Source organism: Quercus suber, unplaced genomic scaffold (genome assembly GCF_002906115.3).
Source record: "Quercus suber isolate HL8 unplaced genomic scaffold, Cork oak 2.0 scaffold_127, whole genome shotgun sequence".
Taxonomy (NCBI): domain Eukaryota; kingdom Viridiplantae; phylum Streptophyta; class Magnoliopsida; order Fagales; family Fagaceae; genus Quercus; species Quercus suber.
Window position 1 is genome coordinate 875,784 of NW_027069590.1, and position 142,274 is coordinate 1,018,057.

Genomic DNA, 142,274 nt, shown 5'->3' on the forward strand with positions numbered 1-142,274 from the left:
AGAAGATGGGATCAAGAGCAAGAAGCTGGAGGATATCAATGCTTTCATGGCCCAAATGAAGTAATCCAAGAAGATAGCCCCTAAGAAGAAAGAAGGGGAAGCCCAGATGATATCTCAGGCTCCACAAAGGCAAAATGACCCCCATCTTTACCTTTAGAGTTCAAGCCATTCGAACTCAGCTACCTAATTCCAATCCCCCAAGGAGTTAGTTGCTCAACAACAGATTTGGGAGAAAGTACACTCCCTTGCCAATGCGATTGGCAGAACTATTTCCCATCCTGGTGAAAGCTCACAAGTTAGCACCTATGGTCCCAAAGCCCGTCAATGGCCCCCCATCGAAGAACTATCACCCATCCAAAAAGTGTGCATTCCACTATTATGGCCCCAGGCATGATATAGAGAATTGTTGGACCCTGAAGAACAAGATACAAGACCTTATTGATGCTAAGGTCATACAATTTCCCAAAGAGGCAGGCCTGAACATCACAACTCACCTCTTATCTCCCCATGGCGACAAAGTGGTGAATGCCATAATTGGGGTCAAAGAAGAAGAGATAAATTAGACATCTAGGTGACCAATTACACCTAATACAAAACCAATGGTTGGTGGCGATTTCTAAAATAAAAATAAGAAAAAAGGAACTCAAACACACACACACACACCCCCAACTCTAGATACGCAATCATACAAGAGTCACGTTGCTAAGGACCCAATGTGCAACAACCCTCAACCAAGGCCGGGGAAAAACCAAGCGTCCACATATAGTAAGTAATATTTTAGTGATATAGAACATGTTATCTAATGCTGAGATTAATGACATATATATTTAATATAAGGAATTGTATGTGTAACTTTAATTCAATTTTTCTATATTTTACCATGATTTTTTAGTGGAGTTTATGGTGTACCTTTGTGTTAGAACCACTATCCATCTCCCATATGTATGTTTGCTTCTAAAAAAAAAAAAAAACTCTCTTTTTTACTTCGATGATTTAATCTATATCTATATATGTAAATTGGAATAGAAATCTCTGGTCTCTTTTTACTTCAATGTGCGACAACCTCCAAATAGGGTCGGGGAAAAACCGAGTGTCCACATATAGTAAGTAATATTTTAGTCATATAGAACATGTTGTCTAATGCTGAGATTAATGACATATATATTTAATATAAGGAATTGTGTGTGTAACTTTAATTCAATTTTTCTATATCTTACCATGATTTTTTAGTGGAGTATATGGTGTGTTTTGTGTTAGAACCACTATCCTTCTCCCTTATGTATGTTTGCTTCTAAAAAAAAAAAAATCTCTCTTTTTACTTCGATGATTTAATCTATATCTATATATGTAAATTGGAATAGAATTCTCTGGTTTCTTTTTTGTTTTATTAATACTATAAAAAAATAACCTTTTGTGTAAGGATGTAACCTTTTATTAATGAACATTAACAATAATAAGGATGTAAAAATAAATTGTATAATTTAATATCACCTAAAAATAGGACTCTTTTGTGTCTAATTTTTTATACTTTAAAAAATAACCATGTTATGTAATTGAAAGTGATTTAACAAAAATCTAAACAATGAAGAAAAGAAATTTGAATAGTTTCAAATCACCCTATGAAACCATGACATCATCTACTACACTTTCTCTAGTTTTACTTTCCCATAATTTTAACCTTGAACTAGCTTATAACCCTTTAAACCTTTCTAAAATGGATTATTGATAAATGCCCTAAGGGCATTCATTATGACTATCCACAGCTTGGGTCGGGTCAAGTTTGTGCCCAACCTGGACTCAACTCAAAAAATCTGGGTGGATAAAAATATAACTTGAAACTGACCTAGATGATCTGGTTGAATTTGTTGGTTCAAGTTTTGTCAGTTTTGGGTTGTATTGGGTCAGTCTCGGGTTTTATCACCGAGGCGATATTTTGCCGGATCTGGGTCGAAATCTAGCCAGATCCGTCGAGATCTAACCTAGATTTCATTGGATAACGGCGAGATCTTGCTGGATCTCGAAGGATCCAAACTAGATCTCGCCAAATTTGGTCTAAAATTCTTACTAAATCACCAAAAACATTGAAGCTTACGAGCAGGTCGAGTTTCATGGGTTTTGAAAGAGGAAACCTGCAACTGACCTATCGGGGTCGAGACCCACATCTGATCACCGGAGTTGTCAGACTGGGTAGGTTGGCCAGGTGGGCAGGCTGCTTGGACATCCCTAACATCCATTAACCTGATTATTATTATTATTATTATTATTATTATTATTAAGAGAATTCAGAATATTAGTTATGACTTTACAAAATGTCAAAAATACTCATAATCTAATTAGATAATCCTTATTCTTAAAAAATAAAAAATGGGGTTAAAATTGTAATTCAACAAAATTTAAAAAAAAAAAAAAAAAAAAAAAAAAAAAACTACCATAATTTTTTTTTCCTAAAAATTAGAACACTCTCTATTTAAATATGTCTCACATATGTTTGATATTTTTTTTTCCCTAAAAACTAGCACACACTAAACTTAGCAGTTTACTCCATTTCAAATCCTAAATTTTAATTTCTTAAAAAATCCTTCTGGTGTAACCTCACTAATAATAGATAAATTCAAATTGAAAAATTACATTAAACTCAAATAAAAAGAGAGCTTCATTATAGGTGTGGAGCGCGTGTGACGAAGCTAGTTGTTATTATTATTATTACAAACAATTAAGTGTCATGCTCATGCAACTTTTTTAAAAAAAAAACTATATATATATATATATATATAGGAAATTGTCAAACAATTCATATATAAAACAATGTTACAATACTTAAGGTCAAACTTAAAACTTAAAACTTCGTGAAGTTATATATATATAAACCATCTTTATTTAAATAAAGAACTATATAGATTGAAACTATCTAAATATATATATATATATATACATATACATATATAGTATAAAAATAGGTAAAATTTTTATATTTGAATAAGGTAATTTTATGGTATACTACTCAGTTTATGATGGATCTTCTATAGCCACAAAAAAAAAAAAAAAAAAAAAAAAAAAAAAAAAAAGGCAGAATAGTTAAAGCCGGGCAGGGCATATGATTCATGAACATGAACTCATCATAATCATAGTTGTCAATATCGTACAATACGCGATACATATCGTATCATGTACAAAAAGTTTTGTATAGTAAGGGCGTATCGTAAATGCTCATAAATCATCTGATACATAGGTTCGTATCGTATAAATCATATCGTATCGATGAATCATATCGTACGATACATAGACATGTGGGTTTAAAATTGGTTTTTTTGTTAAAATTTGTGATTTTATTTGATTTAAACAAGTTGTTAGACTTTGTTAACACAAAACTATTGGGAAACTTAATTTAGTCTAATGAAATAGCAAGTCCATGAGATTTTTTCCTTCCTTTTCTTTCTCCTACAAAATTTAGACTATACTCATAACACTCACTTTCATATGTGCAAATTTATTTTCTATGCTATTAATAATGTAGTAAAGGAAAATATAATTATTTTTATTTTGTTATTATTATTTTGAGTCTAAAAAGCTAGAATGCCAAGAAAAAATTATTAGAATAAAAAAACCAAAAAAAGAAGTTAATGTTGATAATAATAAAGAAAATGTCGATGAAAAAATAATTTTGCAAGATGCTGAGCATGATGAAAACATTGACTTAGATGGAGTTTATTAGCCAAGATGATGAAAAAATATCATTATTTTGGTTCATATATCATGTATTACTTCTGAGTTTAATCAATTTGAATGTGCATGTTATAAACATAAGTTAATTTGATTTATTTAGTTAGCTTTGTTAAATTTTATTACATAAGTAATGATTAAATTGGTCATTATTTTAATATATTTTGAATTTATAATGAATATACCTTTTATATATGTATATCTATAATTGTTTTATAATTTTATTAGATGTTTGTGTATCTTACAATACACGATTCGATACGATACACGATACAAAAAAATCAAAAATCGTTTCACGATACGATTCATGATTTGACAACTATGATCATGATATTCAGATATCTTTGTCATTTTCTTTGGTCGGTAAAGCATTTTGTAATTAGATTTTCTTTTTTTATTTGAATTCAGATATTTCTTTCTTTCTTTCATTCTTAAGTCTTAACCCACTTCGACGCGTGCTTTTGCAAATTGCAATCAGGCCTTGTTGCTAGACTATTTAAAACAACATATTTTTAATTTTTAAACAATATTACGTACTTTTTTTTAATTTATACGCATTTTAAAAACCTACAAACAACGTCATTCAAACTATTCTACCAACCAAACCCTCAATCTTCCAAACACGTGACACACCCTCCGATATTTGTACAAACCCCTAAGAAAAATCACAGCCATAGAGATCTGTTAACCCTGAATCTGACGGCGGATATTGAGCGAAATCAGAATCAGTTAAAACTTAAGAGCAGCCGAAGGCGACGCGTTAAAAAAAATTTGGTCAAGAAGACAACCAATCAAACCCATTTACTGCTTGCCACGTAAGCAGAATATGCTTAGAAATCGAAAAGAAACAAAACACCTGAGTGAGGAGGGAGGGGCTTTCCCAACTTTTTTACATGTTGAACTTTTGTGGACCCAGTTTCTCCACAAAAAAAAAACTTTGGTGGACCCCACTGGCAGAGAGAAGAGAGAGAGGGAAAGGAAGCTTAAATATCAGACTTGGGAAAGGAAAAGGGTGAGGCTACCTCTATTGTTTCCAATTTCTAGCCTCCATTTTAGAGAGAGAGAGAGAGAGAGAAAGAGCTGAGTTAGAGAGATTTATAGAGAAGAGCATCTCTCTATTCTCTCAGGTAATCATTCCTTTCTGCTTTTCTTTTCTTTTTTTTCTTTTTTTTTTCTTTTTTTAATACTATAATCAATTTCTCAGCTTTGGTTTTGGTTTTGGTTTGTGAAAGATCGATTTTTGTATTCACATTTTTCGTCTTGCTATTAAATGGATTTGTGTAGATCTAGGAATACATGTTTTATTTTTGTTCCTAAAATCGGTTGAGATCTTTGCCTTCAGTCAGAGAAATGAATGCATGCATGAACAAAACTTAAAAGATTTTGAATTTTTAAATATATTTTTCGATGCTGTGAAGTTTTATAGATTGGATCTAAGTATCTTGTCGTATCTTCTGTACTTTGTATGACCATACATGTTCTGTTCACGTGATCTCCAGCCAACAGCCAACGCTACACACTTTCATGTCTGTCTGTTATAGTATTTATTTTACTTTTACTTTTACTTTTAATGTTTATTTTGTTTCGTTTTGTCTTTTTTTTTTTTTTTAAGCTTTGGATCCTCTGGCAACTTCAAAATCTCACTGTTTTTAATCTATCTATGATTAATTATCATTAAGTAATGGGAATTTATGGTGTTTAATTATTTAAAAATGAATAATAACTTTCATTCGCTTTTTGAATTATTTTCCAATTACTCCATGTTTGGACCTTTCGCACGATGGTACAATTTTTTGTGAAGGAGCACGAAGCTTTTGTTGGATTTAAATCTCCAGAAGAAAATTTCACGCACCTATATATTTAGTTTAGGATCTCAATTTTTTTTTAAAAAAAACGTATTAGATAATTTGGAGAAAATCCGTCTATTATAAAGTTGGGAGCTGTGAGAAAGTTAGGAGAAATTTTATTAAAATATTGTAAAGGTTGGCCGATTACCACTTTATAAATTGGGATTTAACTTTTATGAGGAATATGAATCAAAAAAAAAAACTTTTATGAGGAATATTCCGAACTAGGATTCTTTGTGTGCAGGCCCTGAGTTATTCTACACTAGTGTAATTGACTGTTTCTGGTAATTTCAAATCTAGTAGAGTGAAATATGTAAAAAAATAAAACGTGTTTAAAGATACAAACAAGATAGAACTGTGTTGGTCAGAAACTCAGAATTGTTGGTTGGTTCAGTTTCAGGCTCATTTAAGAGCTCTGTTCGTTTATGTACCGTGGTGTTTGGAAGATTATAGAAAGCTAGCTGTAACCCAAGAAAAAGTAGACAAAAGAAGTAAATGTGGAGAATTAGGTGTTGCAGCCATGGCTGGTCCCTATCTTTTTTTAATTTAAGTGAGACCCGTGTTTGAGGGAAATTTTAACCAGCGACATTTTCCCTTATTAATTTTTCAAAAAGAGTGAGGGCTACCCTATTCTCTATAATTAAATATAATTTTCTTGATCTTTCCAATTAACCGGCGCTCTTGAATTTCAATATTTCAGGGCTTGCCTTTGGTGTTTGGTATGTGTATGTGACTGTGATTCCATTGCTGGTAGGCCCAGCATGGTCAAGTTTGACGCCTCTAAATTCTAAACTTTGTTTTTTCCAAATCTTATTGTTGAATACTGTAGTTCTGTTATCTTGGTCAATTTGAACTTTGTCACACCAACTTAGAATTAATACTCGTTAGAATAATTATCAAACGAGGACTTGTTCTATACCCAAATCCAGAAGTCCAAATAGTTTGCTAGGCTTTGCCTTAATTTTTTAACACAATTAACCGGCGCTCTTGAATTTCAATATTTCAGGGCTTGCCTTTGGTGTTTGGTATGTGTATGTGACTGTGATTCCATTGCTGGTAGGCCCAGCATGGTCAAGTTTGACGCCTCTAAATTCTAAACTTTGTTTTTTCCAAATCTTATTGTTGAATACTGTAGTTCTGTTATCTTGGTCAATTTGAACTTTGTCACACCAACTTAGAATTAATACTCGTTAGAATAATTATCAAACGAGGACTTGTTCTATACCCAAATCCAGAAGTCCAAATAGTTTGCTAGGCTTTGCCTTAATTTTTTAACCTAAGAGATTCCTGAGCGAGTCTATTATTTGCTCATGCATGTTGTACTAATCAAAATTGAAGGTGTCACTCTACGAGGGTCTTGATGTTTTGGTGTATGTTTTAATTGAGTAAGAGGCTACCTAATTAGAGGTAGGACATGGGTTTTTTCTTATTTTTCGGTTCTCTTTCAAAACTTCTTAAATTCTATTGGTTCACTAGAAATTTTTGTCAACCGATCAAAAAGCTGGTTTTTTTTTTTTTTTTTTAAAGTTAAATTATCTGTAACTTACGGTTCTCATACTATTTTTTTGTCCTATGAAGAATAAACAATTTGCAAATGGACATCTTGGTAAACTTTGTAGTTGTTGCTTTAAGTTTAAGATGACATGCACAAAAATATCGTGTACCTTTTCCGCGTTGTACCGGCATGGGCTAATGATAGAGACAACTTCTTTATATTCCTTGACTGGTGTGGATCACTTGTTTTAGTGGCAAAGTGATACCTATGGAAATTTCAGTGCCCCATATTTTGGTTTTGGAGTATGGACCCCATAAATAATTTTACCTTACTTTTTGTGGTAGTGGCATCAACTCTCCAGTATTATTGTTTCTACTTTTCATTGTGCCTTTCTTTTCCATTTAATAAGTCCATAAAGTACTTCATTACTTTTTCGTACTGTTACCATCTTTTACTGTAGGTGAAGGAGGCCTTCTATTTGTTTTTCCTTTCCCTTTTTCTTTACAGGAGGAGGAAAAAAAATGATATTATTAGTTCTATATTTTTGGCCATGCCAACCACGATAAGCACCCCAAAAAAAAAAAAAAAAAAAAAACTGAGACTCTGTAGTCTGAACTCAATCATTTTAAAACAAAAAAAAAAAAAAAAAAAAAAAAAAAAAAAAAAAAACTGAGACTCTGTAGTCTGAACTCAATCATTTTAAAACTTCAGTTTCAACTTTCTAACGTGTCTGGCCAGACCTTGCTGCTAGAATTTTGTAATAGTTTTGGCTGCGGAGTGCTTGTAAGTTGTATGAATATATGAATGTCAATGCACTTGTATCATTTATCCATTTTGAAATTTAATACATTACACGCATAATATGAAAGGAACTGGAACATATCAATGAGAAGATCAGTTATAGAAACTCAAATTTCGCACTCTGGAATTGCACTTGAAAATGTTGGCCTGTCTCCCTTGTTCAATCATTTTAACTTTTTTCTTCTTATTCACTTAGAAGCTTCCATTATGCTATTGCATCCTAGCTTCTTGGAACCCAATGTATTCTGAACTCAGTTGGGTACTTATCTTTTTCCACTGCCGACGCCCTGGAACCCATTGATCCATTAGTCATTTGTATTAATGGCCCTATTGTTGGTGAACTGAATCACCTTGCTAGTTTGCTTCCATGTAACCATCATCAAAACTGTGCCAATATATTGATAGCTAAATTCTCTCTTAATAAAATTGTCTTCTAATTATTATTAGAGTGTCATAATATTAATCTATTCAAAGGGGGCGTTAGTTCAACTGTATTATTACCATTGGAGCACTTGATTACTAGGGATATTGAGGTGCTACGTCTTGCTATAATATGAATCCAACTGCTTGTGGAAGTTGAGTAGGTTTTAGACGGGATATGGACATGTATTTGATTCAATAGGTACTTTAGGAAGCAAGTTGCCTTGATGTTATCTTTTCTCTGAGTTGAGCTGAGCTGGTTTTTTTTACCATAAAAGCATTGTGGAAGCTATTTTAAATAACTAAATTTTGCATTGAGATCACTGTGCTATAGAATCTGTCATTGAACTTGGATATAGCTTATTGGAAGCTGGTTTACTTTCTTGATTTGTCTTAGAAATAGTCTAAAATAATCATAAGATACTCACTTTTTCTCTCCTTTTCACAGGTTGAAGAACAATGGGTGCAGGTGGCCGAATGGCAGTGCCCCCCACTCACAAGAAATCCGAAGCTGAAAGTCTGAAGCGAGTTCCACACTCAAAACCCCCATTTACCCTTGGCCAGATCAAGAAAGCCATCCCTCCTCATTGTTTCCAGCGTTCTGTACTCCGCTCTTTCTCCTATGTTGTTTATGACCTCGCTATAGCCTTTGTCTTCTATTACATTGCTACCAATTACTTCCATCACCTTCCTAAACCTCTCTCTTCCCTGGCTTGGCTAATTTATGGGTTTGTCCAAGGTTGTGTCCTAACTGGTGTTTGGGTCATAGCCCATGAGTGTGGCCACCATGCGTTTAGTGACTACCAGTGGCTTGATGACACCGTGGGTCTAATCCTCCACTCCTGTCTTCTTGTCCCTTACTTCTCATGGAAGTATAGCCATGGCCGCCACCATTCTAATACAGGTTCCATTGAGAAGGATGAAGTCTTTGTCCCCAAGCAAAAATCCAGTATCCAATGGTACTCCAAATACCTTAACAATCCACCAGGCCGACTCATCACACTTTTCATCACGCTCACTCTAGGCTGGCCTCTTTACCTTGCATTCAACGTTTCAGGCAGGCCCTATGATCGGTTTGCAAGCCACTATGACCCTTATGGTCCCATCTACTCAGATCGTCAACGGCTCCAAATATTCATTTCTGATGCTGGTATTATTGCTGTCTTTTATGGGCTTTACCGGCTTGCTATGGCAAAAGGACTTGCTTGGGTCTTATGTACCTATGGAGGACCGCTGTTGGTTGTAAATGGATTTTTGGTGTTGATCACATTTTTGCAGCACACTCACCCTTCATTACCTCATTATGATTCTTCCGAGTGGGACTGGTTGAGAGGAGCTTTGGCCACTGTTGATCGAGATTATGGAATTTTGAACAAGATTTTCCATAACATCACAGATACTCATGTGGCACACCATTTGTTCTCAACAATGCCACATTATCATGCAATGGAAGCTACAAAGGCAATTAAGCCAATTTTGGGAGAGTATTATCAATTCGACGGGACACCAGTTTACAAGGCAACATGGAGGGAGGCAAAGGAGTGTGTTTATGTTGAACCTGATGAAGCTGGCCAGAGCAAAGGTGTCTTCTGGTACAACAATAAGCTGTGATGATCTCAACTAGCAAAATGTTGGTTGGGAAGGTCTCAGATTCTGGTTAATTTAGGTTGTTCGCTTGCCTTGAATTGGACCTCTAGTATTAGTTGTGCTTTTCAATAATTATGTAGAACCCCTATCATGGCAGAATCGAACACAATCTTATTTAATGACTGAATGTTTGTTTTGTCTGAATGGTTTGCTAGTTTATTGAATAATGGGCAGAGAGGCAGTACATTTACACTAATTTGGAACATCTTGAAACCTGGTTTGAGTTATGAATTATGTTTTTTGGGCAGCTAATGTAACGTTAACAGTTATTTGTAGATTGAATTCTCACTCCACTCTTGAACAGACCCTGTTAAGATATATTAAAATGCGAAAGATTTTGCTGCAATAGTAGGTTATGTGGCAGCAAATAAAAACGCAACATGTGTTGAAGGGTCATGTGCAATGCACTCTAGTAATAATAATGTCTTAAACAATCTCATCAAGCAAAATTACCCTTAACTTACATTTCACTCTAATAATAATGTCTTAAACAATCTCATCAAGTGTGTTTGTGATTTACTTTGTGAATGTCAAATGATGCCCTTTGCTGCATAAACCTACTGAGATTGATCGTTTCACGAGAATCCTCAAATGTCATAATCAGATTTAAAAACATGTAAAGCACGCTCTCAATTTCTGCAATTTAAATAGTACAAACGTAAACTTTCAATTATTCAAGTATTGCCTATGATAGATGTAGTGCTTTCACCTTGTATCACGAGAGTTGAATAAAGATTTAAGACATTCAATTTAACCAATAAAAGAAATGATAAAATAGCTAATTAAGTAGTCAAACAACATTTTAACTACTATCATTTACTATATTTTTAGTCTCATAAATGTTGCTTCCTTCTGAATAAGGATTTCTTTAGAACAATTATAGAGGGAACCTAATCATATATATTTTTTAAGTTTTCATTGAGCAATATACTAATATATAGTAGGTACTGGTAATGTAATAATAGGTTCATACATCACATTATTATTGCTATAAACCTGAAAGTTATTGCTATACAAAATATTTAATAAGCCTTGACTTCTATTGTCAAGGTTTCCTACGCCTTTTTTAAACCATACCATAAAATTTCATCTGATCTCATGTGAAGCATGCTCGTAATGACTTTTTAAATGGTAAATCCAAAAATTGATCTATTAAGAGTTGGTTGAAAAACGTATGTACTTCGTTCATCAAAATGTTAACATATTATAAATGTATTCTTTATAAGCATTGACTTATATTGTCAAGGTTTCACTCACCTTTTCAAACCATACTAAATTACTAAACCAATTTCATCTGATCCCTTGTAAAGCATGCTCATCTTTTAATTGTTTATGGTAGAGACTAGAGAGTAATGACTTATTAAATGGTAAATCCAAAAATTGATCCATTAAGAGCTGGTTGAAAGACCTAGTGAACTTTCGTTCATTAAAATGTTAACATATTATAGGTTGAAGTAAAAATGGACCATCAAATCTAATACTCCCTGTATATGAATTTGTAATTCTGAACATTTAGCAAACAACAAAACCTGTTAAATCTGGACTTTCTGCAAAAAGCCTAAAAAATAGAATTGATTATGGAACAAAATCACTTTGGTGAACCCTGTTTCCCTATCATACTCAAAAAGTAATGGTACATCAACACAGGCCTTCTAAAATAACGTGACAAGAACTGGGATATGGCCATTCTACACCTAACCATCAAAGAATGATGGTAACAAGACATTAACATGCCTACTGGTCCTACACCAAGACTTTCAGCAGAGAACTGAAGCAAAACTGCCTACCAATCCTATGCTAAGACCTTCAGCAAGATGTCAAAAGCAAAAAAGTAGAGAAGATATGAGGATATATGTACTAAATCTACTTGAGGAGTCCTAATATCATCAGATGATGATTCGAGTAGTCCTATTATCATCAGATGATGATCAGTCTCACAGCACAGGTTTCTTGTCCCTTCTGTCTTTCAAATACAGGTGCTCCTGTTCTCTCTGTTTTGGCTGCTCCAAGGTGGGAGGAAAAAAAGAATTCATACTTTAATTGCTGGGAAGTTGAAATGAATCAACGCATAGACATCAAAGTACGAATTTTCTTTTCTCTCTCTGCCTTCTTAGCACTTGGGGTTCTCTTTAGCTTCTGCAGTTCCTCCATCACCACTTTCTCAACAGTGTCAATCGAGTTCAAGAGTTTCTTCTGAGGTGTGAGAAACTCTGATTCTCCAGCATTCTGATTAGTGATTCCGAGCAGAATCTTTGGCACTTTACCAACAGCAGGTGTACGAGGCTTGACACCAACAGCTAGATTTGGAGAGATCATAGAGATATCGTGCTTGAGTTGAGCACCAGACTGTGTCACAGAAGGGTCAAGAACCCTTTGGCCCTCAGGTATAGGACTCTCAATTTGTAGGCCTTCGGCATCTCCCAGTAGAGCTCTTCTCCTTTCAATTGCCTAACACAAGCAAAATGCAACCCACTTACAATCAGCATAAATACAAACCATTTTGAACCTCAAGAATCATCATAACATAACAATCTAGATTACGTAAAATAAAATTTTGAACATCCCAACAAAATAAAGGCACAGACAGCCTTTCAATGTATTTCAAATCTATAACAATCATAAAGCATTACAGATATTAAATCTCACCCTCTCCAGTGCAACTATGTCAACAAGTTGGTTTGGCCTTGTGGACAAACAGAAGAATTCCTAGTCTTTACTACACGCAACAATCAACAATACACATACAGCTAGGACAGCATTCAATTTTATCTTGGTCACTCCGTCAGAAGCTTAAGATACCCTACAAATGTTGTCTTCGTTTGAAGAATGCCCTCCCAGTTAAGCGCATACAAATTGAACAGCCTTTGTGTTTCTGTGCAAAAGAAACAGCAACCATGGACCATCTATTATTACAACATGACTGTAGAACAGTTTGGCTTGTATCCTCACTTACAATAAGAGTAGACCACATACCTTATCCATCTTTGAAGGACTGGATTTGGCATTGGATTGCAAAGACACAATCCATGCCTAAGGAATATAAAATCCCGTTAGCACATTTGATCAGCACCCTATGATCAATTTGGAAAAAAAAAAAAAACATGTTTGACCACATACAACCCAATCCCATTTCAGTTCTGCACAATGCATCCTACCAGATTAGTTCCATTTTGATAGCATGGAAGTATTTGCAACAAGATATCATAACAAACACTGCATCTAAGTTAACCAAGGAATACGGAGAGGAAGTGGTTTAGAAGAGGTATCCCATTTCTAAATGGTTGTTTCAGTTGGCTTGTTGGCAACATAACTATAGCTGTTATTCTAATCATCAAGATGGCTCTTCAACAAATTTAATTGATGCAACTTCCAGGTGTTCTCATAATGGTGAAGAGCAAAGAAGTATGCTTATTGGGAAAGACTCCTCAACCACTTCACTTTTTATCTTGTTGTTCCCCCAATTATCACTAGGATGCAAATGGCAGTGACTTTAGAATTAGAAGTCTAAAAGCTTGAATTTTCATTATCGCTTGAATTAGGCTTCCAGGTAAAAATTAGAAAAAAAATAGCGAGACCAATGTCAATTAAACTTCAAAAAACCAAATGTTTGTTTATGAGAAACATCTACACAGTCAAAAGAACACTACCAATCAAGATTAAAAGCATTAAACAGGATACCTAACAAACATTTGAATGTCAAATACGGAAACATCGCATTTTAAAGATTTGTGAATACATATAAAGAAAGGGTATTGTGTTATTAAAGTACTAAATTCAATTGAACTTAAACTCCTATTCCTCAAATTCCTGGCACCAAAACAAGAAATCAAAATTAAAGAAAAGCACGGCACAGAAAATAAGAAAATTCCCCTTTTAGTGCAACAAATCAAGATATATCAATAAAAGCATTCATCCATGAAAATTGAAGAGCAGAGAATCAGAAATTACCCTCACAACCGCAGTGATATCCTGAAGAGGGGTTCGTGGGTACCAAGAAGGTAACACACTGCCCGTGGTTCTGCCCCGGCCCGAACTCCGTTGCGCAGTTCTCGGATTATTCTCCTGACCCGTAGCCGGAGTTCCGTACAGATTCCGGCCACGCACATTTCCTGGAGTTCCAAAGCCTCCCCTTCCCCTTCCTCCAATGAATCGTCCACGTGTTGCCGGTGTCGCCACTTGCCTGACCGGGGCCGGGGATCCGAACAAGTTACGACCCACTTCTGGATCGTCAATAAGAATTCCGGTACTGGGAGCTCTGCGGCGAGCGAAAATGGCAGCGTAGTCGACAGGCCTCACCAATCTATCTCTCGATTCAGGCATCGTTGATATAATAATGCTTTGAACTGAAAGAAAGAAAGAAACACAGAAAAAAGAAGTTAGAATCGTCAGATCAAAAAGAGTCTGAGTTTCAAGGAAATGAGAGGCTCTTCAAGTTATTGGGTCATTTTCTTACCTGGGGTTGGGTTGGGTTTTTAGGTTTGTTCTTGAATTGTTAGGCAAATGAAAAAGAGCAAGAAGCTCTACAACTTCAAAAAGAGAGAGTCGAAATTGGCAATTTTTTTCAAATGAAATAATAGGCGGTATTATAGGGGGAAAAAAAACCAAACACGAAACTTTCTTTTATTTTTTAATTATTTTAATTAATTTCGTAATTTGGGAGCGTCCAATTTTCAAATTTGTGGAATTAGCGGGATGATTAAAGTAGCAGCTAACTGGGCTAAGAATAGAAGAAGGCAAGCGTGTCTCTGGAGTCTGGCCTGAGAGTTTGGGCCAATTTGGGTCCATTTTCTTTTGGGCTCGACCTCATTTTCCCATTTTGTCTTGAACCCAAGGGAATGGGGATACATATTCTATAGAAATATAGTCCATTTAACATAACAATTTCTCTTAAAAAGGAAAACAAAAACGCTTAGAGGCTGTTTGGATGACCCATTTTCATGACTCAATTCTCAGTTTTCATAACTCAATTCTCAAAAATGGTGGGACCCATAGCAAAATACTCGTTTGCCTACACCAATACTCTATTTCCATAACTCTGTTTTCAATACTCAATTCTCTACTTTTTGAGTTATGAGTTATGGAAACTGAAAACAACTTTTAGCTGTTTTTAGTTTTCAATTCTCAATTTTCAATGGCAAAATTGTAAATACCATTACAAACCGGTCCCACAGTCAGAATTTGCTCCCTCTTTTTCTTCTTTTCTCTTTTTTTTTTTAATCTTTTCTTTTTGTCTTTCACGGACAGACCTGCTTTCTTCTTCTTTTTCTTCTTTTTCTCACTTTCTGGGTTTCTTTTCCATTCTCCTTTCTTTTATTTTTTAATTATTTTAATTAATTTCGTAATTTGGGAGCGTCCAATTTTCAAATTTGTGGAATTAGCGGGATGATTAAAGTAGCAGCTAACTGGGCTAAGAATAAGAGAAGGCAAGCGTGTCTCTAGAGTCTGGCCTGAGAGTTTGGGCCAATTTGGTCCATTTTCTTTTGGGCTCGACCTCATTTTCCCATTTTGTCTTGAACCCAAGGGAATGGGGATTCATATTCTATAGAAATATAGTCCATTTAACATAACAATTTCTCTTAAAAAGGAAAACAAAAACGCTTAGAGCTTTCACTTGTTTCGAAAGTCACTTTTAAAAAAATAATAATAGCAAGGCGAAACTATATTATTAGTTCATGAAATTTATCTTGTGAGTGCAATTGCTAATAGTAAAAACCTCATGACCTATAAGAAAATTACTCAACTATTTTGTAACCTGTTAACAAACGAGTATTCACAAATCAAACTTAAGAATGTTACCCTAAATTTGGAGAGAGAGAGAGAGAGAGAGAATCCCTTTATAAAACCCAGTATTTGATGGGTCCAAGTCCATCCATATCGGAATCAAGCATAAAAATACTCTTCAATTCTTTGTTGTCTTTTAGAGTTCAAATCGTGGTCAACTACTACAATTACTGATAGTACAATTTTGCTCAATTTGGTGCAAGTTTTGAAAAAAATTTATTATAGTTGGGGGTTAACGGAAAAATGGACATAATATCACAATTGCAAGTGAGTACAATTGAAGCAATTAACTTCAATACCTTTTGTACTTTATAAGCCTTCAACTTTGAACAATTCCACCTTTGAATAACATTGAGGTCTGGCATTCCAAAGGAGTAATGGGCTACGTATTGAGGGGAAGAACCTGTGGAACCTTTTATGAATTCATGAGGACCCAAAAACTCCTGGAGATAGCACTAATTGGGGACTTTGTGTGTCTCTCTCACTCTCTCTTGTTTCTCATATTAAGGGTAGCATTCTTTTGTTTGATTTGGAAATTCCCGTTTGTTAACTGGTTGCAAGATGGTTGAGTCATTTTTTGACGAGTCATGGGATTTTTAATGAGAGAAATTGATGACATGTCACCTAAAATTTGTCACGCCATTTTTCCGTTAGCCACGTAGGCACTAAGACTGACACTGTTAACAAAAAGACCAATTGTGTTCACTTTTTAAACTTGAGAGACTAATAACATTCACTTAAAAATTGAGAGACCAATAGTATAGTTTCAACTAATAATAATAATCATCCACTTATGCAAGATAGATTGCATATCATTCTATATTTTATAATGCATCCAATAAAAATTGTCTAAAATCATTTTTTGTATAACAAGGCAAATTATCGACTTGACAACACTAGTTAACCCACATTAGTGACCCAATGAGGCAACAACTCCCCAAGCTAGTGATCCACGACCACTTATATCTAATAACGAGAGAGAGAGAGAGAGAGAGAGCAATGATGTAATTTATCAAAGAGAAACTAACATGTTGAACGCTTAGGTTGTGTTTGGTTTAGCCCATCACTCAAACTTAATTCTTATACTGAAAAGTCTAAACCCATATCTCATATCTCATATCACTCCTCTATTTCTACCTTAACTCACTCTACAATTCATTTGGGTAAAAATTCCATTCAGATTTCATCACAAAAACTCACTCTACAATTCATGTGGAGCCCACAAGTTAAATTGGGTCAAACTTCTAATAAAGTTTCTAATATCTTCTTTTCTTTACGAACAAAATTTTGTTATAAAATTAGTTAACCTTAGGTTACAACCCTATTAAATATCTTTTTATTGGAGATGAATTTTGACAATTCCACTATTGGATTATATCTTCTTCTTATATCCTCCATACTTGCAAAATTTTTAGAAAATTAAAAATCAATAGCTATGTCATCAATAAATTGTTTAAATTGTAAGTTTTTATAATTTAAAATTATATATAAAATATAAGCTTATAGATCATATAATAAACAAGATCGGATTGATACAAAATTTGACACATGTATTAAGAGTATAAAGAATATGCAATTTAATAGTTAGATTTTCAAAATATATAATAATGTTTATTTTATTGAGTAAGGTTGTAACTAGATTACAACCAATTTTGTAGCTAAACTTTGACCTTTCCTTACCCGCCCCCGAACACTCATTTGCTCCTCCTTGATTTCTCTTAAAACTCAATGGAGAGAGGATAGAAGAACTTGTTGGAAGGAAGCTTAGGTCCGCAATCGGTTTCTCTCTCACTCTCTCCCCTTCCCCTGTGACAGATTAGTACTCTCTCTCTCTCTCTCTCTCTCTCTCTCTAGAGACCGTGAGATGCCTTTTTATCTTCCGATTTCAGTTTTGCTTCATATTTTTAGGTTAGTTCTATTCATGTGGTAGAAATTAATCAATATTAAATTGTGGATTTTGTGTTACAATGGTAGATCAGTTTGCTTTGGTGGGTAATAATTTCACAATCATCATGATCTGAGTATTGTCTAAAACTAGGCGCCAAAAATAAGATTGTTGATTTATCTTCCAAAATATGTGCTGGTTTTGTTTTATTTTAGTGGTATTTCTCTAATTCATAAACTTCTAGAGTTGGTTCTAGATTAGATTTATGGGGTTATAATATTGATTTATTATGTTTAGGTGCTATTGAATGTGATTTTGCAATTCTAATTTGTTCTGTACTTTGTAAAAGTCCATATTGTTAGGATACTTTTTCTTTACATCTAATTTTATTTGAGTACCACCTATTTATTTTCAAATACCACTAATAAGTTATTGGATTTTCTCAAATATTTTCTACTCTATTATCATGTTAATAACAAATATTTTATATCTCATTGCTTAAATTTGGTTATGATAAAAATTATCACAAAAAAACTCAAAAACTCATATTTTATCAAATTTTATTATCATCATCTAGCTAAGCCCAAAACCGGCCCCATGGATCCAATAATCCTATTCTATTTAAAGCCTAAGAATACTTATGCTTGACAATATTTGAAAAGCCCATGATTCAAATCCATGGCAAAACAATTTTATCGATGGAATTCAAATCCATAATCAAAGCCCATGATTTAAACCCATGACAATTTATTTATCCAAAGCCCAATTCACATTAGCAACATTAAAGCCTAATTCCCATTAGCAACATCAAAATCTAATTTTCATTGGCAATATCAAAAGCCCAACTTACATTGGCACTATTAAAAGCTCAAATTAACTACTTGGCACTATTTATTGAAAGCTCAAGGTTATCAATACTTGGCAAAATATTATATTATAATTATTTTACTTAGAAGTCCAATAATGAACAATACTTTAGACCCTTAAACATATTACTATAATATTACAAAACTTATGGAAGTTATGAATTATCTACTCTCAAAACCCATGACGATCATCATTCATCTTATAAAAGCCCATGAAAAAACATGATTATTAGACCCATGACATTTGTTTATTTCATATTATAAACTCATGCTCACTATCTATCTTACATCACAACATTCATAATATTTATTATCAAAACTCATGATAATTATTCATCCCACATGTCCATTATGATTATCTATAGAAAAACTCATGAGAACATCACATTATTCCATTAAAGTAATTGTTACCATATTTAAAACCCATGGTAAATATTATTCTCAAGAAAAATATTGGAGGTCATTATTTAAAAAGTATCAAAAAAAATATCATTTACAAAGAAATTCATAGCAAAAATTAAGAGAAATTATACAAATTATTATTTAAAGCCCATGGAAATTAATACCCAAAATCTATCATAAATATTTATTAAAGCTCATGAATTCATTTTATTTATACTAACAATTAAAGCCATTAGGAGTAAAAAACTCATGGCAAAACATGTCTTTAATACCCATTTTGTAGGCCCAAAAATCTCATAGAGTAGGGAACAGGCCCAAGCAAAGAAAGGGCCATGTGACCCAACTAAAGGTGCTGAAATGGTACAGGAAGTGTGACATGGCCATTATATACATCAGCTCAAAACAATAGCTAGTTCTACATATAACCATCAAAGAATGATGGAAACAAGAAACAAACATGCCTGCTAGAGTACTGGTCCTACACCAAGACTTTCAGCAGAGAACTGAAGCAAAACTGCCTACCAATCCTATGCTAAGACCTTCAGCAACATATCAAATGCAAAAAAGTAGAGAAGATGTGAGGATATATGTACTAAATCTACTTGAGGAGTCCTAATATCATCAGATGATGATTCGAGTAGTCCTATTATCATCAGATGATGATCAGTCTCACAGCACAGGTTTCTTGTCCCTTCTGTCTTTCAAATACAGGTGCTCCTGTTCTCTCTGTTTTGGCTGCTCCAAGGTGGGAGGAAAAAAAGAATTCATACTTTAACTGCTGGGAAGTTGAAATGAATCAACGCATAGACATCAAAGTACGAATTCTCTTTTCTCTCTCTGCCTTCTTAGCACTTGGGGATCTCTTTAGCTTCTGTAGTTCCTCCATCACCACTTTCTCAACAGTGTCAATCGAGTTCAAAAGTTTCTTCTGAGGTGTGAGAGACTCTGATTCTCCAGCATTCTGATTAGTGATTCCGAGCAGAATCTTTGGCACTTTACCAACAGCAGGTGTACGAGGCTTGACACCAACAGCTAGACTTGGAGAGACCATAGATATATTGTGCTTGAGTTGAGCACTAGACTGTGTTACAGAAGGGTCAAGAACCCTTTGGCCCTCAGGTACAGGAGTCTCAATTTGTTGGCCTTCGACATCTCGCAATCGAGCTCTTGTCCTTTCAATTGCCTAACACGAGAAATGCAACCCACTTACAATCAGCATAAATACAAACCATTTATTTGAAACTCAAGAATCATGATAACATAACAATCTAGATTATGAAAAATAAAATTTTGAACATCTCAACAAAATAAAGGGGCAAACAGCCCTTCAAGATATTTCATGTATATGACAATCATAGAGCATTACAGATATTAAATCTCACCCTCTCCGGTACAACTAAGTCAACAAGTTGGTTTGGCCTCACAGAAAAACAGGAGAATTCTTAGTAGGGAAAGCTTAGGTGCTGTTTGGTTTTTTTTTTTTTTTTAATCACTTATCACTTATCACTCAATTTTCGTCACTCATTACTCATCATTTAAAATTCCCCAATTTTCCAAGCCTCACTCGTTTGACATCTAAACTCAGTTCTGACCGTGGCTTTGTTTCAAAAAAAAAAAAAAAGTCAAAAGTTATGACTAGAATTTCAAAAATTGTATGTGTACTTACAAAAATGCCATCATAACTCTATTTTCATAACTTGAAAACACTTAAAATGTGTATTTAATATTCATAACTCATCACTCAAAAATCAGAAAATTGAGTGATGGAAACAAAACTTGAAAACAAATCCAAACAAGCTTTCTCTTTGTGGGTCCCACCATTTTTGAGTTATGAATAATGAAAACAATGTTATGGATGATAAAAACACAAAAACCAAACAGCCCCTTACTATTTACTAAACTCGACAACACACATACAGCAAGGACAGCATTCAATTTTACCTTGGTCACTCCTTTAGAAGCTTAAGATACCCTACAAATGTATTATCTTCATTTGGAAGCTCTGAACAATGCCCTCCCAGTTAAGCAACAACTCAGAGGCATACAAATTGAGCACCTTTCTGTTTCTGTGCAAAAGAAACAGCACTGCACTGTAGAACAGTTTGGCTTGGATCCTCACTTACAATAAGAAAATACCACATACTTTATCCGTCTCTAAAGGACTGGATAATAAAGACAATCTGTGCCTAATATATAAAATCCCTCTAGCACATTTGATCAGCACATACAATTCAACCCCTCTTCAATTCTGCACAATGCATCCTACCTGCTTAGTTCCATTTAGATAGCATGGCAGAATGTGCAAAAAGAAATCATAACGAAGACTGCAGCTAAGTTAATCAAAACTTTTTTTGCTCCTATAATGCTGGCATACTCTAACAATGGTTAAAGAAAAGCACAGAAAATGCCCTTTATATAATAACAAACTCATATATAAAAACAAGCATTCAGCCATGAAAGTTGAAGAAATGAGAATCAAAAATTACCCTCACGACCGCAGTGATATCACGAAGAGGAGTTCGCGGGTACCAAGAAGGTAGCACACTGCTCCTGGGTCTGCCCCGGCCCGAACTCCGTTGCGCAGTTCTTGGATTATTCTCTTGACCCGAAGCCGGAGTTCTGTACAGATTCCGGCCACGCACGTGTCTTGGAGTTCCAAAGCCTCCCCTTCCCCTAATGAACAGTCCACGTGTTGCCGGTGTCGCCACTTGCCTGACCGGGGCCGGGGATCCGAACAAATTCGGACCCACTTCTGGGTCGTCAATAAGAATTCCAGTACCGGGCGTTCTGCGGCGAGCGAAAATGGCAGCATGGTCCACAGGCCTCACCAATCTATCCCTTGATTCAGGCATTGTAAATATAAGAATAGAGAAAAAATAAATATTTTTTTTCAAGGAAATGTTTTTAATAATTTAACTGAAACAAAAACCGAAAAATAAGTTAAAATTAGATCAAAAAGAGAGGTACAGAGTCTGAGTTTCAAGGAAAGGCAATGAAAAAGAGCAAGAAGCTCTCAATGAAGGAGACTCAAAATTGGCAATTTTTTCGAATGAAATAATGGGCGGAATTAATATTTTCGAATGAAAACCAAACCCTTTTTTTAAAAATTATTTTTCTGAAAATTCAATTTTCAAATTTGTGCAAATGGCGGGATGTGTAAACTGGACTTTTGGGGTTTGGACCAATTTCGATCGAGGTCCATCTACTTTTGGGCTTACCATATTTTCCCCTGCATATGGCGGGATGAGTTAGTAAATTGCGCTGAAGTTGTTTTCGTAATTGGTCCACGTAATAAGCATTAATGTTGAGCAACAATTGCTTATATAAATATGTCTTATGTTTGTGAAGTATTTATATTTTAATTTTTAATTTTGATTTCGTAGATGTCTACTAATTATCGAGACATTGGTTTTTATTTATTATTTATAGCTATGGATTTGTCTAAATAAGGATTCATATTTCAGAAGGCCCAATATTAATGTTGTTAGTAATAAAACAAAGAGAAACTAACTATTTACACCTGGTATCACAAGAATTACATCCTTTTTAAACTATAGTTTTTTATGAGATTTAACGGTTATAAAATGTCAACTATTTATGTCATTATTAAACATTTATTGCCCCACAAAATAAATGTGCAAGTTTATGGATTCCAGATCCCATTAAGATCTCCAAGATGAATGTGTAATAAGTTATTACACATTCATATACAGAGTCAAACTACAGTAAAATTAATCATTTTAGAAATTTCCTTTTCTTCTTCTCTTTGCTGAATGTATTAATGTTGGACTTACGACATGGCCATTTATGTTTCAATGAAGTAAACTTAAGGTTAGTTCATGAGCTTGAGCAGTTGGGCTCAACTAAGCCCACATAAATATTTCTAATTAAGGTCGTTTGCGTTATATCAACCGAGTCTCAATTTGTAATCCTAGTTCAATTGCGTACGCTAACTATTATCACCAGCTTACGCATCCCCAACGCTAGGTTCAAGCTGTTCAACGGACATCTGCACCATCTTTTTCTTGCTTTGACCTTAATTTTATCTGCAATCTGATGCTTACATAGCATTAGCAAGAACTTCAATATAATATTTGTTGGTGTTTGACACATGAATATCACTCATGGATTACTTCTCAGTTAAAATGTCAAAATTAAAGTTAACGTAGATTGTAGAGAAAAAACACTAAAAAAAGAGAAGAACAAAGAATTTGTGTTATTTGGCCTGCCAGCTTACATCCACAACCAAAAAAAAAAAAAAATTTGTCCATATCTTACTAGTAAACTTAAGGTTAGTTCATGAGCTTGAGCAGTTGGGCTCAACTAAGCCCACATAAATATTTCTAATTAAGGTCGTTTGCGTTATATTAACCGAGTCTCAATTTGTAATCCTAGTTCAATTGCGTACGCTAACTATTATCACCAGCTTACGCATCCCCAACGCTAGGTTCAAGCTGTTCAACGGACATCTGCACCATCTTTTTCTTGCTTTGACCTTAATTTTATCTGCAATCTGATGCTTACATAGCATTAGCAAGAACTTCAATATAAATTAGTAGCAGCAAAATCAACCCAAACCCATCCCATTATTAGTTTGGTTAAATGGGTATTAACCCAATTAAACCCAATTAACACTAATGTTTATTGAGTTTTAATTAGGTACCCAATTACGCAACTTCAAAACTACTAAAATTACCAAAATACCCCTCAACCTAAAAAATGACCAAAATACCCCCGAAACCTAAAAAAAGACCAAAATACTCCCGAAACCTAAAAATGACCAAAATATCCCTGAAACACAAAAAATGACCAAAATACCCCCGAAACCCAAAAATGACCAAAATACCTCCGAAACCTAAAAATGACCAAAATACCCTCGAAACCTAAAAAATGACCAAAATACCCTTGAAACCTTAAAAATGAATAAAATACCCTTGAAACCTAAAAAATGGCCAAAATAAGCCTAAAAATTGATCAAAATAACTTAGAAACCTAAAAATGACCAAAATAACCCTGGAACCTAAAAATGACCAAGATAACCCCGAAGTCTAAAAATTGACAAAAATAACCCTGAAACCTAAAAATGACCAAAATACCCCCTAAACCTAAAAAGTGACCAAAATACCCCTTAAACTTAAAAAATGACCAAAATACCCTCAAACCTCTAAAGTGACGAAAATACCCCTAAACCTTTGAAATGACCCAAATAAACCCAAAACCGCTAAAATGGCCACAAACAACGTGAAACCTCTAAAATTTCCAAAAATACCCTGAAACGTCTAAAACGACCAAAATTCCTCTAAACCTATAAAATGACCAAAATACCCCTAAAAATAACTAAAATGACCAACATACAACTAATCCTATAAGATGAACAAAATACAGTCGAAGCCTCTAAAATTACCAAAATAGGGGTTTGGGGTATCTTAGTCATTTTTTAGGTTTATGGGTATTTTGGTCATTTTTTATGTTTAGGGAGTATTTTGGTCATTTTTTTAGTTTTATGGGGGATTTTGGTAATTTTTTAGGTTTAGGGTTTATTTTTATCGACTTACAGGTTTAAGGGCTTTTTTTGTCATTTTATAGGTTTCGGGGAATTTTGGTCATTTTTTAGGTTTCGAGGATATTTTGGTCATTTTAAGGTTTAGGGGTTATTTTGGTCATATTTAGGTTTCAGGGGTATTTTGGTCATTTTTTAGGTTTTAGGGGGTATTTCAGTTAATTTTTAGGTTTCGAAGGTATATCGATTATTTTTTAGGTTTAGGGGATATTTTGGTCATTTTTAGGTTTAGTCTTTTAGTCATTTTTAGGTTTCTAGGTTATTTTAGTCAATTTTTAGACCTCGTGGTTATTTTGGCCATTTTTGAGGTTTCAAGAGTATTTTGGTCATTTTTAGTTTTCAGAGTTAATTTGGTCAATTTTTAGGCTTCGAGGTTATTTTGGCCATTTTTTTAGGTTTCAGAGGTATTTTAGTAATTTTTTAGGTTTTGGAGGTATTTTGGACATTTTTTGGGTTTAGGGGGTATTTTGGTCATTTTTAGGTTTCAGGGGTATTTTGGTTATTTTTAGGTTTCGGGGGTATTTTGGTCATTTTTTTGGGTTCCAAGGGTATTTTGGTCATTTTAAGGTTTTGGGGGGTATTTTGATCTTTTTTGGGTTTCAGTGGTATTTTGGTCATTTTTTTATGTTTCGGGTGTATTTTGGTAATTTTTTGGGTTTTCGGAGTATTTTGGTAATTTTTAGGTTTCAAAGGTATTTTGGTCATTTTTTGGGTTCTAGGGGTATTTTGGGCATTTTGTAGGTTTCGAGATTATTTTGGTAATTTTTAGGTTTCGGGGGGTTTTTGGTCATTTTTTATGTTTCGGGAGTATTTTAGTCATTTTTTGGGTTTCGGGGGTATTTTGGTCATTTTTGGGTTTTAGAGGTATTTTGGTCATTTTTTGGGTTTTGGAGGGTATTTTGGTAATTTTATGGTTTAGGGGTATTTTGATCATTTTTTGGGTTTTAGGGGTATTTTGGTAATTTTTAGGTTTTGGGGTATTTTGGTCATTTTGTAGGTTTCATGGTTATTTTGGTAATTTTGAGGTTTTGAAGTATTTTGGTCATTTTTGAAGATTTTAGAGTACTTTGATTATTTACACTTTAGGGGCATTTTGGTAATTTTGATAATTGGGTAATTGGGTAGGTTGGGGTTTACCCATAATAATTGGATTGGGTTGGGTTTGGGTTAGAAGCAAGTTAGTTAAATGGGTTTTAATGGGTAAATGAGTTTTATATACCCAACCCAATTATGCCCACTCCAAACCTACCCATTTGACATCCCTAAATGTAATATTTGTTGGTGTTTGACACATGAATATCACTCATGGATTACTTCTCAGTTAATTTTAACATAGATTGTAGAGAAAAAACACTAAAAAAAGAGAAGAACAAAGAATTTGTGTTATTTGGCCTGCCAGCTTACATCCACAACCAAAAAAAAAAAAATATTTGTCCATATCTTACTATGCTACACTTTGTATTAATTATGATACTAAGCAGGGTATGTATATATGGGAACTAACTCTATGCTAACCAGTAAGTTAATTTGTCTGTTGTACGAGTACACGCTCCTATAAAAGACTTGACTCTCTTGAACCACAACATTTGTAACACATACATACACACACTACAATATTTCTAACGTAAAACACCTGGTTAAATACATTTTGATCAGAGTTCAAGTGATAAAATAGAGGTAATTATATTATTTGTGGTGCCCATGTTTGCAGTTCAAACCCACTTCCTCATCTCCCATTATCTACCTATCTAAAAAGATAAAAGTTTGATTATGGCATGCCTTGACAAATGTTGCCCTAAGAGCATTCACATTTGGACTACCAAATGGGATATGTAGGACAGATTTAGCATTAAAGCCCAAAAACCACTCAACACAAGGACCGCCAAATGGTTAGAATTGCAAAAAAAATTCCAATATTGCCACAGCACCGTCTTGCTTATATGACGGTACTGTAGCAACTGAGATAAATTTTTATTCTTTTTTTTTTCTCTCCCTCTGTCAATCACCGCGTCCTTTTCTTCCTTTCCTTTATTTTTTTCCCTGATTCTCTCTAATACTTTACTTCTTACTCCCTTGCTCACATGAGCTTGCAAATGTTTTGGTTGAACAATCAACAAGGTGGTGGTGGATTGACAGGTCCAATTGATGTGGTGACTATAATGAGCTTGCTCAATAGTCTTTGGTTTCATGGGAACCAGTTCAAAGGAACAATTCCAGAGAGCATTGGGAATTTGACACATCTCTCTCCCATTCAAGCTTGCCACCGGAGCTGGGTTGGATTCAAAGTGGTCATGGCATGGTCCTGGCGTAGCGAGATCAGTGTGGGCATGGCAGATTTCGATGGGTTTATTTGATTTTTTACTATTAATTTTTGTCTTTTGGGTTCGGTTGGGTTGGATTTTGGATTCCTATAGGTTGGTATTTTGGATTTTGATGGGGTTTGGGTTGGATTTGGATTGGTTGGTTCACTTGGTTGGGTTGGCATGGTGGGCAGTGGTGGTGGCGTGGTGGGTAATGGATTGTTTGGTTGTTTTTGCTATGGGTTTGCTGGGGTTTTGGTGGGTTTTGTTTTTTTTTTTTTTAATTTATTTTGGGTTTTTAGTTCCGGTGAGATTTTGGTGGGCAGAGGGCAGTGGTGGTGTGGTGGGTATGGTGGTGATTATTTGTTTGTTGTTGAGAAAGTGAGGGAGAGGCAGGGACAAATGTGTGTGTGTGTGTGTGTGTGTGTGTGTGTGTGTGAGAGAGAGAGAGAGAGAGAGAAATTGTTTATTATTTTTGTATAATTTATATAATTTTAATTTGTTGTATTGTAAATAAAAGTTGAGATGTTAGATGTATTGTAAAATGATATGGTATAATATATAAAATAGCTTTTGAAATGATAAAATAGAACAGTCTGAAAATACTGGATGTCAGTGGCGACGCCACGTACAGGTCAGGGTGTTCCCAAGAACACCGTGATCTGAAAAAAATTATATTTAAGCTGTATTAAGAACACCCTCAATCACAAAATTAGAAACAACCTCAAATTTTTTTTAAAAAAAAATTATTTGTTCAACTTTCAAGCCCCCCCCCAAAAAAAAGTCCAAAAAAAATTTGAACTAAAATAAAAAAAAAAAAAAAAAAATGAAGAAGAAGAAGCCCAAAAAAAATTGAACTAAAATATGAAAAAAAAAAAAAAAAAAACACAGAGAATCAGAAATCAAACCCACCGTACCCACGGTCACGTCGTTAGCAGAGAAAGCAGAGAAAACCAAACCCCATTATACTGATACAGTCTATACAGAGCAAAACAAACTCTAATACTGTGTTTATAAAAACCAAACCAAAAAAACCTCAATACTCACTTGTCGTCGTCGTAGCTCACTCCTCGTCATCGTCATCGCTCACTCGCTCGCCCCTCATCGCAGATCGTAAATGGTAGATCGCAGATCGTAGACGGTAGATCGCAGATCGCTCTACTCAGCTCCGGTGCTCTGTGCTCGCAGATCGCAGATCCTTCCTTAAACTCCCTCAAGGTATTTCTAATTTCTCTCTTTCTTTCTCTCTGACTCTCTCTCAGTCATTCTCTCTCTTTATCTTATTGAAGGCTGAAATGAAAACTAAAATAATGAATGTCTCTCTCTCTTTTGTCTTTATTCTTTAAGACTAAATTAACTCAATAACTCTCTCTCTCTCTCTCTCTCTCTCTCTCTCTCTCTCTCTCTTTGATTGGCTGGCCGAATGAAAGGGTTTTATTTATATTTTGCTTTTTCCTGTTTTTTGTCTTTATGAATTTGGCTTTGGTGTTTATCTTATCTGTTGGTGTTGGTCAGTGTGTGTTCACTGTGTTGGTGAGAATCGTTTTTTAGTGTGTATTGTGATTTGTGAATTTGTGATTGTGAAATTTTTTGATTGCCCGGCTATTGTGATTGGGGCATCAGACATGAGGCTTGTGCTTGTGAAATTACACTGCTTTAATTATTGTGCTGCATATGAAATGTGTAATGTCAGGCTCTTTTATTGTAATGTACACAAGGGGCTAAACAATATAACAAATTAAAACAATATAATTAATGATAAACAAATTAAAACAATATAGTTTATTGTTACGCTAAACAACAATAATTAAAGTTGTATAATTAACCAATATATTATAAAAGATAAATAAATTAAATTATGTTAGGTTAAATAACAATTAATAATTTTATAATTAATGATACAATAATATAACAAATTATAGTTTATAAAATACAAACAAATTAATGAAACAACTAAACAACAATAATTAATAATTTTATTAATATTTTAAATGAACTTATAGTTTATTGTTTATTCTTTTGCTAGAATTATGGACAAACATTTAATAAGAAAACCACATATCCAAGATTTATCTCTTGTGCAAGATTCATCTTCATCTCCTTGATGATGGCTTTGGATCTTTCAGTTAAAAAAAAAAAATAGGAACATTCTAAAAAAAATTCCTAAAGTCACCACTGCTAGATGTGAATGTTCTAAGTGATTAGGAGTATTATTCTTCAAAATGCCATAAATTCGTCCTAGAATGAGTTATTCCCAATGCCATGTTGCAATCAATGCGACAATTATGAGATTGAAGCAACATGAAATTACCATAATACCTATGGCACTTAACAATTTGAAGCCCATACAAGTTTGATGGATGAATGGCTTTGAGATGGTGGGAAACTAATGGATTTGGTTTGTCAGTCATCACTCATTCACAACGACCTCTTTTAAAACTATAGAATATATATCTAAGGACCATACTTTTGAAACTCCCATTCGCTGTTATCTAATGGGCACACTTGACGAGTCAAAACTATAGGATATCTATGGACATGGATACGAAGGACGAATCTCCTTAAGATAGAAAGGCACAATCCTTAGGGCATGAGTGTGACATCTATGGCGTATTCATCCCACATACCTTGAATGCACACTAAGGACGGATTGTTGGCAGCGGGACTCGAACCTAGACGGGTTAGAGGAAATGTCCAAGCCTTACCAATTGAACAATCTTGGTTCAAATTTGAACATACTACTGAAATTACTTTTTTACCCTAATAAAAACAACTAATAACAACTTGACACTTTTAATTTGTTATGAAAATATTATGGACATAAAATTTCTCTTTAAGTTATCAATAAAAAGAAATAAAAGTTTTAATTTGATGACTTTATTTAATTAAAACCGATACGATTTACACATATCCAAATGGTTGTGTTTGCAACATGTTTCATCTAGTGCGCTAAAGCACTGAATAGAAAGTTGTCTTGCCCTAATTTGATGCACCGAATCAAGTTGTTAAGTGACTTTATACAAGATTGAATCATTTGCATCTGCAATCGGGTCTTGTTGAGAATCATCTGGTGAAGTTCACTTATTATCTTCTTGTTCAAAATGGGATTCAACTTTTGGTGTCATATGCAGAGTCCGTATAATATGGATTCATCTACAGTATGGCAAAAGTATGAAAAGAAATACTAGTAAATAAAAAAATAAACTTTATTATTAGTACCAAGAGAAGAGGAGTCAACGTGGGTCACCACAGAGATTTGTCCTAACTATAAAGAGATTGGCAAAGAGAGAAAATCAACAAGTGGGAGAGATTTTTTATTTTATTGGTTTGGTTGGGTTGTTTACATTTTAGAAGAAGTGATAGGCAATTAGCAAAACCCAGCAGGATACAGCTAATGAAATGGTGCGTGAAGGCAAAGGAGAGAGGCCCCACTCTGGGGCGGGGAAGTTGGAACCACGTCAACGAGTTGGTTCAGGTTGGCTGGCTCGTTCGCTTCTTCGTTTAGGTCGCGGCTGTGCCTGAGTGAGCATTATGTATCATAGGTGACAGATTGTGTGTGTTGTGTACGCACGAACGCACGTCGCCACGTGGCCGTTAGGATTCTCGTACGTACAAATATCTACCTTTTTTTATTCTTTTGATGTGGACCGTCCTGGCCTCGCCTGGGCCCAGCCCAGCCAGCACCACCCTCGTGTGCCCTCTTTTCTTTCAGTTTGATGACGCTTTTACATCTCAATAATTTTCTCTGTGCGTCAGATTTCATTTCATGCGGTCTCTCACTTCACGTGCGGATCTCTCACGGTTAAAATACGTTTCACTCACGGATGATATATGATTTCTACGTATCTACCTAGTCAAGTATAGTTAGTACTCATGTGACATTGTTGTAACTTGTAACTTAGTAGCAAGAAGTAAAGTGACAAAAAAAAATGTGGTCGGTGGAACTACTTTATAATTGAATATTTAAGTTGTTCCTTTTATGATTGGTGACAAATCAATTTATAAACTCTAGTAAAACTGTGTAACATTGGAAATGTAGAGTTGTTTGATTGTTTTTATTTTTAAGAAAACCATAGAGTAGTAATGAATAAAGTTTTTGCCATTTAGAGTTTTAATTGGTATTAATATATATATATATATATGTTATATGTAATATAACTTGTTATATTTTCCTTCAAAGATTACCATAACTTTTGAGTGAAATTTGTGATATACTTTTGTGTTAAAACCTTATTCATTCTCTCTTGTGTGTGCAAATGTTTGTTTTTCAAAAAATTGAAAAATCCTTTGAGGTTCAGAGTACTTGACAAATTATAGTAAATATCTTAAAATCATGAATTTATCAAATATTAATTGTGAATTGTAGAGTTTTATTTGTTTTTTTTAAGCTACGAATTTCAACTTTAATTACCTTTATATATATATATATATAACTTTAAGGACCCATAAAGTTCTTCAAAAAAATTCAAAATAGTTGGCAATTTATGCTAATAGAGCTTCAAGGCTCTTAAAGAACTAAACACCCTCAATATTCCTTTGGAGCAATGCTAGGACCTAAAAATTTTACATTTCTCTAGAGTGACAAGTTATGATTGATATAACATCATTTTCATATGAGTACACCATTGACATTATTTTTACTATACATCAATCATAGCATGCCTACTTAATAGTTATGATGCATCACTAATTTTGCATTAACCATGCTTTACACTCCACCTGTTTTAGTTACACTTTTTTCCCCTTCTATGTGTGTTGGTTTTTTATATTGTTCATTTATTATGTTTATCTTATTTGTTGTGTAAAAGTATAACTGTACCTTAAAAATGTGAACTTTAAAAAGCTATACATTCTATTTTAAGATGAAAACAAAAATGTGGACTTTAAAAAACCATATCATTCCATTAAAAAACCATACATTTCATTTTAAGATGAAAACAAGTTGAACCAAACAAGAAGTTATCACAATTAGAATTTCACATCATATGGACTTTTTATTATTATTATTATATATAATTCTCTATTTCAGATATGATAAGATTTGAATCTATGGTGCTCATTTCATTATAATTGTTCCTTATCATATGGATTTTATAGAAGAAATTTTTTTTATTTAACTTGTGTTACTAACTTATTATCTAAAGGAAATTAAAGAAAGCATAAAAGAATCCGTGTTGGCACCTAACCGACAATAAGAACTGGAAAAAACAATTATGGTGTGGCATCAAAGTTCAAAGAATTAATTCTACTTTGCAGACACAACTTTTTCTACAAATTATGCTGTGATTAATATGCAACAAAAGTGGTAATAGTAGTGACCCATAGAAATATGATGTTAAACTGATTATTCACCAATCATGCATGCACAACTTGCTACCTAATTAAACAAGTTGTGCAAAAAATGGTCCCTCAGCGAAAGAGTTTTTGAGTACATAACCTCAATTCCTCTCAAATAATCCTCCTTTAATTACTTATTCCAGCTTACAATTATATATATATATATATATTTCAAATCATTGAGATAATAAGAAGATTTTTCTTGGAAAATCTACCTAAATGGTTTCGATTAAATATATATATACCTAGCAAGTGGCTATGCAGTTGTAGGTCTATTTACATAGATAAATATAATATAGAAAAACACAATTGCATCTGCTCATTATTTATTAGCAATATAAGTTAAAATTTATTGTGAAAGCAATGGAATGGAATGCTTTGGGGTTTGTTACCTTCAAACTGGACCAACTTCTCTATATTCTTACTTGTTCTGGGGAAAAAAAAATAAAGGAAAGAGAAGAGAAAATCAACTAAACCATTTTTAGGTGGCCAGCTAGTTAGGGTTCTCTCACTGATGTGAAGCCCATGCTATATATGATGAGTGAAAACGTAAAAGTCAAAAAGTATAACTGAAATTCATGGAAATTGATTGTGCCATGTGAACTACTGAGTACACTCACTCGATCTGCTTCATTGAATAGGTAAATTCTCTCACTCTCACCTAAACAATTCCTTCTTTATTATAGTTATAATTATAATAATCTTTTTTTTTTTTTATATATATATAATAAATGAATCAATATTAAAGGGTTAAGTAATACCCTTTTTGTGTCTAAAATCTAAATTGAACCAAGCGAGCCACACCAATTGCTAAAAGCCGGTGAAAGGATATAATATTAAGTATCTTATCATTATGAATTAATTAATTATAAAATGCAACACACAAAAATTAATCCATTGAGAAATTAACATAACCGGCAATGGCTCACTATTGGGGTGAGTGTTTGACAGCGCATATAACCGGTTAGCTAACTAGCTAGGGTACTATCATATCTGGTCATAATTAAGATGAAATTAAACATGGAGAGACAAATGAAAGTATTCAAGTGAATTTTGCTGTAAGGAAGTGAGATACTTTTGAACCCATTCTAATATTTTCTTCAACTTTTAGAGACAGAGAGAGAAAGAGAGTTTTTTTTTTTTTTAATACAAAAAGTGAGGAATGGGAACTGGGCAGCATCAATTAATCAATCACAAGAATGGGTTTTGATTTTTTCTTTGTTCAGTTAAAAATAGGGAGGAGGATGTGAGGTTCAAACTACAAATATAGAACATCACAAAAAAAAAAAAAAATACCATTGTTATTAGATAATTTAGATTATCCCTTAAACCCTTAGTCACAAGGTTGTTGACAATAGAATTTGTTAAGTTGTTTTTATTAGTGTGAATTGAAAAGATAAACAAGACCGATAATTTAACAAATTAATTAAGTTGATATTGAGATGTTAAGTTGTCTATTTATAGTTGCGTAGGCAGTTGATATTTTCTTTTTCTTTTTGGAGAATAGGTAGTTGATATTTAGAGATGTGTGTGACTTCATAATTTTGGTGTCATCATTCATGAACTTATGTATTTGTTTAACTTTGGTTACTCACATACTTTATAGTTCTAGCAAGATTGTTTGTAATATTAGAAGTATTGTTGATTAAAAGTTTCGTAGTTTCTTGATATTTTTCAATTCTTCCATTAAAAAGAATTTGAATTTAAATTCTCACCTTTCTTTTTCACTTGTTGTAAATCTTTCCAAAATAAAAAATAAAAAAATTGGATTAGTCGTTGCAATTGCAGCTTCTTCTTAACCTAAACATATTAAATTAAAATAGCCTATGTATTAATCTAATGCTAGCTAATTATAATGCCAATGAACATCTAAACTTTTTATTTTTTTATTTTATTTTATTTAGAAACAAACACACACATACACACAAGAAAGAATGAATGAAGTTCCAACACAAAATACACCAAAAACTCCATTCAAATGATAAATCTAAGTGTCAAAAACAAAACAAAACAAAAAAAAAAAAAAAAAAACTTACTATGGTCATTCTCAAATAAGGTTGTCCAAATAGTTTCTTAAAAAAAAAAAATCTAAATAAATCCCTGTGTAGGGTAACCCATAGTAAGTTAAAGAAAAAAGAATAATAATAAATAAAAAGCCTAAATAGACTCATATGTATAATAGGAGATTTATAGGATTTCCAACATAGTCAAATCCCAAACCCTCTCCCAACAACCAAACTATAAGAAAATAAATAGATCGCCATTTTATTCAGAAAAAATAAAAAAATTAGTCGCCTGTTAATATCCCATCACTTCACATCAGCCTTAACCAAATCACATAATAATAATCTGAAAAGAAATTTTGCAATAAGATTGAGATTGATTGATGTCCCTCTTGATATTTTATGATCCATAGCCATAGCCCAACAATGATTTTCCATTTGTCCTCACCTATTTGACCTTATTCCCAAAAGTCCTTGTCTTGTACATGTATTCACCATTCAAGCCATAATAACCCATGATCTCTTCAACTAAAATAAGAATATTTTATCCTACAACAACACGTACTAACACAGATCTTCCTCCAACTCTCTACAAAGGGAGGGAATCCACGGTGACCCAACAGATCCACCATTGCAATCTCGGGATATTTGGTACATGTGTTTTGTTCTCTAAAAATATGTATGAAAATACGTGTAAATAAAAAAGTGTACAGAAACACATGTAATATTATTTAAAAATTGAAAATATGTGTTCGAGTGGGTGTACCAAACACCATCTCTCTTTCTTTTCTTTTTCTTTGATCGAATATTGCAATCTGATCTATTTTAGTGGTTCATATATACTTCATATGGCACATCTTTTCCATCCCCTTTTTTTTCCCTTTTTATCTTACTTATTGGAGCCACCATCAAGAATGTGTTTGGATTAAAGATTTTAAATAAATTAATGATTCATTAAATTGATAAGAATTTTAAACCATCAATCTTATATCCATTATTTGGATTTGTGTGTGGACCAATTTGAAAAATTAAAATCTATTCATTTGATTTAATTTTAATATGTAAGAAAACTCATAAATAGATAGCGTATTAATTATATGGTATTTATCTATTATATTTTAATCACATGAATAATTAATTTTTCTATTTTTTTTTTTAAAGTTGAGATTCAAGATATGAATAGAATGGTTTTATTAAGTGCAATTCATGTAAATTTATAATATTTTAGTTAATATAGACTCATAAAATACTAAACTATACTATGACCACTTATTATATAATTATCTCCATACATTACTATTTATATACAAATTTTGTTGAATGAGAATAAATTTATTACAAAAAAAAGTTGAGATCCTGTTATTATTTTTTTTTAATACTTTTATAAGGTAACAGTATTTTTGTTCTCTTGGATTAAAACTCTCTTGCTTTTTTTTTTCCATCTAAAAATAGTTTTTTTTTTTTCAAAGGTTTTGGGTGTGATATTATGAACCATAATAGGTGTTTGTGGTAATTTATCATGCTTCAGTCAACTAGCAATTCAAGAGCTTGCGGATGTGGTGCAGGCGAAAGCTCCCGCTGTCGTGTTCTTAGCCGAAACACTGGCAGACGAAGCAAGGCTAGATTACGTGAAGGATCGGATTCGTTTTGACAAGAAATTTTTCGTTCAGAGAATAAATAAAGGTGGAGGCTTAGTGGTTTAATGGAAGAATGATATTATAGTGGATGTAGTCTCCTCTTCTTTGAACCATATTGATATGGTCATCAATAAACACTCAGACGCTGCATGGCGGTTTACCGGCTTCTACGGTGAGCCAGAGACACACAAACGGCATGAGTCTTAGGACCTTCTTCGCCATTTACACCAACAAAACTCGTTACCTTGGCTGTGTGCCGAGGACTTCAACGAGATTGTTAAGAATTCAGAGAAGCTTGGAGGAAGGGTAAGACCGAATGGACAGATGCAATTGTTCCGTGATGTGCTAGACGAATGCGGTTTTATGGACATTGGTTTCAAGGGCTCTCCCTTTACCTGGAGTAAACATTATAGTAGTGGGGTTTCAATATGGGAAAGGCTTGACAGAGTGGTCGTCTCCTATAAATGGTTTGTAAAATATCCTGGTACTCGAGTTCATCATTTGGACAGCACAATCTCCAATCACAAGTTTCTGTGGATTGAACAGTCGATTTTGGATTGTCTACCGAAGAAAAGAGTGTTCAGATTTGAAGAAATGTGGTTAGGCGATAAGGGTTGTGGAGAAACAGTGGAGGGTGTTTGGCTGGCCAGTTTTGAAGAGGAAGGGAACATGAGGGTAATTCGGAAAGTTGAAAATTGTGGAAAAGCTCTAACAAGTTGGAGTCGAAACTGTTTTGGCAACGTACGGAGAGAGTTGGAGAAAAAAAGAAAGGAGCTTCTACAGGTGGAGAACTTGGCACGTCAAGGAGGAAGTTCAATCAGACTTGTTGAACTAAAAAAGGAGATAAATTCCCTCATGGACAAAGAAGAAAGAATGTGGCACCAGAGGTCTTGTACTATGTATCTAAAAGACGGAGACCGCAACACCCGCTTTTTTCATTGCCGAGCAACACAGAGGAGGCGTAGAAATCTCATTACTGGGATTAAAGATCAAGAAAATGTTTGGTGTACCAAGCCAGATCAAATTTCGGCCATTTTCCTTGATTATTACCAACAATTATTTTCATCCTCCAACACGATAGCTTCAGAGTCAAATTTGGATTCCATTCCACGGATTGTCACAGAGGATATGAATGAATGTTTGATCGGTGAATTTCATGCTTGGGAAGTTGAATTGGCCTTGAAACAGATGGCGCCAATTAAAGCACCGAGACCGGATGAGATGCCTCCACTGTTTTATCAGAATTTTTGGGAGTTGGTAAGAGGTGATGTAATTCATGATACTTTGTGTTTTTTAAATTCGGGTTCCATGCCAAAGTCTCTAAACCATACATTCATTACTTTGATTCCTAAGACAAAAAAATCCAGAAAGTGTTTCTGAGTTCAGGCCCATTAGTCTCTGTAATGTATTGTATAAAATATTTTCAAATGTTCTGGAAAATAGGTTGAAGAGAGTTCTTCCCAAAATTATCTCTGAACATCAAAGTGCCTTCTTGAAAGGGCGTCTTATTACAGATAATATCTTAGTTGCTTTTGAAACTTTACACTATATGAAGAACCACAATTCAGGTAATTGGGGGTCATGGCTCTCAAACTCGATATGAGTAAGGCATATGATCTAGTAGAGTGGTCTTTCTTGAAAGCAGTGATGATTCAGATGGGCTTTAATGACCGGTGGGTGGCTTTAATCATGGAGTGTATGACCTCAGTTACTTATTCCCTATTGATCAATGGGGAACCGTTTGGTGAAATAAAACCGAGTCGTGGTATACATCAGGGTGATCCTTTGTCACCTTACCTATTCCTACTATGCTCGGAGGGCCTACATTGGATGATTCAAAAAGCAGCTGAGAGAGGTGACATTCAGGGAGTTTCTATTTGTTGCAATGGTCCTAAACTAACCCATCTATTTTTTGCAGATGATAGCCTCTTGTTCTGCAGGGCTACCATTCATGATTGTCAAAAGGTGATGGATATCCTATCTTCTCACAAGAAGGTGTCAGGGCAGAAGTTGAATAGAGATAAAACATCTCTCTTTTTTAGTAAATCTACCTCGGGTGACATGCAAAGACAGATTATGGATGCCCTTGGAGTAACTGAGCTGAAGCAATACAAAGAATATTTGGGTTTGCTGGCCATGGTGGGTAGAAATAAAAGAGCAAGCTTTGAAAAACTAAAGCAAAAGGTTTGGAAAAGGCTACAGGGTTGGGAAGGAAAGCTCTTGTCTCAAGCTGGAAGGGAAGTCTTAATCAAATCAGTTATACAGGCAATACCCACTTACACAATGAGTTGTTTCAAACTTCCCATCACTCTATGTCATGAAATTGAAACCCTCATAAGGAAATTCTGGTGGGGACAAAGAGGAGATAGGAGGAAAGTACACTGGATGAAGTGGGAGGACATGTGTCAACACAAAGAAAGGGAGGAATGGGCTTTAAAGATCTAACTATGTTTAACGAGGCGATGCTTGCTAAGTTAGCATGGAGAGGAGGAATGGGCTTTAAAGATCTAACTATGTTTAACGAGGCGATGCTTTCTAAGTTAGCATGGAGACTACTCCACGATGACAACTCTTTGTTTTACAGAGTGTTTAAGGCCAGATTCTTTCCTAGGTGTACCATTCTTGATGCTAAGGACTCATCCTCGACTTCTTACGCATGGAAGAGCATTCTAAAAGGCTGGGAAGTCATTTTAAGGGGGGCACTTTGGAGGGTGGGAGATGGAAAGCAGATAAAAATATGGGGTGATAGATGGTTGCCAACCAAATCATTAGGAAAAATTTCAACTCCAGTTTTGTTTGTCAGGAAAATTCTTGTGTGGAAGTCCTAATAAATTCAGCGACAAGAAGTTGGAGGTTTGAAGTCATTGATCATGTGTTCACTGTACAGGAAGCAGAGTTTATCAAGAACATTCCTCTTAGTTCTACAAATCAATCGGACAAGTTGATTTGGCCTTTCACTCCCTCAGGCAACTACTCCGTAAAATCGGGCTATCAATTTTTACACAAGAGTGCAGATCAATCTCAGAGTTCAGATCAAGATTCAGCCTTCTGGAGGAAAGTGTGGGGCATGGAGGTCCCTAGCAAGATCAAAAATTTTGTATGGAGAGCTAGCAGAGAAGCACTACCGGTCAAGAAGAATCTGTGTCGCAGGAAGATAGCACAAGATGGGCTATGTGAAACCTGCAAAGCGGACGAAGAAGATTGCTCACATGCTCTTTTCTTTTGTTCTGATGTGCAGGTTATGTGGAATATGGAGCCCCAATGGCGATGGCTCACGGAGATGAAAGGATGCGGAATCAAGGAGATTTGCAATCGAGCGTTTACAGAGAAATTCGATGCAGCTCTTTTGGCTTTTACGAGCTGGACTGTGTGGAATCGTCGAAATAAGATTCGCTTCAAGGAACCAGCTTGCACTTTGGATCAATTACATACTCTATCCAAAGACCGAAAAACAGAGTTCCAGCTCATTCATCCCGCCTTAGAAAAGCCGCAGCACAGGAATCACACCAGATGGAAGCCACCAGACCATGGGACCTACAAAGTAAATTATGATGGTGCTATCTTCACGCAGCTAGAGAAGGCCGGAGTTGGCGTCATTATTAGAAACAATGAAGGAGTAGTAATGGCGTCACTGTCGCAGCAACTGCCACTCCCAACAACGGTGGCTCAGGTCGAGGCGCTAGCAGCTAGGAGGGCTGTGGAATTTGCATTAGAAGTTGGACTCACCAATGTCGTCGTTGAGGGTGATTCAAAAACCATCTGCAATGAGCTCCGAGACCCAAGTCCTTCCTTGGCCTTACATGGTCACTTGCTATAGGACGTTAAGTTTTTAACTAATTCTTTTCAACAGGTCAGCTTTTCTCATGTACGCCGTGAAGGGAATACAGTGGCTCATGCACTGGCCAGACGGGCTATTAATACGCCTAGTTTAAATGTCTGGATGGAAGATGTACCACCAGACGTATGCCATCTTGTTCAGGCTGATTCAGCTTTTTGTGATGAATAAAATAAGCATGCTTCATTCTCCAAAAAAAAAAAAAAAAAGTCAAAATAATAATAATAATAATTAATGGTGCCTTTCTTTTGTTTTGTAGAAACTACATTTTGAATGGGTGGAATTAATACTTTGTCAGTTGTTGTGGTAATAAATTATCATAGTTACTTCAAATCCAAGGATGTCTAAATTTCTCCTCCTTAGCCATCAGGATTTAATAGCTCAAAAATATGTCATGGTTTGAGATAATGGTAAGAGTCGTAAGACAGGTGTTATTGAATGACTTTCAAAAAATAAAAATAAAAATAAAAGTGTTATTGAATGAAATTTCTGATCAAATTAATCTTCCATATTTTCTTCATATTAGGTATGAATGAAATGAATCCTTGGACCACATAGCAGCTCGTGGTCTCGCACAATGGAATCTTCCATCTTCGATTCATATCACTTTTAGAAAATATGTGCTTGGTATGGCCAGCGTCTCAAGGAATTATTATTATTATTTTTTTCCACAATAGTAATACTTTGTCAACACTAATTTCACAATAAATCCTAGACAGAGACTTAATTATTCATGGACTTGAGTGGCAGTGGCCTACTAAAAAAAAATTCATACTAATATATTTAGGTACTAATTTTACAATTTAGTTCAATAAAAATTAAATTTGGTCTTCTCTTAACAATATATTGATCTAATTCTCAAATATATATATATATATATATATTATTGATTCTTTCAAATGCCATAAAAAAATTAAAATTAAACACAATTTTTATCATAAAAATATAAATAATTAGTCAATTTTTTTTTTTTTTTATAAAAAGTAAACGTAATTAGTCACATATTAAAATTCTTACCTAAATTTAATACTATATATGATCATTTTTTTTCTAATTTTTAATAAGATAAAATGTGTGGTGATTTTTGTTGTGAGGAGATTTTTATTGAGTATACGTGATTGGTTTTTTTTTCCCCCTAATTTTATAGTTCATTAAATTATATCCTTAGTATTTGGTGCTCATTAACTCACTTGGCACAAAGATTAAAAAACTTAAGTTGATAATTATGGTGTGATCCCCATATAAATTTAGACACATGGTGCAAAATTGGATTCTAATTTTAAATTTTAATTCAATTTTCTATAAACTTTACCTATATATATATATATATATATACTGAGTGATGTAATTGTGCAACATTATTTAGAGTTACACCAGGTATAACTTAAACCTATATATATATATATATTAGTTTGATCGAAAGCAATTCAATACTTGTATATACACATGTTCATAAAAAGACAAACTATGTCGTTTTTGTTTTTTCTTTTGGGCAAGATACTGAGTAACAATGTATCCAGGTAATGTAAGTCAAAGTTATTGCATTATTTCTTGCTTCCATGTGAAACCAAAGTAATGTGCTTTGATAAATGAACACATTCTATCGCTTTTCAGCCATTAAAAAAGAAAAAGAAAAAAGAAATGAACACAATACGCCATCGTAGTTACAAAATAGTATATAGTATTAGTATCTGTACGTCATCCTTATCTTTTTTTTTTTTCCTTCAATTTTCTAATCGCCAACTAAATCCAATTTAACGCCGCCCAAGAGGAATCAAATTGCAATTTGCGAATAAAGTTTACCAAAAATGTTGAATTCATGCCGCTGTTCCAAGTCAAGTGTTAAACGTTAAAACTTGGCTGAAAACTTTGCTTTTGGGGAAAAAAATGAAGAAGAAAAGTTCAAGACATTTTTTTTTTTACCTAAATAAGTTTATAAGCTCAGAAAAACATCATCGATAGCACTATAGTTTTCAGCTTGAAACACACATTTCACTTTTAAAAGTAGATAAATTATAATTTGCTCATTATATATATATATATAGTGTATGAATGTGTCGGTCATGGTTGATTGTTTAAGTTATCTGTCACTATCAAACATGTCGTTCAAACAAATCTAATGCGTGAGCACATGATTTTATCTCACCCCAAAATGAAACGGAAAGAGCAGAGAAGATTGTATAATCAAATTCATCCTCTAGTTGTTTCTCAAAAAATAATTAAAATATAAAATATTCTCTAGTTAATTCTCAACCAAAAAAAAGTTTTAATTCATAAAGTGTCATGTTAATTGATGCTCTTTGAGCATTTGTTAATGAATAATATTAAAAAACTTTTAATATATCACTTTTATAGAAAATATAAAAAATTGTAACAAAAAATTAATTACTTTTTCATTTTTTCATAAAAATTAAGGTCCTATTTGGTACAACCATTCAAACACATATTTTTTATTTTTAAACAATATTAGACGTACTTTCATACATTTTTTCACCTACACGTATTTTCACACATATTTTCAAACAACAATTTTCAATTTTTAAGTGCATGTATCAAACACCTTCTAAGTTTTTAAAAACATTTCCTAAACCATCTTTTAGGTATCTGTTAACTTTTCTCATCTATAAATAAATCAGTTTTACAAGTAATAAAATGCAACAAAATGGCTACTGTTACCGGCTAATTAAGAGGTGCAAGCTTTACTTTAAATATATATTATAATGAAAACCCTCCATAAATATATAGTTGATATGTCAAGACTTACTAACAAGGTTTCGGTAGTGCAGTTTTCATAATTTCATTACAAAAAGTGTTTATGTTTTCCAACATTCTTTGATACTGCCATCCCTTTAAATTTACAGAACATATTGAAAAAGATTAATTAAAAAAAAAAAATCACATGCATAGAAATCATGTAATTTAGCACAATTCATTTCTAGGCCTATTATTTTCCTAAAAAATCTAATATTGTAGCTATATATGGTTACTACATTTTACTGTGGGAATTGGGTATAGTGTGAACTCAAAAAATGAGTGATTAATTAATGTCCACTACTAAAAAAATATATATTACATTACATGGGATTTTGATCAGTGTTACTTATGCCAACTCTGCAGCTAGCATTTATCCTCAATAGGGTTTGCCAAACTTAGAAGATGTGCCTGAGATATATATGTTATTGCAAATTGATGTTAGTGGGAGACGACTTTAGTAATAAACTCATATAAATGAAAGATATATCTAAGTCTTGCAAGAAAAGTAATACATTTATATATATCTAGAACGTATATATTTTTTTATGCACGCTCTTGCTTCATTCACCAAGAAAAATTCTCAAAGGTGGCCCACATAGAGAAGAAAAGAGCCAGTCCCCACATGAAAATGAAAGAGACAAAACCCTAATACATTTAAATGCATTTTCCTAAGAAAGAAAAGAAAAAACGAAAGTCAAGAAACTATTTTCAGTTGCTTCGATTACATCTAAATGTTATCATCATATGGAAATATGGAATCAACTGAAATTTCTCTGCAAGAGGAGAATCCTTGAAGCATAGCCCTTCTATTTACAGCACAGATACTTAGAAAAATCTCAGATAATCAAAAAGAGAGAGATACAATATATTTAGAGAAACCATCTAGCTAAACACCATCAAAACAAATTTCTTAGAGATCAAACATTGATCGATAAAAAAGAAAAAAAAAAAAAAAGATAAAAAGAAGAGTCATTTGATTTGTTTGACTAGCGAGCTAGGTAAGTTGAGCTTCTTCAATGCTATGCAAGCGAGAAGCATCCAAAGGAAGAAATGGGAATTCATCACCAAGGTCTTGAATATAATCCTCTAGTTCTGAAAGGCTTCCCAAGAACCCACCTGATTTCTCAGCATTCCACAATATCCCTTCTTCCTCGTCCTTAATTCTCTCCCTTGGCTGATCCAAATTACTACGAAACCCAGATGGGAGCTCCATTTTGTTTGTCTGTACTGTTGGCTTGTCTGATGAAGCACTTCTTGACTCTTCTCTTCTGGGAATTCTGCTTGGTTTCTTGTTGCAACCCTTTTCCATGGGTTTCCCTGTGAGTCGTTGCACTAACTCACGGAAGTTGGCTACGTCGGTTTTGATTATCTCGGGTGCAAATATGTGAATTATGCGTATCTTTGGCTTGGTTTTGGATATTGTTTTTGAATCTCGGTGCATGCCTAGATGGGCTAAAGTTGAACAGGGTTTACAGGTTTGTTTGTTTGTCATGTCATCCATGGAAATGCACAGAGAGAGAGAGAGAGAGAGAGAGAGAGGTGCGGTGGAGAAGTTGGTGTATTTGTTTAGAAGAAAGGATGGGATGCTTCGTGCTTATATAGGTGGGAAAGTAATGTTAATTTGAGATTGTTTGGTTGGGAGGACAACATATAAAATTTTAAAAAGGAAAATATAAGCTGTCTGTTCGGAGCAAGTATTGGATGAATCTTGTCTGACATATTGCAGGTGAAGGGTTTTTTGGAATTCGTTTATTTTATTTTATTGAAATTTTTTTTACTAAAAGTATTGTAGATAAAAATAAAAGTTAATTGAATAGTACAGTAGAACTCATGAATAGTATCAAAAAGTGCATCGTGACTCATGAATAATAGCAAAAATAAGCTGAATAGTAAAATAAGTTGGCAAAATTAATTATGTCAAATGGACACTAAGTGAGTGCAAAGTGTTTGGCAAAAATTAAAAAGCTAGCTTATTTTACTATTTAACTTATTTTTGCAACTATTCATGGACTCCATTACACTTTTTGGTACTATTCATAAATCATAAGTCTCACTGTACTATTTTAGCTAACTTTTACCTTTATTTACAGTACTTTCAGCAAAAAGTTTTCAATTTTAGAAAAATAAGCAGATTTCAAACAAACCCATATATGTCAATGTATTCTTTGTATTGAGATAAAATTGATACTTATTTTCAAAAAAAATTATTTATAGAATTAAATGATACTTTTTCTTTTTGGTAAACAATTAAATGATACTTAAATGCTTACTATATAGTATACAATAAAATCTTCTTAGCTGCTTAACAAGAATGGAAAATAAATTATCGAATATGCTTCTATGATGGTTCTGCTTTACATAATTTGCCACTAATCCCGAATCAAATGTATGTGCTTTGTACTATAGGTGAGTATCACGGAAATAGTAATGTTATGTCTATAATATTTTTTACAACAATTTGATAATAAATCCTATTATCCTAGCAATCTCTTATTGGTTTTAATATGGATTCTGGATTCATCAGTAATATTACTTTTTTATTCATTAATAACAGTCTGCCACCTAGGATTAGGAATGAAGCCAAGACTTAGAGTTAGGAAGGGCGGAAGTATAAACAAAGAAAAAAAAATCATTATGAAATTTCAAATAAGCATTTATTTAATATTAACAAACCATCATCAAAGACAAAGACACAAAATCATTATTTTTTTAATACATTACAATGTAATCATTTATGAAAAGGGAAGTTGGTGTTCATCTTATATGCGTGCGTCTGCTGTTGGGTAAAGGAAAAATGATTTTGTTTAAAATTTTTTAAAGTGTCAAATTGTTTGTTTGGGATAAAATTAATTAATTGGACTCTATTTTTTAGTTTTGTTATTGGTAATTTTTGTTATTGGCCTAATTTTTTTGGGCTTGTAATTTTATTTTAAATTTTAAATCTATGGATTATGTATCTATACATACATATATATATATGTGTGTGTGTGTGTGTGTGTGTGTGTGTGTGTGTGTGTGTGTTAGATGCTATTTTTTTTTTTTTAAATTGACTAATTATTTATATTTTTATAATAAAAATTGTATTTAATTTTAAATGCATCCAAGCATTTGCATGGGTTACATGCTAGTATATATAAAAGGTATCTACATTCTACATTTTTCTTAATAAAATGTCTTTTAGTCTATCAAAATAAAAATAATAATTCATTTACTGAAATATTTTTTATAAAAAAATTCCACACATTGGGATTGTTACAGTAATTAAATGTTAGGATGTCTACGCATGGAGAAATTATAAGGTCCTTATGGTGGACAAGTGACATAATCTACCATTCCACTAAAAAACTCACACTTGTTTAAAATTACTAAGTTATAAATTTTTTTTTAAAAAATAGAAACTGATTACTAACTCAACAATTTTAAACAAGTGGAAGTCTTTTAGTGGAATGGTGGACAAGGTGACGTGATCCACCATGAGAACTGTATAATTTATCCTATGCATGCCCATAGTACTGGATCAAATTCTTAAATTGTGTGTGGCATGCTGACATTGCAAATTCTTAAGTGTTAAATTTTTTTTTTTTTTTATACAAAATAGAAATTCTACTCTAATCTAATCTAAGTATATATATATGTATATATGTGTGTGTGAAGTTCTTTCCTAGAAACTTGAATCTTGGACTTTGCCCTTCACACCCCACAAACACTTATTGAATTGCTAAGAAATCTCAGAAAATTAAATAGGGAAAGATGTGTAAATGTTAAGATGGGTATGCCCACACTACCAGATAAAATGTGTAATGCATTTATTATTATTATTTTAAATTTCTGGTAAGGTGTTAAGCAGATTTAAACTTGAACCCGATCCATTATTAATTGAAACTTTTTAATCCCATTAGTCAACCCTAAATACTCAGCACTCAACAGAACCTAGTGAAGGTGTTGTATTAGGATCTCTACCTGTTTTTTGGAATAGAGATGGATTATTTAATGGTGAATATTTATATTTTTTGCGAGTATAAAGTTGGTGAAAAATATCATGTTATTTAAAACCAGTTTACTTTTTATTCAAGAATGTACAATTTTTAACAATATGGTACCATATAAAATAAAATAAAAATGGTATCTTTGTCATAAATAAATCTATGGAGAGGATGATCTTATGGGGATTCTAAAAATTCAAAAAGAGGTAGGAGTTAAAAAAATAAAAATAAAAAAATAAAAAAGAAGAGGAAGACGAGAAAAAATAATCACTAATAAACAATGAACAAAGTTTAACTATAAAATTGATTGTAATCTTACTCAATAAAATAAACATTACTACATGTTTTAAAAATCTAACCGTTAAATTGCATATTCTACTCTTAATACACATGTCAAATTTTGTATTAATCAGATAATATTTACTATACGATCTATAAACTTATATTTTATGTATAATTTTAAATTTAAAAAAAAAACTTGTCATTTAAATAATTTATTAATGATATAGCTATTAATCTTTATTTTCTAAAAATTTCGCAAGTATTGAGAATACTTCCAATAAAAATATATTAAGTAAGATTGTAATTTTAAGTTACAACCAATTTTGTAGTTAAATTTTGCCCATGAACAATTAAACGGTTTACTATATTAATTACTAATTTCTCTCTCCAGGCTAAGGTAAGACTTTAAACCCACATGGAAAGTTTGTCAAAGCAGCACGTCACGTTTTAGTCAAGCTGGTTCACACTTGGATAATGTGGAAACGCTTAGTCCCTTTAAAATAATAATAATAATAAATTATATAAAATTAAATAATAATAATAAAAAGTGGAAACGCTTAGGAGAAAATGAGTCTTACAGATGTAAAAAATCCTTAAACCTACCCAAGAAATAGCACTCAAGCATGTTCACATGTCATGGAGGCAAGGAATTGACTTTTCTTTTCCTCGTGTCTTGATTATTAGCAAGGAACAGACTGCGTTGGACCAATAACATACCAAAGATTATGAAAAAAACAAAAAAACAAATACAAATTGCTAAAATGGTAGTGTGAAATGGAGAGTCAGACAAAAACCCACTCCAGTTGTAATTGTTCTTCAAAAGACCGACACGGGAAACCACATCTCCAATATTTACAGCCATGCACCACTCAATCTCAATCAATTAACTAGAAATTTGACATATAGTTCCAAATTTATTTATTATTATTTTTTGTTTTAATCAACAAACATCTATACATTGGAACAAGGAAATAAAAAGCTAGAAGCAGCTGAGAGAGATGAAATGTAATTCTTAACTCAAAATGGTATCTGATTGAAGTAGAGAAAATTTTCAGTTGTCATACAGGTAGAATTCCTAACTCTCATACTCTGCGATTGGTTCTGCAGACAAAGGAGCACTTAACCTTGTTAAAACTTCGGGCACTCCAGCAGTATCCCTTATTATCTGTGTCAAAATCAAAACCAGCAAAAGAATTCATATTGTGAGAAAAAGCAATCCCTCTTGGTAGCCATTCCTATAAATTAGCTTTTGAGCAAACGGATAGATAATAAGAGAATATGGTGGTCATAAAAGTTATGTCTGTCGCACAACCCCAACTCTAAAAAGTTAGGCATGGAGCTAAAATTCTACATTCCAGGGTTTAATCTCCCACTTCCCTTTTTCTTTCAAAATAAAAAATGTATGTGGCTTTCAATCTGATTATTGAGAAGCAAAAAAGGGGTCAAATGTATTTTGACTTTTGAGGCATTACAACAATCACTAGATATAATTAATTAGATTGAATTTCAAACTAATATCATGTAGTTAGTTGGATCACTAATTTAAAAAATACAAAAAAAATGAAAAAATAAATTTGTAATTGTTAGATCATTTGTTTTTTAATCCACTCCAAAGTCCAAACAGCAATCAACTTCCTTCAGAAAAAACAGACAAAAAGATGAAAGCTAATGAGGCAAATTTATTCTTTTTACAACATTATTAAATGTATGATAATCACAAGAGATACAACAAGCTCACAGCGTGGGGCATTTACCATTGACTTGACTATGAAGTGTTTGTCATATGAAAACAAACTGGACGGTAAAGGTTGCTATCGATTAAGCATATGCGGTTTTAGGTTCTTACGTTCTCACTAGATATGGTTTTAGGTTGCAATCGTTCAAGAATATACAGTTTTAGGTTCTCAAATAAAAAGATCATGGGCCAAAAAAAAAAAAAAACTAACTAAAGCAAGAAGGGAAACATTCAAGTGAAATTGTTCGATCATGCTGAAAGGAAAAGGTGAAACAATATTAAAAGCCAAAATAGAAATGGAAAAAGGAAAACAAAAAAGAAATAAATAATTTAGAGTAATGACTCTGTTTTCCCCATCCATCAAAAAAAAAAACTCCACATTTTACCTTCAGGATTGGTCCCATAGAAAGGGGTGGCTTGGTGCTTCCTTATGCCCCACACACCACCACCCCCCCCCACCCCCCCCCCCAAAAAAAAAGAAGCAAATGAACCATTTTTATACAAAACACCATATTCAGCTCATCAATTAAAGCAAAGATTAAGAACTCTAATCACTCTAATTTATGTCGCAGCAATGTGGCCCAATTGTTTCAGGAAAAACATTTTCTAATATTTGGTACAACAAAATATGAAAGCCAATTAAAAACATTTTTTTGTGGTCAAGGTAAAACAATTCAAAAGGTTCAAGATCTTTTCTGCCATTCCGTTGTGCCCTCACCCTCTCCACTCCTTCGTAAGGCCAACACCAACATTACCATACCACCTCCCACACTACCACCCACTGTCTCCAGTGCCACCACACCATCACTGCAGCCGCCGCCACCATGCCTATGTGAATTATTAATGATTTCCCGTGTGAGCCAAATGGCAAAATGTTTTTAAGATCATTTTCAGAATCTATGAAACACAATTAAAAACAAGTCATTTTTCCAGAAATTTATATATTTTGCACAGAAAACATTTTCCACCAAGACCAACAGAGTGTAAGTTTGTTTTAGTAAGGAAATTTCAATGGAAATCGATTTCATCCACACTATCATCTACTTCTGCAGCACCATAGTACGCCAATATTGTAAGGGAAGCGCATGTATAAATATAAAAATCATTTAAATTCATCTAAGGAGAAAATGCCCTATAAAAATACTTACAAGTATTTCCTCGTCAAGATAAGAAATCATAAATAGTCTTTGGAAGGCTCCATCTGCTCGTGTAAAAAGAAGAGCTTAGCATGAATTCATTATGGGTCTGATAAACATACATATAAAAATATAATTGTTTATATAAAAATATAATAATTCATCATTTGAAATTTGAATTATTTTTTCCATATAAATTAATTAAAAAATTATCATGTTTAACCAGGCATTTGCAGGGAGTACCACCCAATTCCACAAAGAAATAAGAATCGCAAACAACATCAGTTAAATGTGAAAAGTTTCTTAGGGCTTTCTTGTGATAGAACTCCAAAAGAAAACTGTCAATGGGTTTGCTTTATCAGTAGTGTATGTGTGGATGTCTATACATATGTATCACATTTTCAATGGGATATAACATTCTAAATGAAAATCTCAGAGGATGTATACAGGTTCTAACACCTCAGGCTGGTTTTGCATGTTCAGTTTAAGTCCTTATTTACAACCCCAGCCAAGGTTACTTGTAGGCTGTAGCCACACATAGAATGACAAAGAGAATAGTAGGAAGATTTAAACAATCAAGATGATATACTGTTGAGTACTACAATTGTTAACGGAAGCATAAAAGTCAGTCACTAGCATTTTTCTATCCCAGATCATCAACTACTTCAATTTTCAATTACAGTAATATATGTTACACTTAAAACAACCAGATTAGTTGAACTGTCAATCTCTCTGGACTGACTTATTCATTGGATTCATAGAAGTGAAGACTTTAGAGGTTTGTTTGTCCAACGACAATAGAAAGAAATAATTAAATTAAAAATTAAAAAAAAAGAGCTTACTTAGAGGAATTGTCAGCCCACTGGAAATGGCATCCCGAATAGGAACAGGCATTTGTTGCATTGTGTTAACTGCCTGGCCAAGTGCACCTTTTAGCTGTTCTGGTACCGTTTCTTCAATAACTGTTGGGGACTCAAGAATCCCTTCAACATATTCCTCCTTCATTCGTAGTGGTCCCTCCACAGATAACCTGGTGGAAAGAATAAATTTGCTTTCTATCTGCATTTCATCATAGAGCAGTCCACTATAAAAGCTCCAAAAAAATTGAAAATGAGAAAGTTTGGACTAGATACAGACATACAGTGGCACAATTGAGATGCCTGCATTACCTCATCTCTTAATTAGACATTACAAAGAAATTATCACTCTTAGAAATCAAAGCTCTGAACATTGGGTTTTATACAACCTCATGGATATTGCAACCAATCAATAATATTTCTTGTATACATCTGAAAGTTTTTATTTCTTCGTGAATGCACAAGCAAACGGAAGTGAGCTTCCTAAGGTTATGAATGAGGACAAGATCTAAGCACAGGTGACTGGAATTCTTAAGATCACCTTTGATTGATAGTTTCTCAATAACGGTTACTTGAATGGACTAGAAGACAAATGATCCCAATCATAAACCAACATGAAAAATTGCCCATATGTGCCCCAAAGAAGAAAAGGAAAAAGAAGCAAACCATTTTTCCATTAAGCAATCAGCTAATCTTGTAAATCTGTTCCAAAATAATTGAAGAAAGTAAGCCAATGAGAATTGCAAAGGAAATTATAACAGGATCATATAATCTCCCCAAAGAATGCCATAACGGATTTCTCTGTCTCTTTTTTCCTTTTTTCTTTAATTTTTTAATTTTTAGCATGAAAGGATCTGTTTAATTCAAGTCTTAAGGGTTGTCTAATTTCATGAGTTCCACTTGAAGCTCAAACCCAAAGACCCCAGTTAACATATTCAAGCCCCCTATATTTGTTGGTATATAGACTATTTTTAAGGTCCTGGTTTAAAATACTACTTACAAATTCCACTATTTCTCATTTTCCTTCTTTCTGTTTCACTAAGCCACTCAAACAGATTTGATTCCTAATATGCATATCAGAAAACCACTTAAACAAAGATGCAAATAACTTGCTTTGTTTTATGTTTATATATATATATATATATATAATCAGCAATCTTTTATTGCTTATAAAAAAAGGTAACAATTTTTATTAAATCAAAAGAAAGGCATAAGCCCAAGTATAATAAGTTAAAAAGGAAACAATCCTGAGTCCTGACACAACCATCCATTCAAACAAGGATTTGAGGATCATCAATTTCAGATCCAATAGAGTTTGTTCACATCCCTCAAAACTTCTAAAATTCCTTTCCAGCACAGTGAGGAATCGCCTTCCAATGTTCTATGCACTGATGTCCACCAAAACTGCCTTGCCAACCAACTAACTCTATTACTCCTTTAGAAATAACCCACTGAAGCCCAAAAAGGCTAAAAACCATAGACCACAGCTCTCTAGCAAAAGAACAATGAAGGAGTAAATAATCAACTGTTTCCCCATTTCTCTTGCACATGCAACACCAATCTACCACGATAATATGTTTTTTCCTCAAGTTGTCCACAAGAAAAACACAACTCTTGTTGGGACCTTAAGTTTCCAAATGCTTTTCCAGGAAAAAAATCTCTCCACTATTTTAGGACTAAAGCTTTATAGTAGGACTTAACCTCAAGCCCTCTTTGTTTGGATGGGGTCCAAGAACAACTTATCTTCCCACTAAAGTAGAGCAAATTAAGTCCCAGAAAGATCATAAACTTATCTTCATATGAATGCCAATTCATGTTAATTTTATTTGCTGCCATATTTACTCTAAAGTTAAAATCTCAAAACACCAAGAAGACAAGAACTAAGTGCATTATGGGCATAGTTGAATCACAATTTTGTTTACAAGTTGGGAGTTTCCAAGAATTTCTCCCTTTATACCACTAGCAAGAACTTGAGTAAGAACTTCACCTTATAACTGCATGTCCAATTTGTAATATAGTTCACATAGAATGAGTTGCCCAGGAATAGACAACACTTACAGATACTAAGCACTCAATTACGTTTGGCAACAGTTTTATAATTAAAAGTGAAACGTTTTTTTTTAGATATTAAATGACAAAGAAACTTCCTTGCATGAATAATAAATTTGTGCAAACTTCCTTACCGAGTTCAATAATTTCAAGCTTGCTGTAATCTTTGCATATCCATCCTTGATCGCCACGTCCATTTTTGACAAATTAGCCAAAGTTGAAGGAAATCTCCTACAAGAATGCAGAAATCAAGCCAGTGCTATTAGCCACCATAAAATTTGACCAACTTTTAAATGAAAAAATTTAAGGTTTTTACCATCACATCCCAAGGCGGCAAGCCCCAACCAAAAAGGGGGAAAAGAAAAAGGTTGAAAACACATTAGAAGTTGATCAATAAACAAGTACTCACTCGAATAAAATTCTAGCAGCAAATAATCCGGGACTTCCAGACCCAAACCACTCAAAATTCCATCTACCTTCCAGAAAGGGCGACCTGGATAGCTGAGGAAACGAATTAGCATCTCACACTAAATATATACATCTGAAAATTCCTTGTTCAAATGGGCACCTACGTTGTTGGTCTAGGTGTCGGATTGAGCCGCTCCAGACCAGTTATCCTCTCATTCACATCAATGCGCTGCATTTCCGTCGTCTTACCAGTTACTAAGGCTTCAAAACCCCCAGAATCTTTAAACTGAAACCATTGTTCCTCAAACAAATACCAATGAGCTTGAGCATTTGCAAAAGACCCAAATATCCAGAAAATCAAATATTTACCAATGTAAAAATTGAAATTAATATAGGAGCCTTTAATATTTTTACCATAGTGCCAATTTTAGAGTATGCCTAAAATTTTCAAGTTAGCTCATTTCCAAATATTTTCTAAGCAATCAAGCAGAGAGTAAAGCTAGCAATTTTGTACCTACTAAATGAACTGAAGATAAAACTTATGAAATCATATATTACCAAAATAATAATAATAATAATCAAATCAAATTGAAGAACAAAATGAAATTATAACATATCTAGGAACCAATTTGAACAGTAAAATCATGGCACAAAATAAATTCAAATATATATTTTTTTTAAAAAAAAAAAGCAATGGTTTTGTAATTTAGAAAAAATGAAAGACTCACGGCGAGAAGAAGGGATTCTTTAGCGGAAAGCCTCTCCATTTCCTTGGCATAGGCGGCGGGAGCTCCTTGTACGGCCTGCTGAACCATAGCTCTGCAGGCGAATCTCCGGCCAACGCGTTTCCGGTGAGTCTCCGGCGACTTAGCAGCGAAGGAAACCAGCGGCGGAGAAGGTGTGAAAGAGGAAGACGAGTACGGGTTGCGAGTACGGATTGCAGCAGGGATTGAGGCATGTAGTTGTACGGACGCCATTGAAATTTGAAGGAAGAGTGAGTGAGTGAGAGAGAGAATTCTAGGTTTTCATAGAACAGTCAACAACGACAACAGTGAATGGTGAAGTTCAAATTTGGTTGTAGATTTGACATAATTAAATTTACACCTAACGTCTTTTTTTTCTTTTTTTAAAGCTACGCCAAACGTCTTACCGGGAAAGGGGATATTGAAAAAGTAGGTTGAGACTTGGGAGAAAGGTTCCAAAGAATGGTGGTTAAAAGTTGTGATATGTTTTGCTGATTTTGGAAGGGTTACCTGTTATCGTCTTATTATTATTATTATTATTTATACAATCATATTTTACACTTGTCGTGACTATTTAAAAACAACATTATTGATCAATGCTCACATCCCTTAGAATAAAATTGAAGAAGAGTTATCTCCGATCCTTGAACATATATGATGGAATAAAGATGGACCAAGCTACTTATCATTTATCTCCTTCGTTATTTCTTGAAGCCAATGATTCAAACCAGATTGCATTGCTTCTTTCTTTGCTTCAACTAGCAGCCTCTTCTTCTTTGCTGATCACAACTCCACCTTTTTAACTCTGTTCCACATTTCTTTATTTTCCTCATAATCTTAGTTGATGGATCAGTGTCTCAGTGATGGTGTTGGAAGACCACACCACTTCAACCACATTTGAACTACTCGGATCTAAGAGCCACATTTCCTCAAAATGAAAAGACTTGGTAGTTGTTGCAACATCCAATCCATCGGGAACAATCCATAAAGGACAGTGGTCTGATGAATCAGAAGATCGATGGATTATTCTCATTCTAGGAAACTTCATCAACCAGTCATTTGTTGCTAGGCCACGATCCAATCTCTCCCAAAGAGAATGTCCATCAAAGAAGTGCTTCTGCCATTTATAGGGAGATCCCTCATAATCAAGATCTAGGAAGCCACATTTATCGATCGCATAGTGATGTTAATTGTTGTTACACTCATAAGTAGCTTGGTCCATCTTTATTCCATCATATATGTTCAAGGATCGGAGATAACTCTTCTTCAATTTTATTCTAAGGGATGTGAGCATTGATCAATAATGTTGTTTTTAAATAGTCACGACAAGTGTAAAATATGATTGTATAAATAATAATAATAATAATAAGACGATAACAGGTAACCCTTCCAAAATCAGCAAAACATATCACAACTTTTAACCACCATTCTTTGGAACCTTTCTCCCAAGTCTCAACCTACTTTTTCAATATCCCCTTTCCCGGTAAGACGTTTGGCGTAGCTTTAAAAAAAGAAAAAAAAGACGTTAGGTGTAAATTTAATTATGTCAAATCTACAACCAAATTTGAACTTCACCATTCACTGTTGTCGTTGTTGACTGTTCTATGAAAACCTAGAATTCTCTCTCTCACTCACTCACTCTTCCTTCAAATTTCAATGGCGTCCGTACAACTACATGCCTCAATCCCTGCTGCAATCCGTACTCGCAACCCGTACTCGTCTTCCTCTTTCACACCTTCTCCGCCGCTGGTTTCCTTCGCTGCTAAGTCGCCGGAGACTCACCGGAAACGCGTTGGCCGGAGATTCGCCTGCAGAGCTATGGTTCAGCAGGCCGTACAAGGAACTCCCGCCGCCTATGCCAAGGAAATGGAGAGGCTTTCCGCTAAAGAATCCCTTCTTCTCGCCGTGAGTCTTTCATTTTTTCTAAATTACAAAACCATTGCTTTTTTTTTTTAAAAAAAATATATATTTGAATTTATTTTGTGCCATGATTTTACTGTTCAAATTGGTTCCTAGATATGTTATAATTTCATTTTGTTCTTCAATTTGATTTGATTATTATTATTATTATTTTGGTAATATATGATTTCATAAGTTTTATCTTCAGTTCATTTAGTAGGTACAAAATTGCTAGCTTTACTCTCTGCTTGATTGCTTAGAAAATATTTGGAAATGAGCTAACTTGAAAATTTTAGGCATACTCTAAAATTGGCACTATGGTAAAAATATTAAAGGCTCCTATATTAATTTCAATTTTTACATTGGTAAATATTTGATTTTCTGGATATTTGGGTCTTTTGCAAATGCTCAAGCTCATTGGTATTTGTTTGAGGAACAATGGTTTCAGTTTAAAGATTCTGGGGGTTTTGAAGCCTTAGTAACTGGTAAGACGACGGAAATGCAGCGCATTGATGTGAATGAGAGGATAACTGGTCTGGAGCGGCTCAATCCGACACCTAGACCAACAACGTAGGTGCCCATTTGAACAAGGAATTTTCAGATGTATATATTTAGTGTGAGATGCTAATTCGTTTCCTCAGCTATCCAGGTCGCCCTTTCTGGAAGGTAGATGGAATTTTGAGTGGTTTGGGTCTGGAAGTCCCGGATTATTTGCTGCTAGAATTTTATTCGAGTGAGTACTTGTTTATTGATCAACTTCTAATGTGTTTTCAACCTTTTTCTTTTCCCCCTTTTTGGTTGGGGCTTGCCGCCTTGGGATGTGATGGTAAAAACCTTAAATTTTTTCATTNTTTTTTTTTTTTTTTTTTTTTTTTTTTTTTTTTTTTTTTTTTTCTTGATAAAATATTGAGAATAGGAAATTTCAACCAAATTGCATATATTATCAATGTTGAATGATTTGAATGCGTTAATAGGTTTTGAAATTGAGCTAAAAATTAGGGGTTCCACAATTCCACTATTTACTCAAAAAACTTACTACTTAATTATTTCATTCTATTGCAATTGTATATTAACTCTAAACTCTCTTTTTTTGAGAAAAATTGCTAGATTATTTGATCAATACTTCTTCTTTTTTTTGGGGGGGGGGGGGGGAACTCCTATTTTTTTCATATAACCTTTAAATATTTATAAGATATACCTAAATTGTAAAAAAATCAATAAATAAATAAAAATTTTGGAGGGGCCAAGGACCCCCAAGAATTCATGTGGCTCCACCACTAGTTTTTGACCCCCATGTGTCATTGAAAAACTCAAGAGCAGTTCATTCTTCTTTGATTCGCAAATTAGTCTGACTTTTTGTATGGCAAGTGACAATTGCAATAACCGTTGCTGGGATGACACATGTCTACGTGTTGTTATGCAATAATTTCACAACTGGCATCCAATTGTATCTAAATTGGCTATTGACCCCCCATGTGTCATTGAAAAACTCAAGAGTAGTTCATTCTTCCTTGATTCACAAATTGGTCTGACTTATAATTCACATATGACTACGTGTTTGATAGTGATGTTAATTGTTTTTTTTTTTTTTAAGAATCAAGACTATGATTTTATTGAAATGAATTAGCCCAAATCAGCTAAGAGTACAGAATTGAGGTGCGGAGAAACATCCTCCATCCACACTGAATAACCACTAACATGTCTTACATGTTTAGCTAGGTTATGAGCAGCAGAGTTCCCAACTCGACGAACATGTGAAAAAGATACACAATTAGGATCTGTCATAGCTTTAGCTGACTCTAAAATATGGCCTATCTCTGAGAATGACCTCTCATCTTTGTTGAGATTTCTAATCACCACTTCTAAGTCACCTTTTAGGATGAATGAGGAGCACCCGATCTCTAAAGCAAAAGAGATGGCTCGAGCAGCAACCAATGCTTCAACCACGTCCGAGGAAAAAGGTAGTGGAATCTATTCTGACAGAGATGCAAGAGCTTGACCCTCACCATCGCTTATGATCACTCCTATTCCTACTTTGCCGATGTCCCTAAAGGTTGCCCCATCAAAGTTGGTCTTTAGAGAGTTTTGTGGAGGAGGGGACCACCTGACTCGTTGAGTTGTTTGAGCAAGGATCTAGGTTGAGGCCGTGAAGTTGGCTCGCTTGAAATCCTGAAGTGCCTGCATAGCAATCGTAGTGACCTATGAGATAGGATAGTCTAAGTTCTTCACCCCTATTTGGTTCCATCGAAACCAAATAGTCCATAATAGCATTGCCACTTTTTCCAGCGAGTTTCCTTCCTTCTAACCATGTGTGATGAGGCTCTAGATAGATGAAAAATTATGTGATTACTGCAGCTTTAACTCAGGAAGAGAGCTCCAAATTTGTGACAGTCCAAGACATTTCCACAAGGCATGCAATGCACTCTCAGGTCCTCTATTATAGTGTTCACAGGTGTCCATTAGTATGACTTTCCTTTTCTTCAAATTCACCTTCGTTGGCAAGGCATCTCGACAAGCTCTCTATAAGAAACTCCTCACTTTATTTGGCATGGACAGACCCCATACTACCTTCCACACTTCATTGCTTGGGTTCAAGTTCTCATTGGGTGGGTTTATAGCATTTTCTTTAGCCAAAACTCTATAGCCCGATTGTACAGTATACTGACCTGAGGATGTATATGGCCAGATGAGTTTATCTTCAGTGTTGGCACTGTAGATTGGGATGCTCTTGATCAAACAATCCGTGGAGAAGATCTGAGTCCCACTGTCTCACTCTTGGGTCAATGAGGTCAACCACTCTAATTTTCAAAAAAAAAAAAAAAAAAAAAAAAAAAAAAAAAAAAAAAAAAAAGCTCATATGAGACTTCAATTATAACATTATGATTTTGATTTGTCAAAAATAGATGAAGTTTTGCAAACAATTTATGTATTAAAAAGGAAATTATGAATAATTTTGCTATAAAAATAATAATTAATGAAGTTTATTACGTGAAGTATTATTGTTGAGCATGATTTTGATGGAAGATACTATATTCATTAATTTTTTTTTTGTTTTATATATTTGTATGTTGTATACCCAATTATACAATGTTTGTATACTTATTAGAGTTTTAGAAGATTATAAGTTTCTTTTATAAAGAATATTTTGTGTCTAGGTGTGTATATATAGACATTAAAGTTGATAATTTTGTGCATATGTACATAACTTACTTTAGAATAAGAAAATTAAAATTTATATTTTCACACACACATTCATATATATATATATATATTTTTTTTTTTTTGATGGGAAGACATATCTTCTTTTATTAATCAAAGTCTGAGGCGTTTACATCCTGAGAACAGGCAGACTCTATGAGGTTAGGAGTTTCCTCCAACCAAACTTGAAAGTCACCAATCTGTTTCGCAAATTGCGCTAAGATATGGGTAGGCCTATTGCCTTGCCTTTTTACATGGGAAAAATTGAAAAAACTGAAATATTGAACTAAAGACAAAATACTGGAAATAATGGTTTCAATGGAAGACGGCGGTTCAGAAGTGCCCAAGAGAGACCTGTGGAGAATCAGAGAATCTGTCTCAAAAGACACCTCTCTGAATCCCATTTCCCAAGCAAAAATTACTGCTGCCTCCATAGTCTTTGCTTCAATCTCCAAAGCTGCCAAGGGTGCTGGGAATCTTCTGCTCATAGCTGCCATGACTCTGCCTTCTGCGTCCCTCACCAACATACCCATTCCTGATGCTTTCAGCCCTGTGAACACAGCTCCATCTATATTCAACTTGTACTTAGGACTCTCGGGTGGGTGCCATTTGATTGCTTCATAGAGAGTAATGGAGCTTACCACCTCATTTGCAGATCGGTACTCCTCTACCATCTCCATAGCACCATGAACAATTGCTCTACCCTGTTTTCTTGTGCCACCATGCCTAAATGCATTTCTATTTTTCCAGATTCCCCAACATACAGTCACGGTTTTCTCCAACAAATCAGTATTTGTGGGCCTTTGCCTAATAATCTGCCATATCACATCAATGAAGTTCCACCTTTTCTCAATTTGAAAGGGGAAGGCTAGTTTGCAGTTGCTCCATACCTCAGCAGCCTTATCACAAAACCAGAATAAATGACTGTAGTTTTCTGCCTCTTGTCCACAGGTCTCACAGAGATCATCAGCTATGACATGTCTCCTTTTCAGATTTTCTTTGGTTGGTAAAATGCCTCGGCATGCCTTCCAAGCAAAGCTTCTGATTTTGTTTGGAGTCTTCATACCCCAAATGGACCTCCATATTTGTTTCATTACTGTACTGTCAGAGCACTCCCCTTCACTGCAGTTGATATGTCACTCCATCAGACTCTTATAGGCACATCTAACTGTAAATTTGCCCTTAGGATTTCCAGCCCATATGCATCGATCCGGAGGTAGGTGCAAGCTCAAAGGTATTCCAAGTACCAAATCTGCCTCCTCCTCACCTAGCACCTGTCTGACCAGTTGCTCATTCCACTCTTTTTTCTCCAAATCAATTAGTGTGCTGACTTTAGCATCATTAGGCAGGATGTGGTTCATGGGAGACAAGATTTTTTGAGCTGCTGGTGCAGGTAACCATTTGTCCGACCATAAAAGGATGCTATCTCCGTTCCCTACACTCCACTTCATACCCTTCTTCACCACTTCCTGCGCTGACATGATACTTCTCCATGCATAGGATGGGTTACGGCCTAGTGAGGCTTGGGCAAAATTACAGTCTGGGAAGTACTTTGCCTTAAATACCCTATAGAACAGAGAGTTGGGATGGGTTTGTAACCGCCAGCCTTGTTTGGCTAGGAGGGCTCTATTAAAGGCTTTGAGGTCGCGGAAACCCATTCCTCCCTTATCCTTGGGAAGACACAACTTGTCCCAGCTCAACCAGGCCATTTTCCTCTCCTCCTTTTTCTGCCCCCACCAAAATTGACTCACCATACTTGTAAGCTCATCACAAATTGAGTTGGGAATTTTAAAGCAACTCATTGTGTAGGTTGGCACCGCTTGAGCAACTGCTTTAATAAGGACTTCCTTTCCAGCGGGTGAGAGAAGCTTCTCCTTCCAACCGGATAGTTTTTTCGCCACCTTCTCCTTTAATTGGGCAAAGGAGTTGGTTTTGGATCTGCCTACTAGGGAAGGAAGACCAAGGTAAGTCTCATGCTGTTTGATCACCTGTGCCCCAAACAAAGTCTTGATAGCTTCCTGAACCTCTCTGGCTGTATTCCGGCTGAAGTACAAAGAGGTTTTTTGTTTATTTAGCTGCTGCCCCGATGAGTCCTCATATACTTTTAGGATTCTCATAATCTCAGCACATTCTTCATGGGTGGCTCGGCCAAAGATTAGGCTGTCATTAGCGAAGAATAAATGGGAGAGCTTTGGGCCACTTCTGCTTGCTGCAATCCCTCTTAACCTTCGCCTCTGTACTGCTTGGTGGAACATGGCAGAAAGTCCTTCCGCACAAAATAGAAAGAGATATGGCGATAGTGGGTCTCCTTGACGAAGACCTCTTGAAGGTGTGATGTGGCCTTGAGGAACACCATTGATGCGAATAGCATAGGTGACAGAACTTACACACTGCATGATGAGTCCTACCCACCTTTCTGAAAAGCCCAACTTAAGCACGATTTGATGAAGGCAGCACCATTCAACCCGGTCATACGCTTTGCTCATATCTAACTTGAGTGCCATCTCCCCTATTTTCCCCTTCCTTTTCTGGCTGATGTGGTGCATGGTTTCTGATGCAACTAGAACATTATTAGTGATTAGCCGTTCCGCCACAAACGCACTTTGATTTTCACAGACTAGTTTTGGCAGAATCTGCTTGAGTCTATTTGCAATGGTTTTAGATGCGATCTTGTACGCCACGTTGCAAAGACTAATAGGGCGGAAATCTGTCACTAGTTTTGGGTCTTTGACTTTTGGGATCAGCACTATATGTGTCTCATTAAATTTTGGAGGAATTAAACCGCAATTTAAAAAATCCAAAACAGTTTTAGAGACAACAGAGCTTACCGTGGGCCAATAGTGCTGGTAAAAGATCGGAGGCATTCCATCCGGGCCGGGTGCTGTGGTTGGGAACATCTGCTTTAGTGCCCTCTCTACCTCGCTAGCTTGGAATTCTCTTAGTAGTAAGCTATTCATTTGGCCTGTAACTTTGCATTGGACAGCAGTGAGAAGCTCATCACTTACCGCTGGGTTCGAGGTAGTGAAAAGAGAGTCAAAATACTCCACAAAAATCTTGCCAATTACTTCCCCATCCTCCTGCCATTCTCCATTTGAGTCTTGGATTCTATCAATGGTGTTTCGTTGAAGCCTGCTGGACACTTTAGTGTGAAAAAAGGAGGTGTTTTTATCACCTGACTTTAACCAAGAAATCCGAGACCGTTGATGCCACATGAGTTCCTCAGCTTCCAATAGTTTGTTTAGCTCACACCGCGTACAGTGGATTTCCTCCAATATCAATGGACTACCCTTCTGACATTCTAAAATCTCCAATTTTTCCTGTAATGAAGCTATTTTTTTCCCAACATGGCCAAAAACACTTTTATTCCAAGCACTCAATGAAAGACGACATTCTTCGAGGCAATGGTAAAGGGATGAACCCGAATCACTACACATACCTTTGAGCTAAGCAGTACTTACGACATCAGCACATGACTTCTCTTTAAGCCACATTGTCTCGAATCGGAAGGGTTTAGGACCACGTTTTCTCCGAGACGTCGATGGGCTGTCTTTCAGCAAGAGCATACAATGATCCGAAGAGGAGTTGGCTTTGTGATATAGACGCTTCTTTGGGAATTTTGCAGCCCAACCAGAAGAAACCAATGCTCTATCCAGGCGTTCCCTCACCCATCCTCTGTTTCCCAGGCGCCTACTCCAAGTAAAATCCTGACCAATGTAGCCCAAATCACGCAACTGACATGAATTTATCGCCTCACAAAAGTTAGCCATTTGTTGCACTGGCCTCGAGCGTCCACCTTCTTTCTCTCCACTGTGCATGAGTTCATTGAAATCTCCAGCACATACCCACGGCAAACTATTGTTACTAGATAATCTCTTTAGCAATACCCATGACTCTTCCCTTCTGCTAGTGTCCGGGTTACCGTAGAAACCCGTGAACCTCCACTTCTGGGACCCATCATTTTGGTTAACGATCGCATCAATGTGACTCTCTGAGTAAGATTGTACCGAAACTGATAATTCTTTCTTCCATAATAACACTAAACCCCCACTCCTCCGTATACTAGGCACCACCAAACCTTGGGACCTCTTCAAACCCTCCTTTATTGAATCAAACTCTGCAACAACAAGTTTAGTTTCCATTAAAAAAATTAAAATGGGATCTTCAGAAGACACTACCTTCTCAAGGGCGCGAACTGTACGGCGGTTCCCAAGCCCCCGACAGTTCCAAACTAATGCATTCATTGATCTCAGCGGGGTTGCTTAGCAACCTCCGCCGTTCCCAGGTGTTTTGCCATCAACTGACCCATTGCCAAAACCTGCGCCTCTATCTTGCTCCTTTTTTCATTGAAAATGTTCTGCTGAATTTCTTTGAGCGGCACCGCATCTTTCCTTTTGGCACCAACTGCCTTCTCTCCATTAGCTCGGTCTTTCCCTTCCACCGGTTCTCTTGGTATGCGCTTCCAAGTACCCAATTTTTCAGTGCCTCTATCCCCATTTGTTTTGTCTACCGTCGAATTCCCTGTTTTGTTTTCTTTACCCAGAGAGTTGTTATGTGAGAGCTGATAGTCCGAAGTGTGCCCTACACCTTCAGGTATAAAGGTGTTAAAAGATCCATAGGTAAAGGTCTGGGCCAAAACCCGTGCCTCTTTATGCTTTACAATTGACTCTCGTGGACTCAAGTTCTCTTTTTGCAAAATTGGGGAGTCAATGGGCCCATCAACTTTATTAGTCACCCCACCCCTCTTCTCAAGGACCGTATGGGCCTCCATTTTTTGTTTTGAGCCCACGTTTAAATTCTGCTTCATTTGTGGCCCACCATGGCTAGCTGGCACCCTTCTGTTATAGACCACGTGGTTGTCCTTCCCCTTATTTTCCTCCTTAAGGATATCAAATTCCTTAATTGCCTGGTCTATTTCACGTAACTGCTCCGAGAATAACGCTGCGCGAGATTTTTGCGGCGAAGTATCCTCCATTTCCAAATCCACAACTCGGTGAGGATTCGTTCCCTGTGTAACGGTTTCGCCGCCATGACTCCTTGCTGCCGTCGTTGGCCCAGGTTTAGAACTTGTCTGAGGCTGCTCCCTGGTTCGTCCACTACTTTTTCCTCCCCCGTTGCGCCCGCTAGGCTTTCTCTTATTGACCTCCGCAACCATAGGTCGTTGGAGACGTTCGGAATCAGCCCGTAACCACGGACCGAACTGCCTGTCTTCCGAACCAAGGGATTCCTTACTGTTTATCCAGAGAGGGCAGTCTCGGTCATCGTGGTCTATCTTGCCGCACCAATAGCAGAAAATGGGGAGGCGCTCGTAGCGAAAGTCTACCCATCCTATTTTCGACCCTCCCATCCGTATGGTTCTTCCTCGGCTCAACGGTTGAGATATGTCAAGTTTCATTCGGACTCTGAGATATTTCCCCAAGCTAAAGCCTTTTTCCCCCACATCAACCTTCTCCACGTCGCCTAAGGGCCCTGCAATCTTCTCGGCAACTTCTTTGGTTTGCATTCTCATGGGCAACCCGTGAATCTGAACCCAAAAGGGTGCCCTGTAGAAGCTCATAGTGGAGACTGAGTCTCCAGTTTCGAATTTTTGTAGAACCACTAGATACTTGTCGAAGGACCATGGACTCGACCAAAGCACTCTTTCCATGTCCTCTTCATTTTGAAACAGAAAGAGCACTGTATTGTCACTAGCATCCTGAACCTCAAAGTTCTCCGATGTCTTCCAAATGGGTTTTAGTGCTTTAACCACCGCTTCTATGTTTATTCGTCTCTTTGTTAAAAACTTTCCTGCTAAAATCCAGCCCTCCGTCGCTTCCTGAACGTCAATATCTACCTCATCCCCCTCGTGCTCTGAGAGTTTCAGTTTCTCACAACGTCTTGATAAGTCCTCCATGAGACTCGGTCAGACAATGGAGAAAGGAAAAAAAACCAGTTTTCTACCTAAACAGGAGAAACTTTTCTTGTCAACGACAAGCACCTTTTTTCACCTTTAGGTTTCAGAGAAAACCTAGAGAGAAAACCCTTGAACATTTTTTCACATTCATATATATTATATTAGAGAGATGCTATGTCTACAACAATTTTACAATATTTTTACAACCAATTACAGGTGGTTAGTTGTTATTAGTTCAAATTTGAAACTAACACTAAAATTACTTTTTTGCCTCAACAATAACAACCAGTAATAACCTACAATTTAGGATTTGTTATAAAAATATTATAGACATATTATTTCTCATCATATCATGTGAATATTTTTAGAGAAGTGTCTATTTGTGATTTGAGTTTAACTTTACAAAATGTAAATAGTTCGTTCGCCCAAATTCAAAATTCCTAATTTAGAAACAAGTGGTTGCCAGGTGTGAAATTATTGCATAACAACACGTGGACACGTGTCATCCCAGCAACGATTATTGCAGTTGTCAATTGCCATACAAAACAAAAAACGAGGAAACTGGAGATGCGGGGTATCGAACCCCGTACCTCTCGCATGCAAAGCGAGCGCTCTACCATGTGAGCTACATCCCCATATTTTTCTCATGTTCGTTTTTTTAACCATATTTTGTACCTAAAACAATATCACACTCTCATTCCGTACTTAAGCCCTACAGGCTACAGCTCTTTGATTCAGTACCACTTGCTGTTTTTCCCGCCATGGAAGCCATGGAAATCGACTCACAGAACATTCTCCAGAGAAAACAAGCTACCTATACCTCCCTGGTAACTATTCTCTTACTCACTAATTTCCACTTCTTCTTTACTTTCTCAACACTTGTCACTTTCCCGAGAAACCATGGGGTAACTTTTTCTTTTTCTTTTTCAAAAAACTTGATGTGATGATGAGGCTGACATTGTTGATTGCAGGATGATACTTTTGGGATTCACAAAGAGACATATAGGGGACAGCAGTACAGTCAAATTTACTTCACTCGTCTCCATTTGATGCGAACCCTCCTCTATTCCCTAGCCCCCAATTGGAAACCCCATTTGCCTGGTAATCCTTTTTTGTTTATTCCAAGTTCGTTTCTTTTTACCCTTTTGACCATTTTGCTTTTCTGGGTTTTTATTTATTTATTTTAAATTTCAGTTTAATTATGTTAATTTTCACTTTGGGTTTGGGTTTACATTTGAGTTTGCCATTTTGTCTTCATAATCTTTGTGATTTTTTTTTTGTTCGGGGGGTTTAAGTAGCTGATGTGTTGTGTGTTTAATGTGAATATATGGAATTTGGGTGGGGCTAGTTTGGTTTGGGTTTGATGTATTGGCACATTTGTGGTTGATAATTTGAGATTTTGTAGTTGTAGACTATGATTTTTTGTGTGTGTGTGTGGATTATTTGGTAAATTTCTGTATGTTTTAGGGGGGAATTTGTGATTGAGAAAAAATTTAAGCATTTAAGGTTTAGGGGTATTATGAAATTCAGGATTTTGACCTAGGAAGTAAGGACATAACATGACATGGAACATGGCAACACGGCAATTCTTGAAAAATTAGGACACGATTTGGTGGTGATATGATAATTAATTAATATAAAATATATAAAATCGAAGGATATTTAAAAAAAAAATATATATATATATATATAATAAAAATATTATATGATAATTAATTAATATAAAATATATAAAATCGAAGGATATTTAAAAAAAAAAATATATATATATATATAATAAAAATATTTTTTTTCCTCCCAACTCATTGAGGATACACGTGCAGAGGTCTTTGGTGTTTTCAGCACGGATGTGGCGAGGATTTTGGAGAGTCAGTGCTTATATTTTAACACCCACTTTTTGCTTGTAGGGTTTCCTTGGCTCACGGTAGCTATATTTTATTGGGTGAGAATTTAGTTTGAGGGTTTATTGTTCATTTTGTGGGGGCACATGGTCAGGGCTTAAATTTAGCTTAGTCATTTCAGTCTTTATCACGTAGTCATTTAGTGAATTGAGAACTCGTTGCTTGTGAGGTTTTGACAAGTTACTAATTAGGTAAGATAGAAAGTTCTTTGGACTAATATAGATATGTATTGGGTTTTGCTGGGTTGCAGTTTGCACAATTTTGCAATTGGAAAAAGACAGGGAATGCATCATTGTCGGAACCCTGTACAAGCACATGAAACTCAAACCTTGCATTCTTGATGAATACTCCAAGGAGGTATTGTAGTTGTCAATGAATGTGTTATATTTTCTTCCATATTTTTTTTTTCCCTATTTTGGTTTTTATGATTGAGAATGAAGTTTTAAAAATAAAAGATTTTAATTGCAATCTACAGAGATCTGTGACTCCGCTTGTCAAGCCTCATAATTTTATGCATCCAGATGATACGCTAGTTTTAGAAGATGACAGTGGAAGAGTTAAGCTTAGTGGGAGTGTCCTCTTACCGTCTATATATGTAACAGGTTTGTATAATGAAAAATATACTATACTAACATAAGAAAATTCATGTCAGGATCTGATGGTAGGTCACTAGTTTGTTTTAATCTATTGGGGGGAAAACCTCAATTTTTGTATGAAAATAATTGCTCAAGCTTTTTCATGTGTGGTTTATATCATCTTTAGTTGCAGTAGGGTTGGTTTTCTGGAGCTCTGGTCCATTTTCAGGCGAAGTCAATTTATGTGGCGGTTTAACCTATGAATTTGAACTTCCTTACTCCTAAAAATGCTTCTTATTGCTAGCCTGATGAATGCTGGTTTTATTGAATTTTTCTTTTAAATCATCATAATAATTGGTTTAGGAGTACAATTCATTGGATGGTTATGATCAACCCAGATTTAATGCATACCAACTTCTTAATGCTATTTCCATCTCTTCACTTATTTATGTTTGGAATGAGTAGTGAGTGATCTACTCAGCTATTCTTATACTCTGAAGTTTGTGTAAAATTTGGGCTGCAGTTAGTCTGTCTTGTCTCTTGTTGCCCCTCAGAAATGGAACTTGTAGGACCAAAAGATTTTGAATCATTATCTGTTTAAAGCATGTTTATTTGTATTAACTTACTGCATGTGATAGGTGTTGTTGTTGCTTTGCTTGGAAAGGAAACTGATGCTGGAGATTTCTTGGTCCAAGATGTCCTAGAAGCTGGCCTACCACCCCAGATAGAGCATCCCCTTAAACCAAGTATGATCTGGTCTACCTTCCTCCCTCTTCCTTCTTAATTTTTCCACCTTTCAGTAAATTGCCTGTACGAGTGACTTTTTTGTTGGTCAGATGCATTCATGTAATTTTTGGAATAATAACTTCTAACAAATCATGGAACTATTCTGCAATATGTATCGAATGTCAAATTATAGAAACAGGAATTAATATATGTTAATTGTTCATTATATAAAAAAACTCCACTTAGAAAATCAAATTGAGACCAACAATGAATGAATATTGAATATAAAATCAAACTCCTACATTTAAAAATGATAGCATTGGCTATCAATTAAATTATCTCAGTAGGAAATAAGTTCACACTCACATTAACAGATGAAGTTCTGAATATATATATGGCAAGAAAACATCTTGGGGAAGTCAAATGCCATCATTTTAACTGATATTTCTAGTCCATTTTGAATTTAACTTCAATATGTGTAAGTTTCTACTTGGAAGTGTAAGTTGGTTTTTTTGCTTGACTTATGTTTTTCTATCTGTTATTTAATAAATTGGGAATTGTGAAGGATATTTGTGCAGGAGTATATATGGTTGGAACTCTGTTATACCTGACTCAATTTGGCTAGCAAATGCATGGATATCCCTTTTATCCTTGTCCTAACTGAAGTTGTTTCAATCATGTCTGCAGAGTTGGCATATCTTTTCTATAAGCTTTGCCTTGATTTCATTAAATTTGAAATTTGCAGGAGAAGACAAGCATGTTGTTTTTGTATCAGGGTTAAGGGTTGGGGGAAGCACTTCTAATCCTCTCCAGTTTCAGCTTCTTATTGATCATATAACAGGACATTTAGGAGATGAGAAGGTTCATTTTGTCTTTTCCTTCAGTCTGTTACGTTGGTTTATATTTTTGGTTGATTGTGTTACTTGCTTTTTAAGTGCAAACTAATCTAAATGGCTAATTTATAGAACTATGAAATGAACAGGAACAAGGCATTGCAGCAGAAATAGTTCACGTAGTACTTGCTGGGAATTCTGTTGAATTTCCTCGTGGTCTTCTCAATGGACAGGCAATGCATTAATTTCATTTTGGTTTCTTCTGTGGATAAGCAGATTCAATATTTTCATTTTCTATAATTCTATTCTATAACACCAATCAAATAATTTTTTTCTATAATGATATATTTCTGTTGTGATTCATTTTAATAGCTATGTTATTTTTCTTTTGATTGTTAGAAACAATAGGTGCTAATATATGTGCTTGAACTCATAAGTAATTTCCTTTTATTTATCATTTTCAGGTGTGTTTAGATACTACTTATTTTGTTGAAAACTAAAAACACTGTAGTAAAATAATTTTTTAATGTATGAATAGTGCTGTGGGACTTATTTTTAATGAAATTTTTGTTGAAAAAAGAGGTTTGTAGGTCCCTTGAACAGTGCATAGGACCCATTAGAAAAGCAAAAAAAGGCCAGTGCCCGTTCTCAAAAAAAAAAAAAGAAAAAAAAAAAGAAAAAGAAAAAAGAAAACGCTGAAATGCAGACGCTGGGTCTGTTTCAGCTGTACTCAAACGGGTACTTCATTGTTTTTGGGAGAAAAATAAACAATGATCTCTTTGTGGGTTTTTCAAGCAGCTATTACCTAACTCGTGATCTCTGCTATATCATCAGCCTTTGTGCAAGTTCTGAACAGACTTACTCTTATCTCTCATTGTAAAACTTTCATTCAATGTGCTATTATTTTGAAAATTCACTGGTAAGTCTAGTAAAGCTAAAATTATCTCCTGAGCCCATTTTATGGAGCAGGCATAGGAGATACTTCAATTTTTGCATCAATTAGTGGAAAATAAAAATTAGATGCCCATATCACATAATAATTTTCATGATAGCAGATGAGTGTTTGTACCAAGAATAAAAATCTTCTTGGAGAATTGTTTTAGAAATTTTAAGGGAGATCTCATGATTTCTCCTTTTTCTTTTTCCCTCTCCATTAGTCTGTTTGTTGGTTCATTAAAAGTTGTTGAAGGTTAGGACAGGATCTCTCCTCCCAAGGCTCTACTTTGACATGTCCATCCCTAGTTAATGGCCTTTGTATGTCTGTCACTTGTCCATTAGTCTGTTTGTTGCTTAGTTTAGGGCAGGATATCTCCTCCCAAGGCCCTACTTCGACATGTTCAACCCCTCATTGCCAATTGGAAGGGCTAGTGTTTTTAAGAGATTTAGTTGAGTTATAGCCTGCAAGAGGTATGTCTTACATCTGAAGCAATAAATTATTGTGGCTCCTAATTATAAGTAAAAAAATTATGCAATTTTCTTAGAACTTATTTTGATGAGAGTAGAGAATATACGGTTCTGACGTGGTTTTAACGAATGGGAGATGGAGTTGGTGGGGGCCTTTACTCATACATTGAAGTCACAGAGTCCTCCTATTGATGGTGGAGATAAAATGAGGTAGTGTTTGGGGTCGAAGGGGGTTTTTGATATAAAATCCTTTTATGGTGCATTGAGGGGATCAAGCTCTATTACTTTTCCTTGGAAGAGTATTTGGGGTGTGAAGGCTCCATGTTGTGTGTCGTTTTTTGTTTGGACAGATGCATGGGGGAGGGTTCTCACAATGGACCATTTGAGGAAAAAGGGCTGCACTATTATGGATCGGTGTTGCCTGTGTAAATGTAATTGGGAGAGTGTGGATCATTTACTTCTACATAGTGGTGAGGTTTTTCGGTTATTAAGCTTTGCCCTTAGATCTTTTGGTGTTTCTTGGGTACTACCTAAAAGGGTTATTGACTTGTTAGTTGGTTGGAGGAATTGGTTGGGTAAGCATTTTTCAAACGTTTGGAATTTGGTACCACATTGTGTGATGTGGATTATTTGGAGGGAGAGAAATAATCGCATATTTGAAGATTTGGTGCCTTTTGGGGATAAGCTCTTAGAGTTGTTTGCAACCACTTTGTTTGATTGGTCTTGTGCGTGGGGTTTTACTCCTTCGAAATCCATTCTACTGTTTTTAGATTTGCTTTTTTCTTGTGCATAAGTTGTTTTGTTTTCCTTTGTTGCTTGTACATATTTCCTTCATTTACTTCATCTCTTTGATGGAGTAGCTTCTTTTTAATACAAATTTTTCTTATCTATCAAAAAAAAAAAAAAAAAGAGTAGAGAACAGAAAGTCTGGGAGTTCTCAGTTTTGTTTCTTAAAATCTTCAAGAGTGAAATTTATGATCATAAGTCAAGAATCATTAATACACATGACAATAGTCCATTACTGCATTTCCGTTAATGGTGATTTTACTCAACATATGCAGAATTTGGCTTCAAAGGATCAATCAAGGCTGTCTGAGCCTATTAAAGAGCTAGATATCTTTTTGACACAGGTTAATATCATTAGTTTGCGTGCTAATTTAGCTCCTTTCTGTCCCTCGTTGGGAATGAAGATGCTTATATCTTACTTATTTCTAGGTTGCTGCTAGTTTGCCTTTAGATATCATGCCAGGATCTGATGACCCAGCTAACTTCTCCTTACCTCAGCAGGTTTGTCCTTGAAAGCATATATACATCATCATCTTCTCCATCATTTGATTTATTGCTAATGTTTTTTCATTTCAGCCGTTGAATAGATGCCTTTTCCCTGGGTCTTCAGCTTATAACACTTTTAGGTCTTGTACTAATCCTCATTGTTTTGAGGTTGACAATATCAGGTATAACCACCCCCCCAAAACACATACAGAAAAAAATAAAAAGGAAAGAATAAGACTTTGACAATGTGTGGTCTGGATTTAAGATTTCTTGGAACATCGGGACAGAACATAGATGATCTTGAGAAGTATTCAGAGGCAAAGGATAAACTTGAATTCATGGAAAGGACATTAAGGTGGAGGCATTTGGCACCGACAACACCTAATACTCTTGGTATATCTATAATACTTGACCATCAATCTGATTTCTTTTCTTCTGTTAACTCTGTTACTTGGCTCTGAAAATTTCTTAGAGGCTTAGCAGCTGACTAATTTGATATTAGAAAAAATTATTCATAGAAGAAATTGGGAGAGTTGAATGAGTAAATTTGAAAAATATAATTTTTCATGAAGTTGTGTTTCTCTTCTGTTTATGTAGTTAAATTAATTTTCATGTTGTTACTATCTTCCAGGGTGTTATCCTTTTGTGGACAGGGATCCTTTCTTCATTGATAGCTGTCCTCATGTTTACTTTGTTGGTAATCAGGATAAATACAAAACTGACTTAATAAAGGGTACTTTCTTCTTAACTTGCAAATCTCAATTAAATCATCACTATTTAACAACATGTTACTTTTTAAGCCCTCCCAGGGAAATAAAAAAATTTCATTAGATGACAACTTTAATGATAACTTTTGAGTGCAGGGTCAGAAGGGCAGTTGGTGAGACTCATATGCATTCCTAAATTCTGTGATACAGGAGTTGCTGTTGTGGTAAGCTTTTAAACTTTTTAAAAGCTTTAAATATAATCTTTTAATCATATCAGGGTGCTGATGAACTTTCAAGGAATTAGCACTAAAGAATAAGCTTTTAACATGTTAAACTTGCACGGGGGTGCATGTGCTTTATGTCATCTCCCATAATCAACCAATGCCTTCAATCCCTTCTATAATCTGTGGTAAAAACAGTCAAAAGAAAAGAGAAATGGAACTCGTGCCTCTTGCATGTCATGTAATTTGGCTTGGAACAGAAGAATTCTATTCCAATTTGGACTCGGTGAAGGGTAGGTGAAGGGTAGCCGCCAAGTTGGTTTTTTCTACTATATATATATATATATATATATCTGTGGTCTTGCTAAAGATTAATTATTGAGAGCCGAATAGGTGAGAAAGAGTAGCTGCACAATAGACTTATCAGATACAAAAGGGTGTTCTTTATTCTTTATGAGAGAGACCCAAGGGTGAATATGGGGTGAGAGTGCATGTGTGCTACTATTGTAATCTCCTTATTTTCTAGTGGAATTTTCTCTATCGTTGCTTGTGGATGTAGGCATATTGCTGAACCATGTAAATTTTGTGTCTAAATTTCTTCTCTCTTCTTTAATCTTGCGTAAATGGTTTATTTTCACAACAGTCAATCCATTTTGAAAGATGGAAGCCTTCTAATAGTTCAAACTATGAGCTAGGTGTGTAATAACTAACTGTCACACATCTATGGTCCTTGGACTGAGCCTATGTTACGCTTATAAAATTGCTTAAAGAAGATGACTGATTAATTGATGTGATTTCATATTATGTGTTACACTATAAAGTATAGATTTCACACTCTCCATAAGATACAACATGTTTAATCAATATTCTTAGCGTGTCAAATGTCAATATATCTATGGTAATTATAAAAAAAAAAATTTGGGAAATAGAGGATTTTCTTTTCTTTTTACAGTTCTGCTTTGAAGTTTATATGGTAATATTGTGCATACATCCTTACAGAAAAATATTCATGGATACATGCTTACATTAATACTTTTTTCCCATTTTGCAGCTAAACTTGAGAAATCTTGAATGCCATACTCTCAGTTTTGGGACTGAATTCAGCTCATAACATGATGGTAAGAAATTCTGCTGGTATTCAGAGCTCTAGATTTAAAGTTTAACTTCGGCTTATTCTCATAATTATGAATAATGTTGTAGTAATAGTGAATAAATATTGAAAGAGATTCAGTCATGACACTGCAACCCTTAATGTCACCAGGTTTCTTTTAATATCATGGTTTGATTGAAAATGTCACAAGTAACCTAATAAAGAGCATCAAAGCATCATGGCTACTTATTTAATGATGATGATGATATAAAGCAATTATTATTTTTTTTTTTATCAATTTTTGTAGTTTGACATGCAACTGAACGTAGCTGACTATAATTAGTTGAGACTTGTAACATTGCAGATGAGAGGAGATGCTACAAGCATAAAATGTACTGTATGCCCATGTATGTTTGTGCTTGTCTCATTTTTTGTTTTAAAAGGATATATATATTATTGTTGATGAGAAACTCAAGAAGAAAGAAAACTTAATCAGGGTGTTTTCTTTGTGAAAACTGATTTGTCTTATATAATATAGACATGCATACATACAAGATGATAACAACAACAATCAAGTCTTAGTCTCAAAAATCAGAATTATAGGGTTGGCTATGGATCACCAACAGTTATTCAAGGTCGGCCACATGTACTTTGTTATAGATTTATAAGGTTTCCACCAACCAAAGTCATATTTTGTTACTTTCTCAATTGACATATCATTTTTTACTATTTTTGCTAATTTTACTTTTGGTCTTCCTCTACTTTTTTCATTCTGTCACTTTGAATTGATTCACTCTTTCTCATTGGAGCATTAATTGCTCTCCTTTGAACATGACCAAGCCATCTCTCTCCCTTATCTTTTCATCAATAGGGGCCACCTATATCTTTAAACTATGTCCTCATTTCGAATCCTATTTTTTCATGTATATCCATCTTAACATTCTCATTTCAATTATATTCATTTTTTTGAATATGTTGCATCTTAAAAACCCAACATTTAGTACCACTAAGCATAATTGGTCTTATAGTAGTCTTTATAAAAAAAATTTCAATTTAACTTAATAGGTATTCTATGATCACAAGATAATCCTAATGCACATCTCCACTTTATATACCCTGCTCTTATCCTATGATTCTCATACTCTTCAATCTCTAAATATTTATGAATTAATGATCCAAGATATCAAAAACTCTTGCTCTTGAGTATCTTTTGACCATCAAGTCTTACCACCCCTCCAGCTTTGTTTCTACTTTTATTAAATTTATATTTCATGTGCTTTGTTTTAGTTCTACTTAATAGAAAGCATTTAGATTCTAGAGCATCTTTTCAAATTTAGCTTGACATTAACTCCATTCATAGTTTCACCTACTAAAACAATATCACAATATCATCTGCAAAAAAAAAATATAACAAGGGATTTTCCTTTTAATCAATTTAATGAGCTCATCCATCACTAGTGCAAAGAGATATGGACTTAATGCCGAGTCAAATCTACAGCGATAGGAAACTCACTTGTAATGAATTTGCTTGTTCTCACATTAGTTACAACTTACATATCCTTAATCAACTTAATATACGATAAAGGAACTCCTTTCTTTTCCAAAATCCACCATATAGCCTTTAGGGACACTATCATATCCTTTTTCTAGGTCAAAGCCAATGTCCTTATAGGCCTTTCTTTAATTTTCCATTAGACATTTAAGTAAGAAAAGAGCTTCACAGTAGATTGTCTTGGCATTAAACCAAATTGATTCTCCAATATGGTTATTTCATGTCTTAACTTATGTTCAATCATTCTTTTTCAAAGTTTCATAACGTGACTCATAAGTTTAATTTCAAGGTAATATGTACAGTTTTGAATATCCCCACTGTTCATGTTAATAGGTATTAAAGTACTTCTCCCCGACTCACTAGGTATTTTGTTAACACTTAAGATCTAATTGAAAAGGTTGGTCAACCAGCACACACCCACATCATCCAAGAACTTCCAAACTTCAATGGGGATTTCATTCAGCCCCATAGCTTTTCCCATTTTCATCCTATTTAATCCTTTGTTTACCTCAGTCATCCTAATTCTTCAAACAAATCTACGGTTTCTATCATCCATTGGGTTACACACTCCAATCTTTTATATCATTTCCATTAAAAAGTTTATTAAAATAACTTGTCGATCTCTCTTTAAAGTTTAATATGCTCTTATCTACTTGTTTTCATTTCCCTTGTCTTAGCAAGTTTAGAAATATCCTTTTAGCCCTCCTCTGTCCCCAACTTGCTATATAATTGATCATAAGCCTTACCTATCAAAAATAAAATAAAATTTATCATAAGCCTTACATTTAGTTTCTTAGACCACCCTTTTTGCTTCCATCTTCGCTACTATATAATTTTTAAAAGCAACATTGTGTCTACATCTAGGTAGCTTCTATATTTCTCTCTTTAATCTAATTGCTGCTTGTACCACTTTATTCCACCATCAAGTCTCCTTAGTTGGTCGCCCACATCCTTTAGATTCTCTAAGTATGTCTTTTAGTCACTTTTTAAATACAATTAGCCATTTCATTCCGCATCTGATCAACATCTTCTAATAAATTCCACTCGCCTTCTTTCATCATTTTATCTTTAAACACACCCTTTCCCTATAGGGAATTAACCCGAAATTCCAAACCTGTGAGAAGTAAAAAAAATTTGAGAAAACACACGTCAAAGAAAAAATAATTAGACACATAAGACAATGTTTACATGGTTTGGCAATTTGTCTACGTCTACGAAGTTGCGGGGATTTCACTATTATCAAGAAAAAAAATACAAAGTGCGGCAGTACAGTGTTTTAGTCTCTCAAGAATGACAACAACGGTGAAAAAATCCTAATCACCAAAACTGCGTTTTCTACATCTTGCACACAAGATACAAAATGGGCTACAAAATGGGTCAAAATTTTTTTCCTGCGGGTGTTGCCCTTGGACCCCTAGGAGGCTTGTCCATGAGCGCTACGGCCCAAGACTAAGTCTCAGAAAAATCTCCCATTAAAAAATTACACAATATTATTCGGGTCGGGTCGTCAAACGGATCAAACATAGCTAGGCTCTACAAAGCCCAATTTATCTACGTCCACGAAGTTGCGGGGATTTCATTATTATCAGAAAAAAAAATACAAAGTGCGGCAGTACAATGTTTCAGTCTCTCAAGAACGACAACAATGGCAAAAAAAATCATAATAACCAAAACTGCGTTTTCTACATCTTGCGCACATGATACACAATGGGCTACAAAACGGGCCAAAATTTTTTTCCTGCGGGTGTTGCCCTTGGACCCCTAGGAGGCTTGTCCATGAGCGTTACGGCTTGGGCCAAGTCTCAGAAAAATCTCCCATTAAAAAATCACGTAATATTATTCGGGTCGGGTTGTCAACCGGATCAAACATAATTAGGCTCCACAAAACCCAACATTTCCCCACCCCCCTTCAAATCCCACCACCTAATTGTTGGGTTTCTTTCTTTAATACCTCTTCTTCACCATCTTGTAATACCAATATCTATTACCACCATTTGTTGAGTGGTTATGCTCTATATTCCTATTAGACATTTCTAGAGAACAATATGGATCCAAACAATTCCTTTTAATTGAGTATGTAATGAAGTCTAAGGAATATGGCCATTTTTTTGGTTTTGTAAATCAGTCATGGTATTTCACTGTCAAGTAGCCCATGTGAATTTTCTGGCATCTTAAAATTTAAACATTTGTTTCTTTGAACCTAGAATAAAAACATCTTGGCTTCTATTTTGGTGTTTCTTCTTTCAATAAACTCCTTTGAATTTCCTCAGTGAAAGAATAAAAGAACTTTAATTTGTTAACATATTTCCATGGAAAGAAATAATCTGCAGATCTGAAAATGTTTTGCAAGTTGTTTACACTTTTTAGTCTATACCTCACTGGTTATGACAAGTTAAGTTCTGATTGCAACCTTGTTTGTAGAATCCTGGCAGAGAAAATCAATGAGATGGATCTCTGAAGTTCAAGCCTGAACAGAGTTTTCTCCCCCTCTCCTAATTTTATTTGAGTTATCATCTGTAAAGTATTGTTGTCGAATTTCCTTTAATGTACCATTGTTGTAACTTGTAACGTAGGGTACAATGATGCTTTTTTCCGGCCAATATTGATGATATTGGAAATTATATTCATGAATTCTGCCTTTTAATTTAGGCTGTGGGTGTGTATTTTTTCCTATCACATTATCTAATACTTAGCGTGATTAAATGACTGATATGATATTTCATGATTAAAGAAGTTTTCCCCCTTCTAGACCATAAATAAAGCAGTGGACTCTCTTAAATTCTGTTGATTCTCCTCCATCTGCGAATATTTTCTGTGAATAAAATCGCATAAATTGATCCATTAGCAAGTGGCCTTATGTTTTAGCTAATTTTACTCAAATCGGTCTGTCACTTGTAATGGAATTCAAGATTCATATTCGTATTGCCAATGGGAAACAAAAAAGTTTGGAGCAGCTTTAATCTAGCAAAGAGATTGGGATCTTTTTTTTGGAGAAGAGAATGAAATTATACAAGTGAGTTCTACGAATATGAATACTTTTACGTGTATTAAATTGAGTTATACTTTACGTTTTTCTCAGAAAAGAAGAAGAAGAAGAGTTTTTTATACTTTGCGTGTGTCCAACTCCAACTTCAGTTCTTAGCCAAAAAAAAAAAAAAAAAACTCCAACTTCAGTTCATAAGTATTAAGGGATTTATTAACATGTGCCCTTATGACAGATATTAATAAACCATTTTAAGAAACATTTTATGGAAAAAACAAAAAAGTAATTTATTGTTTTGACAACTTTTTCAATCTTTCATAATTTTTTTTTTTTAAATGGATGGCTAGGGACACACATTAACTGGATCAAAGTATTAAATCTTGTTTTGAAAACATGATTGACTATAAAGTATCTAATTGTAAAAGGATTTTGAAAAAAGTTTTATCGAAAATTAAAAAAGTTTTATCGAAAATTGAAAAAATTTTGGCAGTTTTTTCAATTCTTGATAATTTTTTTTTAGAAATAGATTTGTTAATATATGTTTTAAAGGCATACATTAACCATACTCTTTGTACGGTAAAAATACAATTTCAAGTAAAATCGTGTCAATTGCGAGATCCGTATAAACAGTACGTAACCATCATCAGCAAACTTTGATACCACAGTCACAGTGCCACCAGCACCAGGAAGCGCCAACATTTGTCAGCAAAGAATGTGAGGGGCGCGCCTTTGCCGTTCTAAACAATTATGGAATAATTGTAGTATTGTTATTATTAATTAATGGCCCATCCATCAGTATACTGTATATGACATGCCTAACAATTATTGAACTCTTAAAAACCCCTTTGGTCTTCCCAACGGCTATATTTTCCACTTTCATTATTCAAATCATTTACGTACCCCAACGGTCCATTTTCCACATAATAAGACACAAACCCAGCATTATAATCAATAAATCTCACCCCCCAATATATTTTGCATTTTCATTATCATCACTCATCACCTCTCTCCCTCATTTCTCTCACTTTTTCTATAATGGACTCTGCTAGCTCTGCTACAGTTCAACATGTTAACAAGAAGTCTTCCGATGAATTACTTAGAAAGTTTGCTGAAATGGGTTCGGATTCGGGTGATGAGGCCCCGGCGAGGAAAGAGTTAAGGGTGTTGAAACGCCGGAAAAAGGGTAGGATAATTAGAGAAGGTGGTCAATGTGAGAGCCCATCTAATAGTACTAGCATAGTGGAAAGGAGGTCTCTTCTTCCTCTAGTGCCAACAAGAAGGTCAGCATTGCTTCGGCAACTTGGGATTGGGAGGACAAAGCTGAGGGCAAGGGATATCAAGAACAAGTCCCTCTTGGGAACCATTGAGAAGGTTAGATTATTATCTTTGGGCTTTAACTAAAACGATACTATTACTCTTAATTTGTGTTAATTTAGGATTTGAGCATGTCACTTTCTTGGCAATGTAGGACTTAAGTTTTTAGTGATGTCATTTGTTGATATTCTATAGATTGATTGGAAGGAAAGGAAACACAATGATTTCAAATGCTAATAAAAAACTCAATGTGTTTACAATGCAATGAAATTGAACAAAGAATATAGAATTGTCTGGTTAATCAATATAAAACCATCTAGAATTCAATAGCTTGATTAGATGATTGGCATTTGCGGTCAAGTCAGTGTCCAAAATTCAACCCTATCTTGAAGCTTTTAGGAAACGCATACCTCATTGTGTAGTTCACTATATAGCCATTTGGATCTTCTTTAAGACTATGCTTAAGATGATCCTGATTCCTGTCCTGCTTGTCATTGTTGTTGCGTCAATCTGATCATGTCCTAAATCTAAAGAGACAAAAGTCTATTCTCTAAATAAAAATAATTATGTGAAGTTAGGTTAATACGTGTAGCATTATCATCCATTAACCTTTTCTGTATGGTTACATAAAATTCTGTGATGCTATCCCTAGTCCACAGTCCACACTATATTTGTCAGAGGATGAGGAGGTTGGAACTGTGTCTTCTTTCTCCTCCTTGCTGTTGAGAATTTCAAATCTTGAGAGAGTTTCAATTCATAAGAATTCAAAATTAAAAAAAAAAATTGATATTTATATTGTTCAATCATCAATGTATTTAGAATTTAAATTTATACTATAACACTGTTTTTAAATATAAGATATCTTTGAATTTTTTTTTTTTTTGAGAAAGAAAATCGTGGTGTAACATTTGTCCCAGTATTGGTCACAAAATAAATAAATAAATAAATAAATTGTTTACAAGATAAATACTTATTTAGTAACTTAAGAATTAATAAATTTTGAGCATTATTAATAGTTTCTACATGACAAAAATATCCTTAAAACTGATAAACATTTTTTTTTTTTTGGGTAAAAAAAAAACATTCTTCCCCTAAAGTAGATTAATAACACTTACATATACAAAATGTGTGAAAATTAACGTTTATATTTGCTTTGTAAAAAGTGAGAATTAGATGTTCATAAAATCATAATTCTAGATAATTTTTCAAATCAACAATCAAGCTTTCATGAAAACAACTTCTCAAAAAAAAAAAAAAAAAATTTCATGAAAACAAAAATATAAAAAGAGCAAAAGTCCTTGCGGCATGGGGCATTGGAAGTCCTCTTTTACATAAAAGTCTAAAAAAGTCTTACCTATTACACAAGATTCCCCTTTCTAGGGAATTCGTGAGAGTTGGTAATACCGTAATAGGCAATGCTATCCTCAATTTAGAGGGGCCAAATCTTGGTCCAAGAACAGTTTTCAATCAATAATAAAGTATTGCATCAAGTGTATACAAAACTCGTCTAAAATTGGTTCCAGTCTAAGTTTGGTCCAATCTAATAATACACTAGTATAGCCAAACACGGTTCACTATTTATAACTAGTAACTACAAGTCTGCAACTGCTAATACCAGTAATGGTTCAAATCTTAATTATATAAAATGTCACTGTTGTCACTTACCAAAAATAGATGTTACAATCACAGTGTACCCTATAGAATAATAATCACTCTACAAGTATAAGTGCGTGTGGAGTTTGAAGGTAAAAGGTCGGAGTTGAATTTAGGAGAAAGTTTCACATACATATACACTTAAATTAAGTTAAAGTATAATTTCTATTTTGTATTTTTTTTTAAAATTTACTGTTTTGTAGCCTATGCTTCCTATTTCTTCTTTCTAATGAGTTATATGTGGTAATTTTGCAGACATGGCGTAAAACTGTAGAAGGGGCTTCAAAAGTATTTATAGAGAAGCATTACCACCGGCACAAGCGTTTGATAAATGACACTGTCTAGCTTCAACTCTCTCTCTCTCATAAAGCTTTTTTTAATGTGGCCTTAATGGCTTAATGCCATGGATGGGAAGGGGAAATTCTTAGCCTGCCATTAAGGCAATAAATTTACACCAGTTGTTTTTTTTTTTTTTTTTTTTTTTTTTTGAGGAAATTTACACTAGTTGTTCTTATTATAAGTATTTCATTTCATATATAAGAAATTAATTACCAGTTGTTTTTTTTTTCTTTTTTAGAGGAAATTTACACTAGTTGTTCTTATTATAAGTATTTCATTTCATATATAAGAAATAAATTAAGATCAATTTAATTAATTAATTGCATATCCCATCAAAAAGAAAAAATTGCATATTCTAAGCTGTCTGTCTCTCTCTCTCTCTCTCTCTCTCTCTGTGTGTGAAGAAATTAAAAAAGAGCATCTATAGAATAGCCCAAAAGTCAAATTGTCCACGAATTGGGATGAACCATACATAATTGCACGGTGGAAAGATTTGGAGGATCATGCAAACAATTCATAAATTAAGTGGTTTTGGTGTGGAAACCAAAAGCAATTCAAACTCACAAGCTCATAAAAATATACGAGGAAATATGAACCAATGCGCAAGACACGTGTAGAAAATATACACGTCTATTCATGTTCTGATTTCACGTTTTTAGATCAATTCTAAGGGCTAGTCAACTAGAAAAGGCCCTGTATAAATAAAAAAATAAAAAAAAAAAGAAAAGAAAAGAAAAGGAAAGGCCCTATAAAGTGATTTTTTTATTGAAAAAATAATGTCTAGTGGCAAGGATGAAAAGAGATTTTGATTCTTATAAAGCTCTTTTGTGACCTTTGAAAAAAACCAATTTTTTTTTTTAAATTTTTTATAAGAAAAAAAAAACCAAAATTTTAAACTAAAAAAAAAAAAGTTTTACCATTTATTAAAAAAAAAAAAAAAAAATTCACAGTTTTTTTTAAAGCCCTTTATTAATCATGCTTAGTTATTGTAAAAATTCTATTACTAAAATCTTCAGCTAAAACTTTACTTCTTACAATAATACTAAACATACACTAAGTAGTGGAGACATATTTTTCTCCATATCTCACTCGAAATGGATTTCTGCTTAGAATTTCAAAATGCATATAGGCAGGAGGGTCCAATCTTGAAATTAAAAAGATTTTTTTTGCTACCTAAGCAAGACTTTTTTCTCTCTTTTCCACTTTTTGGTGCATATCCACGAAGCACATCCTAACAAGATAAAAGATAAAGTGACTATGTTTCAAAAAAAAAAAAAAAAAAAAAAAAATGAAAGAATGATCAATATATTTGTTTTGATTTGAAAAGCTGATAGGAAACTGAAAGTATACGAAAACATTAACACATAGTTGAAAATTGACATATGGATGTACTGAGCATTATCGAGGAACACCATTCCTCAAACTTTCCAGAAATGTTTATTAGATACTATTGAAAACTAGTCCATTTGTTATGATTAGAGGAAGATGATGATTTAGAGTTATTTAGATCGAGATACCTCCATCATAGAGTGTTCTGAAATTCTTATTCATGATAAATAATGGATTAGATTTTACAATATTACTAATACAAATATTGACTATTTTCATCTTAGTTTGTATTATTTATAATCATTAATGATGTGGAAAGTTCAATCCACTCATTTCAAAATATATAAATATGATTTTAAAAACTCCATACATGATTAAGAAAGTCTAAGAACACAATAAAATGTCACAACATTTTCATAATTGAGTTGATGGGCTAGTCCCTATATAGTAATATTTTATTTTTATTTTGATCTTTAATGGATTGATAGCTCAACTGTGACAAAATGCTGTGACATTTTATTGTTGCTATAACAAAATTAAATGGATTTATGGTAAAGAAACTGGATAGCAACAAAATCCAATACATAATATATGGATGATGTGTGGGGACATAATTTAAAGGGTTGGCAACAACAAAATTTTAATGCTAACTGTACCATTGGTAGCCCTTGAGGATTAGATTAGATAATGTAGGTAAACTGAATAGTGAATACAATAACAACCTTGTGATACACAAAAGTAGGCAAGGCTTTTACTTCACAGGTCGCATGTGTGTTTGCTGCCCCTTTTGTTAGGGAGGAAAACAACATGCCTCTAACTCTAACAACACAACTACTAATCCTGCTTTTTAATTCATAGGAAACAAGGTGTGTAATTGATAAGCCGCACCTACTCCATCACACGCGTCCTATACCCTCTCATCAAATACAATTTCTATTGACTTCTTTCTTTTTCCCTTTTTTTTTTTTCCTTAGATAAGATAGAATTTCAACTAAGAGTGTCTGTTTTATGATAACTACTCATTATCAGCATACCAATGTATCACTTAGTTTTTAGTCTAGACGTAATTTAAGCTCCAAATATATTATTGGATTACAAGAAATTTTTTCAGTTGAGTTAACTGGAACTCACAATTTATATTGACTTAAAAAGAAATTTTTATAGCTACTAGTATTCATATAGCACATGTTGCACGACATGAATTGCGATATGTAAAAGAACTGTAAATGCAAAATCGCATTTCAATGACTAAAGTATATTTTTCTCCATTAGTGATTTAAAAAAAAAAAAAACTTTTCTCCCTTAAAATTTAGGTTAATTTTTATTACATTTAAAAATTTTCATTTTAATTCTTCTCTTGATTATGTTTTTATATCGTTCATGCTATTTCTATTAATAATCAAACCATTAAGTATCCTTTATGTTTAACAATTTTATAAAAATATTGCATAAAAACATATTTTAGATGATTAGATTACTAATGAGTATAGATGGCAATGATGAATGTTAATATAAAAATATAATCAAACATGAGCTAAAGTGAAAATTTTGAAACATAGACTATCAAAATAAAAACAAGACTAAAGTGCAAACTATACCCCTAAAGTTTGGGAGTCTTTGAATTTACACTGAAGTTTCAAAATTTAAATTTTCCACCTTGAAATTATATTTTGTTTGGATCAGCAGCTTTTTCATTCATATTTTATGTTATGTGCAACATAAACTTGTCACATATATTTAATTTGTCCAATAAAATAATGACATATCGTTTTCATTATGCCATGTGGCATCATGTTATTGAAAAAATTAAATATGTGTTGAAAGATTTTTGTGGCATTTAATAGAAAATATAGACGTAGGGAATGCTAATGCAAGCAGAATATAACTTTAGAAGGTAAAATTTAAATTCTTAAATTTTAGAGTATAAAATCTAATCCCAAAATTTAGAGGTGTAGTTTGTATTTTAGCCTAAAAATAACTTCAAAATTTAAGAGGCAAAAGCTACTTTAGTTCATTTAAATTTCAAATTAAAATTATTTTAATATTTTAAATGTTTAAATAAATTTATGCATTGAGGTAATGACAAAAAGGGGGTCCATAGCTCAGTGGTAGAGCATTTGACTGCAGATCAAGAGGTCACCGGTTCGAACCCGGTTGGGCCCTTAAACTTAAAAGTACTTTTTTATTTTTTCTATCCTTGTATCTACTCCTAAATCTGACCCACTGAAATATAGCGGGTCCCAGATCCAGGACACACTAATAATGGCAAAATGTGTAATTAATTAACGCGTACATGCCCATTTTTAATTACTTAAAGCACACGGTTTCGTCAACTTTCCCTTGTCTTCTCTCTTCACTACTCTTCTTTTCTTCCTTACATCTCTCTCTCTCAGTCTCTCTCTCTCTGTAAAAACTGTAAAGCCTCTATCTATCTAAAATCTGAAAACGCAGAGAATTCCCACTTTCCCTCTCACACTACAGAAACACAAACACGCACTCTCTCTCTCTCTCTCTCTCTCTTTAGTGTTCACTCAAGTCCAAACTCTCGCATTTTCTTTTAGTCTTTCTTTCTCTGATCAAAATTTGCAATCTTTAATCTGAACCCACTTCCATATTCTAAACCAAGAAACCAAAAACACTAAAAAGAAAACATTTTTTTGGGGTCTTTCTCTGCTATCTTTCAAAACTTGAAATCGAACTACAGTTTGGGAAATGAGGGATGTTGTCGTGGTTGGCAAGGATGGCTTGGGCGTGTTGGAAACCAGTAAGGAGATATGCCCGTATGAGCAAGGATAATAACAGCAGCAGCAACACTAGCAATGATGATGATGATTTCGATTCCTCACTCGCTGACTCGCTTCTTTGGTGCCGTGACCTTCACAAACACTCTTTAGGTGAATACTCTTTTGCTATTGTTCAAGCCAATGAGGTTCTCGAAGACCAGAGCCAAGTTGAGACCGCTCCTAATGCCACCTTTGTTGGCGTTTATGATGGCCATGGTGGCCCTGATGCCTCTCGTTTTATCTGTGACCATCTCTTTCTTCATCTAGTTAGTGAGTCTTTGATCCTCTTCTCTCTTTTTATTATACTTCCGCTTTTGTTTGTAGGTCAAATGGGTTTTGGGTTTTAATGGTTTTTTTAGTCCTAGTTTTTACTAAAAACCAATTTATACTACTTGTTATGATGAATTTCCATGTGGGTCTTTGCTTGTCTTGCTTCTAAGAGACTCAGTTTTGTGATTGTGAAAAAGGGTTTCTTTTTTTTCTTTTTCTTTTTCTTTTTTTGGGTTGATAATTCAGTTATTGTAATTGGGTTTTCTGTTTTGTTAAATTAGGATGATCTATCTTGTTTTTTTGTTGTAGAGGTGTTTTGTATTTAATTCTGAGACCCTGTGCTGATTGGTCCACAGAGACAAGAATGTAGTTCAATCTGAAATTTTATTAAGATTTCTTGAAGTGACTATAGGCAGATTTGGAAGATAGGATTGTGGTTTTAGGCCTAAATTTCAAATTATGTGCAAGCTAACACACTTTTTTACTTGGAAAAGTAAAGAGAATGCTAAAAATTGTGAAGTAAGAAGTGCCGATGAGTTCTTGTTCAAATGAATTGACACCTGCTTCTCTTATAAGAGTAAGGTGGAGGGTAAGGTTGTAGGTCAAACTGCATGGTGTGTGTAACTTAACCATAAAAAAAAAGGTGAAGCAAGAGGCTGTTTTCATTTCTTGTGATTGTTTCTCTTCACTGTGTCAGTATAAAGGAGAACCAAAAGCAACTGGACGAGATGAAAAATGATAATGTTTATCACTCACATTATTTTATCTTGTCATTCTTAATGAGAGCAAATTTGGATGTTTTGTGTCTTTTTCTCATCCAGTTTTTCAGCCTGGCATTGTGTATCTCTCTGTAAGATTTTATTGAGGATTTTTTCTGTTATCAAAAGCTTAGATATAATTTCTTATTTGAAAATCATAACAGGTTGTTTGGAATAGAAAGATGGTATTGCATTTTGCTCTTCCCTGAGGTTTCTACCTTCTTGACGATAGCATATCTAACAGAGGCATGGAGCTTCTGTTCATATTTGTTTGACTATAAGATTTGAATTGATTTTTTGTTTTTTTTTACAAGAAAATTGTTACAAGTTGGGGATGGAGGATTTGAACCCAGGTTTCCCTATGGATGGAGACCAGTCAATGCCACTGAGTTACAAGGCTTTCAGCTAGGATCTTGATTGATGTGGTTTTACAAAGTTGTATTTGCAAGATTTTCATTTTTCGTTGGTATATCTGAACTAATGATAGTAACCACCACTCCACCTGGTATTGCTTCAACACATTAAGGAATTCACTTTAACTCAACAGAAATGTTTTCAAAATTGCGTCCCTGTGTTCTCTATCTAAAACCTTAGATTGCATCAAGTGTTCATTCTGTCATATTTTCTGCTTGTCACCCTTTGTTTCTTTATTGATTTTAGGTAGTTCTGAATGTTTAGTGGTGAATCTGATTTATTGTTTTACAGGGCTTGCTAGAGAAAATGGAACCATATCTGAAGATGTACTTAGGAGTGCTTTTTCAGCAACTGAGGATGGGTTTCTTACTCTTGTTCGTAGGTCGTGGGGAATAAAACCACTGATTGCAGCAATTGGGTCTTGTTGCCTGGTTGGGGTCATCTGGAGGGGAACATTATATGTTGCCAATTTGGGTGATTCTCGAGCTGTTATTGGTTCTGTAGGTAGAAATAATGAGATAATTGCTGAGCAGTTGACCAGAGATCACAATGCAAGTATGGAGGAGGTTAGACAAGAACTCAAGTCCAGGCATCCTGATGATTCACATATTGTAGTCATGAAGCATGGAGTTTGGCGTATCAAAGGCATCATTCAGGTGTGCTCTTGTTTTAGTCTTCTCCTTCTTATGTAAATTCTTTTGGCCTTAATCAATTTACATTAATTGTTGTTTTTTAATATATTATTTTGAAAGGATTCATGTTTTTCTAAATTACTGCAATTATATATTTTTTAAGGCAGTTTTTTTCCCAATCGATTTGGCAAACTGTTTGCATTCTTAATATTGTAGTTGTTTACCACTCATGCACATGACCCTATAAGATGCGTGTATGTGCATGTGGATGAACATTAATACTGACATCCACAAAATCAAGCTTTAACATTGACCCTTGTGTCGCATGCATGAGGAGTCAAAGTTCCCAGCACAATAATTATGCCATTCCCTTTAAGAAATAAACTGTAATCTTGTAGTTATACTTGTGTTTTAGCTTCACAACATGAAATTGCACTCAGGATTTATTCCATTTGTGGTGAAAATTTTATTTGTTTATTTATTTGAAAGGTTATATTCAGATTTTATGAAAACCATATTGACACTATACAGAGGGACATTCTTCAGTTAATGTAAATGTCAAATTGAACTAGGCTTACAGGAAAATCTTTTCTACCATATTATAGTATTTCTACATTCTATGGATTTCAGAAAGGCTATTATTAGGTTTTATTGCTATCATTAGTTTTTTTTAATGACAAATAATTTCTCTTTTTTAGCTCTATATTACCATGACACTTAGTCATACATGGATGTTTTTTTTTAAATTTTCCAAATCCTGAGCTTATTCCAAATAGATTCTGTGGTTATTGGAGCCATCAGTTAAGTATATGACACTACAGGGTTTTGTTGGACTCGGTTGACTCTTGTGCCCCATAACATCTCTCTACTCCCCATTTAAGATTCCTTTTTTTTTTTTTTTTTTTTTTTTTTTTTTTTCTTTGTTTTAAATATGATGCAAGCTATGCGACATCTGGTGCTAATATTCACTTGTATGCATAAAGAGAATTTGTACAATTTCTTAGATTGGTGGTCATTTTTCAGCTGTTTGCCTGCAATTTTGACCAGTGACAATTACTGTGCTTGTAACTATTCAACTTGTTTCATCCCTTGCATTGGTATCAGGTATCTAGATCTATAGGTGATGCATACTTGAAAAAGCCAGAGTTTTGTCTTGATCCTTCATTTCCAAGATTCCACCTTCCTGAACCCATCCGTCGACCTGTGCTGACAGCAGAACCATCTATATGTGCTAGAGTTTTACAACCCAATGATAAATTTATCATATTTGCATCTGACGGGCTTTGGGAACACATGACAAATCAGGAAGCTGCTGAGATTGTGCATAATAACCCAAGACAAGTATGCTATATCCTTTAACGAACCTCTTTTATTATATTTTGCTCTTTTATCTGTGAAAGACTTATAAATTTGTTCTTACTTTATCCTGAATTATCAGGGAATTGCAAGAAGACTTCTCAAATCAGCTTTAAATGTAGCAGCTAGGAAAAGGGAGATGAGATATGATGACCTTAAGAAGGTTGAAAAGGGGATCAGGCGGTTCTTTCATGATGATATTACAGTTGTCGTTATCTTTATAGACCATGAGTTGCTGAGTAAAATGCAATCTGTACCAGAGCTGTCGGTAAGAGGGTTCACGGATACAGTTGGACCATCAAATTTTAGTGTTCTTCATGGAATGACATGAATGTCAGGTCCATTATCTTAAATAAGTACCCGATAATTGGAATGGCTTGGTCTGGTATAAGAAGACAGGTTCAGATCATTTTAACATTTTTTGCTACATCTCATTGTTGATTCTTTCAGCCTTCATTTTCTCCTTTCCAAGTTTTTTACGGCAAAGTTTGAAACTGATTAATCCTTACAAGGAAAGCTTTTTTGGGGTTCTATGTTGGGAGTCTGTATACACTCAAACGTTGTGCAATTGTACAATTTGTTTGAATAAATTTTTCCTTCTTGAACATATCTTAATTAAGTTTTGTAGATGTTGGGCTACCCTTTTATATTTTTCAGCATAATAGTAGATCAGTGTGTCATGATTCTGGGTGAACCAAGGATGTATCTGTGAAATTGATAATAGGCAAGTTACATTTTGTAATCCTTAAGCTTTGGTTATCTTCAATCTGCTTCCTACTGTTTAATTTTGTTCAATTTCATCCTTAAAATTTTCATACCATGTTGTGATTTGTCTGCCCAGTTTCCACTGCTTTTAAAGCAATGTAGTTTTTATATTCTTTAGCTTCCGAATAAAAGCTAGATGTTACGGGACTATGCTAAAGCTAGAGTAATTGATCCCATCGTTGATTCCTTAGCAAGCTTTTTAAAAACTATTTACTCAATAAATTCCTTATAGATTGCTAGAATTTATTGGATAAATAAAATAACTTTTACTAAACTGATTTCTCTTTTTGATGAGTAAGGATATGAATAAAATAATGTTTTGGGGTACCTAACACGTTTCCCACACATAAATAAATACCCAAATAATTCATTGATTTGTAAAGTCGAAGAAGAAAAACAATACAAGAAACAATGATGGTAGAGATGCAACAAACGAATCAAACAAGGGAGAGCGGGATGTGATGTTACCTATACTTAGGTTTGATTATTTTAGAAGTTGTCATGGGAAAGGATTCCTCCAATTGAATCCTCAATTTCCTCCCATTTTTAAAGGATGTGCAACATATGGTATATATTTGACTTTTGAATACTGCATGTCTTACATCTAATTAAAAATTAAAGAGAATTAGAGTGGAGGATTCTAGAAGTGAAATAACTATGTATTTGCCATAAAGTATTGAGCATTTGGTATTTTGTGTAACATGATGAAACAAATGTATTTTTGCTATTGTGCTGTACTTAACTGTAATTTCAACCATTTAAAAAAAATTTAGAGAAGAGAGCAGAATTTGGTTCTATTTGTTTGGAGTAAATCCGAAGTTAAAAGCTCACTAGAATCTCAGGTGACTCTTCTAACTGCTAACGGCATTTTTTGGACATCAAATAAAAAATAATAAAGCCTCAAGGCCCACAAGCTTCAGCCTTCATGTGCCAGTAAATTGAAGCCCGAAATAGCTCATGAAATGCTAGGTATGTTTGGCTCTAAAATCTGGTGTATTCACTTTTCAATTTTATTTTCATTTTTATTTTCTCTTTCTGTATTTAAATTCTAAAATTGAATATAAAAAAAATGACCCATTTTTATATTTGAGGGTGTTTAGTAAGTTATTTTGAATACATGGTTTGGTATTATTTTTTTCTTTTTTCACTTACACACTCACATCAATCAAGTGGGGTCCTTTGTATTTTTACAATATTTACGAAATTGCCACTGTATTCGTTTTCTATGAAAATGAAAATGCTAAAAAGGTGTTTTTATTTTTTGTATTCAAATTCAACTTTTAGGATACTGAAAATGAAAATTGAGTACAAAGACCCCTAATGTGGTTGAGGGGCAACTGACGGAAAGGAAAGCGGGTGAGTTCTTAAACCAAACAAGTTTTTTTATGATGGGTCCCACTGAAAATTGAAAATGAAAATAAAAAACACAACTTTTTTCAATTAACCAAATAGGCCCTTATGAATTTGGCTCAATTTGAAATTTTGAACCCAGAAAGAAACTCATGCCCTAGAAATCATTGGTTGAGACAATAAACACGGCAAGCCCACAAGGTCCACCATCAATATCAACAGGGGATTTTCGACCAGAGCAATACTTAGATATTGTTGGAGTATGGAGAATGATACACCCTCCTCTTATGTTTATGGTGTGATTCACTCATTAAATTAATGGTGATGTTCACCATAAATGTGAGAGGAGAGACTAGAGAGTATCATTAATTCGTCCTCCAAAAGTATCTAAAAATTTCCCTTCCACCAAACCAAGTTACTAAAATCTCTTCCGTTTTACTGTGCGGATAGGCCCACCTGTGGAAGAGAGACCAACAAATGCGATAGTTAGGAAGAGAGACCAACAAATGCGATAGTTAGGAGCAGTCTATTAGAGGGTAAAAGAGTCTTTTTCCACCAGTTTGGGCACTCTAAATTGCCTTTCCATTGGGCTTAGAACACTAGTGAGACAAATGGGCCCATGCTGGATTCAATAACTCATGGAAGAACACCATGTCTGCTGACCATACACCCTTCACTCGACACACATTCTAAAGATTCAATCATCATTTAATGTTATTTGTCCGGATTCCTCAAATTTAGCAAATTGAGAAGGGCACATTCCCTTTAGGGAAGTAGTTTTCGAGGCCTCCCAAATGTCAAATGTTAAATGTAAGTATTTTTTAGCATTTTAAGTCCAAAATCTCCACTTTATCAAAAATGGTAAAAGCTAAGTATTACAAAATTTTTTTGCTATAGCTGAATGGTAAACTCTAATATTATTATTTAATTTTCTCTCTCTCTTACTTTTTATTAAATGCATTGTAGTTAATGTATTTACTGTAAATGATGGTGATTTTATGATATATTATTTTATTGTGTATAAATATTATTTTAATATGTTGTATTATAAAATAAACGTTGGAATGTTAGAGTATTGTCAAATAGTATTGTATAATTGATAAAGTTTTTTTTTCTTTTTTTTAAACGGTAAAATAGAATATGATGACATTTTGGGGTGTGAATACTCTAATAATCAGTTTTCCCTTTTTGAAAATTTTCGCTAATTAAAGCTAGTGCATACTAATATTTTCTGAGTTAACTAAATAGGAGTTTCTCTTTCTTGTTCATCTTATTACTTATAATTAGTATGTAACATGTGTTTACGCACATAAATGATAAATTATAGTGGTGCTATTAATATTAGTTTAAATTATTAACTATATAGGATATTAGTTCGACCAGGACATTTGAAGGTATTAAAATGATTTTCTTTTGCAATTTTAACGATATTAGTTACGCCAAATTTTTTATTACACGTGTTAAGTATATAATTTTGAAAATCACTGTTAGACACTATATATACAATATTAATTCACTATCATTGTCCATGAAATCCTACTAAATACAACACAAAATAAAAGAATAAATTGGTGCAATAGTGTCTCCTAAATTAAATGGGATGAGTGCATGGGATTGTTTAGCACAATTATAGTTTGTTACATTCAAAATCTTCACATATAAAATATCTAAATAGAAACAAGTATAAAAAATATACTTATTAGTTTAGGATTGTATTATAAAATAAAAGTTGGGATGTTAGAGTATTGTCAAATAGTATTGTATAATTGATAAAGTTTTTTTTTTTTTTTTTTTAAACGGTAAAATAGAATATGATGACATTTTGGAGTGTGAATACTCTAATAATCAGTTTTCCCTTTCTGAAAATTTTCGCTAATTAAAGCTAGTGCATACTAATATCAATACTAATATTTTCTGAGTTAACTAAATAGGAGTTTCTCTTTCTTGTTCATCTTATTACTTATAATTAGTATGTAACATGTGTTTACGCACATAAATGATAAATTATAGTGGTGCTATTAATATTAGTTTAAATTATTAACTATATAGGATATTAGTTCGACAAGGACATTTGAAGGTATTAAAATGATTTTCTTTTGCAATTTTAACGATATTAGTTACGCCAAATTTTTTATTACACTAGTGTTAAGTATATAATTTTGAAAATCACTGTTAGACACTATATATACAATATTAATTCACTATCATTGTCCATGAAATCCTACTAAATACAACACAAAATAAAAGAATAAATTGGTGCAATAGTGTCTCCTAAATTAAATGGGGATGAGTGCATGGGATTGTTTAGCACAATTATAGTTTGTTACATTCAAAATCTTCACATATAAAATATCTAAATAGAAACAAGTATAAAAAATATACTTATTAGTTTGGGGAAAAAAAAAAAAACAGCAAAAATCTAATTTTGATCCTAATCAAATATTCTCTAAGCTTTGGTTATAAACACACACACACACACACACACACAGAGGGTTACGTTTAAGTTACACCTAGTGTAAATTTTGACAAATCCACTGTTAGATTAAATTATCTTTGTATATTCTCCATTTTTACAAAATTTCAATGTGATTAAAGATTAATAGCCATGTCATCAATCAATTATTTAAATTCAAGTTTTTGTAGCTTGAAATAATGCATAGAAGATTAGTTTATGGATCAAATGGTAAATCATATTTGATTGGCATGAAATTTGGCATGTATGTTAAGAACATATAATTCAACAATTGGATTTTCAAAAAATGAAATAAATAATAAATTATTGAGTTGTGTAACATTGCTTAGAGTTACACCAACCAATAGTTTTTAATTGGATGCAAATTTTGACAAATCCACAGTTAGATTAAATTATATTCGTATATTCTCCATACTTGCAAAATTTCAAGATGATCAAAGATTAATAGCCATGTCATCAATTGATTGTTTAAATTCAAGTTTTTGTAGTTTGAAATAATGCATAGAAGATTAGTTTATGGATCGAATGGTAAGTTACATCTGATTGACATGAAATTTGGCATGTATGTTAAGAACATATAGAACATGTAATTCAACAATTGGATTTTCAAAATATGAATTCAATAATAAATTATTGAGTGATGTAACACTGCTTAGAGTTACACCAAGCAGTGTTACACCAATCAATAGTTTTTAATTGGATGCAAATTTTGACAAATTTACCGTTAGATTAAATTATCTTTGTATATTCTCCATGCTTGCAAAATTTAAAGGTGATCAAAGATCAATATCCATGTCATGTCATCAACCGATTGTTTAAATTCAAATTCGTGTAGTTTGAAATAATACATAGAAGATTAGTTTATGGATCAAATGGTAAATTATATCTGGTGGCATGAAATTTGGCATGTATATTAAAAACATATAGAACATGTAATTCAACTATTGGATTTTCAAAATATGAATTCAATAACAATTTTTTTTTTAGAATAAATGGTAGATCAATAATAAATTATTGAGTGGTGTAACATTGCTTAGAGTTACACCAGGTGTAACTTGATCCAACCCTATATTGGATAGGCTCAAGTTACACCTAGTGTAATTTTAGGCAATGTTACACCAACCAATTGTTTTTAATTGGATGCAACTTTTGACAAATTCATCGTTAGATTAAATTATTTTCGTATATTCTTTGTGCTTGCAAAATTTCAAGGTGATCAAAGATCAATAGCCATGTCATCAATCAATTGTTTAAATTTAAGTTTTTGTAGTTTGAAATAATGCATAGAAGATTAGTTTATGGATCGAATGATAAATTACATCTGATTGGTTTAACATTGTTTAGAGTTACACCAGGTGTAACTTGATCTCAACCCTATATATATTACTTAGGTTTATTTATATTGGACTTCTCATTTTCTACATTGAATTAATTCACTTGGCATAAAAATTAAAAAAAAAAAAAGATTTGATAGGACACGTGGCTCAAAATTAAATTCTAATTGAAATCCAATTTTTACACTAAACTAGTCGCAGACCTGTGCATTGATATGATTTTTTTTATTTATTGAATTAATATATTATAGATCATATATTTTTAATAAGTCAGTGTGTTATTTTAAATTATTTTTTTAAATTGCAACATATGAAATAATCCCACAATATATATCCCTTTTAATTCATAAATTACATGATTACTTGGATTATATGGTAAAACACAACCAACCCATTCATCATGACATTGCAGAATCATCTAAGTATAATCATACAAAACCCCCGTTTGGTTGAACGTGTAAGATTGAGTGCTTGCCGTAAAGTGAAGGACTTGGTTCCTAAGTATTTCTTAGTGAAAAAGCCAAAGTTTGTATGGAGAAAATTTTCTCAAAGACCATACGTACAGAGTAAGAAGGAAGAAATGGTTATTTGTTTTATGACTATTTCAGTTGTTTCTATCAGTATTAATAATTTTGAAGTTTTGAAATTGTGAAAGACATGAAGAGCAACAAGAGGGGAGATAGAAAGGAGGCATGAAGGAGTGATTAACTTATATAAGGAGAGGAAGAGACGAAAGAGGGAAGAGAGAGAGGACTATTTTAGCAAAACATTTCATTTTAAAGAGACTAGAAGAGATATTCCAGCTTGTGTGAGCTTGCAATTTAATAGATAATCAATTATAATTTAGTAGAAACCAAAAGATAATATAAAAATATTTTAGAATAGCCTTTTCATTAATTGAAAGTTGGACATACTTGACGAAACAATCTTGCTTTTGAACTTGTAATTTAATAAATAATCCGTAATCAACTGGTAGAAAATATGAACAACCTACACAACCAAAAGATAATATAAAAAATATTTTAGCATGACCTTTTCATTTTATTTATAATTGAGAGTTAGATATACTTGAAGAAACAATCCAGCTTAAAAACATGCAAATTAACAGGTAACTTGTGAGCAACTGGTGGGTAAAATGGTAATCAAAATGGTGTTAAATGAAAATACTTAAACCAACCTTGTTTTATAGACCAACCTTGTTTTTTGTTTTTTATCTCCCTATGTTTTTGCTTTTAATCTCCCTCTATTTCTACTCTTTCACTTTGTGTTAAAAGCTTCCATTGCCTATTTTAGCACTGCCCCAAATTCTCACCTACACGCTCTATATGTCTTTTTTTTTTCTTTTACAATTCAAAAATTATGAACCCAAGAAAGACAACTTGAGGACCCTTTTCTCTTGCACTATTTTATTCCCTTTAACTTTTACTCTCTCCTAAGTTGTCCATTTAACTGATCAATGACATTATTCAACCTCCTAGAAATTCAATCTTTGATTGGTTTGTTTGAAACAATTCCAGAAGTAGCAATATCTCTCCATGAAATGTTTTTTTCTTAATTCTCATTTCTCAGTCAAATTATAGAAAGATATTTGATTACACCTACCTAAAAATCATTTCAAATAACTGGTGGATAATATGAACAGTCTACACTACCAAAAATAATATGAGGACTATTTTAGCAAAACATTGAATTTTATTTACAACTGACATTTAGAGATACTCGTAGAAATATTCTAGCTTTTGTATTTGTAATTTAATAGATAATCCATAATAAATTGGTAGAAAAACTGAACAGCCTACACAACCAAAACATAATATTAAAATTATTTTAGTGTACCAAAAGAGAATTTAAAAATATTTTAGCATAACATTTTCATTTTATTATAATTGAGAATTGGACATGCTTGAAGAAACAATCCAGATTTATTACAATGGGATTTCCCAACAAAGCAACTCATTCAATAATGTCCTATTTCTTTTGGTTACTTAAACTGTTTTGAGTATGTGCAACTGTATCAAGCTCTGACCACTTGCATATTTGTTTTTTTGTCAAGAAGTGCTGCTACTGCTGCCTCCATAGTGGTAATAGCTTTGAATCTAACCCTGACACTTGTGGACCAAGGAGACACATGGTTGATGTACTTCAGTTATTTATTGTGCGTTACAAAAGTTTATCATCATGGCAAGCCCTTAAGGTATATATTGATGCTATAAGAGCTGGAGGATAGGTTTGGGTATTGGCGAAGGAGTTTGATAATTGTTCTTTTGTTTGAATAAAAGGAATGCAAACTAAGTAGTTCATAGTGCTAGTATAGTGGTTTCTTGGAGGGAAAAAAGACTTTTGTACTATTTAATTGGTTTGTATATTTTCTTTTTCTAGAATATATGGTGGAATTAAATAGTCTGAAATTTTAATCATTCATGTGAATTTGGATTGAAATTTCATCAAATAACTTATTGCACCACAATTGATTTTCCAACTGCTATAATTGCAGTTAACACTTTCCCTTTGAATGAGATCAATATTGTTGGTCTGAAAAGTATGAAACAAAAATGCCATGAGCATAGCAACAAAGATGTGCCTAGTCCTTCTCTAGTGTTACTGCTCAAGGCACCTTTTGAGGGAACTTTTGATAGAAGTAGAGACAAACAACAAAGTCAAAACTCTAATCCAATTACCATGGGTATCAATCTACGCTGACACAGAACATTTGATAGAAGTGGAGACAAACAACAAAGTCAAAACTCTAATCCAATTACCTTGGGTATCAATCTATGCTGACATAGAAAATTCGATACAGATATTTGGCATTGTAATAGATACATAGATTTCTCATCCCACTATCACAATGGAAAGTTGCTACAATATTGAAAACCCTAATCGAATTACTTTGGGTATGAAATTACACTGACATAGATATTTGGCATTGTAATACATACACAAATTTCTCATTCCACTATCACAAAGGAAATTGGGAAAATTTCTTCAGCTACAACAATATTGATTTATATAACATTGCCTTATTTTTCACACAGCACACGAATTAATCTGAGTTGCACTAAAGTCGTTGGAGTCACATAGGATAAGACCCATTCCAAAAACTCAAGATGAACAGACCATAAAGAGGTAAAGCTTCAATTAAAAACGGTTACACCACAGCACGAAAGAGGTAGTAACAATATGTAAAAAGGGAATAAAAAACATCAAGCAAAAGAATAGAGCACAAAACAAACTGGGATTTAGAGATACCTCAACTGAATCATCCAATTTTTGTTAGTATTTATATACTGTGAGGAGTGGAGGAAGAATGATAGAGAGGCTACTGTTAGAAGATAGGGAAGGGGAAGGAACTAAATCTAACACGGTGAAACAAAACATGGGGAGACTGTAATTTTAAACCGTGCAACAAAAGGGAAGGAAATACAAAAAGTTGTAATCGTGATTTTCAAAGGGTTTTCGGTGGAAATAACAAAAGCTATAACCGTGATTTTCAAAGGGTTTTTGGTTGAAAAGGCCTAGGTCTGGGCTTTATGGTGGAATTAAATTTATAAGAAGTGGGCTTTATGGTGGAGATAGACTGAAAATTATTTTAATTTTATTAGTATTTTAAAATTTATAAAAACTATTTTAAAATTGTAGGACAAATTTAGAAAAAATGATGGGAATGACATAACTGCTGACATGGCTTAATGTGAGCATAGCAACATTAAAAGTTACGCTTTAATTTTTAGTATTATATAGATATAGATTAATTCACATAGCACAAAAATTTAAAAGCTTAGATTAGATGAGACATGTGGTGCAAAATTAGACTTAATTGAATTTCAATCTGAAATCTAATTAAATTTTTTCTCAGCTATGCCTATATATATATATATATATAATCCTTTATTCTGAAACTAACATCAAGATTTTATGTTGTGGGAGCTGTTCATAGCGTTCTTCCCTCATTTTGCAGGTTAATTGAGTGCTACGTAGCACCGAGACACGACTAGTCGTTTTTTTTTTTTTTTACCATTTGTGCAGATGAGAGTGGTGGATTTACATCCTTGATCTAAACTCAGATCAACGAAAAAGTCCAATCAAGTTCAGATACGTGACGTGATGAATCGGAAAATGACCCCAATACTATCAATGCACACAAATTGTTTGTGTGCTATGCGTATCGTGATAAGGCATGAGCTGGTTTGTTTCCCCTACGTACATGGGATACTTCACATAAACTAGTTCTAAACCCATGCTTTCACTCGTAGCTTTGTCCAGAAATCCAAGTTTTTTTGTTTTTAAACATAGCATACTACTACTCCGATTTGTTTAGCCTGCGCATTTGATCAGAATCTCAACCCATGTCATTAGTTAAAATCTCAGACTATGTGCTTATTTAGTTTGCTTTGTCAGATCCGTACAATGGTGACCAAATTATCGGGCTTTTCTTGCCGTACGCCTGTACCTCTAAAATCTAGAGATCTGTGTGCATGGTTTTTTACCCTTTTTTTTGTGTGTGCTGAATGCATGGTTTTTAACTTCATCCAGAGTTACACGCTTCTGATGCTGTAAATAATTGTTGCTTTTGTTCCAATAGATTTCCATCCACGTGGACTACATACTTAATCAGATATTGTGACAATATAAAGTTGCAGAAAACAGCCCACATAAAAAGGAATATAGGTCATTCTAATTTATAAAAAGAGCCCTCAAATAAATTATAATGAAAAGAATTTCCGTTTCAACCCAAACCAAATCAGTAACAATACACAACTCTTCTACAACATAGTAAGGAAAAATATGAATCTTGAACTTAATTTGCTTGCCTCCATGTTCACTGTCCCAGCAAAACAAAAGAAAAACACAGAGAAACAAACATGAATGAAGAAAAAGGGGGAAAGAAATACAAAGGGAATCCTTCAACCACTTGATTAGAAGCCTCTCTGTAATATATGTATCCGGTAAATTCTTTGCCCAACTCTTTCTTTGCAAGACTAGAAGCATTTCCTGTGAACAATTGATGGTCCGGATTCGTCATACTCAGCCTTAGCAATCCACATCTGCATGCAGAAGAAGGGTTTTTTTTAGTCAGAAATACTTCAATCATTTTAGAATTTACCAAAACTATCACGTTAGCAAGTAGCCAAAATACCACTATGGCTTGTTGGGTGAGGCAAATTGCTATTTTTAAGTTTTAACAAGCAGTCATAAGCTTAACACAATTTGTGCTGTTGTGTTGTAATAAATTTATATTTTGTTTTCTAAACAAGTTATTAATAAATTATAATAAATTGTCTCATACTTATTATATGGTCATAATCATTCACAAAGCATTGGCCTTGTATAGCACATTACCTGTTGGAAGGTGCTGAGAGATGCCAAAATGGAGCCTCCAATCCAGACACTGTACTTCCTCTCTGGTGGAGCAACCACTTTAATTTTCATACTACTTGGAGCTAATGCTGTAATCTCCTTGCTCATCCTATCAGCAATGCCTGGGAACATAGTGGAACCACCACTGAGGACAATATTACCATAGAGATCCTTCCTAATATCGACGTCACACTTCATGATAGAATTGTATGTGGTTTCGTGTATGCCAGCAGATTCCATCCCAATCATGGATGGCTGGAAGAGTACTTCTGGACAGCGGAATCGTTCAGCACCAATGGTAATCACCTGTCCATCAGGTAACTCATAGCTCTTCTCCACAGCTGAGCTCGTCTTTGCTGTCTCTAGCTCTTGTTCATAGTCCAGGGCAATATAGGCTAGTTTCTCCTTCATGTCCCTCACAATTTCACGCTCGGCAGTAGTGGTGAAAGAGTAACCACGCTCAGTCAAGATTTTCATAAGAGCATCTGTGAGATCACGGCCTGCCAGGTCCAAACGCAGGATGGCATGTGGGAGGGCATAACCTTCATAGATGGGAACTGTGTGACTTACACCATCTCCTGAGTCTAGAACAATACCTAAAAGACAAAAAGCAAAACATAAAACAGATGAACACATAGTATCAATTTCATAGCAAGTTTGCAAGATTTCACTATTCTGTACAAACCAAAGATTACATGATGCATTCCTGAAAGCACTTGCTCATGATATGAAAATAAGGCACATCACATTGCAATAAAACATAAATTCTTTTCATGAATGATTTTGTTTCTCAAATCAATTTCAGGAAAAGAAATTTATCATGAGAGGCAAATATGTGTTTTTGTCTCTCTAAATTGTCATACAGTAAAATATCTATTATCAAATATTTCCTTTTACCAAGAGTTTCTATTTTTTGTCTCTCTAAATTTTAAGTGTAATATTATCACATTAACCAAAAAAGCAGTTAGATAACTGATGCTAATTGCTCACCAGTTGTACGTCCACTAGCATAAAGGGAAAGGACAGCCTGGATAGCGACATACATAGCTGGAGTGTTGAATGTCTCAAACATAATCTGAGTCATTTTCTCACGATTGGCCTTTGGGTTGAGAGGTGCTTCTGTGAGAAGAACTGGATGCTCTTCTGGAGCCACACGAAGTTCATTGTAGAAGGTGTGATGCCAGATCTTCTCCATGTCATCCCAATTGCTAACAATACCATGCTCAATTGGGTATTTCAATGTCAAAATACCTCTCTTTGATTGTGCCTCATCCCCAACATAGGCATCCTTTTGGCCCATACCAACCATCACACCAGTGTGACGAGGGCGACCTACAATACTAGGGAACACAGCCCTTGGAGCATCATCTCCCGCAAATCCAGCCTGGCAATTTCAGATCCATCAAAGCCATTAGAATCTAGGTTCTAAAGTAAGCAGAAACTGACTACCATCACCTTTGGAGAAAAGCACTTAGTATTTCGAATGAAACTAAAACAAAAATGGTTAACACAATAATAGATTTTGGATTATTACCTTGACCATTCCGGTTCCATTATCACACACGAGAGGCTGAATATCCTCAGTTTCTGCCATTTTCTATTGCCTTCTGCAGAAAGACACCACCATTATATTCAAATTCAAGGAATAGCAGTTGCTCATCATATAAATCATAACTATATGCATTAGGAAAAAAAAAATAATGACAATTCACTATTCCAAAATTGGCAGATCCTCTCATGGAGTCAAAATGAAGATATGCATTACAGAACCTGGTTCATTCAAACCTCATAAGCCAGTACATTCCTAACCCATTATAACTGGGCGTAAAATTCAACAAATACAGGAAAATATACAATCATTACCCCAACCAATTTCCAAAAAATTGAATCTTTGAAAGAAAAAATATATAGAAATTCAACATGATCTAAAATCTACCAGCTAAAATCGCAACCAGTGATTTATACTCTAAAATATTTTCGAGTTCGATCAAAGCAACAAATTTACATGCATCGAAATCAAAACAGTGAGAGGAACCTAACAATCCAATGCGCCCAATAAGTTGAACTACGAAAACCCATCATGGATCCAAGCCCATCAATCTATGAATTCGATCCAATTCTATGCATCACGTATTATAACAATAATCAGAAGAAAAAAAATGCAAATCCTGAACCCCACAAAAAGGGGAAAAAAAGAAGAAGAAGAAGAAAAGAAATGTTTCTAAGACGATCAATGAAAACCCAACAACGTTGTCAAGAACAAAAAAGGAAAATAGATCACTAGAATATCATATCCGAAACCTTAAACGATCAAAATTAATCAATGTACAAGCACATTATACCAATGAAAAATTAAAAACAAAACCAAAAAACAAAAAGGGTACCTTTGGAGTTATGAATTTGAATGAAACTGTGTGTTTGTCGCTTTGTTTAACGGAATTTTGTTGTTGTGGTTTGTGGCTGAGTGAGATACCCGCCCTCCTGTTTAAAAAATAAGGGGTGAAGGTGCAATGCAAATGAAATTCAGGTTAAATGACCTCAAATGCAATTTCACAAAATCATGACCGTTAGTTCCGAATATCTAATCTGACGGACCCCATCACGCGTCACGTTCGTAGTGCAAACAGCTGGCTCTCTGCTTTCGGTTGCTTTGTGAGGACGGATATACCATTACCCTTCTCTCCAAATAGCCCTCCACTCCCTACTTTTTCTCACCAAGGTCATTTTCGGAATACCGATATATCAAATGCATTCTTCCTCTTCTTCTTCTTCTTCTTTTTTTATTTTATTTTAATTTTTATTATTATTAAGCATTCTTTTCTTCTTGATTTATTCAACTCCACCTTTTTGTTCAGCACTTTTTTATATATAAAAAAACATTCAATGTATTTTAATTTTATAAAATGATTTATAAAGAGGTGGTGTCCCAAACTAGAATAAATTATTCTATTTTATATTCTGGAAATCCTATGAACCAATATTATAGTAGATAGAATTTGAAATCACTTGTTTATGACACATTTTTCAGGTTTATTGAGCTGACCACCTGGTGTCCCCTAAGGGTAGGGTTATCCACCAGACCTAGCCACTTGACCCACTCGCCCCAACCTAAGCCGACAACCGCTTGAATTGACGCTTGTGGTAGTCGGCGGTGAGTGTCCTCCTCCAAAACTTGTCAAGAGCGAGTTGAGTGTCAAGTTCCCCTATGAAACTTGATATAAACCAACCCGACCAAACCTCCAACTAAATATATCACGATTTTCTCCCATATCTGACCAAGATCTTTTGATCTCATATGAAACTTGATATAAACCAACCCGACCAAACCTCCAACTAAATATATCACGATTTTCTCCCATATCTGACCAAGATCTTTTGATCTCTAACGAGATCATGAGGAAATATAAAGTCTTCGACAAGATTTGCCGATCGTTATTGTCGTCACCTTCTAGATTCTATCCGAAATTGACTCGACATATGAAAAGCCTGACTCGAATCGATTCGATAACCGTTTTGGTTGATGACAGTCCTTCGACCTGTCACGTGACAGAGTTGGATCAAGACCTATAATAACCCATGAACAGCCCTACCGAAGGAATTAGTAGAATGAAATGTTGACAACATTAAAGCTTAGATTTGCTAACCTTGAATTAAGATGAATATATATATATATATATTCAAACCTATATCTTCTACTTCATAATGATTGCTCTTATAATCAACCTAAGACATCTTTTTATTTTTTGTGTAGATAGAGTTTGAATCCCAAATTTTTTATTCAACAACAAGATATTTTTCCAGTTTAGTTAAATGGAAAACACGCATAAACTAAAGAGTTAAAAGGTTTGGTAATGCAAATTACTTTTGCTTATATTTACTATCTAAACTTGATCGAATTGTTTTTGTTATTATCAAAAGCAAGTTTAAAAGGAATTACTCGATTTTTTTTTTGTTTTTTTCTCGTTATGTTTTGGCCCTAGAGCAAAATATATATGTACATCTTTTTTAATAAGTAAATGGTAATATATATAATATAATATAATTAGGATAATATGATAGGGGAATCCTGGCAAAAAATTGCTTAATTACATGGTGCCCTAAATTCCATTATCCAAAATTCGAAAAATGCCCTTGTATTAAAAGAATAAAAGAGTTTGGATATGAATGTGAAAATGGTACAGAACAGGGGGCAAATCCGTGAAGGAGAAAAGGTCCTGCTGAAAAGGAAAATTTTCTAAGTTGGATGCTGCTTTGCTTTATCGCTTTATGGCGGGGGGGAGGTTTGGTTTGGTGCGGGTAATAATACGAATACAACATTGCGATGGTGCAAAAAGAGCGAATGCCAACTCAGCAATTTTCCGTTTCCAACCGTTGTGAGATCATGTCGGCGTGTTTCTCCACGTGCAGTCACACCTGTCCATTCCCACCCTATGTTTTCGACGCTTAAACCGTTTGGTTGTTGACCGATGGAACCGGTCAAGCATCTAACGGCGCGAAGGGTTCGAGTGTGGGACTCATAAACGTGCCATGCAATAACCCCACCAACGACAACGAGCACACAACAACGTGGTCACCCATATTCGGGCACTTTAATTTTTGTCTTAGCCGTTGACCACTCTTCGAGTTCATAAATCGTGGGTTGGGAAAGTTTGTGGACTATGGACATAATCTTTCCCTCTTAGTAGGAGTGAGGAGTGAGGGAAGGAAGGTTCAATTAGTTCACTTTTATCAATCTATGGAACCCTTTGTGATGATGAGAAGTATCTTGATTCTTGACCAATGCCAATTGATTTTCTCTCTCTCATGTCAAATTCTAATGGATTTTATCTGAGTGATGTTGAGTGTTAGTTTAATACAAAATAGATTATTTGAAAAAGTTGTACTTTATATCTTTCTTTTTAAAAAAACAAAGTTATGCTTTGGAAAAGTTGATTTGATAACCCATAACCAAATGAGTTATGAGTCTCATATATATATATATATATATATATGATATATATTTAACGTTTAAGTTAATTTGAAAAACAATCGCCAATGAGAGGGTAGGACATTCAGATACTTCCAACTTTTTTGGAATTACAAAGAGACTAACTTTGCCATCGGAAGATTCTTGGCCGGCTTCCACCGGTCTCCTCTGATTCTGTGTTTATTTTCTCAAGACTTATTACAAAATCATCAACATCTGAGACTTTCAGCCCACTGATATAACAGAATTCATCAGATGGTACTCCAAATTCTTGACGATAAAAATATAAAAAGCTTTTAACTAATGCAAAAGATTACTGCAGGTTTATTCAAGAATTTGATTTTTTATACCAATTTGTTTCATTGAGCCTATGTTATGGAAGGAAAAAACATGCTTAATAAATTTTTTCATTATAATTCAAGGTTTAAGTAATTTTTTTTTTTTGGATGAGATTTATGCATTTATCTATCATTAGCAAACGCATAACCCTCAAATTTAGATGAATGTAAAGTTTTGATAATTTAAAAAAAAAAAAAAAAAAAAACCCTCTAGTATGCATACCCCATGCCAAAGCTAGTATATATAAAATTATGAGAATAAAGCTATGAACACAATATTTTTTACAATAATTTTATAACAAAACCTAAGTAGAAAGTTGTTAATAGTAGGTAAAAATTTGATATTAGTTGTGGACTTAAATAAAAATGAGCAACAACTTGCTACCTAAGTGTTGTTGTAAAATTATTGTGAAATTGTTGTGTTTATGGCACTACTTAATGCTAGGTATGATAAAAACAAGCAACACCTTGCTACTTAAGTGTTGTTATAAAATTATTGTGAAATTGTTGTGTTTATGGCACTACTTAATTCTAGGTATAATAAATTTTATTACATTAAGTTTACACACTAATATATCACCAATCAATTCTTAAAAGAAAAACCACCGCACACTCTTAATGCGATAGTCACTCTACAAGTATAAGTGCTTGTGGGATGTAGGGGGTAAGGGTCGGGGTTCAAGTCTCCAGGAAGGAGCTTCACACTAGAGTAGAATTTCTATTTTGTATTAAAAAAAATAAAAAAAATAATCAAAAGCACAATTTGATTAAAGTCTACTACCTATTCTCGAATTAATTTGTAAGATTTTTGTAGTATATATACATATATATTGTATGGGCCCAAAAATACGCTAAGCCCACTTAGGGTGGTGGAGTTAGGTTGGAAGGTCCAATACAATTAATTTGTTTAGAGTTATGGGTTTTCGAGGTCAATTTTCATGTAATCTTATGGTCTAAATGCTAAGTTTGAGATTTAAAAAAAAAAAAAAAAAAATCATTCAAGAAAGACCAAGTTGGGAATTAACACTTGGATCTGGCTGAAGAGCCAATGTTCGTATTAAGTTCAAGTTTCAGATACAGGGTTATACTACACAATTCTCCTGCTTTCTTTTAGTTTCTTGACCCCTAATTTGGAGAGGTTTCATTTCCTTATATAGTCCGTTGGATTGTAGCTTAGCCCTCCACTTGTACAGCTAGGACCTCCCTCAAGAGTCTCCTCTTTTACCATATGGATCTTGCATGAAGGTATAATCCCTTTCCCTAATTATTTTTTTTGTGTTTTCATGATGAGAGTTTAAGATTAAAGCATGATAGTAATCATTTAAATTCCCTTGAATATGTTTGAATGTTCTTAATTGTTCTTATATGTTCTTCATATGTTCTCGTAGGAATGGCAACGGGTCGGGTTCGGGCCGGGTTTTTCCATACCCGGACCCGACCTGCGGGGCAAGATCCGTGGCCCGGACTCAGCCCGTTTAGGGTACCGGGTTTTTTTCCAGGGCCCGAACCCACCCCAGTCGGGCTTCACGGGCCCCGCGGGCCCCGTTTAGGGATTGGGCCTAATTCGTGGCCCAACCAAAAAAAAAAAAAATTAAGCCCAAATTTATTTTTGACTACGTTAAGCCTGCACCGCCTCATCCGTGGCCCAATTCGACTAATCTTATTAATTTAAATAATAAATAAAAAAAACAAGCACAAACACAAACATCAACAGCAACACAAATACAGCAACAGCAATAGCAACACAAATACAAATCAATCATCATTGAAGCATCAGTCTTACTGAAATGAGATTTTTAGACAATAAATAATAAATAAACATAAAAAATAGAGGAAACAAAACTCCATTTATGGACCGATCCTTACATGAATCCTCAAACATCAAATACCCAAAAACAAAAACTATTAAGAGGAAATGGACCCAAAAAAAAAAATGAAGAACTCAGACAGTAGCTTCAGCAATCTTCGCCTGACCTCACAAGATCCGTGCTCCTCCGTGACAAATGGCGACCACCACGAGATCCATGCACCTCCACTACAAACGATGACCACCACGAGATCCGTGCTCCTCCATGAGGGTGAGGATGAGATGTGGGAGGGAGGCTGAAATGATGAGGGAGGGAGGCGAGGGAGAGGGAGGAAGGTTGAAGAAAATGAAATGAGGGATTACGGATTAGGGTTAGATAGGTTTATATATATAGAGAAAGGGTATTTTTGTANATGGCCAAAATGGGCATTTGCCTCTTTCGCCTAAAACAAGTAGCAAAATGCTCATGTTTTGAAACGATTTAGTCATATACTCCTGTTTTAAACTCGATTTTCTAAAAATCAAGTTTCAATGAAAAACTCGATTTTTAGAAAATCGAGTTATAGAAAAAAAACTAAATAAAAAAAATATATGGAACTCGAGTTCCATGTAACATTTTGCAAGTAACTCAATTTTTATTAAATTGAGTTTTTCTTTAAAACTCAATTTTTTAAAAACCGAGTTTCAAAACAGGAGCATTTTGATAAATAATTTTAAAATAAGAGTTTTTTGCTACTTGTTTTGAGCGAAAGGGACAAATGCCCATTTTGGCCCAATTTGAATTATATTAAGCTTTTGAGACAATCGATAATTTAACAGTATGAAAAGCTTAATTGTAATTATTCATTCTAAAGTTTCATGTAAGTCATGACAATTGTATTAAAAGTATGGTGGAAATGGACACACCATATTACCATAATGTGAGCTCATTGTTTGGGATTTGGGTAGGAAAATAATGGTACCCAATGTGTTAATTGTTAAGTCTCAGATATTACACATATACTATGTTGATCTAGCTCTATTATTGACGAGTTTAATTTTTTTAATTGAGAAGAGACGTGCATGTGTAACTATTTTGATGATGGTCTTTGAGAATTTATTCATGTCATGTGTTTGGAGGAAGATTAACGTGCTTAAGGATTAGTCTAGTATTCAAATGACTATAAAAAACTTAAATAAAAATGAGCAACAACTTGCTACCTAAGTGTTGTTGTAAAATTATTGTGAAATTGTTGTGTTTATGGCACTACTTAATGCTAGGTATGATAAAAACAAGCAACACCTTGCTACTTAAGTGTTGTTATAAAATTATTGTGAAATTGTTGTGTTTATGGCACTACTTAATTCTAGGTATAATAAATTTTATTACATTAAGTTTACACACTAATATATCACCAATCAATTCTTAAAAGAAAAACCACCGCACACTCTTAATGCGATAGTCACTCTACAAGTATAAGTGCTTGTGGGATGTAGGGGGTAAGGGTCGGGGTTCAAGTCTCCAGGAAGGAGCTTCACACTAGAGTAGAATTTCTATTTTGTATTAAAAAAAATAAAAAAAAAATTATCAAAAGCACAATTTGATTAAAGTCTACTACCTATTCTCGAATTAATTTGTAAGATTTTTGTAGTATATATACATATATATTGTATGGGCCCAAAAATACGCTAAGCCCACTTAGGGTGGTGGAGTTAAGTTGGAAGGTCCAATACAATTAATTTGTTTAGAGTTATGGGTTTTCGAGGTCAATTTTCATGTAATCTTATGGTCTAAATGCTAAGTTTGAGATTAAAAAAAAAAAAAAAAAAAATCATTCAAGAAAGACCAAGTTGGGAATTAACACTTGGATCTGGCTGAAGAGCCAATGTTCGTATTAAGTTCAAGTTTCAGATACAGGGTTATACTACACAATTCTCCTGCTTTCTTTTAGTTTCTTGACCCCTAATTTGGAGAGGTTTCATTTCCTTATATAGTCCGTTGGATTGTAGCTTAGCCCTCCACTTGTACAGCTAGGACCTCCCTCAAGAGTCTCCTCTTTTACCATATGGATCTTGCATGAAGGTATAATCCCTTTCCCTAATTATTTTTTTTGTGTTTTCATGATGAGAGTTTAAGATTAAAGCATGATAGTAATCATTTAAATTCCCTTGAATATGTTTGAATGTTCTTAATTGTTCTTATATGTTCTTCATATGTTCTCGTAGGAATGGCAACGGGTCGGGTTCGGGCCGGGTTTTTCCATACCCGGACCCGACCTGCGGGGCAAGATCCGTGGCCCGGACTCAGCCCGTTTAGGGTACCGGGTTTTTTTCCAGGGCCCGAACCCACCCCAGTCGGGCTTCACGGGCCCCGCGGGCCCCGTTTAGGGATTGGGCCTAATTCGTGGCCCAACCAAAAAAAAAAAAAATTAAGCCCAAATTTATTTTTGACTACGTTAAGCCTGCACCGCCTCATCCGTGGCCCAATTCGACTAATCTTATTAATTTAAATAATAAATAAAAAAAACAAGCACAAACACAAACATCAACAGCAACACAAATACAGCAACAGCAATAGCAACACAAATACAAATCAATCATCATTGAAGCATCAGTCTTACTGAAATGAGATTTTTAGACAATAAATAATAAATAAACATAAAAAATAGAGGAAACAAAACTCCATTTATGGACCGATCCTTACATGAATCCTCAAACATCAAATACCCAAAAACAAAAACTATTAAGAGGAAATGGACCCAAAAAAAAAAAAAAAAAAAAAAATTAAGCCCAAATTTATTTTTGACTACGTTAAGCCTGCACCGCCTCATCCGTGGCCCAATTCGACTAATCTTATTAATTTAAATAATAAATAAAAAAAACAAGCACAAACACAAACATCAACAGCAACACAAATACAGCAACAGCAATAGCAACACAAATACAAATCAATCATCATTGAAGCATCAGTCTTACTGAAATGAGATTTTTAGACAATAAATAATAAATAAACATAAAAAATAGAGGAAACAAAACTCCATTTATGGACCGATCCTTACATGAATCCTCAAACATCAAATACCCAAAAACAAAAACTATTAAGAGGAAATGGACCCAAAAAAAAAAATGAAGAACTCAGACAGTAGCTTCAGCAATCTTCGCCTGACCTCACAAGATCCGTGCTCCTCCGTGACAAATGGCGACCACCACGAGATCCATGCACCTCCACTACAAACGATGACCACCACGAGATCCGTGCTCCTCCATGAGGGTGAGGATGAGATGTGGGAGGGAGGCTGAAATGATGAGGGAGGGAGGCGAGGGAGAGGGAGGAAGGTTGAAGAAAATGAAATGAGGGATTACGGATTAGGGTTAGATAGGTTTATATATATAGAGAAAGGGTATTTTTGTAATTTGGGGAAACCAGGTTTTAAACGGGCCGGGTCTGGGGTTGGGTCTTGGGTTTTTTTGATAAAACCCGGACCTGACTCGGACCCACTTCGGGTTTTTTTTTTTATTAAACCCATACCCGACCCTATTCCTAATCGGATCGGGTAAAACCCGGCCCATTAGGGTCTGGCCGGGCCGAGTACCCGCGGGTTGGGCAAAAATTGCCATCCCTATGTTCTTGGTTGTTCATCACATGTTCGTGCATAACACTAGTTTTAAGTAAAAAATATGAAAAACATGTTTGTTTCACAGTTCTTTCAAATTCTTGAATCTAGGATATCACCATCTACACACATTCACTAGAATTTATTTTTCAATCCAAATGCAATGCTTAATAAATTGAATTAGGGTTTATCACATGCACACACATTAAATTCAACATGTAAATTGATTGACATATTAGATGATATGATATAAATATTGGCCACCATAGTCTAGAAGACTGGTTTTATTGGGCAAGGTGGGTGCCTAACACATTCCTACCTTGTAATATAGCCTCCAAGCTTGGATCAAGGGTTAGTAGATCAAATATTTATTCATGTAATTTTCGATTTTTTAGATTGTAACTAGAAAACAAAACCATGTACTTTATCTTAGATTGTATTTAGGACTAAAGCCATGTAATTTTCCTATGATAAATGTAAATTCAATTGAAAATTAATTAAATGAGGAATTTTTCAATTTTGGTTTTCTTATTTATCCCAATAATTAAATAAGTGGTGACTCCATTGTAAAACCCTTAATCTAAAGGGAAAAATATAACTAGTCGAATCTCCATTTTGAGAGGCAATAACACGACTCCACCCATTCACGTGAGTTTGGCTCAACATCCTAAAAACGGGCTGGGAGCGCGGTCTCTCACAGCCTTTAGTCAGAAAAAATCTTTATAGCCTTACCCCCTAGCTGCTTTACCAAATCCAAGCTTTGCCTGAAGGGCTTTATACTCCACCTCGTTATTCGTGGTTGGAAAGCCCAACCTTAGGAATTTCTCCATGGTCACTCGCTGAGGAGATACTAGAACAACTCCAATTCTAGATTCCTTTTGGTTTGCGACCCCATCCACGTACAGTTCCCAAAATGGTGGATGGGATGTTAAAATGGGTGACATTTGTTTATTGGGTGTCCCTTCCACCTCGGTTTCATACTTTCCCATTCCCTCAGTGAACTTAGCTATTAGGTTGGACAGAACCTGCCCCTTCATAGTCGTACAGGGTAAGTATTTGATGTCAAATTCTCCTAACATGGTTTCCCATTTGGCCACTCTCCTTGTATAGTTCGACCTCCGAAGCAGTGCCTATAATAGTAGTTGAGTGAGGATGATGACTGTATACACTTGAAAATAATGGGGAAGCATCTTGGTGGCATGTATTATGGCCAAAATAGCTTTTCTCCAAGGGTAAATACTTGGTTTCTTCATCCTTAAGGGACATGCTCACGTAATAGATGGGTTTCTGTACCCCTACATCTATTCGAACTAGGACTAGACTTACTGCATGGGTTGTAAATGCTAAATATGTGAATAGTACCTCTTCCCTCTCGGGTCTAAACAAGATCAGTGGATAAGCCAAATATTTCTTTAGTTCCTCAAAGGCCTGATCCCATTCCTCGGTCTAAGTGAAATCCTTCCACTTGTGAAGTAATTGAAAAAATGGTCTATAGTGATCAGCTAATCGAGAGATGAATCTATTCAAAGCTGCCATAAACCCGATCAGCCTCTGTACTTCCTTCAAATTTTGAGGTGGGTGCAGGTCATGTATGGCTTTAATCTGGTCGGGATTAACTTCAATTCCTCAATGAGTGATCATGTATCCAAGGAATTTCCCCGAGCCCACGTTGAATGAACATTTGAAAATGTTTAGGCATAATTTATATTTTCTGAGCACTGAGAATACCTCTTCCAAGTCACTTAGGTGCTTGGATGCTTACTTGCTCTTTACCACCATGCCATCGATATAAGCTTCCACGTTCTTGCCTAGCTGGGCTTCGAACATCCTCGTCAGCATTCTTTGATAGGTGAAGCCAGCGTTCTTTAAGCCAAAAGGTATCACTCGATAGTGGTAGTTCCCGGTAGGAGTTAGAAACGCTGTCTTCTCTTGATTTGGTAGTGCCAATGGTATTTAATGGTGACATTGGAAGAAGTCTAAAAAACTCATCTGAGGATGGCCAAATATGGCATCAACAAGCTGATCGATTCGAGGAATCGAGAAGAGGTCTTTAGGGCAGGCTTTATCCAAATCTGTGAAGTTGACATAAACCCTTCACTTCCCTGACTTTTGCACGACAACTATGTTAACCAACCATTCGGGGTAAAAGACTTTTTTAATTGCTCTAGCTTGCTTGATTTTATTGACCTCATCTTTTACTGCATTAGCATCCTCTTTAGAAGATCGCCAAGGTTGTTGCCTCTTCAGCGTGATAGCTAGATTCACATTGAGATGATGACAAATGAATTCTGGGTCTACTCACAGGGCCTTATATGGGCTCCAAAAGAAAACATCTAAGTGATTCTTATGGAAGATCAATAGCTTTTCCTTCTCAGGTAGGGGAAATTGGGTCCCAACTTGGAAAATTTTCTCTTTGTTCGAACCAAAGATAACTTTCTCCAATTCCTCACACTGCAAATTGCCCATCGCGATTGTATCCGAGCCCACTAACTTTCCTACTACTGATTGCTTTGAAATGTGACTTTGGTTAAGGGGATCCATTTGAGTTGACTAGTTCCTAATAGTAGTAACCATACACTACTTGGCTATCTTCTGGCGACCTACCAGCTCCCCACTCGTCCTTCGGTTGGGTGCTTCACCTTTATATGCAAAGTAGAGGAGACTGCCCCATAGTGTGAGGCCATGGCCTTGCCAAAATTACGATGTAGGGTGAATAAGCATCAACTACAATGAATTCCACCTTGACCACTTCATTTCTCGTCTGTATCGACAGCTTAATCATCCCCTTGGGGATCATGGTTCTTCCATCGAACCCCACTAACGGGGAGTTATACTTGCTAAGGTCCTCGTGCTTTAAGTTTAGCCCCTTGTATAGGTCTGGGTACATGACCTTAGCTCTACTTTCTTGGTCTACCATTACCCTTTTTCACATCAAACCCTCCAATCCGGAGGGTAATCACTAGTGAATCATCATAAAGTTGAAAGGTCCCCACTTTATTTGACTCCAAGAAGCCTAGGATCAGTTCCAGCTTTGCCTTAATCCTCTTGGATCCTTTATCCTCATCTCCAAATTCGGGTTATGATGAAATGGATATAACTTGGACGAAGGCCCTGACTCCTTATATGGTGTAACAAAAATGACATTGATAGTTCTTAATAGTGGGCGTGGAGCCACCTTTCTTTGGTATCCCTGTCCTGTCTAGCTCTCCTACCTAGGGGATTGATGCATGAACTGCTTCAACTTTCTAGCCTTGACTAACTACTCTAAGTAGTCACATAAGGTTCTGCAATCCTTGGTTGTATAGCCCTGGTCTTGATGATATTAGTAGCACTGACTTTGATTTCTTTTGGTGGGTCCCCCTCTATCTTGTTGGTCCATTTGAAGTAAGGTTCATTTTTATCTTCTCAAGGACCCTATATATGGGCTCCTTGAACACCAAGCTGACCACTAGGGTATTACTCTGGGGGGGTTGACTAAAAAAGTCTCTCCTTGGTCGGTTAAGGCCATATCTATCAGGCAGAGAATCCCTCTTCTCGGATGTGAAAACCTTGGCCTTCCCTTTGCTCTGTACTTGATCTTTTTCAACCCTCTTGTGTTTGTCAATGTGATCAATTAGTTGATGCATATTCTAAGCAAGCTTCACGGTGAGGGACTTTCTTAGGTCGTGATTCATGGGAAGTCCCACTTTAAAAGGTCCTGAAGCCACACCCTCGAAATCTCCATTGATTTCATTGAAAAGCTCCCAATACCTATCAAAATAGGTTTTTAAGGTCTCCCCCTCTCTGATGCCCTTAGAAAGTAGAGAATCCAAAGGCATAGGAATCCTACTACAGGTCACGAATCTAGCCTAGAACGCTTAAGCTCCTTGTAGGACCTTATCAAGCCCTCCTCCAATCCATCAAACCATCTCATAGCAATGGGTCCGAGGCTAGAGGGGAACACTTTACACATGAGAGTCTCGTTTCTGGAGTGAATGACCATTCTTTGATTAAAATGGCTCACATGCTTCACTGGGTTAGTCCTCCCATTGTAAATGGTAAAGGTCAGTTGGGTAAAGTCATGAGGGAGCTTGGCCTTATAAATGCGGCGTGTAACAAGTGACCTAGAAATCTGGCACAAGGCCCTACTAATAGCATCATTCCCTACATTTTCAAGGGGAAAATTTTTGTTTCTTCTTCTACAACGTCTTTCCCCACCTCTTGTATGAGAGGACGTTGTAAAAGATTCACTCGGAGGAGTTCTAGATCTTTGCTTATTGCTTTGATCTCCTTCTGACTCAAAGCTTTGGCTTAAAGGAGGTGTTCTATCCTCCCTAACGTGCACTCTACATTGGAGTCGTTTACATAGATGGTCAATCTCCAACCTAAGGTTTCGTGTCTCCTGTTCATGCGATATATGACTTCCTGGTCTCGAGTGGCTTCGACTAACATGGTGCAAATCGACAAGTTTGACCTTAATACTGGGAGACCAATCCATCTCTCAGTCCTTCTTCTTTCCAAGTTAACGATTCTCCTATTTTCTTTTAGTTTCTTGTCCCCCAATTTGGAGGGGTTTCCTTTCCTTATATAGTCTGTTGGATTGCATCCTAACCCTCTACTTGTACAGTTAGGGGTCTTCCTTTGGATGGTTGTCTCATCAGGGTTGTGCTGGAGGTGGTAGAATGTGCTGCAAGATGTGAGGCTACTATTTAGGGGTCATTCCTTCAGTAAATGCGGCCATTTGAGTTGGTACAGTGCATTAAATGGGGAGGTGATTACTACTTTATTTGGATATTTCCTTTCTTCTTTGCTTACATGTTTCTTCCACCTTCCTCGGTTTCTTGACTTCTGGTACAAGTGGCTTGCTTGGTTATTCCCGAGGAACGCTTGTTCCTTGGGAGGCTGGCCTCTTCCTCTTTTCGCTCTAATCTGTGTGTTGGGTCAGGATTTATGTGCAAGTGGGTCTTTTTTCCTCCTAAGCTGGGCCCACAAGTTTTAATCTGTACTCGGCCTCTCTCTCTCCCTCTCTCTCTCTCTCTATATATATATATATATATATAAAATCTGTACTCGGCCTCTCTCTCTCCCTCTCTCTCTCTCTCTATATATATATATATATATATATATTTATTTATTTACTTATTCATTTATTTATTGAGAATATTTATGTGGTAAAAGTAAAACTTGAAACTAGGGATGGCAATGGGGCAGGGCGGGGCCGAAGGATGGGGTCATCGTCCCCGCCCTGCATGGCTTTGTCTTACTCCATCCCCGCCCTGCCCTGCATGACGGAGAAAATTTTCTCATCTCATCCCCGCCCTTCGGGGCCCTGTGAAGCCCTGCCCCACCCCGTAAAACTCTACTTTTTGTTAATTTGCCATACAACTAGTACGATTTTACCTATTTCATAAATAAAAATATACTTGAAATTACAACTAAATTTATCCTATCAAATCAAATCAACTTTTAGAAAAAAATTGAATAATATATCTAAGTGTTTTAAAAAAAAAAAAAAAAATCTCATAGTATAACACATAACAAAATAAAGGCAAAAAACCACATTAGGTAAAAAAAATAAGCTAATATTGATATATTTGTTTAAATAGTAGGATTTTAGGGTATGAAAAATTTACAATTATAACCCTTAACAATGCGGGGTAGGGCGGGGACAGGAATGGATAGGGTGGGGCGGGGTGGGTCTAAAAAGTTTAAACCCATCCTCGCCTCACCCCGTAGTGCGGGGCTAAAATCTTACTCCATCTCCACCCCACCACTTTTGCAAGGTGGAAAAAACTCGCGTGAGACAAAGCAGGGAAGAGCGGGTTAAACAGAGCGGGAAAAAATTGTTATCCCTACTTGAAATACCTTTATTATTTCTCTCTAATAAATATGCTTCTCACTTTTAGTTTTCCCATAAACGTTAAAAATTGAAATTCAAAATCGTCCCGCGCAAGAGAGCCAAATGAAAGAGCACAAAACTATGGGAGATCCAAGGACTCTTCGTCGAAGAAGCTCCAAAACGTACAACTCCAAACCTTAATCTTCTACTCTCTACCTTCATCTCTGTTGCATTCAAATTCGAATTTCGATTTCACATTCGCTTTTTCTTGTATTCTAGATCACCAAGAAAAGCTCGAATGCCATATCTACGTCCGTTTCCGATAAATATTCCGAGGACTCAATGGACGTACCTTCAATTTCTGAGATCTCCGACTCTAATCTCACTGCTGAAGTCGCAAAAGTAAGATTTCCAATCCAAATTTCAATTTGTTGGTTTAGCTTGATGATCGTGTTGGTTGATGCTTAATTTGCGTTGATTACTCTTTCACATTCACTGTTAACGAAAATAGAACGATTACGCCTGATCTGATCTTCGGAGATGGAGTAAGATCGAAAAGAGGCAGGGATTCTGATGAAGCTGAAACAGCCGGACTCAGACACCATTGCGAAGCTCTAGAAAATGAAGCACAGGATTCAAATCTACATTATAGCGAATGGGAAACTGGATATAAATCTTACTCCTGTGGCTTCATCAGTGTGATTAGACTCAGAGATCTCAGAAATTGGAAATAAATCCAAGGAGTCATTGGAAATTCATCGGAAACCAGAAAAAGCAAACAAGAAATCGAATTCAAAATGCGACAGAGATGAACGTAGAGAATTTCCTAAACTCTCTACGTATTGTGAAAATTTAACTTCGTTTTCAATTTCTATGTTTTCTCAGAAACCAAACGGTACAAGTTAATATTGAATTGAAATTTTACACAGTCGTAATCGTTCTATTTTCGTTAACAGTGAATGTGAAAGAGTAATCAACGCAAATTAAGCATCAACCAACACGATCATCAAGCTAAACCAACAAATTGAAATTTGGATTGGAAATCTTACTTTTGCGACTTCAGCAGTGAGATTAGAGTCGGAGATCTCAGAAATTGAAGGTACGTCCATTGAGTCCTCGGAATATTTATCGGAAACGGACGTAGATATGGCATTCGAGCTTTTCTTGGTGATCTAGAATACAAGAAAAAGCGAATGTGAAATCGAAATTCGAATTTGAATGCGACAGAGATGAAGGTAGAGAGTAGAAGATTAAGGTTTGGAGTTGTACGTTTTGGAGCTTCTTCGACGAAGAGTCCTTAGATCTCCCATAGTTTTGTGCTCTTTCATTTGGCTCTCTTGCGCGGGACGATTTTGAATTTCAATTTTTAACGTCTATGGGAAAACTAAAAGTGAGAAGCATATTTATTAGAGAGAAATAATAAAGGTATTTCAAGTAGGGATAACAATTTTTTCCCGCTCTGTTTAACCCGCTCTTCCCTGCTTTGTCTCACGCGAGTTTTTTCCACCTTGCAAAAGTGGTGGGGTGGAGATGGAGTAAGATTTTAGCCCCGCACTACGGGGTGAGGCGAGGATGGGTTTAAACTTTTTAGACCCACCCCGCCCCACCCTATCCATTCCTGTCCCCGCCCTACCCCGCATTGTTAAGGGTTATAATTGTAAATTTTTCATACCCTAAAATCCTACTATTTAAACAAATATATCAATATTAGCTTATTTTTTTTACCTAATGTGGTTTTTTGCCTTTATTTTGTTATGTGTTATACTATGAGATTTTTTTTTTTTTTTTTAAAACACTTAGATATATTATTCAATTTTTTTCTAAAAGTTGATTTGATTTGATAGGATAAATTTAGTTGTAATTTCAAGTATATTTTTATTTATGAAATAGGTAAAATCGTACTAGTTGTATGGCAAATTAACAAAAAGTAGAGTTTTACGGGGTGGGGCAGGGCTTCACAGGGCCCCGAAGGGCGGGGATGAGATGAGAAAATTTTCTCCGTCATGCAGGGCAGGGCGGGGATGGAGTAAGACAAAGCCATGCAGGGCGGGGACGATGACCCCATCCTTCGGCCCCGCCCTGCCCCATTGCCATCCCTAGTTTCAAGTTTTACTTTTACCACATAAATATTCTCAATAAATAAATGNTTTTTTTTTTTTTTTTTTTTTTCCTTCTTTTTTTCCTCCCCAAAAAGATTGTATTTGGTTGCTAAAGGAAATCAAGGAACGTAGTGGCTAAAATGAATATTTGAAATTAGAATCTCAAAATAAATTACATTGTTGGCTATTTTAGGGCTAAGCCACAAATTTGAAAGCCTTTCTTGGATGTCATGAAAGAGGAGAAGAAAGAAAGCAAAAATATTTAAATTTTTACAACATTATTAGATTGTAAGCATGGGATCTCTTATAGTCATTCTCTCAAAATTTTACACTATACTACTACCATATGTGGTTATTCTTGACAACATCATAGGCATTGGGAAAACTCCAATTTGACTTTGAAAATATATAACAAACTCTTGGAGAAAAAACACCATTGTATGATCCTTTAAGAAAACATAGATTCTAATTTAAAAGTGGTTTGCACATTCCAGTCACTTTAAAAGAAGGGTGTTGGTGATTTGCTTTAAATAATTGGGATTGTTGTTCTAATTGAAGGGGTAGCTGATATTTTCTAGAGGTATGAAAGGCTTGGTTTAGAATAGACAAAAAGTGGATAACTCCATTCAGTTAGAATCCTACTTTCATGGAGGAAATGAGGACAAGAAGACAAACATCTCATGTTTGGTTGGTAAGGCTATTTTCTTGCAACATAGACAGTTTTATATATAATGTTCCTTTTCCGCGTTGATTTTTTTTTTTTTTTGGAAAGACTTTTCCACTTTGAATTTCACTTTTAGTCACATGTTAATAAAGGGATAACTGCCTTACTAATAATTTTTTTTTTTTGGCTTTAATTTCGCGGAAACCTTTTTAATTATTTTATTCCTCATACTCTGGTAAATTGCTTATATGATTGATGAAAATGTTATGAATTAAACTCAATAGAGCTTTGTTCTAGACTTCTAGTTACTTTGGGTGTGGTGGTATTAATATTGTTGATGAAAAAAGAACTTGAAATGGTGACTCTTCTAATTGCAGAATAAGGATGAATTGAGTCTATGCAGACACAGTAATGCTTTGCAATGTTAAGGCTAGATTGCATGAAATAGGGATTGAGTCTATTGATGGAACTAGAGAAGTAGAGAGAAGTAGAAGAATGCACTATTATAATTGTCAGCACTCTCTAATGTTCACACCACTATTATATAAGCATATAAATCTTTTTGATGCCAAAATTTAATGGTTGTTCATGCTTAGCAATTCTACTATTGATGTAAGTAGTGAAGATCAAAACCTTATAGAAACGAAGTAATTTTGAGACACACATAATTAAATGATATAATAGTTCTCAACTCTCTCTATTTCTTTGAGCATTTAGATTTTCAAAAAAAAAAAAAAAATATATATATATATATATATATATATCAATGCGGAAAAGGAACATTATATATAAAACTGTCTATGTTGCAAGAAAATAGCCTTACCAACCAAACATGAGATGTTTATGTTCATGTCCTCATTTCCTCCACGAAAGTAGGATTATAATTGAATGGAGTTATCTACTTTTTGTCTATTCTAAACCAAGCCTTTCATACTTCTAGAAAATATCAGCAACCCCTTCAATTAGAACAACAATCCCAATTATTTAAAGCAAATCACCAACACCCTTTTAAAATGACTGGAATGTGCAAACTGCTTTTAAATTAAAATCTATATATTTTTAAATTAGAATCTATATTTTCTTAAAAGATCAAACAACGGTGTTTTTTCTCCAAGAGTTTGTTATATATTTTCAAAGTCAAATTGGAAAAGTTTTGATATGACAGAAAAGTTTCCTTATGTGTGCAACTAAAACAACAATTTTATATAAGTAAAAGCTCACCTCAGGGTAGCAATCTTGGTGGACAATTGTCTGGTTGTTCGTATTTACATACACCTCATAGGATACTCTTGCCTGATGAAAATGTTGGAATGCAATTTAAACACATGGAGAAAGAAGATGCATCATGTAACAGAATAAAGCTTGTAAGAGAATACTATGGAATTGTTAGAACAAAACTAAAATTTCCTTAACATACCATTTCTTAATGCAGTGAGTGTACTGCTGTTGTTTTGCAACATACTTAGTTATTGCAAAAAGCCATACAATCACATATAATTATTTTTAAATAATAGCTCTATTGTTTCTTTACTTAAAGCAAATAATGATTGTTTCTTTACTTAAAGCAAATAATGATTGTACATAAAAAAGTAAAAGGGTAAATTTTGCCAACTTATTTGATGCACATATCTAAATCAATTGTTATTGTGACATTATTTGAGCTTTGCCTTAAAGATTTTGAAACTGCAGCATGGGCATATATAATTGAGACATATGACCTTGTGAAAAATCACAAAATATGAAAGAGAAAGCAATGTGGCCAATAATTGAAATTAGCAAATTCCACTACCGGCTCCAAACTCATCAATCTAATCTAATCATTCAAAAGAAACACTCCCAATTGTAACCCTAAATCATACTTAACAGCCAAAAACAATAGAACAAAATTAAAAACTTACCGGTAATGTTTTTGGAAAAGTTCTGGTTTGATTATAAAGTCTCTCAGATTTTTCTCTCCCTCTTTGACTCTCTCTATCCCTTATTGACGCTCTCAATGAACAATAATAATGTAAGGCTCTTTTGGTTTTTTTTTTTTTTAAAATTTTTTTTTATTATTTTTTTTAAACCACAAATTTACTCCAAATTAAGAGAACAGGTAAGGGGGAAAACCTAAAATTAAAATAAAAACATCACTAACCATTCTTTAAAACTCCAAGAGACGAAGGCCATGTAGAATTTGATCTTCTATAGGGTTTCCCCAGGAGAAACTATTGTGAGTGAGAGATGGGTAACGTCGATAAATGTAGAGCTGGAGAAGGGTGGTGCCAGAGAAGGTGGAGCCGTTGAGTTGTGGAAGAGAAGGGCTGATGGTGGCCTGCGTTTTGGACTGAAAGTGGAGCCGTTGAGTTGCGTTTTGTGTGTGGGGGAACGGCAAAGCGTGGGTCTGCGTTTTGGAGGAAGGAGAAGGCAGAGGAAGGAGAAAGTTGCGTGTGGGGGAATGGTAGAGCAGTTTATCGGGCTTTAGAAGAGTATTTTGCGTTTATGTTTTTATTTTTGGTTTTAGAAATTTTTTTTTTTTAATATTGTGCTGACGTGGAAAATTATGAGAATTTCAAAAGTTTCGGTTATATATATATATATATATTGATAAGAAGCTGTAAAAATAATTAGTTTTTTTTTTTTCTTATTAAAGATTCCTAAAAATATTTTCTAAATTAATATATCTGTTAACTTTTCCCATATCTTAAATATGGCTTGAGAATGAAAGAATAAAAGATCTTGGTGGTATACTTCTCGTAGATGTAGCAACGGGGTGCAAGTGAACTAGGTGAATTTGCTGCCAGTGTTGAGGAGAAAAGCGGAGGAGGTTGATTTTGAGCATCAGATTCTAGAATCTAGAACCTAGAATGTTGCTTTCATTTTTTAGAAGTGGTTGTGTGAAGCAATTGTTTTGTTGAATTACAATTCCAAATGAATTATCGAAAAAAAAGAAAAATAAATAAACTACAATGCCTAATGAAGGTTTCTATATTTTCTTTTGAATTCAAAAATTGTTCATTTTAGTTTTTAATTCTTTTAATGTTTGTTTATTATGTTGATAACCGGTTTAAGAGCCAAGAGTAAAACTTTCTCCCATTATGCTCTGAATAATGGTTTTTGATTGGACGTTTGGTTGGAGATTTCTAGCAAAGTTTCATAACAGACACTAGTGCCACATGGTGCCATGATGCAAAGCGAAAGAAACAGAGTGCATAGAGCCAATGGTAAACATGACTGATATTGATATAATCCAAAGATATCTAACAAAATGTACCAAACTTCTCTCTATTTATTGCTAAGGCAATATAGACTATATACACAAGTAACAAAGTACACGGCTAACAATATATAACCTTGCTTTAGCCGACCCTTATATATTTTAATTCACACAGACATTGAAAGGATTTAGGATTTTTTCCCAAACATGGAGCCTATTTTGTTGATTTTTTATTTTTTTTATTTTATTTTTTATTTTTTATTTTTTTACAAAATCAAAACTTGTTTTATTGAACTATAAGGGTAGAAATTGCGTATCTGAATCATGTGGTCTGTTTCCCCTCTTCAAGCTCCATTTTTCAATAGTGCAATTGAAGCTCCTTTTCAATATGGGGGAGGGGTTGGTGGCTTGAACTTGACCCCGTGGGTTAAAAAAAAAAAAAAAAAAAAAAGAGAGGAAAAAAATTCAAATTTCATTAACTAAATTCGGCCAAATCAGTCTGAATTACAAAAGAAAGCTACGGTGGAACATCTTCCATCTACACTTGAAAATCCGAAATATTGTTAGCAAACTTAGCTAGACTATGGGTAGCAAAATTACATTCCCTCTTGACATGAGAGTAACGCAATTGATAAAAATTAATTAAACTAAACTTAGCATCATCTATCAATGGACCAAAAGAGGATAAAGATCTTTGATCATTTGACAGTGCCTTTATTATAGTTAGCAAATCACCTTCCAACACAGCCTTAGAAATGCCTATCTCTGCTGCAAATGACAAAGCCTTGGTAGCTGCTAATGCCTTAACCTCGTCGCTGCTATATGCTTGTGGTAAGCATTGGGAACATGAAGCAATAACCAATCCCACACTGTATCTTATTACCACACCAATACCCGACCTATTCTCACTAGAAAAAGCAGCTCTGTCGAAGTTTATTTTCATAAAATCCGATGGAGGAGGTTGCCATCTAGTTCTGGGTATAACATGTCTATTCGTTGTGGTTGGCTGACAAGCCAAAAATTCAGCAAACCTGTCTTTAGCTAATTGAGGGATCTGGTGGAATGAAGCTGCTACAAGATGAAGCCGTACCTGATTGCGTTGAGTCCAAATCAACCAAGTTGTCATCGCAAAGACCTCCACCTGATCATGTTGTTGAAGCAGCCAAGATAATAGCTCCTTGAAGTCCAGAAAGTTTGCATCCCGGCGCAACTAAGAGAGCTCCGAACCTTCCCAAACCATGTCTAATTCCTTGCAATCCCACAGAGCATGTACTGGCGTCTCATGTGCTTCATGGCACAGATCACATAACGGGTCAGAGATGATTGTTTGGCGAACGAGGCTCGCTTTTGTTGGCAACGCATTACGACATGCATGCCACAACAGATTCTTGACTTTGTTAGGAACCTGAAGAGTCCAAATTCCCTTCCATAGCTTCGAATCCGTGATGGCATCGTCCTGGGCATTGTCCATTGCTTCTTCATCCTTAAGAAACCAATAACCTGATTTGCATGAATATTGTCCGTCCTGTGAGTGAGGCCATATCAGAACATCCTCTGCATCCATTCGGCTCAAAGGTATTTTTTTTATTAATGCTGCCTCCTCATGAGAAAAGATACCATCTATTAACCCATCATTCCACTGCCTTGAACTTTCCTCAATCAAGCATGACACCGTGGCATCTCCCATAGACTCAATCTGGTAGAAAGCCACAAAAGGAGAGTTTTTCCTTGGAATCCAACTGTGCTGCCAAATTTTAATTGTCCTACCATTCTCAACCCGCCACCTAGCTCCCCTTTGTAGCATGGTTTTCAGACCCGGACCGTTCATTAAACCGTAAAAAGGAGAAGTTCAAGGGTTTTAAGGTCGAACCGAGGTTGAACCGTGATGACGTCATAATTAATTTAATAATTATTTAAATATAAATAGAAAAATTAAATTAAATGACCCAATTAAATATAGAAATCTATCTTTCAAATGTATTTTTTCATATTAGGGGTGTCCACGGGTCGGTCCGGGTTGGGTTTATGCCCAACCCGCAACCGACCCACTTACATCGGGTGGATGGCTGAACGACCTGCCGCCGACCGCAGACGACCTCGGGTCGAATCGGATCAGACGTCGGTGGAAACGGTCAGGTCGGTCGGCCTCGTACTGGGTTACAATCGCCGTATTTTCGCCGGATTGAAGCTCAAAATCAACCCATCAAGCCCAGATTTGACAAAAAATCACGGATCTAAGCAAAAATCGAAGCAAAAACATCACATGAAGCTCAGATTTGTGCAAAAAATTCATCTCTATAGCCGGATCTAAGTGAAAATCAAAGCACAAGCACCAAATCTTCGCCGGATCGAAGCACCAAATCTTCATCTCACCGCCGGATCTAAGGAAGAAAACCTTGGTCTTCATCGGATCTAACCAAAAACTACCAAACTTCACCGGAATATTTAAGGAAGAAAACCTTGGTCTTCATCGGATCTAACCAAAAACTACCAAACTTCACCGGAATATTGATGAATCTGAACGGATCTACGTAACTCCGGCCTTCTTTCATGGGTTTCCTCGATCGGATCGGGTATATCGAGTTTTGAAGAAGAAAACCCGCCATCCGACTCGCGTCAGTCAGTTTTTGGGGGCGGAGACTCGTCTTCGACCATCACCAGTGTCGGGTCGGCCGAATTTCGGGTCGGTCCGGGCGGTTTGGGTGGGTGGGTCGGTTTATGGTTTGCCGTGGACACCCCTATTTCATATCATAATTTTCACAGGACAAATAAGAAATACCATATCCTAAGCATACATAGATATAATATTTATTTATTTATTTATATGTTGATTAGTTAAACTCGTGATAGTAATATTGTAATAATATAGGAATTAGAAGGACACTTAGTAATTTTAAATTAAAATAATTATTATATACTTAATTGTATATGTTGACTCACTATTTTTTCTTAAGCAATCAAACTTTTTTTTTTAATATTTATTAGAACACACATGAAAAATGTAACAAATAAAATATTATAAGTACTTTTAATTAATATTTACAATTTTTTTTAAACGAGAAAATCTAGTGTTACAAAATATTTCACAACTTTTTTGTCACAAATATAGCAAAGTTTAAATGGTCAAAACTCAACAACTCCATTAGTATTGGCCATCTTGTGCACTGTGCAGTAATGTCCACAATGTACCAGACCCGCTGCATCAAAAAAAAATTTTTTTTTTTTTCACGTACGAGAGAGACAAGTAACATGGTATACTGGGAAAAATACAAAGAAGTGGCTAGTGCCACATCATGGGCTCAAAGATCTAACGGCTGAAACATTTTGTCATCTTTAATTCAAAAATCAAAAGTTTTCTTCTTTCCCAATGCAAGTCATGTGAAGGGGCTTTGGAAACATAAAAAAGAATTCAAAATAAGCACAAATAGAGAGACGGTGAGAAACTCAAAAAGCACAGCAGTGGAGACGGAAAGAAGAAAGAGAAGAAGGCGAAAAAGAAGAAAGAAGAAGAAATAGAAGCAGAAGACGAAGATGAAGATGAAGGCCGTGACTAGCGATTTGTGCTGGGTTGGTAGCTTGCCGCTTCAAATTCACACAGTCCTTACTTTGTAATCTTCTTCTTTTTAGTTTGTTTTTTTTTTCCCTCACAAATCTTTTGGTTCTAGATCTGAAAAAAGTCCAAAGTGCATGTCGGCCAAATCTTTAATTTTAGCCGGTATTTGCTGAAAAAAAAAGGAATCGCGAGAATCGTTCACGGTTTTAAGAACTGTGCGATTCAACCGCGGTTCGCACAGGTCCATGCTTTTCTTGCATAAAGAGGTTCTTAAGGCTAAAAGAACCGTAAAGAAGAGGGGTTCATGATTAACCGGGTCGGACCGTACGGTTCGGTTCGGATTTCAAAACCATGCTTTGTAGAACGTCTTTGCCCATGAGTAGGCTTCTCCAAGCATACAAACTGGATCTTGAATCTGTGGCTTCCATGATAGAGCAGTTAGGAAAGAAGCATGCCTTAAACACCTTATAGAAAAGAGAGGTCTTATTGTGTAAAAGGCGTTAAGCTTGCTTAGCCAAAAGTGCATCATTGTGAAAAGCCAAATCTTTGAATCTCATACCACCAACCATTTTTGATTTTGTCAACTCACCCCACCTCACCTAATGAATTTTCCTCCGGTCACCTCTTTGTCTCCCAAAAAATTTCTTTATTAGTGCCTCAATGTCATGGCACAACCCTAAAGGAATTTTAAAACACCCCATAGTATATGTAGGTATAGCCTGGATCACTGCCTTGATCAAGACTTCCCTTCCTACTTGTGAAAGTAGCTTTCCTTCCCAACCTTGGAGTTTTTTCCACACCCTCTCTTTGATGTAATTGAAGCTTGCCTTCTTTTCCTTCCCTACTAATGAAGGAAGGCCTAAGTACTTCTCATATTGCAAAATCTCCTGCACTCCAAGGGCCTATTTAATACTTGACTTGGTTTCATTAGGGATTGATTTGCTAAAGAAGAGGGATGTTTTGTCCCTATTCACTTTTTGACCTGAAACTTCCTCATATTTTTTTAGAATATCTAAAACATCGCCACACTCCTCCACTGTTGCCCTGCAAAAGAGAAGACTATTATCTGCGAATAACAGATGTGTTAGTTTTGGCCCCCTCCTACAAAGAGAGAAACCAAGAATATCTCAATTCACCTCCGCTTGTTTAATCAACCCATTCAACCCTTCAGTGCATAGTAGAAAAAGAGAGGGTGAAAGAGGGTCACCCTGTCTAATGCCTCTAGATGGGTGGATGAGACCTTTTGGCTCGCCGTTCACTAAAATGGAATATGTTACTGTCTTCACACAAACCATAGTCAAATTAATCCACCTCTCATGAAAGCCTATTTTCCTCATCAACTTTTCAAGCAAACTCCACTCAACCCGATTATATGCCTTACTCATCCAATTTGAGTGCCATAAATCTGGAGGTACCTGAATTATATCTTTGCATACAATGTAGTGTTTCAAATGCAACTAAGATATTATCAGAAATCAATCTATCCTTAATAAAAGCAAATTGATGCTAGGTAATAATATGTGGCAAGACTTTTTTCAACTGATTGGCTAACACCTTAGAGAATATTTTATACAGTACATTACAAAGACTAATAGGGCGAAATTGGTGAACATATTCAGGAGTATCAGTCTTGGGTATGAGTGTAATGAAAGTGTGATTTATGGGATGGGGTAAAGTACCTGAGTTTAGCTAAGATAAAATTGAAGAAGTGACATCCTTATCAACAGTACTCCAAAAATGCTGATAAAATAATGGTGGCGGCCCCAGTGCTTTAAGTGGAGCCATCTGTTGCAAGGCTTCTGAAACTTCTTTCTCCATGAAGTCACGGGTAAGAGATAGATTCATCTCTTCTGTTATGATTTGAGGGACATGTGCCAACACATTTCTTGAGTTCTCTGGTCTACAAGTAGTAAAAAGATTCTGATAGTGCCTTGTCAATATGGTAGAAATATCATCGAGTTGGGTCCTCCAAGCATCCAACTCATCTCTAATCCCCCTAATCTGATTTTTCCTGTACCTCTTCGTTGCCCGACTATGAAAATATTTTGTATTTTTATCACCTTGGCTTGCCCACAAAAGTTGTGACCTTTGAGCCCACATGTGAGCCTCCCTATCCATCAACACACCAACTTTAAATTTTAACTCCCTAATCCGATGGTTAATACCACTGATTTGTGCTTCAGATTCGGCCTTACATAACGATTCTTTCTTTTTTATCAACTCTTGTCTCACATTGCCAAACACGTTTCGAATCCGCCAAAGTAAGTCTTTACCACATTTTTCCACCTTAGATAATATTGTAGAGTCCAAGTCCGATCCAACCATTGAGTTCCATGTTGCTTGTATTGTTTCTTCACAAGTCAGATTTGACAACTACATCTCCTCAAACCGGAATATTTTTTTGCGTGTTGGGATGTCTAATGGTGCTAGGACTACTAAGAGGGGGCTATGATCTGAAGAATCACAATGTAAGTGATGAACACGTGACCTTGAGAATTTCAAAAACCACCCATTAGTAGCAAGACCTCTATCAAGCCTTTCCCAAATCGAATTGCCATTTTTAAAGTGTCTAGTCCATGTGAATTTTGACCTAACATATCCAAGATCCGTAAAGCCACATTCATCAATAACCTCTCGAATAGTTGCATCTGAAAATGAGGTCTAGTTGCACCCCCAACTTGACCTCGTAGTTAATAGGGGAAATATTGATTATTTATTATTGTCAAGATCATTTTATGGATTTGCTTCAGTCCTTTATAGTTCTAAACAAATTTATTTTCCTTTTTTTATGGTGGATGCTGGATATTTTTTATTCTTTTTGTTATTTCTTTCCTTCATCTTTGCATTTAAGTTATTGTATTTGTTAAATTGTAGGTAGATGTGGCAAAATGGGCGGGTTGGGTCGGGTCAATTGGGTTTGTGGGTCAATCGGGTCATAGGTCAAAACAGGTCAATCAAGTTGCGGGTCGGGTTGGGTTGACCCGTATTTTTCAAACAAGTTTTTTTTTTTCAATTACAATAACAAATCAATGACAACATGTTTAGAGAGAATGAATAAAATCAATTAAGCAAATGAATTGCACTTAGTGCCACTTGTTAATATCCTTCCAATTTTGACAGTTTTGAGCATGACAAAAATTATTTATAGTCATAAATTCATAGTGAAAAAAATCTTCAATGTTAATAGTTCATTATCAAAATGCATATAATTACAAGTTTCTTCTTCAAAAAGAGATATATCTTAAAAAAAAAAAAAAAACAATTAATCCAGCAAAGTAGCAAGTTATCGGTCTTAAGTGCACATGTTCCTGTTGCATTTAAAATAATAGTAAAGTTAGATTACTTAAAAAGATAAAATAAACAAAAAAAGATTTAAAAATAACATAACATATTAAGTAAAGAAGAATAAGTAAATATTTTATAAGAATTACACCTCAATCTCAATTTACTCAAAGTTGGTAGCAGATTCAGCACTGCAAATATTCATACTTGCAAATTGTAGTCCAAGTTGACCAATTTCGTCAGCATCTTCATTTACAATACAATATTTTAATATAACTTAATGTACCACGAAAGCAAATCAATAAAGAATTCAAATTCTATAATTATGACTATAAAAAAATTAAATTACCTTCAAATCCATATAGCCAACTTTTAATACACAACGTAGCTTCCACATTCTCAGGTAAAAGACGTGATTGATACGGAGTAAGAATTTTTTTCTCAGTGCTAAAAATTGATTCAGAAGCAACAGTGGTTATCGGAATGCTCATGAGATCCCGTGTCATTAAAGAGAGCTTTGGAAACCGATTGTAATGCTCTTTCCACCAAGAGAGAACTTTCAACTTTGAATTTTTCTTTTTGTTAAGCATAGGCTCTTCTAAATACAAGTCCAACTGAGATTTTTTTGTTTTGGCACCACGGCCACTTTCATAATGATCAAATTCCTAATCATTAAAAAAAATGAAAAATAATACCACACAACATTACAATCTTTATTATTAAAAAAACATAGCACAACATATACCAAACGAAATGCAATTCACTTACATCATCTTCCTTGCTTTGTGTGAAACCAAAAAAGTGTGGAATGTGTGAAAAGAAGGGCAGAGGCGCAAGAGATAAGAGTAGAGGAACTGAACTAAGGAAGCTTTGGGGCCCTTTGTGCTTTGGTTTGTCATGTTTCAACTTTCACGTTTGTGCATTGTGTCTTTGGCTTTGGAACTTTCACGTTTGTGCATTGTGTCTTTGGTTTTGGACTACTGCTAGTATTGAATGAGATTTTTTATTTTATTTTATTTTATTTAATGGTTGTCTTGATAGTCTTGTGTTGTCTTTGTCTCATTCTCTAATGTCATGTTTGTGAAGCTTAGCTCTAATTGGTTGTGATGAAGCTCAAATAGTCATTCTCTCATGTCATGTCTTGTATGTTGTTTTACTTGTTTATATCTATAATATACTGACTATTGGTTTTGATACTTTGTGCTTTATGCACCTAGTATCAGGATGTAGTCTATATATTCTTTTAGTGAATTTTTTTAAACGGGTTGAGTCATGGGTTATTTGGGTTAGGTTGGGTTGACCCGCAAAAAATCGGGTCGGGTCATGGGTCAACCCATTTTTGTTTTGAGTAAAAAAAAAAATAGAATTAGGGTCAGGTATTTTTTGGGTCGGATCAAAAAATTCTGACCTATATTGCCATGTCTAATTGCAGGTGGCATTGCTTTTTTGTTTGATTGATTTTTTCCCTCTTAAAAGTAAAGATTGATAGAAGATTATGGTATTCTTTGGTTTTGGGTAATGAATGAGAAACTTTGTAACTCGAGGAGAATATCTGTTATCAATGCTGGATGTAGAAGACAATCGTTCTGAGATGATTGTGAATTTGTGATGTTAAGCTCTCTGAAGTGCCTGTATGGGATGTATAAATTCAAACTCTAAGCCTTGGCCTATGAGGGTGACATGTATATGGTGTAGACAAATTTTGTAGATTAATAGTGATATTTAGAAAAGGACAAATTATTGTTCATGGTTGTATGAATGGTAACTAGAGTCTTTCTTATTAACCACGGAAGCTCCCCGTTTTTGTTTGAAAAGATTACATTCAAAGAATGGATATATCTTAATATAGCTTTTATATCTTACTACAATCAGCCTTTTGATAGTTGAGCAGGTATGTGGCAGCCAAAGTTATTTTTCCCCCCTTTCTCAGATAATCTATTGGGTCTTGATTTGCAATTTTTTTTTTCTCTAAGGTTATGAATATTGGTTATGATCTTTTGCATTTTCTGTTTTTCTGGGGTGAAAAACAAAACCAAAAAGAATTACTTATTCAGTTCTTGATGGGTCTTGAAACTATGTGAAATCTGTACTTCTGTTTTCAAAATTCTACCAAATATGATGCTTAAAGGTGTTACAAAATTAAACTGCCGGCATCATTCCAAGTATGGAATCACGATTAAAAGTGCAGAACAAAATGACTCTGCCAGCATTATTCAATTTATCAACTCATGCTTTGTGTCGTTGCCTGATTATTGAGTAATAAAAAGCATTTAGATACTTTTCCTTGTCCTTCTCTCGACATATAAAACAAGCATCTTCATCATGTTGTCTATATTTGAGTTTTAAAAACCAAGCTGAGTTGGATATCTGCAGTTTTATCCTCAGCTTTGCTTCATCAGACTAGCTCGCTCAAGTAGCCATAGTACATTTGCTTGGGCTATTAATACTTGATTTGTTTATAAGCCCAATAGTTAGTTCTTAGCCTGCTCAGATCAAGCTAAGATCTTTGCACCTCTACCAAGTGCCCAACACCCCAAATAATGAGGTTTGATAACCCTGTCAACTACAGCTTGCAACTGAGATCAAATGTTGGCTTGATTCTTTTTTTGATATGTGTCATACTTAAGTAGATGCAAATTACAAACCAACTATCATTGACTAGGAGTTGCTTAGTAGCCTTTTCACTTATCCCGTAATTCAGTCAATTTAGCATCGTAGTTGGTACATTTCGCTTTTAAACTATTGAGCTTGTTGGGGTTGTTTACGTTTTAAATGAGCAAGCCCCAGCTATAGATTTGCTCTGATTACACACTTTCTCATCGTTGGTTAATTTTTACTTGTTTTCTCAGTCAGCGCTGTGGTTGGCAGTACAAGGAGATTGTAAAGTGATAGAAGAAAGTAGGGAAGATGTCATTACTTCTGCTAGTAATCAGTTAGAGGTCATGCCTTTGGAATTTAATTTTATGTCTTCCCAAGTGGAAATCCATGGCCTTGCCAGTCCAAATCATCTCTTTGATACGAAAAATGAGAGAATAGCAAGCACAACTATGAAGCTAGACATCTATGGCTCTAAATGAATATAAGAGCTGAGAAGTAATATTACACCTTACATAAAATTTAAACATTGTAAGCAAAGCCAAAAAGTAAATTAACCTCCAAGAGTCGCAACCACCATCAGATGGATATGCGTAAAACTAGTGATTTAATGCAGTGAACATTCAATCAAAGAGGTGACATGAAGAACTTTTATCCAACTAGAACATAATTGTTGAGAGAGATAGAGGGTTGCACCTGTGGTTGTCAGTCCAAGTCCAAGCCAAGGAAACATAGTATGTGTCAACACATCACATAAAAGAACTCTAGCATTGTCTAATTACAGAAAATAGGGATAAGGGGGCAAAATCCAGCCCTTTCATGAGTAAACTAGTTTGATAATAATGACATTCATGATATTCTATCGTAATTGAAGTAGAATTAGAATCCAAAGAATAGACATTTAATTCATTTACTCAACATGGAAGAATTATTAGATTACTTATTTACCCAATTTATGTGAAGCTGATGCCAACGCAAGCGGACCAGGGATGACAATTTTGCTCTACCCCTCCCTGCTTCGCCGCACGCGGGTTTTCCCTACCCTGCAAAAGGTGGTGGGGCGGGAAAATAAGCCGAGATTTTAGCCCTGCACCACAAGGCGGGGAGGGGTTTAGATTTTTTAGACTGCATCCCTGCCCCGCCCTGTGTTGATAAATGTTAAATTGTAAATTTTTCACATCCTAAAACCCTACTATTTAAACAAACATATTATCAATTTATTTTATTCTACCTAACGTGGTTCTCTTCCTCTTTTTTCTCTCTAGTAAAGTTGAAAATAAGGTATTAATTTTAATGTTTTCTTTTGTCTTTATTAGAAACAAATTTATATACTATTGAATCATTGATTTTGTACTAAGATATTTTTGTTTTTATTGTGATATTGTCTTGTAAAATACTTGGATAATATTATTCAGTTTTTGCAAAAAATTAGTTTGATTTGATGGGATAAATTTATTTGTAATTTCAAGTATATTTTTATTAATGAAACATGTTTTATTTAAAAAAAAAAATTGTAATAGTTGTGGGCAAATCAACAAGAAGTAGAGTTTTATGGGGTGGGGCGGGGTTTCGCGCAGCCCCAAGGGGCAGGGATGGGGCAAGACAAAATCATGTGGGGCAAGGGCGAAGACCCCATCCTTCGGCTTTGCCCTACCCCATTGCCATCCCTAAGTGGGCATATAGTTGAACGGATTAGTACATTCAACTTCATGGCTTTCTCTTTTGCTTGGAAAATTGGTTACCTCTCCCTTAAACTAAAAAACTATTTAAAAAAAAAAATACTATAGATTCTAACTATCAAATTTCAAAACTTACTAAAAAGGCTCTCTCTCTCTCTCTCTCTCTATATATATATATATATATGAGTTAAGTTCAAATTACACTTGGTGTAACTCTAAATAATATTACACCACCCAATAACTTGTTATAGAATTCATATTTTGAAAATCTTACTGTTGAATTATATGTTCTTAATATTCACACCAATTTTTATGTCAATTAGATGTTATTTACTATTCGATTTATAAAATCATCTTTTATGCATTATTTAAAAACTACATAAAATTGAATATTAACAATTGATTAATGACATGACTATTAATCTCTAATCACTTTAAAATTTTGCAAGCATGGATAGTATATAAAGATAACGTAATCTAATGGAAGATTTATCAAAATTCACATCCAATTAAAAAATATTGAGTGATATAACATTGCTTAAAGTTACACCAGGTGTAATTTAAACCTAACCCTATATTATATGTGGAAGGGGTAAGATCCGAGTACAAAATAGAGCCCGTGGGCCAAGTCTGAGGAGGTGGAAGGGCCCATCCCCACATTAGTCTTGACCCAAGACATAGATGAGAACCCGAGAATAAAGGACAAAGAGGTTGACTAACCGAGGAGCTCAAAGAGCGAGCGTTCCTCGGGAGGCGTTGAGCAGGCCACTTACACCAGGAGACAAAATACGAAAGAAGACGGTAGAGATGTGCAAGCAAAGAAGAAGAGAAATATCTAGATAAAGTAACCATCACATTTGCATTCAATGCATTGCACCAACTCAGCTGACCACATTAATGGAGGAATGACCATTGAACAGTACCCTTACAGCTTGCAGCACATTTTACCACATTTAGCAGAACCTTGATGGGACAAGCATCCAAAGGAAGGTTCGTGGTTGTACAAAGTGGAGGGTTAGGATGCAATTCAATTAGCTATATAAAGAAAGGAAACGCCTCCATATGGGGGGACAAAAAACTGAAAGGAAAAAACATACTCTGTGCAACACTACCCTGTAATCAAGACTTGAATATTTTACGAACTACTGCTCCTCGGCCTCACTCGAGGAAGTGTTAATCCCAAAATTTGCTTCTCTCTTATGAATCACTTGATGTTTTTTTCCATTAACTTAAAAGCTAAACCATACAAGCACACCAAGGTTGACCTTGAAAATCCATTCTCTAACAAATTAATTATATTGGGCCGTTAGACCTAAACTCTCTATTCTAAATGGGTTGAGTCTGTTTCAGCCCCACTACAATATATATATATATATATATGAGAAATGACTGTTACACATCTCTTAATACACACAATGTACACACAAATAAGTTTTTGCACTAAATTCGTGGTTTGAGAAAATGTGGGAAAAAAATTAGTACAAGTTTATATGAGTATAAATAGTTTTTATCTCATTCTTTCTTCTTTATTTGATTTTTATTTTTTCTTATTTGGTTTTCATTTGAACGAAGCATGTTTGGTTATTGAGGAATAAATAAAAAATTAAATAAAAAAAAAAGAAAGAAAAGGAAAACAAAGCAATTGGATTTGAAAGTTCCCACTTCCCAATTTAAGAGACACAATCCTGTGCCATTCTAATGCAAGCTTGGTGCCTTCATTACATGCAGCGGTGGAGCTAGAAAATTTTCTCAAGGGGGGCCGGTGAATATATTTTTGTATAATTTTTAGATCTATTACCAAATATAAAAGAAGATTAATGGAAAATTTCAAAAGCTAGGTGGGGCCATGGACCCCTTGGCACCCCCTAACTTCACCTATGATTACATGAAAGCCTTGGGATGACCATGGCAATTTTCCTAGTGCACTTGTGAATCCATGACTAGAAGGGTGAGCCTGAGCAATCTAGGCGCTAGATAGAACCAACTTTAACAAAGGCTCGGTTTGCTAGCTCGACTATGAAATATGTATAGGGATCAGGGTGCCTACTAAACTGACATGGTTTAAGAGGGAATTCCATGAGGATAGCGGCTTCATGTGATTATGGAAACAAAAGATTTGTGTGCAAGGCAACCATTGATGGTTGTACACCTTGATACGCTCACTTGGCACAAATTGAGTCAATAAAAGGATGATATGCTCATCGGTAGTCTACTTAGGGTTCCAAACTCAACGGTGGCAATTAAACACGAGGGTTGTGCTTGTTGCGGGACTTAACCCAACATCTTACGACATGAGCTGACAATAGCCATGCACCACTTGTGTCCGCATTCCTGAAGGCACCCCTCTTTTTTAAGAGGATTTGCGACATGTCAAGCCTTAGTAAGGTTCTTTGCTTTGCATCGAATTAAACCACATGCTCCACCGCTTGTGTGGACCCCATTCAATTCCTTTGAGTTTCATTCTTGCAAATGTACTCCCTAGGCAGGATACTTAACGCGTTAGCTACAACACTATACAAGTCGATACACACAGCGCCTAGTATCCACCTTGATGCGCTCACTTTGCACCTATGTCTCCAACAACTTTTGGCTACGCATAGAAGTAAACTTTAATTTATCATATTATCAATTGATCTAAAAAAGAAAAAAAATATAAAGCAACTTTTTATTCTACACATTTGTCACAACTCTAGAACTTTTTCTCAAAAAAAAAAAAAAACTCAACTATGTGGCTGGCTGTAAGTGACGAGATTTTTTTTATGAAAGTGACCTCCATTTAATTACAATTGATCACATAGAATAATTGTAGCAAATTATGTGAAATACATTGTGGTTCTAGAATTATTGAAATAAAAATAGTTATGACTTATTTAGAACAAAATGACTATATTCCCTCCCTACTTGCAAAGACTTGTGTCTTATAAATTAAGTCGAAGGATTTTTACAAATTTGAAAAGTAAAAATTAAATTTACCCAAATTTTTGGGATTACAAGTGCAGTCTATCATTTAAAAACTACTGAATAAAGTTATTTTTAAGTCAATTTAGAAGTATCTCTTCCAAATTACTGTGCAGCTTCAAAGTGGGTTGGCGAGAGTTTTTGCAAACTAGTTTCACAATTTGGAAATAAACCCGTTAAGGTCAAACTCGACCCGTCGGGTTCGTATTGACTGACTCGTAGTCGTAGCTAGGCTAGTTTTACAAATTGTTCTTCTCCAACCCAACCCATACCGAGTCTCGGAGTGGACTCGCTAAAATGATTCTGACAATTGCGGCTTAGCTTCAGGGCTGCCCTCGGTGGCTCTCTCTCTCTCTCTCTCTCTCAGAGCAATAATAACATTTTTGTTGTGAAAATGAATAGCGCCATGAAAGCAGCAGCTCTGATAAACTCAAAAGCCAGCTGCTTTCATTTGAGGACTGCGCTTTTTCATTCTACTCCTCCCCTCGATCGTAAAAGACGCGTTTTCTGGGAATCTGTTAGTCCCTCTCCCTCTCTCTCTCTGCATATATTTGTATTTGTTCTACATGGATTTGTTTTTTGTTCTAATATGGTTATATGTGAAAGATTTGGAATTTAATTTTTCTGTTTAGGAAAAATATAGTTGATTTGGGGTATGATGTTTTTGGATGATAAATGTACAACATTTTTCCTAGTCTTATTAATTGGGGTGGAACTGGGATATTATGCATACTTGTTTGAATATTTGGGTCCCCGAATTTCAAGTTAGTTTTTTTTTTTTTTTTAAAAGAAATGAATTAGGCCCATTGCCTTTTCCATCTCAATTGCTTATTTATCGGTCGGATTTTTGTTTTTGATTGATGGTATATAGTTTTATAATGGTCTCTCGAATGCAAACATAAACTTGAAAGCCAACTAGTTTTTAATTCATTTTTTGGGGCAAGTACAGTAAAGTTATAATCTTTGCAATGTGATGATGGTTTTTGATTCAATATAGGTGTGGTCCTGTGCAACAGAGATAATTTAGACTAATGGAACATCGTTGAGATCTTATGATGTGATAGTTGATAAGCCTAGATGGCACAAAATTGACAATATGTATGAGCATTGGACCATTGATGATGATGTGGAAGGGTTCATCTTCTTTACCCAAGTAGTGTTTCCTTCCTCCCATATCTGTATTGAAGTATACTCCCTTGGATAATATTTCACTCTTTAGTACCGGCTGACCGTTTCTTGTGTCTTGCTTTATTTTGCATTATTGTGTCATGCATGATTCTCTTTATTAACGTCTTGTTAACTTGTCCTAGATCCATTTCCTTATGGATCAAATACAAAGAAATAAAGAGGTTTCATCACATGGTGGGAAAGTGGTTGTAGTATTAAAGTTGTTGTGTTACTTATGCAATTATGGGGGTTGAGGATTTCATCTTTTTATCATGAGTTATTTGAAGAAAGATGGATTTTTTGGGTTAATGTGAAGCTTTTGATAAATGGGCTAGTTCGCTGGTAATACCTGCAAGCGGTCTCATCCCTAATTTATTTAATTGTTTAAGCACTAGTTGTAATTTTATTAAGCATATTTTTGTTATATAGCCAAGTTAGCTAGGTTTTGGGACTAAGGTTTTGTTATTGTTGTATGTTTAAGTTAGCTAAGTGGTGAACTTACTCACCAAACAAGGTGTATGTAGGTTTTTCCTTTTTAATCCTTGTCTCTGTTTCCTATCCTAGCCAACATTGCTAAGCGTATTGAAAAAGTGCATTGGGGGCTTTCTTTGGGGTGGTATTGGTGATGAATTCAAATTTTATATTGTTAATTGGAAGCAAGTATGCACCCCACTTCAACAAGGGGTTTGGGAGTTAGAAATGTGATGTTATTCAATTAGCCTTCGTTGGTGAAATGGTTATGGCCTTTTGCAATAGAGAAAGATGCTCTTTGGAGAAAAGTAGTGGAGTGTAAATATGGTAGTGAATTGGAAGGGTGGTGTTCGAAGGAGGGTAAGGGAGGATGTGGTGTTTGCTTATGGAAGCATAGTTGATTGGGATGGAGTCATTTTTCCAAATGCATCAATTGGTAATGGAACAAATTCTCAATTTTGGGTTGATTGGTGGTGTGAGGATGGTATTTTGAAGGAGGTCTTCCAAAATTGTCTAGTATTGCACAGAATAAGAAGGCTACTGTGGCCGACTATTTGTGTTGGAATGATGAGTCCATGAATTGGGATATGACCTTTACGAGACCTCTTCATGATTAGGAGATGGATATGTTGATTGATTTCATGAACCTCATCTATTCAACAAAGTTTAGAAGGGATGTAGAAGATGAGATTTGTTAGAGACCTACAAAGAGTGGGCTATTTGAGGTGAAATGTTTATAGGGTGCTTTATATTGGCCATGTGCACTCATTTCTTTGGAAGAGTACATGGAAGGCTACTCTTTTTTTTTTTTGAGTAGGTAATAGAATTCTTTTTTTTTTTTTTTTTTAATAGGTTATAGAAATTTTATTGAGTAAAAAGTAATACATGGAAGGCTACTCTTTTTTTTTTTTGAGTAGGTAATAGAATTCTTTTTTTTTTTTTTTTTTAATAGGTTATAGAAATTTTATTGAGTAAAAAGTACATTGTGTTCACAATGATGAACACTCTGTACTTGAAACAATTACCACATATCAAAAAGAAGTACTAACAGATTCTAGGAAATTAGAGATGGAAGTACAACATGTACAACCCCAATACGAGACCACTCAAACAAAGTCCCAACTAGTAAAGACTTCTAAAGATCTAGAGGTCTATCAATATCTTCAAAAGTACATATATTGCGCCCCCACCAAATTAACCACATTAGATAAGCTGGTACCATATTCTAGATATTTGAAAACTGTTTCCCCAACCAATTCCTCCATGCAAAAAGTATAGAAGCAACCCCCATCGGCATCATCCACTGAATTCCAAACATCACAAGAAAAACTTCACTCTACAAAAAATGAGCAAACTTACAATGTGGAAGGCTACTTATCAAAAAAGAAAATAAAAATAGAGAGTATTTGGAAGGCTAAAGTCCCACTTAAAGTTGTGTTTTTTACGTGGACTGTTGCTTTGGGACAAATGCTTACATTAGATAACTTTTGCAGTTGTAAGGTAATAGTTGTAGAATGGTGTTATATGCATAAGAAAAATGGGGATAGTGTTGATCACTTGTTGCTACACTGAGTACACTGGAGAGTTGTGGTCTTTGGTGTTCTGTTTGTTTGGAGTATAGTGGGTTATGCCTCACAAAGTTCTTGATTTGCTGGCATCCTGGAAAGGGAGAGTTGCTAATAAGGTAATGATGAAATTTGGAATGTTGTACCTTTATGTCATATGCAAACCATTTGGGGAGAGTTTAACTATCAATAGAGCATTTGAAGGTTCTGAATGGAGTACAACAGACCTGAAGATGATCCTTTTATGAGTTCTGTTTGATTGGATGGCTGTGTGTTACCACACCATTCTTTTTCTACTTTATTTGATTTTATTGATTACTGTATTTGTGCTTGATGATGTTTTCCCAAGTACACATCTTGTGTACTGGGTGGCATCTGTTTTCTTTAATAAATTTACTTACTAATAAAAAAATATGTGTCTTTGGCTGATAGAAAGTTCATTCTCTTTATTCTTATGTTGCCTCAGCTTTTGCTTGATGTATTTTCCCACTTCATTAAATATGCCCACTTCAAAATTTTCGGTACTATATATTTTTTTTTGTGCTCTCTCTTTCTCATACTTTATCTTTCATCTTTGCTGAATGGAATCTGTTGCTGATGCTCACCATTGTTCATTTGCAGAGACCCAACTATAATTCAAAAAGGTTCAGAAAGCTGCATGCAAAACAAACATTATTGCGCAACGTTGGCGCTTATGCAGACTTCCTGTTTCAGGTTTCTGTTTATGATGTTTCTAATTTTTAGTATGTTTTAGGGATTATTGCATTAAAAAAAAATTATGAAAAATTTATTTTTCTCAAGATTCATGTGCAGACCTATTATATTTTACTTAAATTTACCTGAAATACCAATATTTACCCTCTAAATCAATTAGACACAAACAAGTGAAAAAGAGGATTAGATCTCAGGAGTTATTTTAAGTGTACACACACACCTGAAATACCTATATTACCCTGTAAGTCAATTGGACACAATTGAGTAAAAAAAAGGTTTAGATCTCAGTAGTTATATATATATATAAAGATTTAACTGTGATAGTGGGCGTTGAGCATGAGTGTACCACCTTTGGTTCCCAAACTGTAGAGGATGAGATAGGGAGGGAAGATCTAGGTGCAGTTTTTTGAGCTGGGGCGGGCTTGCATTATTTGCATTGGAAGTTTGAGCAGTGAATCCAAGAGCGTTTGGGGCTTAGGCAGCATTGGATCTTTGAGCACGAAGAGAGCTTGAGAATGAAAGATCTTGGTGGTATACTTCTTGTAGATGTAGCTATGGTTGCAAGTGAACTAGCCAGTGTTGAGGAGAAAAGTGGTGGAGGTTGATTTTGATTATCAGAATTGTCCTTTTTTTTTTTCGCAATTCCGCTCCTGATTAACATCAGAACCTTTACTACGTTTCTTGAATCTAGAATGTTGCTTTCTTTTTTCTAGAAGTTGTTAAGTGAAGCAATTTTTTTGTTGAATTAAAATGCCAAGTGAATTATTAAAAAGAAAAAGAATTACAATGCCAAATGAAGGTTTCAATATTTTCTTTTGAATTTGAATTTTTTTATTTTATTTTTTTATTCATAGTTTTAGTTTATGTTGATAACTGGATTGCAGTGCTGAGAGTAAAACCTTCTCCCATTCTGTTTTGAATAAATGGTTTTGATTGGAGACTTGGAGCCTATTTTGTTGGTTTTTTTACAAACCAAAACTTATTATTTATTATATAAAGAAAAGGAACTATAAAGGTAGAGATTGCTTATTTGAATCATCTGATCTCTTTCCCCTCTTCAAGCTTCATTCTTCAACAGTGTAATTGAAGCTCCTTTTCAATAATAAGGGAGGGGAGAGGAGGGCGGTGGCTGAAGTTATGGGTGGGTCTGCTGGGAGATTTCACTGGAATGTGCAATTTCGTCGTCCACCACAAGATTGGGAAGAAGAAGCCTTTGATCGGTTTATGAGGTTGGTCTATTCTTCGACAGTACGGGGTTTTGGCCTAGATAAAGTTTGTTGGAAGCCTGCAAGGAACAGAGGTTTTGAGGTTAGAGGATATTATAGTTCCTTCTACCCTCCTGCTCCTGTTTCATTCCATTGGAAAATGATATGGCAATCGAAGGTTCCTCCAAGGGTGGCTTTCTTTTCTTGGTCTGCTGCCTTAGGTAAGATCTTAACAACAGACAACCTTCGTAAAAGAAGTGTGATAGTGCTTGACTGGTGCTATATGTGTAAAAGATGTGGGGAGTCGGTAGATCATCTTCTACTTCATTGCCCCATAGCTTGGGAGTTGTGGTCTTTGGTTTTCTGCTTGTTTGGTATCCAATGGGTTATGCCTCATCATGTTCTTGAGTTGTTTGAGGCTTGGCAAGGAAAATTTGCACGACATCGTCATATTGATGTTTGGAGATTAGTGCCTCATTGCTTGATTTGGTGCATTTGGCGTGAAAGGAATGCTAGAAGCTTTGAGGGTAGTGAAAGATCTTTGCTAGAGATTAAGTCTTTTTTCTTGCACAAATAAAAAGAAATATCAAAAATTCGAGTGGCTGAAGCTGAAGCTGAAGCAGCTACTTTCGAAGTAACAAGAAGAAAAGCAACGACTGGAGTGTGAGAGTCAGAGTCGAAAAGAGGATTCCTCACTTTTTTCTCTCATTCAAAACCGTGCATGAGACTTTCATCTCGCATA

The 142,274-nt window shown here is 34.7% G+C and overlaps 13 protein-coding genes, 1 long non-coding RNA gene and 2 other non-coding genes across 21 annotated transcripts; 7 read left to right on the forward strand and 9 right to left on the reverse strand.

The window, feature by feature from the left end:
* The first annotated feature begins 4,711 nt into the window (after positions 1–4,711).
* On the forward strand, positions 4,712–10,126 carry LOC112015494 (delta(12)-fatty-acid desaturase FAD2). Its single transcript, XM_024047893.2, has 2 exons — positions 4,712–4,847; positions 8,732–10,126. Exon 2 carries the CDS (start codon positions 8,743–8,745, stop codon positions 9,892–9,894), a length of 1,152 nt encoding a protein of 383 aa, XP_023903661.1. The 5' UTR covers positions 4,712–4,847; positions 8,732–8,742; the 3' UTR covers positions 9,895–10,126.
* A 1,348-nt stretch (positions 10,127–11,474) lies between these two features.
* LOC112015498 (protein POLYCHOME) lies at positions 11,475–14,510 on the reverse strand. The gene is made up of 3 exons (XM_024047901.2): positions 14,384–14,510; positions 13,879–14,273; positions 11,475–12,378 (listed from the first exon to the last, which is right to left on the reverse strand). The coding sequence occupies exons 2-3, from the start codon at positions 14,248–14,250 to the stop codon at positions 11,992–11,994; spliced, it is 759 nt and encodes a 252-aa protein (XP_023903669.1). The 5' UTR covers positions 14,251–14,273; positions 14,384–14,510; the 3' UTR covers positions 11,475–11,991.
* A 4,577-nt stretch (positions 14,511–19,087) lies between these two features.
* Positions 19,088–22,939, reverse strand: LOC112004562 (protein POLYCHOME). 2 transcript variants are annotated; one of them, XM_065776072.1, is made up of 3 exons: positions 22,836–22,939; positions 21,351–21,696; positions 19,088–20,047 (listed from the first exon to the last, which is right to left on the reverse strand). In XM_065776072.1, the coding sequence occupies exons 1-3, from the start codon at positions 22,880–22,882 to the stop codon at positions 19,661–19,663; spliced, it is 780 nt and encodes a 259-aa protein (XP_065632144.1). In that variant the 5' UTR covers positions 22,883–22,939; the 3' UTR covers positions 19,088–19,660. The 2 variants fall into 2 exon arrangements, with proteins under 2 accessions (XP_065632144.1, XP_023892570.1); XM_024036802.2 differs by lacking the exon at positions 22,836–22,939 and having other exon boundaries at positions 21,351–22,802.
* A 20,035-nt stretch (positions 22,940–42,974) lies between these two features.
* LOC112015485 (VQ motif-containing protein 25) lies at positions 42,975–43,898 on the reverse strand. The gene has a single exon (XM_024047886.2). It carries the CDS (start codon positions 43,789–43,791, stop codon positions 43,285–43,287), a length of 507 nt encoding a protein of 168 aa, XP_023903654.1. The 5' UTR covers positions 43,792–43,898; the 3' UTR covers positions 42,975–43,284.
* A 3,560-nt stretch (positions 43,899–47,458) lies between these two features.
* On the reverse strand, positions 47,459–53,980 carry LOC112015502 (probable plastid-lipid-associated protein 13, chloroplastic). Of its 2 annotated transcripts, XM_024047905.2 has the most exons (7): positions 53,469–53,976; positions 52,905–53,026; positions 52,742–52,825; positions 52,467–52,563; positions 50,269–50,485; positions 49,439–49,491; positions 47,459–47,720 (listed from the first exon to the last, which is right to left on the reverse strand). In XM_024047905.2, the coding sequence occupies exons 1-7, from the start codon at positions 53,715–53,717 to the stop codon at positions 47,631–47,633; spliced, it is 912 nt and encodes a 303-aa protein (XP_023903673.2). In that variant the 5' UTR covers positions 53,718–53,976; the 3' UTR covers positions 47,459–47,630. The 2 variants fall into 2 exon arrangements, with proteins under 2 accessions (XP_023903673.2, XP_023903674.2); XM_024047906.2 differs by lacking the exon at positions 49,439–49,491 and having other exon boundaries at positions 53,469–53,980.
* An 882-nt stretch (positions 53,981–54,862) lies between these two features.
* Positions 54,863–56,139, forward strand: LOC136068635 (probable plastid-lipid-associated protein 13, chloroplastic). The gene is made up of 3 exons (XM_065776042.1): positions 54,863–55,388; positions 55,831–55,952; positions 56,032–56,139. The coding sequence occupies exons 1-3, from the start codon at positions 55,140–55,142 to the stop codon at positions 56,117–56,119; spliced, it is 459 nt and encodes a 152-aa protein (XP_065632114.1). The 5' UTR covers positions 54,863–55,139; the 3' UTR covers positions 56,120–56,139.
* A 5,884-nt stretch (positions 56,140–62,023) lies between these two features.
* LOC112015491 (uncharacterized) lies at positions 62,024–62,821 on the reverse strand. Its single transcript, XM_024047891.2, has one exon. It carries the CDS (start codon positions 62,819–62,821, stop codon positions 62,024–62,026), a length of 798 nt encoding a protein of 265 aa, XP_023903659.1.
* A 2,211-nt stretch (positions 62,822–65,032) lies between these two features.
* Positions 65,033–65,105, reverse strand: TRNAA-UGC (transfer RNA alanine (anticodon UGC)). The gene has a single exon. It is a non-coding gene; the product is annotated as a tRNA-Ala (tRNA).
* A 64-nt stretch (positions 65,106–65,169) lies between these two features.
* Positions 65,170–77,399, forward strand: LOC112015495 (DNA polymerase delta small subunit). 3 transcript variants are annotated; one of them, XR_010629987.1, is made up of 16 exons: positions 65,189–65,297; positions 65,442–65,571; positions 66,622–66,728; positions 66,847–66,973; positions 67,585–67,692; positions 68,418–68,533; positions 68,655–68,738; positions 70,971–71,039; positions 71,125–71,196; positions 71,272–71,363; positions 71,447–71,574; positions 71,813–71,914; positions 72,045–72,112; positions 73,161–73,227; positions 73,564–73,606; positions 77,173–77,399. XR_010629987.1 is itself a non-coding variant. In XM_024047894.2 (15 exons), exons 1-14 carry the CDS (start codon positions 65,232–65,234, stop codon positions 73,218–73,220), a joined length of 1,329 nt encoding a protein of 442 aa, XP_023903662.1. In that variant the 5' UTR covers positions 65,170–65,231; the 3' UTR covers positions 73,221–73,227; positions 77,173–77,399. The 3 variants fall into 3 exon arrangements, 2 of the variants coding, with proteins under 2 accessions (XP_023903662.1, XP_065632145.1); XM_024047894.2 differs by lacking the exon at positions 73,564–73,606 and having other exon boundaries at positions 65,170–65,297; XM_065776073.1 differs by lacking the exons at positions 73,564–73,606; positions 77,173–77,399 and adding an exon at positions 73,371–73,557.
* A 1,277-nt stretch (positions 77,400–78,676) lies between these two features.
* Positions 78,677–81,356, forward strand: LOC112015487 (uncharacterized). The gene is made up of 2 exons (XM_024047887.2): positions 78,677–79,105; positions 80,957–81,356. The coding sequence occupies exons 1-2, from the start codon at positions 78,770–78,772 to the stop codon at positions 81,044–81,046; spliced, it is 426 nt and encodes a 141-aa protein (XP_023903655.1). The 5' UTR covers positions 78,677–78,769; the 3' UTR covers positions 81,047–81,356.
* Positions 81,357–84,460: 3,104 nt separating this feature from the next.
* Positions 84,461–84,532, forward strand: TRNAC-GCA (transfer RNA cysteine (anticodon GCA)). The gene has a single exon. It is a non-coding gene; the product is annotated as a tRNA-Cys (tRNA).
* Positions 84,533–84,707: 175 nt separating this feature from the next.
* Positions 84,708–89,348, forward strand: LOC112015501 (probable protein phosphatase 2C 25). The gene is made up of 4 exons (XM_024047904.2): positions 84,708–85,422; positions 86,886–87,250; positions 88,331–88,567; positions 88,665–89,348. The coding sequence occupies exons 1-4, from the start codon at positions 85,089–85,091 to the stop codon at positions 88,911–88,913; spliced, it is 1,185 nt and encodes a 394-aa protein (XP_023903672.2). The 5' UTR covers positions 84,708–85,088; the 3' UTR covers positions 88,914–89,348.
* Positions 89,349–99,182: 9,834 nt separating this feature from the next.
* LOC112001967 (actin) lies at positions 99,183–102,375 on the reverse strand. 2 transcript variants are annotated; one of them, XM_024034147.2, is made up of 5 exons: positions 102,247–102,375; positions 101,397–101,469; positions 100,853–101,246; positions 99,845–100,458; positions 99,183–99,549 (listed from the first exon to the last, which is right to left on the reverse strand). In XM_024034147.2, exons 2-5 carry the CDS (start codon positions 101,454–101,456, stop codon positions 99,484–99,486), a joined length of 1,134 nt encoding a protein of 377 aa, XP_023889915.1. In that variant the 5' UTR covers positions 101,457–101,469; positions 102,247–102,375; the 3' UTR covers positions 99,183–99,483. The 2 variants fall into 2 exon arrangements, with proteins under 2 accessions (XP_023889915.1, XP_065632147.1); XM_065776075.1 differs by lacking the exon at positions 102,247–102,375 and adding an exon at positions 101,903–102,020.
* A 17,498-nt stretch (positions 102,376–119,873) lies between these two features.
* LOC136068650 (uncharacterized) lies at positions 119,874–121,630 on the reverse strand. Its single transcript, XR_010629988.1, has 3 exons — positions 121,285–121,630; positions 120,369–120,440; positions 119,874–120,103 (listed from the first exon to the last, which is right to left on the reverse strand). It is a non-coding gene; the product is annotated as an uncharacterized LOC136068650 (long non-coding RNA).
* Positions 121,631–122,881: 1,251 nt separating this feature from the next.
* On the reverse strand, positions 122,882–123,469 carry LOC111997188 (uncharacterized). The gene has a single exon (XM_024029251.1). The coding sequence runs from the start codon at positions 123,467–123,469 to the stop codon at positions 122,882–122,884; it is 588 nt and encodes a 195-aa protein (XP_023885019.1).
* A 13,059-nt stretch (positions 123,470–136,528) lies between these two features.
* Positions 136,529–140,327, forward strand: LOC111997193 (uncharacterized; the record flags this gene model as incomplete). Its single annotated transcript, XM_065776076.1, is given in 2 exon segments — positions 136,529–136,927; positions 140,235–140,327. Coding segments are annotated over 2 exon segments (216 nt in total), but the record flags the coding sequence as incomplete, so codon positions are not given.
* Positions 140,328–142,274: the final 1,947 nt, after the last annotated feature.

Coding starts and splice junctions, on each gene's coding strand:
- LOC112015494 (XM_024047893.2), top strand. CDS start 8,743: ATGGGTGCAGGTGGCCGAATGGCAGTGCCCCCCACTCACAAGAAATCC.
- LOC112015498 (XM_024047901.2), bottom strand. CDS start 14,250: ATGCCTGAATCGAGAGATAGATTGGTGAGGCCTGTCGACTACGCTGCC. Junction 12,379..13,878: donor ATATCACTGCGGTTGTGAGG/GTAATTTCTGAT, acceptor TGCTTGTGTTAG/GCAATTGAAAGGAGAAGAGC.
- LOC112004562 (XM_065776072.1), bottom strand. CDS start 22,882: ATGGTGCAGATGTCCGTTGAACAGCTTGAACCTAGCGTTGGGGATGC. Junction 21,697..22,835: donor GAACCTAGCGTTGGGGATGC/GTAAGCTGGTGA, acceptor ATCAAGGGATAG/ATTGGTGAGGCCTGTGGACC. Junction 20,048..21,350: donor ATATCACTGCGGTCGTGAGG/GTAATTTTTGAT, acceptor TTCTCGTGTTAG/GCAATTGAAAGGACAAGAGC.
- LOC112015485 (XM_024047886.2), bottom strand. CDS start 43,791: ATGGATGACATGACAAACAAACAAACCTGTAAACCCTGTTCAACTTTA.
- LOC112015502 (XM_024047905.2), bottom strand. CDS start 53,717: ATGGCGTCCGTACAACTACATGCCTCAATCCCTGCTGCAATCCGTACT. Junction 53,027..53,468: donor AAGAATCCCTTCTTCTCGCC/GTGAGTCTTTCA, acceptor CAATGGTTTCAG/TTTAAAGATTCTGGGGGTTT. Junction 52,564..52,741: donor GCTGCTAGAATTTTATTCGA/GTGAGTACTTGT, acceptor GCATTCTTGTAG/GAGATTTCCTTCAACTTTGG.
- LOC136068635 (XM_065776042.1), top strand. CDS start 55,140: ATGGCGTCCGTACAACTACATGCCTCAATCCCTGCTGCAATCCGTACT. Junction 55,389..55,830: donor AAGAATCCCTTCTTCTCGCC/GTGAGTCTTTCA, acceptor CAATGGTTTCAG/TTTAAAGATTCTGGGGGTTT. Junction 55,953..56,031: donor CCGACACCTAGACCAACAAC/GTAGGTGCCCAT, acceptor TCAGCTATCCAG/GTCGCCCTTTCTGGAAGGTA.
- LOC112015491 (XM_024047891.2), bottom strand. CDS start 62,821: ATGAATGCATTAGTTTGGAACTGTCGGGGGCTTGGGAACCGCCGTACA.
- LOC112015495 (XM_024047894.2), top strand. CDS start 65,232: ATGGAAGCCATGGAAATCGACTCACAGAACATTCTCCAGAGAAAACAA. Junction 65,572..66,621: donor TTGGAAACCCCATTTGCCTG/GTAATCCTTTTT, acceptor GCTGGGTTGCAG/TTTGCACAATTTTGCAATTG. Junction 72,113..73,160: donor ATACAGGAGTTGCTGTTGTG/GTAAGCTTTTAA, acceptor CCCATTTTGCAG/CTAAACTTGAGAAATCTTGA.
- LOC112015487 (XM_024047887.2), top strand. CDS start 78,770: ATGGACTCTGCTAGCTCTGCTACAGTTCAACATGTTAACAAGAAGTCT. Junction 79,106..80,956: donor TCTTGGGAACCATTGAGAAG/GTTAGATTATTA, acceptor GTAATTTTGCAG/ACATGGCGTAAAACTGTAGA.
- LOC112015501 (XM_024047904.2), top strand. CDS start 85,089: ATGTTGTCGTGGTTGGCAAGGATGGCTTGGGCGTGTTGGAAACCAGTA. Junction 87,251..88,330: donor GTATCAAAGGCATCATTCAG/GTGTGCTCTTGT, acceptor CATTGGTATCAG/GTATCTAGATCTATAGGTGA. Junction 88,568..88,664: donor TGCATAATAACCCAAGACAA/GTATGCTATATC, acceptor CTGAATTATCAG/GGAATTGCAAGAAGACTTCT.
- LOC112001967 (XM_024034147.2), bottom strand. CDS start 101,456: ATGGCAGAAACTGAGGATATTCAGCCTCTCGTGTGTGATAATGGAACC. Junction 101,247..101,396: donor ATGGAACCGGAATGGTCAAG/GTAATAATCCAA, acceptor TGAAATTGCCAG/GCTGGATTTGCGGGAGATGA. Junction 100,459..100,852: donor TGCTAGTGGACGTACAACTG/GTGAGCAATTAG, acceptor TTTGTCTTTTAG/GTATTGTTCTAGACTCAGGA.
- LOC111997188 (XM_024029251.1), bottom strand. CDS start 123,469: ATGACAACTTGGTTGATTTGGACTCAACGCAATCAGGTACGGCTTCAT.